Raw genomic sequence first — 111,605 nt, forward strand, 5'->3', positions numbered from 1 at the left:
ACGAGAAGGGAATAAAGGAGAATAACTTATATTGTAGCTTTTCTCCTCCTTATATTTATTTTATGGCGTGATTGAATCAAGTCTTCCCATGTCTGTGTATTTTTTAATCACCGTACAATAACACTGCCAATTAACTCTTTCATTGTATGCTGAAAGTCTAGTGCGTGCGCTTAAATGAAATTATACCTCTAGTGTTCAGTGCCATAAAATTGTGACTTTTACATAGCTCTGGTATCAGAGGGGTTAACAGTGAATAAGTGTATGGCTAAATGCATTGCTGGTACAAACGTATTGCTATCTGTCCATTGATAACAGAGTATTTACACGTTCTGCGATTATCCCGCGGTACGTCAAAGGCTGACGTCAACAAATACTGCAACCAACGATATGTGCTAATATTTGAATGATTCATTCTTTAATCCACTGCCGAAGCAGATCTATCCCGAACAATATGGCGTTTGTAATGTAACCGAAACACGATAATAAAAACGAGCTTTGTAAAAGAACTTCTCTTCAGTCTTGTGCTTTTAAGACATTGCGGCGATTCTACTAAAAGAAAACAAAAATAGACCTTTTTTGCATTTTTCCTGGTAAAATGCCCCATATAGTAACGAGCAACCCAGTCTGTGATCAGAAATAAATGCAGCTACCTCCTCGGTCATTTGGCAAATGAAATCGGCAAAAGCAGGTGTTCTTTACGGTAAGACTAGTAGATTTAAAGATTACGTTTTCACTGTTACGGATTTTGTTGCCTAATTAAAAGCGGAGATTTTTGTCTTCTTATTATTTGCGGGCAAAGTATTTAAAGGAACCGTCTGGAACTTAAGCCCAGACCCACTCCATCAGCACCTTCGGGGTTTGCATTATTGACCGTGATGGCCCTTTAAATGTTTTTTTAAGTATTCTGTTTTGAATCCAAAACCCACCAGATTATATGATAGGAAAGGCTGTAGTGTTTGCTGACTCGCTTTAAAGTCTTAGTCTATTCTAGAGAAATGCTCTTGTTGCATCTAAGCAGATTACTTTGCAAGCAAATTACTTTTGACACGACCTTAAACATTTGGCCGAGCTTTCTATAATCCCTATGAACATATCCTTGTAAAGTATATTAAAGGGAAAGTTCCAAGAATAACAATATTTTTCTTTTCATACAATACATTTATTCAAAGGATATGATGAAGCTAGAATTGGCAGACTAAGACAAATCGATATATTAGGTAAAGAGGGTTAAAAGCTTATGAGTAAAAAAAAATTGTTTTCTGTTAAAAACTAAAATCTGTTATCTAATTAGACTATTATGTAGGTAGACTATTAGATTAGGAACCTGCCTTATATTATATGAAGATGGCATCTGCAAATATTGGTATGAATGTGAGCAGCTATTATTTGAAATTATCTATAATTCGTTTCAATGAATTGTAGGATATTATAAAATTTTAAAATTCAAATAATTTATGTACCTAGGCTATTAGATTATGAACCTACATCATATTGCTTTAAAATAACATCTGCTAATAAATTTAGCAGTTATTGACATTTAATTTTAATCAACATGCATATTATAAGATTTAAAAATATTGTTTTTGTATTTCCAAAATAAAATATATAATTAGACTATTGGATTAGGAACCTATATCATATTGTTTAAAATGGCACCTGTAATATTCATATTAAAGTGGCCAATCATTTCAAATTATTGATAATTAATTTAAATTAACTAATGTATTATTGATTTATTTGTAAAACCATCTATTATTTAATAAAACTATTAGATCATGGGCCTGTATCATATTGTTTTAAAATAGCATCAATAAATATTGATATTTAAGTGACCTATCATCTAAAGTGATAACTTCATTTAACTGATGTATTAAAAAAATATATGTATTTATTTTTCTTTCTATATAACATCTAATATATAATTAGGCTATTAGATTATGAAACTATATCATATTGTTTTAAAATATTATCTTTAGATATTGATATTAAAGTCACCTATCATTTAAAGTGATTGATAATTTTAATTAACTGATGTATATTATTTAAAAGAATATTGAAAAAAATATTTTTTATTTATAAATAACATCTATTATGTAGTTAGACTATTAGATTATGGGCCTATATTATAATGCGTTAAAATAGCATCTTTAAATATTGATTTTAAAGTGACCAATCATTTAAAATGAATGATACTTTTAATTAACCGATGTGTGTTTTATTTCAAAAAAATATTTGAAAAAATATTTTTTTTATTTATAAAAAACATCTATTATGTAATAAGACTATTAGATTATGGGCCTATATCATACTGTTTTAAAATAGCACCTGTAAATAATGATATTAAAGAGACCAGCCATTCATGGAAAGCATGTTTGTGACCTTTGCATTAAAGGAGATAGGGGACGAGGGGATGCAGGGAGGATGGGGAGCAGATGGGATACCAAAATAGGATGATCCATCCCCCCCCCAGGCATTTCCATTCCTAACATGGTCAACAAGGAGGCGCTGTATCCAATGGAATCATCTTAGGAAACATAAGCAGGAGCCTGGCTCTCTTATCCATCTGGATAGATTAACACTTCATAGCCCTGGGAGGAGAGAGCTCAGTGTTTACCAGGTAAAGTCTTATCATAATTCACATAGCTGCAGATCCATTGTATTCATTCCATGGGGATGTTGGGTATATAGGCTATGACTCTGATTTATTAGAACAGGACATTATCATCTGTCTCATGCACCCAGATCAGCACTAATAGCCCGCAGACAAAGGGAGAACCCATCGCAAGCAATGGAACGCACGAGCCCTTCAATCCATGCTACCGCTAATTGAGTTTTATTATCTGCTGCACTTGCAGAACACATTGCATGTACCGCCTGCTAACGGAAATAATGTATGATATAAACTCATTGATCATACACGTAAACAGCTCACATAGATGGGGTGAGTTAACTAATGTGCACGGGGCACTGAAGCAGTTAAATTGGGACACTAGCAAATGCATTCTGAATGTTAAACCTTAGCCCCAGCAAAGCAACAATGCACATCAGATCCAGCATACCCAGTGTGGCAGGGAGAGGGTTAACTGACACCAGCGCGGCGTTATTATTATTTCATTGTATAAAAGTGAATGGTGATAGTGACAGTGAAGGGTTGCTAATGTTTTGGCAGCCAGTTGGTTAAAGGATTTGCATGCCTTTGTCTTATGGATTGGCGTATGCTCTGTGTGGCACCTGAAGCAGACACAGCGCCCAGAAGCCCCGTGCCATGGTGGGAAGGGCAGATATTCTGCAAACTGCTCCCCAGCCTGACTGCTCCCCATTAATCCCAGCAGCTGTTATAGAGAAGCTCTCGGAACGCATGGTAAAGGATCTTATATTTAGAACAATTGTTCTATTTAAGTATCGGAAGCTTTCACTTATAGAAGAACATCTTATTCACGGCAGGCGGAGGCTTTTTATTATTTCATTGTGACTGTTACATAGAAACGTAGAATTTGACATCAGATAAGACCCATTCAACCCATTTTATCTGCCCATGTTTCTTAATCAGTCCTTGGTCTCGTCTAAGATTCAGGATAGCCTTAATGTCTATCCCATGCATACTCCCTTACTGTATTTGCCTGTACCACTTCTGATGGGAGGCTGTTCCATTTATCTACCACCCTCTGAGTAAAGTAAAACTTCCTTACATTACATCTAAATTACTTTTTAATCAGCAGCGGAGAATACAAGATTCAGGGAGATGATCTGAGAAATATACAGGTAGACAGAACTATGTTCTGTGTTCTCTGCTTAGAGTTTGATTCATTTGGAACAGAATCCAATCTTTGCGTTGTCAGAGATTATCTGTTTGAAACACTTTGAAAATGTAAATGTTCTTGCAAGTATGGCATGAGAATAAACCTAAATAAAAGGTTGTTAGTATGTATGGATAATATACTGTACATATATTGGAATGCCATGGAATTATTGTAATTATTTCCAGGGCCAGACTGAGGACGATGAGGGAGCTCTGCCGCTTTAAGGCTGGCTGCCGACGGCTGGATATATCAGAGGCTTCACGCTACATTTATATGCTCATGCAGCGCATGGCCGGGCATATCCAACCGATGGCACCCGATGTGCTGCTCCAGAGGGGGGGTATAGAGCAATGTCAGCCAGTGGCCCACCTGCATTGGCCCAATGTGCTAGTCTAGCCCTGGTTGTGCCTGGAGGTGAAAAAAATATTTGGTTTTGTAAATATCTGTTTAATTTTATAGCAATGACACTAAAAGACCAAGAGGATTACTGCTTCACCTATAAAGATCCAACTCACCATGTGGATTTCCTGGAGTCATTCAGAACTTTTTACAAAGAGGGTCTGTTCACAGATGTCACTTTGGTGAGTTCCTCTGGGAAAGTTTTTCAGTGTCACAAAGTGGCTCTTGCTGCCTGCAGCCGATATTTCAAAGTAATGTTCACAGCGGATATGAAGGAGAAATCTAAAAGCCATATCAAGCTGGCCGATGTTGATCACACTATCCTTGAGGCGCTACTGAACTATACCTACACTGCTCAGATAAGGATCACTGCGAGGGATGTGCAGTGCCTTCTCCAGGCTGCCGATCAGCTCCAGTTTGCTTCAATCAAAGAGGCATGCGAACAGTTCTTGGTGAGACATCTCGATATCACTAACTGTCTGGGGATGCATTCATTTGCAGAATTCCATGTTTGCCCAGACTTAGAAAAGGAGTCTAGGAGGACAATCGTTTCTAGGTTTGAGGATGTGAGCTCACAAGATGAGTTCGTTGAAATCAGCCTCGAGAAATTAATGTTTATCTTCTCCCAAGAGAACCTCTGTGTTTGGAAAGAGGAGTCACTTGTGAAGTCACTGGCTAAATGGATTGGCCACGATCCCAGAAAACGCATCGAGTACATCCATGACTTAGTGAGATGCATCAAAATTGATGTGGATGAGAATTATTTGAGGTCATCTTTGGAGCTTCACAAGAAGCACCTGCTGAATGAAAACAAAATACAATCCTTGCTGTACTACTCTTTAAAAAGCCCAAATCATAAGGTTTCCAAAAAATCAACTGCAAACATGTTTGTGATTGGAGGCTATTATTGGCATCCACTATCGGAAGTGCATGTGTGGGACCCGGTCCACAACAACTGGATTCAGGGAGCAGATATCCCCGATCATACCAGAGAGAGCTACAGTGCTACAAGCCTAGGGCCGTGTGTTTATATTACAGGAGGATACAGGACCGATAACATTGAAGCACTGAACACGGTGTGGATATACAATGTTGAAACAGATGAGTGGGCAGAAGGTTGCCCCATGCTTCATGCAAGGTATTACCACTGTTCGGTTACACTGGGCGGCTGTGTGTACGCCTTAGGAGGGTATAGAAAAGGGGCTCCTGCCCAGGAAGCGGAGGTTTATGATCCACTAAAGAAGAATTGGTTTCCCATTGCAAATATGATCAAAGGTATGTAACTTTATCCATTTGTATCACATCTGACTTTTATGATTTAAGATTTTTCCGGAAAAAAGAAACAGCTAACTGGCATTAAGTGTCTGGTAGTGTGCGTGTGTATTTATGTGTCATTGTATGTGTATGTTGTAAAGGTGTGTGTATGTGTAGTGGATATGTTTATGTGTATGGATGTTTATAAGGTCTAGAGATGTTCCTGACATCATCATACCCCCACCATCATTTCCATCCCCTACCATTATCACCCCACATTGCAACACAACAGTCATCTCTATAACCATATTTTATTTCCCCCGTCATCATAATAACATTCCCTGAGCATATCTACTTCATATTCATACAATATTCAAATATCATTTTCATTAATTCAGATAATTTAACACAATGTGGCCCTGTTGCGTTCCTGCCTCCCCGTGCTGGTCCTAAATGATTCACAAAGGGCCGGACCTGTCCAGGTCAGATCAGCCCTTTGTGAACATCTTATGGATATGGCGCTGACTGGCATACACGCAGTGGAAGTAATTATATGTGCCGGGATACAGGCCACATGTGAAATTACACCCCGCTAGGGGAGGCAGGCTACCGGGAAATCTCCCAGCATCTTGCCAGTCTGGATTTTCTTACCTACAACTCCAGACAATTTTATTCAAGCTATGCTGAAACTGGACAGGACTCCAATTCTCCAAACTCACTAATTTTACTGTATGTTCTGTTTGTCACTTCCATTGAGCTGAACATTATAGATGGTAGTGTCCACCAACTGGAAATGACTCCATTACGCCACTTGGGGCTAAATGTTAATTTTGGACAAAGGGATTAAAGACAAAGTTTGGCCTCACAATCCTTACAATAAGAAACTTCATCATGTCTACAGCATAACCATAGGACTATTCCAGTGCAGTGTTTATGTTTGTAGATGGGACCACGCAGAGTTCAGAGGCTTTTGCCACCAGTATGCTATGGCTGATATCCCTACTTGAATGCAAATAACTACAAGTCAAGGTTGACTTGAGAACAGGTCTCAGGACCATTTGGTTAACACATTTGATGAGTCAGTACATAGAATCTTCACGATGGGCTATTAAAGGTAATGTTTCAAGACTGTCAGGGGCAGCTCATTTATAAAGTTCTCAGGCATGCGAATTAGGGGAAAGTACAGATCAACACCTAGTGTTTATATTGCCTACAGATGCAAATTGTTATCAAAACCAACTCAACTGAGAAAAGACATAGCTTGACATTTTGAAAGCCTAGGCATGTCTCAAATTTGTCTCATTCCTACTCTATTTATTTCTTAAATTATCAATGGTGTTATATAGCACCACCATATTCTGGTAGACAGGACATATCAAGTAGTATATAACATAATTACAGCATTACAGAGGTAAGGAGGTCCTGCTCAAACAAGCTTACAATCTAGATGTGGTGGGGTAAATTACACAAGAGGTAAAAGAGTAGGAAAGGTCCAGCCACACTAATAAAAGTATTTTCCGAAGGCAGGTGAGGGACTAGGAAGGTGAGCTAAAGCAAGATGGGCATCAATGTAAGATTGTAGAGGTCCTTAAAGAAGTGGGCCTTGAGGGAATTTTGATGTTTCAAAGGCTGGGGGAAAAGCAGATAAAGCTGGGGAATGATATCCCAGAGGATAGGGGCAGCCGTGAGAAGTCTTGCGAGCGCGCATGAGAGCTAGAAGTCAGAGGAGAGATTAGAAATCTCTTATTCCATCTCTGATACAAAGAAGACTTGGCATGTGTTTTCAATCACATTACGGTGATTTTCATGACCCCATTGGAAATTAAAATTTTACTGCAAAAATAATAAACAATAAGAAAACAGAGATTTAAACTCCTTAATGGACCAGCAAAAATCAGCAGTCAGGCTCCTTTGTTGACTCTATTGGCTCTTCTGAAGAGTAAAAGGGTAGTCCAGATTTGGACCCTCTTGCTCAGCACTTCTAGGGAGATAATTCCGGCCTACTGGGACAGACACAACAATTGTCCAGGAATATGAAATATCAACTAACTTGTTCGTCCTCTGTATGGAAATTAAAGCTTTATGGGCTGTGGGATCAAACAAAACCAATTCTTGCCGAAGCTAGTCTCATTCTCATTTATGTTTTCGTAGGTTGTCCATCCCTGGTCCTAGGTGACCCCAAGTTGTTCTCTAGCTGTCTGGCATTTTATGAAATGAATCTGCTTTCAACCAGGCAGGAAAAATATGTTGCCAAAACAGAACTACCGATAAACAGGTGTTTTAAACAAAGTAGTCTCTCATGTTAAAATATGTACTTTATTTATCGTTAAATAATACTTCACATACAAGCAAGTATTTTCTCTATTAACTCCTTGAGTTCCAGAGTACTTTACCAATTTCCCCAGTGAGAAGTCGCTCTTTTTTCCCTGAAATGAAGGCTTTCTGTTAAATGCACCTCTTAAATCAGGGGTATATCCTATAGACAATATAATACCGTATGCGACTGATCATTTCAGGCCTGTTACCGGAATTCTTGTTTTTGCAAAACGAGAACTCTCCTCATTCATAGAGTGAAAGATCAAGTTAATGTTTGAACGTGTCATTTGAAAAATATTAACCATAGGCCAAACTAAAGACAGTAAAATCTTTTTTTTTGGTTAAAAAGACAAAGCCTCAAAGAAAACAATTCACAGTAAAGATGTTTGGATTTTATCTGCCAAATGAACATTTTATAAACCGGCAGTTTAATTTTTGCAGACACTGGTGCTATTGTATCTTTGGAATGGCACATGCAGAGGTGGAAATAGGTATTTTGGCACCTAGGCAAATTACTATATATGGCCTCTTTCAGGTTATAGTTACAAAAAAATATTGTTTTTTTTTGTGGATTCTGAAAAGGGGTATCAGATGAGCATTAGGATCAGAAGGATGAGCTTAAAGTGCATTTGTCTTTGAAAAAGGACAAGATGTCACTTTATAGGGGGTTATATTTCACCTATACATTGAGCTAACCAAAATCGGCTAGTCTTTTGCCATGTTTCATTTTGCCATTACTTTAGCTTTAAAATCTGTTTAGGCAGTTAATGAGTTCTTCCATTTTAACACAATGTGATGACATACTGTGTTACCCAAGTCTGTCTTACTATGGTGATTAGGTATTATAGACGTAGGATTATTAATTGTTTATTTGTGGTCATTTAAGGACATTAAAGAATGTAAGGAAAAGAAACATTACTATAAAACATTAGTGATAGTCTAATATAGATGATTAATTACACGTAATTACATTTCTTGTGTTTGAGTGCTACTACTGCAGGGTAAAGAGTAGAACTCCCTGCTTAGCAGAAGCAATACATTACCGTTTCTCTCTTTGTTGACCTCAAATAATTATGCAATAAAAAATACAAAAAGGTAAAAAAAACCATTACCATTTTGCAGTAAACTCCATTTTAATTTGACTTTTCAACGAGACAGTATTTCCTAAAAATGACAATCCACCTGTGTTTTTCCAGATCTATAGGGTTGTTTGGTTACCAGCAGGAGCTGGTAAATCTTGCTTAGGCATGAATGACCATACAGTTTGTAGATACAAGACCATGTAGAACAAAGTATTTAAAGATGGAGCATTTCTGCTAATTTTTAAGCAATTGTAGCCACATGGTTTATCTAAGCTTGCTATATAATTGAGAAAATATCCAAATTTCGGATAAAATTTAGTTGTATCATTTCCCAAAAAATTTTTTTTAGATGCGGTAAAAATAGAATCGATGTGGTACAACATTAGAATACTCAACGTAGTCATTTAAATTCTTGGACTGTCATTCTTCACGCATTTGCATTGATTATAGCCTTGCATTGTGATTGCATGAAATAAAGGTCATGCTTTCCATATTTTATGTGCTTTTATTTCCCGTAACAGGTGTTGGAAACGCGACTGCTTGCGTTCTGCATGATGTCATTTACGTAAGCGGAGGTCACTACGGCTACAGAGGAAGTTGTACATATGATAAAATCCAGACGTTTCATTCAGATATAAATGAATGGAGCATTTTAGCAGTTTGTCCACATCCAGGTAATTGTATTATTTCATTCACTAGTAATACCCCATTACATTACATTATATCTATAAAGCGCTGGCCGATTAGTACTCCCGAGAAGTTCAGATGTGGAAAAGCTGACAACTGTGTTATATTGCTGAAAAAACTGTATTTCAGAAGAAATAGACAATTTGTCAAAACAATGTAGTAAAATATATCTAACTGACTCATTTGAAATTAAAGTTGGGTCTTACGGCATTAGATGGCTTGAAATTATGTTTTTAATGCTGATTTTAGAAAGGTGTTAAATTCAACAAAATAGGTGGAACAGCACATTTAATGGGAAAATTATACATGCCTTCTTTTATAGTAACTGTAATATGTAGACCATTTCATTAGATCATCTTATATTGTTATTGTTTGCGTCAATAACAATGTAATTTCTGTTTTTGCCCCCAAAGAATATGGCTTATGTTCGGTTGCACTACAAAACAAACTTTACCTTGTTGGAGGACAGACCACTACTACTGACTGTTATGATCTGGAAACCAATGAATGGACAGAGATGTCTCCAACAATGGAACGGAGGATGGAATGCGGCGCCGTCATCATGAATGGATGTATCTATGTCACGGGAGGCTACTCGTACTCGAAAGGCACCTACTTGCAGAGTATAGAGACGTATAATCCGGATTCTGACAATTGGGAGTTAGTAGGGAATCTTCCCAGCCCAATGCGCTCACACGGCTGTGTTTGCATCTACAGTGTATAGCTGAAAATATCCATGAACGTAAACATCAGACAAAAAGAGATGTGTACAAAATGATTATTCAATGAGTGGTCATTCAAATATATGAAACCTCTCCAATATTGCTTACACTGGGGAGAGGGGTATGTTTAAAGAGCAATCCTAGTACAAAATGGTAAAAATGGTCGACTCAGCAGGAACATTCCATTGGTTGCTACAAGACTGGTCGACTTTTACTTTTTTGCACCATCTTTGCTATATATGCTCATTTGCTTCTTATGCCTTGAAGAAAAAGGTTCTATTCCTTAAACTCCTTGCTTGGTTAATTTACCAAATTGTGAACTTGTGTGGTCTCACTAGTTAACTTCTTACGCTCTCCAATAGGGCCATCGGGCTTCCTGCCAGGCGTAGCTGACCTAGACAAGAATACGTCACGGCTCCAGGGGTTGGGATACACGCGACATTTACATCAGACTCCAAGCCTTGTGGGCTACAACTATGTCAGGATTTTTAGGTTATCCTACTTTAAGCACTGTCAGATAAATCAATTAATAATACTTGGAGCGTCACCAAGTGTTATCATTGTATTATAGCTTTCATGTACAATATGGGGTTGAATTTAGGATATGTAAAATGAGCTTACTTGTACACAGTATGGCAAAAGTGGAGTTATCACACAAAGTATTGAGTTTTAAATACTGTGCTATGTGTAGAAGCATTCTAGTATAGGTCTAGTCTATGATGTAAAAAATAAACAATTTTAATGGATTATTAGGGCTCTCTTTTTCTTCTTCATGTAGTATTAGCTAATATATTAAATATTTATATTACATGACTGTCATTTTAGCCTTTTAGATTTTACTTTAAAGCTCCTAGTGTTTTATATCTACTACTTAGGACAAAATGAATCATAAACAAAATTTTTATAATAATATTTTATACAAACTGAATGTACATTTGTTTTCTATGTTTGTCTTATTTTATAAATTGGGTCTTTTTTGACATTATAGCGTGCACCCTAGTATAAAGTTTAATGCACTGTAAATAATTTTGGTTTTTGGAGTTATATGTAACTTTTGTTTATGGTGGTTTGACAATACATTATTTATATGATTGTGTCTCTGACTTTCCTTTTCGCCTCTTAGCTTTCACTTCAAATCTCCTAGTGTTTAATATCACATTCTCAGGTACTGGTAAGGACAAAACTAATCAGAAATAAATGTTTTATAGTAAATATTGTATTAACTTTCCTATTTTATACTTCATGTGAAGATCATGCACAATTGTCAATGCTTATGCCAGAAAAATGTCAAGATTTCTACCAAAGAATCAGGAGACCTGAAGACAAGCTTATTCTAAACCAGAAGAAACCACATTGCAGGGAGATTGTGACCCCAGAACAGTGTACGTAGACAGGGATCACATTTCTTCTGCCTTGATTATGGTGGGACACACAGATATGGCCCAATACCTTGAGAGAAACTTGAACGAGGACAACCACAAGAAGTACAAGGATGGTTATTGTGAATCTGCGAAACACTTAAACATAATAATGATATAGAAGGACTTGAACACATGGAGGAAAACTTCAAAAAAGACTGGGAAATAATTGTTGAAAGACAGCAGCTTCCTACTTATAACACATTATTACATTTCATCTGCCTTGACTATGGTGGGACGCTCAGATATGGCCAGAGAACTTGAGAGGAACTTGAATGAGGACAAGCTTCTGGAGCTCAGGAAGTACGTGGATAGTTATCATGAATTTGCGAAAAAAGTAAAGTCCCCTCTTTCACGCATTGAGAAAGACTTGACTAGCTTCGATGAAGACGACTGGGAACTAATTGTTGAAAGAAAGCAGCTTCCTCCCTATACTGGAAGCCCAACAGCTTGGGTCTTGCCTCAATAAAATTTAATGTATTATTAGGGCTCTCTTTTCTTCTTCTTGTCTTTATTTCTATTAGTATTAGCTAATATATTATATATTTATATTATATGACTGTCCTTTTAGCCTTTTAGATTTTACTTTAAAGCTCCTAGTGTTTTATATCTACTACTTAGGACAAAATGAATTATAAATAAAAGTTTTATAATAATATTGTATACAAACTGAATGTACATTTGTTTTCTATGTTTGTCTTATTTTGTAAATTGGGTCTTTTTTGACATTATAGCGTGCACCCTAGTATAAAGTTTAATGCACTGTAAATAATTTTGGTTTTTGGAGTTATATGTAACTTTTGTATATGGTGGTTTGACAATACATTATTTATATGATTGTGTCTCTGACTTTCCTTTTCGCCTCTTAGATTTCACTTCAAAGCTCCTAGTGTTTAATATCACATTCTCAGGTACTGGTAAGGACAAAATGAATCATAAATAAAAGTTTTATAGTAAATATTGTATATAAACTGAATGTACATTTTGGTTTTCAATGTTTGCCTTATTTTGGGAATTGAGTCTTTTTTGACATTATAGCGTATACCTAGCATCCTTATATAAAGTTGAATACATTGTAAATAATTTCAGTTTTTTGAGTTATATGTAAATATTGAAAGCGTTTTGTATATTGTGGTTTGTCATTCCATATGTATTTACAATAAAAAAGGAAAAAACGGTCCTTGTTTTAACTTATACCACTTTTTAGTGAAAACCTAAGCATTTTTAAGCTGCCATAATGGGCCCATTTTCAGGAAGTGAGGCTGAAACACTAAACATGATATTTAGTTACAACCATTACACGCATCATGACAGCTCCGTGGGAGTGGGTGCAATTAGAGTATCTCTCCTAACAGTCATGATTTTGGGCACTGACCCGCTGCCCAGGGTAGTTGCCCCACTGTTCCGGGTTTGCAGAATGGAGATCATGGGATAGTTGAGGAAATCCTCTGATCTCCCGTGACTGGCCCAGTGAACTGTACAATCGCTGCTGGTCTGGACTGGTGAAGTAGGAAGGGTATGTTATAGGGTGAGCATAGGACAATTTACCAAGCAAGAAAAAAACAAGAAATGTCTTCTTAGATTTAAAATGCTACTGTAGGCATACATATCTTATATATTGGGAGGTATTTCTTTCCTCTGCAAACTTTGGCCAGGATTGATGGTGACTGGCGGGTGACGCTCTGTGGTCAGACTCGGCAGGGCAGACTGGAAGCCAGCGGGCAAGGCACTGGTTGGAAGCCCTTAGAAAGCGCACTTGACAGGAAGCACTGGGATAGGGCACAGGCTGGAAGCTCAAGGGGGCCGATGACAAAGTCGCAACATTCAACACAATGCAAAGGCCCCGTTTGCAGAGAGCAGCAGTTACTTATAGGGCAGGTCTGCACAGGATAAGGTGGCAAACGAGGCCCAGCTGACACCATCAGATTGGAGCAAGAGTTCCAAAACCAGGTAAAGTGGCCACCAGAAGCTGAAAGTATGTATTTCTCACTTTCCACTTGGCCTATTTAACATTTTTGGCTGAAATTTGCTCATTATATTGCCTAATGTGATCCCACCCAAGCCTTATTCACAAAGTCCCAGGATGGCGGAAATGTGATTCTGACCGGGTGGAAGCGGAAAGAAGATTTGTTACTGTCAGTGCCCTTGCTTGGCTGTGTGACATTTATAGGTAATAAAAATGTTCATCAATAACAAGTCACACTTAAAATTTAAGAACATCAGCTAGGTGTGGAGACTAAGATGTCCATGCTTACGCCAGAAAAATGTCAAGATTTCTAGCAAAGAATCAGGAGACCTGAAGACAAGCTTATTCTAAACCAGAAGAAACCACATTGCAGGGAGATTGTGACCCCAGAACAGTGTACTTAGACAGGGATCACATTTCTTCTGCCTTGATTATGGTGGGACACACAGATATGGCCCAATACCTTGAGAGGACAAGCTTTTGGATCTCAAGAAGTAGTAGGATGGTTATCATGAATCTGCAAAAAAACATAAACTTAATGATATAGAAACACTTTTACACATGGAGAAAAACTGGAGTAGCTTAAAAAAAGACTGGGGAAAAAATGTTTAAAGACAGCAGTTTATTTCTTATAATTGAAGCCCAACAGTTTGGGTCTCGCCTTTGGTGAATGGTATCCTTATTGGGTTCATGGAGGAGGCGTCCTGGCTGACTTAATATTTCTGTTCCTTTATTGGATTGACTTTACCGAAAAATTATATCCCTCTGATTAAGTCACATATGAGGACGAGAAACACGGTTAAAAAGGTTACTTTACTTTCCTCCTGTATGTGAATTAAAAGGGAAATATCATTCATGCAGCTTTTAGCATAACTGGCTGCAAAATTGGAGCATCATTTAATATATCGGTAATATTCTTAAATATCTTCGAGTGATGCTCCTTAGTCATCAGCTGCAAGCCAATGTACATAGTGATTCCCAACAAATAATCTTCTATTTATCTCCAATTAAAATGTCCATCTTTAAATAAATTGGAAGTTATTGGAACGAGTAACTTGATAATGCTTGTGTAATAAGGGGACATGTTTCTTCCTGCTTATAGGTGGAATATATAACATTTACACTGTTCTTTATATCAATTAAATGGAATTGTATTTTTTTTTTTGCCCTGAGCAAAATATAAAATCTGAGCTTGTTTTAAATGGCGCATAAAAAGGGAACTGATGTTAAGCCCGGTATTAGAGGGAATGTAAATTACTCAATAGCATTTGCAGCAATACCTTGATTCAGAACTACATAAATCGTGAATTAAAAAAAACTTTTTAGAAAATTAAAGAAGACATGCACTGACTGGCAGAAAGACTAAAAGACTAAAAAATTCCAGACGTTCAAAGGAACAAATTAAAGATCATAAAAATAAAATCAAGGTTTTGAAGACAGTGAGAAGACTGTGCCCAAAGAAAACTAAAATTTGTATAAGAGCTGTCTCTTATACGTAAATCAAAGCATGACTGGGGCTTTCTACTGGATCTATTCAAGGCCATGGGAGCTCATAGAAACTTTATTGCAAGGTTCTTAACCTTCTACGTTATGCAGATGTTTTGTTTTTTTTGCAGTGGCTAAGGAGTTTAAGGCAGCAGAGGATTGATTCAAGACCTTTTTTTTTCCGAATCTATCAGCCATCTAGATTTTTGTCCAGAATCTATCTATTCTGTCAGGTTAAAGAGGACATCTGCAGACAGCAGACATGAAGGGATGATATAACCTGATGGCTGGCAAGCTGATTGAAAAAATGCAGATACATGGTATGTGAAAAGCACCCAATGGATCGAATTATCTTTGGCTGATAAGCTGCTGGAAAGAGACCCTGAGTACCTGAGTAGTGCTCCTGCCAGATGAATGAATTTTGGTTGATAAGCACCTACAAGGATCAAAGATTGGAGATTTTTAAATCATCAGAGGAGTAAGCTTGTGGGAGGGTAATTGCTGTCTTGCAAGAATCAAAAGCTAAGGCCGGTTCTGTTCTATCTAAAATACAAGATGAAATTAAAGCTAACACTCAAGAAATTACATCAGAGATTAAAGAAATTAAATTAAATTTAGGAAATTAAATAAATCAAAATGAAGCAAAATGAGAGCAGGTACAATTAAAATTGTTAGAAGCCAGAATAAAGTTGGATAAATTGCAAGACAAGTTAAAAGAAATGAATCGTAATTTAACAGATAAAGAGGACTGAGATAGAAGAATCAACCCGAGGATTAGAGGTCTGTCGGAAGATGTTACTCGGACACAACTAGAAGATTACTTTACGGAACTGATTGAAATTTCAAAAATCTCAGAAAATCATCACACATTGCAATTTATATTAATTTAGATTAAAAGATTATAATGTTTAACAAGGAGGAAGAGTAACGTGTGTGTGTATATATATATATATATATATATATCCAAAAGGGATGCAATCACCTGAACATGCATCAATTATAAGGGGTGCTGCTGAAGACCATCAAATAGGTTATAAACTCTCAAAACTATAGTTTTTATTAAGGCTACTTAAAAACACATTTCTGAGATAATAAAATTGGAGGTTTAGTCACATCATATGGCCATATTATGCTAAGCCCACCACTACACCAAAGCACTCCAATGTAGGTGGATCCTAACACTAAATACTTTTGCTTAATTGGAGCTAAATCTCTTATATTATTTACCCAGGGCCAAAAGGCCTTGCTATATGGAGACACTCCTGCAATTTCTAGGTTTCTAAGGACCCCATTAACGGAGCACCTGTGGTGGGGAGGGATGCTAAACGCAAAGCCTGGTCAGAATTTCAAATCCAAAAGGGAAGCACTAACCTGAACTAGCATTAATTATTATTATTATTATTATTATTATTAAAGCAATTTCAGAACATTACTTCTCGGTTTGGATTAATTGACATATGGAGAACAATGCACCCAGAAAACAGAGTATACCTTCCTTTTCCTTTTTTAGACAGAATGTGGAGTTTTTGACTAATATGACAGAGCTTTATTTTAAAGAGAATACGTGGGATGATATTTCTAAAAATACCCTTTGTTGCGCTTGTAAGTGTTATGCGTGGCCATCAGATCAAAATGGGCTTTGATCTTAAAAAGAAACAGGGACTTTCCTTGAGCCAGCAGTATATAGCATTGAATAATCTCACTAGAGAGAATAAGATTGTCCCTTTGTTAAGTAAACCTTGCAAATAAGTAAATTAACCTTTGACATAAAGGACTCACTTTGGGAAAAAGCGAATGCTTCCTTACAGAGACTAAGACAAAACAGGGTACTATGAAGGAAATGGGGCAGATAAATTGCTTACAAACAAACTGAGGAATAGAGAAATTGATTTATGAAGTCCAAATATTGAAGGCCAGGCACTAATAGTTTTTACTCACAGCTGTATAACCTGCCCAAAAACACTCACTTAGAGGAAGAAAGGGCCAAATACCTCAGCAAATCAAATTTACCCAAATTTTACGGAATCTGAGATTTCCCTAGTGATTGATCAGCTGAAATTGGTTATTCTAATGTTCTTTTTATAAAATGAATTTTGGCTACTGAGTCAGATGACTTAAGGGATACTGGAGTAATACCTATGGAAATGTTATAAGCGACCATAACCCCAATACCAAAAACAGACAAAGATACTACAAACCCAGCTACCCGGGTAATTTTTATAATAAAATATATTTTGCTAATGGCATGCAACAGGTCATACCTAAGCTGGTCCATGATGACCAGATGGGGTTTGTCCAGAATCGCTTTCCCTGCAACAATACCCTTAGGTTGATTAACATCCTGGATTTAGCATCAAAGAGAGGTGATTACCTGCTGGCCGAGAAGGCGTTTGACAGGGTCAGCTGGGGATTCCTGAGCCAAATGCTGGACAGATTTGGATTTCAGGGCCCTGTAAAAAAACGCTATCATGGCTCTTTTTCTTGCCCCATGGCGAAAACTGCTGGACCTGGAATAGAGGCTGACTGGTTTAAAATAGGCAATGGCATTCTGCAGGGGTGCCCATAGTCCTCCATGCCTGTATATCTTAACTCTTAAACCCCTGGCAGACAGGATCAGGGACAATAATTAAATTAGGGGAATAGGGGAAAATGGGAGATTTTGAATCCAAAATATGTCTCTATGCATCATTTTGACATTGTAAGATCAAGTCCATCGGGTCTTTGATGCAGAAAACCTCTCTTAACCTTTAGCAAATTGTCCAATCATGAACTGAATGTTGGTAAATCTCTGGCCATAATGGTAAATATAGATGATGATACGGGTAAGAGGTTGACCCAGAAATACCCTTTTGACTAGGACAATAAGGGCTTTACCTACTTAGGTGTTAAAATAATTCCAACAGTCAAGGATATAATGACAGGAAATTTGGATACCCTATATATAAAGAGACTAAAGATAAATTATTGGGGGAATGGAAAAAAATGGAAATATCTTGGCTGGGCATGGCCAACGTTATAAAATCATATATCCATCCAAAGTGGTCTTATCAATTTGAAATGCTTCCGCTGGCCCTTCCCAGATCTAGGTTAATGGAAGTACAAAAACTTTTCCTGTCTTATATCTTGGGGAGAAAGAAGCCTAGGATTAATAAATCCTTTATAACCAGAAGACCTAAAAAGGGGGGCCTTGGTATTATAGATATCATGATGCTACTAATCTATTCCATGCATATAAATGACAAGACCCAGCAAACAACAGATTGGAATAGATTGGAATGTCAAATTCCGAGTAAGGATGATTTGGCACTGGTATTGTGGTTGAACTGGCCAAGATATGATGATCTCCTCAAAAAGTTGATATATCTCTTGTCAGAAATATTTTGGTAGCATGGAGGGGGATTTCAGACAAGGTACCGGGAACTTGCTCAGTTAGGATCTCAGTGTGTAACTTTAAGGATTTTTCCTTAAAAAGATGGGCCATCCAGTATAACATGGACCTGAATGATTTGATGGAAGGCAAGAGGGTTATGACATTTGTCCAACTTCAGAGAAGATTTATTCTGTTCCCCAAATAAATCTTCACATATTTAAGACTGAGGGCATTTCTTTTGCATCCCAGATTAGATGGGCCAAAGGATCCTAAACATAAAGAAATATTAAATCTATTGGATAATAAGACTAAAGCAAGGGGTCCTTTTATGTTGGATGTTAGCAATAAGATTAATTACCTTAAGAGTATTATCCTCCCCCGAGGAGAGTGTCAAGTCAGTTAATACCTGCTTTAGTATGTCATCCAGTATTTTGGATAACATTTTAACATCCACGTTAACCAATGAGATTGGTCTGCAATTGGTGACTATTAGTGGATCTGATTTCAGTATTGGGCAGATGGATGCTTGAAGCATCTCACTAGAAACGTATCTCCCAAAGCCAAAGTAGTGGCCCCTTCGTTAAAAACAGAATGAGACAAGGCTACACATTAGCACTTATTCTTTATGCCCTATCGATTGAACCCCTAGTAGCACTCATTAGACTCTCTGATGAGATATAAGGGGTATCATGTAATCGTTATGATTTCTTGAAGGCAACTTATCATTTTGACTAGTCTAACAAGCTGATCATTTACCTGGGAGTTAAAATATTGTTCAAGTTAAAACAGATGATAACACTAAATTACTTGAATCTGATTACTGATCTTAGACACCAGCTGCAGAAGTGTAAAGGGCTTGAGATCTCATGGTACTGATGAATAAGCACCACAGACTTACATAGTCCCCAAAATGTATTATTATTACTTATTTAAAACAACTCCCCTGTAGTACAAGGTACTAAATCAACTGAGCAAGTTGCTCCCAGCCTATGACTGGGAATCTAGGAACCCAAAGATAGCTAAAGTCATCCTGAAAATTAAATTAAATCAAGTCGGCTTAGGGTTCCCAGATCTATTTTAAATTCATATCACATGCATGATTTTGGGCTGGGATATTAAAAGGAACTCCAATATTGGTTATATCTAATAATTTGTGTACCATGCAGAAAATTAAAAATATTTTCTCTGCTCAGAAAGGAACCATTTTATCAACTCCTATCGAAGTTTTACAAGTATACATTAAAAATATTGAATGAATCTGAATCAACACTTTATTTCCCTTAACACAATACTGTCCTTTCCAGAAATAACATTTAGATTTGGCTTGCCCCCGACGAACAATTTACATACATGAGGTTGAGGACGTTTTTTAGACAGAACCTCATAGGGTCCTATTCTCCTCTTAATCATTTCATAAATTATCATTACAGCACCAGACTTGTATCAAGAACCAACCTATAATAAAAAAAAGTCAGTAAAGAAATGGGAAAGAAACTTAAGAAGGATTTACCCAGAGGAAACATGGTATAGGGGCTGATACTAGGAAACCAGCGTACTGCCTAAATGTATAAGATACTACACACATGGTCCCCTCAAGACTACATACATTCAGACATTTAACATGCTGGCGATGAGTGGGACGTATGATATCCGGTGGGACTGTACATATCTCAAGGATCTAACAGGAAACGACGACCTGCTTACTGATTTGTTTAAGATTAAAATGAGCATTTCTCCACAAAGCTTCTTCTTTCACTTTGATCTGCCAAATTTCAGCAATGCCCAGTTTAACCCAAAAATAAACATCCTCCTCCCTATTAAACTAGGTATGGCAAGATAATGGAGAAAGTGGTAATTACTGGACTGCTCTGAGATTATTAGTCAGATTGATTACCGGTATAAAATGGAAAAATATTACAGTATATTTACTGTTTAAATGCCTGGGGCTTAAAATACATTTTGCTTTAATATTTGTGTTATGTTTAAAAATAATACAAAATTACAAAAATAAAATATAAAGGAGTTATAAAGGGTTAAAAAACTATAGTCTACAGATATATGAGGGCTGTTGAGGAAAAAGAACACTAATTTATATTACCATTCTAGAATTCTTCTTTATATCACTGCTCTAGAACCTGCCTTTATTCTGGAGACGGACATTCCGTGTTCCATGTATTACTGTCTCGTTTCAGTCCTGCTGAATTGTAACGTTAAAAAGATGAGCCTGGTGCATTCAACGGGCCCTTTTTTTCTTTAAATGAAGAAATTTTAGGAAGATGTACCCCCAGTTTAAAACATTTATTATGTGGCCTCCATACACATATTAACATCACGGATCTCAGCTGCTGGATAATTCAGTTTTTCTGAACAGTTATAATAAAAATTAACTCATTAATAAGAGCATAATCTAGCAGCAGATACTTTGTGAGTAATAAAATCAAGCGGACATGATAACCATCTGCAGATGTAACTTAGATGTAGTATAAAGATGTTTACATTTTTGAGAGGGTTGTAGATATATGGAACAACCTCCAAGCAGGAGGGCAGATGTTAATACAGTGAGATAATTAAAACTCGGGACCACTAGAAATGGACTTGCAATATTTAGTGTCGTAAAACAATTGACCTCAGTCAGTGGCTGTGGCCCTTTAAGACCCTATCAGTTGTGTCATAAAGCAACCCTGCCTGGTCTGATTTGTGGTACATCATGACCTCAGAACAGTGTAAGGAGGCATTAAAGCAATGGATTGAGACCCAAGGAGAGACTGCTTACTGGGATCACATTTCATCTGCTTTGACTATGGTGGGATGCTCAGATATGGCCAGAGAACTTGAGAGGAACATGAATGAGGACAATCTTTTGGAGCTCAGGAAGTACGTAGATAGTTATCATGAATCTGCGAAAAACTCTCTAATACCGTATTTTCCGGCGTATAAGAAGACTTGGCGTATAAGACGACCCCTCTTCCAACGCACACCAAATAAAAATTAAAAAACATCAGATTTGATTTCAATATGGTAATTTTAATTCAAACTTATGACATGCAGGAAAACTGTCACTTATAAACATAAGGCTGTTTGTCATCAAACAGTGCAAGTGGATTAAACTTTTCCCAATTCACTCTAAAGCTGAAAGGAAGGATAAGAAAATAAACCCATGGGAGCTGCCATGCTATCAACCAAACTGGACAACTAAGCTGTCAACCAAACTGGAACTGATGATGATAGGAGGAAGATAACAAACAATAGAGTGCCAGGCAAGTCCCTGGCGAGTCAGCAACGCCCATCATAACTGCAAGCTATTTTTACAGGTTTTGCTGGCATGACAGTTTCCCTTTAAAAGCCTTCAAAATTCTCCTGTCCGTCATCGAATATCACAAGTACATCAATGACATCTTGTGATACATTTGTAAGGCAGTCATCGTATGGATCGAATTCCGTATCAGATGGTGTGGTCTCAGCTTCGGCTTCCTCTTCATCTTGCCACAAGTAGTCGTCCTCCATACCATCTAATGAATTTGATATGCCACACTTCTTGAAAGACTTGATTACTGTTTCTGCATCAATATCATTCCAGGCTTTTATGACAAACTTGCACAGAACATCCAACTGTGGAGCACGCATGTTTCCTCCTTTTGTGAATGACTTTTCGCCGCTAACCATCCATTCATTCCACTGTTCTCAAATGCGATCTTTAAATGGCTTTTTTAGGCACACATCCAGTGGCTGTACCAACGATGTCAATCCTGCAGGAATAACTGCCACATCTGTGTTTATTCTTGCATGCCTTTCCTTGGTGCTGGGAGTTAAATGAGCCCTGAACATATCCCACACCAGTAGACTACGTTTTTGAATAAGTCCACCTGGTGGCCTGCTCCATACATTATCAAGCCATAGCTTTACCCCTTCTTCATCCATCCAGCCTTTTTCATTCACATGTACAAAACAACCAACATGGAACTTGAGTTTCGGCATTGCTTTTCTTTTAAAAATAATCATTGGTCTCAGTTTGGCGCCACCAGCTGTGCATACTAGCACCACTGTAAAACTGGACTTCTCATGTCCTGTTGTTTTAATTAAAATGGTTTTTTCACGTTTTTGATGGACAGTTTTATTTCCAACCATATCAAAATTCATTGGAGTTTCATCCATATTTCCAATACTACTTAACGCATAGCCATGTTTAGTGCGCTGTTGTATTATGTATCGATTGAAACTATTTATTTTGCTTTCAAGATCTGCAGGTCATTTTTGTGCAATTTTCGTCTTTCGCCTCAGTACCATATTATGCCTTCCCGAGAATCTAGTACACCAGGATACAGTGGCCTTAAATCTGTTGCTGTGATCTTGGTTAGATTTGGCCCACTGAAGTGCAAACAAACGTATTTTATTTCGTGTCACTACATAACCGTTTTGGCGATGCTCATTCACCATGTCTGCTACATGTTTTTCGACTTCTGGCCAATGTGGGGTGCCTCTTCTCAATGCACACCTACCCCATGGCATACTCTTTAATGCTTTTTCATTTGCTTTCCAGTCCCAAACCATCTTTTCTGTTACTCCATATTGTCTTGCAGCAGCGCAGTTATTATGTTCCATGGCAAAGTTTACAACCTTAAGTTTGAAACTGGCTTCATATTTCTTTCTTCTTGCTGGTGGAGCCATGATGGGGTCTTGACTGTTGGACATTTGTATACTGTACTGTATGTACTGGTGCTGCACTGTATGAACTGGTACAGATACTGGTGCTGTACTGTATGAACTGGTACAGATACTGGTGCTGTCCTGTATGAACTGGTACAGATACTGGTGCTGTACTGTATGAACTGGTACAGATACTGGTGCTGTACTGTATGAACTGGTACAGATACTGGTGCTGTACTGTATGAACTGGTACAGAACTGGATCATGGCTCCAAGAAGAAAGAAATAGGAAGCCAGTTTAAAACTCAAAGTTGTGAACAACCAGCCAATCACGGCAAGCGATGTACCTTACCGGTGATTGGCTGGTTGTTGTCCTCCTGAGAACTGCAGTGAAGCGGCGCAGGCGCGCATGTGCGGGATCTGAGAAGGCGGTAATAGGATACATGGGCGGGCCAGATGGATGAAAGAGGCGTGTTTTTCTTTGGCAGCTAACAATTAGCGATGTAAAAAGCTAATTAAATTATGATTGTAAATGAGTTATAAAGAGTTAAAAACTATAGTCTGCAGATATATGAGGGGTGTTGAGGAAGAAGACAATGTGTTAACATTACAATAACTGTATATAATCTGTAACACTTTCATTTAAAAAGAAATGCTCTCTCTTCTCTACTAGAGCAAACAGTCCAGAATCACATCACATCTGTTACTGGATTTTTACCATTCTAGAACCCTTCTCTATATTACCATTCTAGAACCCTTCTTTATATCACTGCTCTAGAACCTGCCTTTATTCTAGAGACGGACCTTCCGTGTTCCATGTATTACTGTCTCTTTTCAGTCCTGCAGAATTGTAACGTTAAAAAGATGAGCCTGGTGCGTTCAACGGACCCCTTTTTAAAAAAATTAAGATCTTGTAGGAAGATGCACCCCATCACAGTTTAAATCATTAACTACATGGCCTCCATGCACATATTAACATCACGGATCTCAGCTGCTGGATAATTTAGTTTTCAGTTATAATAAAAATGAATGCATTAATAAAAAAGTTTGCACAATCTAGCGGCAGATATTATTATTATAATACATTGTTTTGTGAGTAATAAAATCAAACAAAAGGACGTGATCCCCATCTGCAGATGTAAATTTCTATGTACTATGAAGACATTTAACTTTTTGAGAGGGTTGTAGATGTGTGGATCAACCTCCCAGCAGGACAACAGGTGTTAATACAGTGAGATAATTAAAACTCGGGACCACTAGAAACAGGAAAATTTATTTATTTAATTGGAAACGCTATAATAGAGTTGAAATATTTAGTGTCTTAAAACAATGGGCCTCAGTCCATGGGTGTGGCCTTTTAAGACCCTCTCTGTTATGTCATAAAGCAACCCTGCCTGGTCACATTTGTGGTACATCAGCAGCTGAATTGTGATGTCATAAAGAGCAGATGAGATGACTACAGGGTGAATTTCATAAACAAGTCATTGCTCACAGAGCAGGCGACGACGTGCAAAGCACAAAGCGATACTGGTGTCTTTTTGTGTACATTGGTGTTTTTTAACACTGGTTATTGAAATCAGTCAGTGAAGAAGACTTTGCGAAAGAACATCAGCAATGCGTCTTTACTGGAGACTAGCATTATTGCTATCTTTCCTATTTTACGCTTCATGCGAAGACACAGCGGCAGAGGATATAGGGCCTCACATGATCATGCGCATCTCCCAACTCCTTACACCACGTCAATGTCAAGATTTTTACCAACGAATCAAGAGACCTGAGGCAGATCTTAACAAACTTATCAATTCCCTGTCTGAACCAGAGAAGGGACTCAGGCGCAGGCGCAGGGAGATTGTGACTACAGAACAGTGCAAGGAGGCATTAAAGCAATGGATTGAGACCCAAGGAGAGACTGCTTACTGGGATCACATCTCAACTGCTTTGACTATGGTGGGACGCTCAGATATGGCCAGAGAACTGGAGAGGAACATGAATGAGGACAAGCTTCTGGAGCTCAGGAAGTACGTGGAAAGTTATCACGAATCTGCGAAAAACTTAAAGTCACCACTTATACTTCATGAGAACGACATAGAAGGACTGTCACGCATAGAGAAAGACTTGACTGGCTTCGATGAAGAAGACTGGGAACTAATTGTCGAAAGAGAGCAGCTTCCTCCCTATACTCGAAGCCCAACAGCTTGGGTCTTGCCTCTGGTCAATGGTATCCTCATCGGGTTCATTGGAGGAGGCGTCCTGGCTGGACTGATGCTTCTGATGGCTTATTGGTTTACAAGGATGGATAATTCCCACACAACTTTCGACTACACTCTCTATGATAAGCTGTACCCCTCTGATTAAGACACAGATGAGGACAAGAACGATGGTTCACAAAGTTACTTAACTTTCCTCCTGTAGAGAACTGAAGGGGAAATGTTTGTGATGTAGCTTTTAGAACAACCGGCTTTGGCAATTGAGCTCCAATTAAAATGTCCAGCTATTAAAAACGAATATGGGCTGCGCGATTTAATTGAAAATGGGGAGTGATGCCGCCTGCACCCCCTCCCTGGTGCTCCTGCTTCCACTTGGGAGATGGGCCGGCTGCCACATCTCCCCAGTCATCTGTCAGCCGCTGGCGATACCCTCAGCTCCCTCAATTGGGATCTGCCGCTGAGGAGATGCCGTTGCAGAAGCCCTGGTGGCAGGTCTGGGGGGCGGGTTGACAAATAAAATGTAATTAAAACAAGAAATGAATTTTTCTCACAGTTTTTTTATTAAATATAAATAAATAGTTTGCATGTGAATTAATATTTACTAGTAAATGTTTCTTCCTATAGGGTAGTCTTATATTCCGCAGAGCGTTTGGATATTTGAAAAATTGGTAGTTTAGTAACCAGTATAACGGAACAGGCTTAATTTAAACAGGTTTAATTTATTATTACACTCCAACTCCCAGTCAACATCTATTTACATAGGACCGGCAAATTTACCCACACGGATGAGGTTGTACTGTAAAGGCTTAAAGTCCAGCTATACACATTCATAACAGCGCATCTCACCATAAAGCGGCACCTCCTACAGCGCATGCTCGGTGCCACGCCGCGGTGCATGCCGGGGAAGGGGCGGGTTATAGGTGTCGCTGCCTTTAAATCAAGCCGTCACCCTAAGTACCGTGGTCTGAATCCGGCTGTTTGAGTTGGCGATACACCGCGTGGGACTTGTTTAGGTGAGCGGGGGACCCACCTGAGGCCTTCTAGTCTTTGCCCGCTGAGTTTGCTCATGCCGGCCAGCTCCGTGTAGGCCCGGGGTGCAGTGTTAGAGTGTACCGCGTGGGCACACGTCCGGCAGGCCCGGCACATGTGTCCCTAGTCGCAAGGCGTTAATAGCTGCGTGTCCGGCCAGTAAAGGGTTAATGATCTTGTAGGGGATCCTGTGATCTGATTGGAGGGTATTAATATCTTGCTGGTTTATTTGCACACTTTGGCAGTAGTGGTTGGCGCTTACCGGGTCCGCCGCTCGTGGGCTGCAGCTACGTTGGAGATCTTCTCTTACAAGTTCTCGGAGTCCCGGCTTCTCTTTGTAGTATCTGCGCCCGATCAGAGCTCCGTCTTCGCACCGTGCATCATGACTCCCCTGCTTTACAATAGGTTGTCTCGTGGGCTGTCTGATCGCACATCATGCATGTAGTGCACTCGCTGTATTTACTTTGAATAGACCGGGTTGTGTGTGAGGAGCCGCAGCCACCTGGTCTATTCAAACCGACATAAACCCCTTTTATTTGCCCTCACTCCTTTCCTTCCTGCGGGTTGGACCCTGGCGGGACTCTCAGGGTAGGAGGCTGTATGGGGCATAACTCGATGGCTCTGAAGACTTGGAGAAGCATGAATGCTTTAACTATACATTATACAGGGCTGGCACATAAATATATGGACAGGTCAACAAGCTGCAACTCAACTCTACCTTTAGAAATAACCTGAAGCTTTAGGATGTAAGATATTGTTTGTTGGGTAGCCTCGTGGTAGAAGCTGCATGACCAAGTAGCGTTATAACGCTATTAATTAACCACCTAATAAAAACCAAGCCACGGCGTAAACTAATTCATCGGGTGATCACCTGTAACAAATCCTCCCAGACGCATCAACGAATAGATGCTAATGTGTGTGAGAACATGCTGCGTATTCAAATACAGAGTGCCTGGTTTGTGTCTCTGGACTTTTTCCCCGCAAACATTGCGATTGGTACTCGAGCCAATGGCCCCTGGAACGATACCACGAAAGCGGGTCGGTGCGGTCAACCGGCATGTTCATCGCTTCAAATGGGGCACATCTTTTATTTGTGGACCCAGGCAGTGTAATATGATCCCTTGCATATGTATATATAATTGGCTGACTTCTGGATTGAACACCGGTGACTTGCCATTAACATCCTGACTGGATAGAGTCGGATTGTTATGCCCTGTAACCAGCACTTCTGCCCCGTTGAGTTGATTGTGTATTACTGAGACTGGATCCCTGCTGGCGTTGTTTCCTGCGGGATGTTGGACCTTTTATTGCTGCGGAGATGGAGAATCGCACCGGGGTGGAAATATCCGTCTTTAATGAATTGACGCGATGCTCTGCCCTGCTACCTGACTGCATTTTAACACCATTATATTTTTTGAATTGTAGAAATGGCCGAAAATGGAGAAAAAGAACAAATGTCTGTGCTGGAAACAAAAATCTGCCAACAAATCGAGGTATGTCTCTGTTTATCCGGAGTCCGTGTTACTGACAACGGCCACCTAGTTGTTGGCTCTAGTCTTGGATCCAAAAGGCTTGCTTACGAGGGTCCAACATGCTGGCCGCAAGCGGTCATCACGTAAAGCGGCCGATTGTTGACCCTCTGTGTCTGATGGAGGTGGGTGATTCTATATTCTAGCGCAGCTAACCCTCCAAGGATTAAATCTCCAAACCGATAACGATAAACGGCGTTTATCAGCAGCGCTCATTAAATAACCAAGTGGAGACCCCCCCAGGGCTGGGTAACTGCCGGTACTAGCGCTATGCTCATTAATTGTATAACGCTCTATATCTTCTTTCAGTTCTATTTTGGGGACCACAATCTTCCACGGGACAAATTTTTAAAAGACCAAATAGCTTTGGATGATGGCTGGGTGCCGCTTAAGACTATGATAACGTTTAACAGGCAAGTATCCGCTGTGTAGCGCCCGCCGCCCTGACTTTGCCCATGCGCTTAGTACCTGACTGTTTATTCATTGCTGCAGGTTAAGCAAATTGACGACCGATTTCAGCACTATTTTTGGAGCGCTTAAGAAATCCAAGACCGGCCTGCTAGAACTTGACGAGGATAACTGTAAGATTCGGAGGTCACCAGACAACCCCATCCCCGAAGCCACCGAAGAATACAAAAACCTGATTAAAAAAAGAACCGTTTATATTGTAAGTTTCTCGGTTCCTGGAGCACGCTTTGGTGTTCTGCTATAGCCCCTCATACATTTACATTTTAGGTGGGTTTTTCTGTTTACGGTCTTGCCAGAGGTATTTTCATTCACTTTCATGGCCTCCGATAACAGACTAGAAACGGAGAATCTCCTCTGTACAGAAAGTAGGGACCTTAGAGCACACGCTTGGTGGAACCAAAGACTAGTCGATTGGAATGTCAGGAGCCGATCACGCGTGTGCAAGATTTTTACTGATTATTTCTATCATGATGGCCAGAGAAGAACAAAGCCTAAGCAACGATACTGTAAATGCATTGGAGTCCATGCATTATAACTTGTCCTTTGAGCACGAGCTTATTGTCTTACTAAAACACGTGTAAATATTGTGACGTGGGTCAATCAAGTTCAGCTTTGCTGTTGATCGAGAACATGTGAACAAGGTGCTCGTCTACCTCAATATATTCTTAAATAAAATGTGTCAAGTGACGTTTTGGTTTGGTCTTCTATTGAACAGAAAGGATTTCCTGTAGACACAACGCTAGATGATATAAAGGAATGGCTCGAAAGCAACAGTTCAATTGAATCCATTCAGATGAGGAGAACACTGGAAAGAGCCTTTAAGGTGCGTTAAAAATGAACACGGAATATACCTGCCAATCTTTCTCTGCATACAGTTTGCTTAGGAATAGGACGACCCTGAAAAGTTCACTTTTTAATACATTTTTTTTTTTCTTTCAGGGCTCAATCTTTATAGTGTTTGACTCTGAAGAATCGGCTAAGAAGTTCCTGGAAAATAGAGACTTAAAATATAAGGACGCTGATATGATCATATTGTCAAAGTAAGCGCTTCAGTTCATATGTGGTTAACGCTTAATGCCGTCTTGCATTAAATGCAACTTTTCTGGTTACTGAAAGAAATTGAGGTTGCGAGGGGTTACATCGTCTTAATTGGATTCAGTAGACACCTGGACTACGATGGGCCGCTCACCTTCAATGGTGCACTGGCTGAGTGATTTCTTCTTTTCTTAAAGGGATGAGTACTATATGAAGAAGAGTGATGAGCGGAAGCAAAATAAATCTGATGCAAAGGCAAAGCAGTAAGTGTATTTTGTCAGACATCAAATGTTCTGTAAGATAACTTAACTTTTCGATGCTCATCTCTGAGGTTGCTGTCAACCGTAGGGTAGGATTAACATAATGGGGATTTTCTTTATCTTAAAATGCATGTATCTCAAATGCCAGCCAGTACTAAAAGGTTTTTCTTTTTTTTTTTTTTTTTTCCTTCTAGAGAGCAAGAGGAAGCCGAAAGGGTATGATAAAAAAAAAAAAAAAATAGAAAAGTGCTTCGTTGGATGCTTGATAGTATGTGCAGCCGGCAATAAGTCACTAAACCGAAATTAAGTGTTCTGTACAATTACATGGCGAAAGAATATTACATGTGTGTGTGTAGGACGTGACCAACCCCAAGAATATAATGTATAAAAAAAAAACTTGCTAAATAGAGGGTTACTGCTTCATACTGTATTGCATCAATCTTAAGTGAATCATTAATAGCTGTTACATTGGAGACACAACTGTATATCCTCCTTGGCCTAAAGTGACCTATGTGCATCTGTACGTATAGAACGATAATTTGATGCAGCCTCCCAAAAGCATTAATCCCTCAGAATCTAAGTATGGGTTCTAGAATAGCTAGCAACATGTCAAAATATGTATATTTGGCCAAAAATATGTATTTTGTATGTTACTTGTGTTCACTCTTCTTTCCCTTCTAGAACTCTGGATGTTTACTGAAATTCTCTGGTGATCTTGACAACATGACTTCTAGAGAAGATCTCACTGCCTTGTTTCAAAACCATGGAGAAATTAAATGGATAGACTTCAGCAGGGGTGCAAACGAGGTATTCTCAAATTATACATTTTGAGCCGTTAAGCCCTTAGCTTGTCCCTTTGTTCCTGCATTATACTTTGCCTGTCCTACAAATAGGACTGGCTTTCATTCACCCGCACCTGTATGCAAGTGGCTTGATACCACTTTAAAGAATGTTTGCTGTAAGCATTGTTTTCCTTTTTACAGGGAATTATATTATTTAAAGAAAAAGCAAAAGAAGCACTAGAAAAGGCCAAAGCAGCCAATAATGACAGCTTGAAATTAAAGGACAAGGATGTAAAATGGGAACTTCTTGAGGGGGAGGTGGAACAAAAAGCATTGAAGAAACTTATAGAAGACCAACAAGAGTGTTACAACAAAAAGAAAGGCAAAGGTAACTGTCTTGATCACATAAGAACTGATGGTAGGGCAAAATGTTGCCGTGTGGCTCTGTTGCCGTGTGGCTCTGTTGCCGTGTGGCTCTGTTGCCGTGTGGCTCTGTTGCCGTGTGGCTCTGTTGCCGTGTGGCTCTGTTGCCGTGTGGCTCTGTTGCCGTGTGGCTCCAGTTTTTATAAATATATATATTTTGTTTATTAGGTGGTAGAAAATTCAAAGGGAAAGGAAGGGGTGGCCGTGGAAATGACAATTCGCCTAAAAAGAAAATACAGTTCCAAGGCCAAAAGAAGAAATTTGACAGCAGTGATGAAGGTGATATGGAAGGTACGTGGTGTTTCTCTTGGCACAGGCAAGTCCACCATTCCAACTGCAGATCAAAGATCGGAAATCCAAATGGCTGAAGCAGATCCTAGGTTTTTTTATTTTTTATTTTAAGCACAAGTCTGCCCCTTCTCTCAAATCCTAAACTTTACAATCTAAAAACCCTTTATACAATGAGTTAAACCTATAGCTTTCAAAAACACTTTAAACAGCCTACATGATTGTACTCTGGACAGAAAAACATACTAATATTGATTATATACATGACATATTTTAATTTCCAACATTAGATACAGACTCTCACCGAAAAGGAACTGACCAGACAGATGTTACAGAGCAAAAGAATGGCTCTCAGGCTGCAGGAAGTCCAAAGAAGAGAGCATTAGAAGACAATGTGTCAGAGGAGCCATTGCCAAAGCAAGCAAAAACTGAAGAATCTGGGGACCACTAATCACTTAAGGCAATGTTTTATTTGCTGCTTTTATAGAAAAAATAGCAAAAACTTAAATAAAAAAAAAAATAAAATCATGTTTTAAAGTCTTCAGGTACAGAATGTCAGTTAAGTGAGAATCTGATGAAGTCCACTTCAATATCGACCTGCAACGAAATGTTGAATATTTTTTTTAACTGTCTTTCTTGAATGCATGACTATGCTAATCTGCCAACTTGGACTTTTATATTTATGGTTTAGTTATTGCTGACCACAGAACGTTACCAGGCTGAGTAGCAAGAATATTCATGTTATGTAAATGTTGAATAAAAAAAATTCCTTCTGAGGTACTGACTTTTTGTGGTGTATGTGTGGGGTAAGACACTTCTGATAACTATATACTTACAGATTTCTTTTTATGGAATTTGTATGATGCCGGTAGATCATATCTGAGCTCTGTGGGGAAAAAGGGGGGTGGGGGGTAAAACATAATGAGGACCTTGTAGTTAAGGACACGTAGGGAGGTGATTAAGACACTCTGTACACTTGCCTGCTAGTACATCTATCTTCACCTTCCAGTCAGCTGCTTTTTTCATAATGTGCTGTAAAACAGTGATGATGAAGCAAAGCCATTGATCGTTAAACTGCCTACTATAAATGTTCAAGTTGAGCTATGGAAGCGCTTATCAATATGTTTAATAGCAAGGTTGTTAAAGGCCTACTGAAATCATTTGGAGTATGTCCCTTAACCAACTGACTGCTTGAGCTGTTGGTGACAAAGTGCTCCCTTTCAAAGCAATAAGACTTAGAACATGTAAACACGCAATGTTCTGCAAAGCCATGACCTGTGAGGAGTGCATCATGTGCAGTGATGTGCCTTTAACTGAAAGATTCTCATTTGAAAAATGGATCACGTGAAAATTTAAAGGGACTATACGTCATCCTATTAGAGCATATAATGGCTGGAGTGCCCCTTAACCCAGATAAATGCAGACTTACTTCCCTTGTGGATGTCTTATGCAGTGAATATACTGATGTTCTTGCCATCTGCAGTGCAGTCCTTAGAAATACCATATCCATACCTAATCAAAAAAATGGGGAGGGATAAAAATAAGCAAATTCTGTGATGTCAGCTACAGGAAATTGCAGCTCTACACACGCTAGTATTACCTTTATTGTGCTTCGTGCCAAAGGGAGGATTCATTATCACGGTGTCAACTGATTTTACCAAACTGTCTGATGGAAGTGAGCAGATATCACACTGAATCATGTCAATATTTGTCAGCTCAAACTCTTCAGCATTTGTCCTAAATATTTCCAAAGCATCCGGGTCAACATCAAATCCTAAACACAACCTATAGGAAAATGAAAATGTCAAGCAACAAACCCCCTGGAAACTTCTAATATTTTGTAGCTGAGTATATGCATTGCTTGTAATATACCAACCACTTTACACAAGATTGAACATGCAAAGCGTTTACAAGAAAAAGTGAATCCAGTACTTTTTCCTATACACTAACCTAAAATGTATGTACGGTATATACATGGATTTTTGTTTTTGGATACGGTACAATTTTTATCTTTATATCCATATCACTGACTCTTTCCTCGCTTTTGGACACACAAGTACAATATAACGTGTTGCAGTTGGCTGCCGACTCAGTCTACTACTTGCCATATGATTAGATAAGAGGCATTTGTAACAACTAGTACAACATTTTTGTTCCCGCTGTAGAACCTCAAGCCTTGGTTATTACATACATACATACATACATACCAGATAACCTCTCAAACATAGCACGTTATGAAAACACTAGGAGAGGCAATTTGTTAAATAGGGCAATATAAATCTTAATATACTCTTAAGGCACGCACTCCTTCCTTACCCAGCACCCAACATCGCTGCTCCAATGCTCAGAACTCCACAACCACAGCCAAGATCTGCAACCACTTTATCTTCAATATCGCCAAATGTGTTGTGAATGGTATAGAGCATACATGCTGGAGTGACACAAAGGAAAACAATATTGTGACAGATCATATAACTTGGCAGCACATGACACAAATGTCACGGTTGAGTATGATGTATATTTTTTTGTTTAAATCTTTTAACTGAACATTGGAATTTCTATGGTAAATAGAACATTTATAGTTATCTGATTCCCTACATTTTAGAATAAAGAATACGCTGTCAATTTCTTGGAACAGTTGCAAATCAGGGAAGCTCCATTGTCAACGGATGTGACTGAAGCTACGTAGGTTGCCTAACATGGGTTGTGAGGTCATCAACACTTTGAGCATGCTGTTACACCGTAAAGCTCTATGTAAATCTATCAGCTCTTAATAAAATGACATTATACATACATTAGGGTGTAAACACAAATTAAAAATTAAGTTTTTGTGTAACCTCATCCTGAGAAGAGGTAACAAGTTACTTTAATATTGTAAATAGTAAATAGACACAAACGAGCGCAATTAAAAAAAAAAAAGATACCTGCTATATGTGGCCTTGTAGGGTATTGTTCTAACAGTAACTTCGGATTTTCAAATGAGTCAACTTGCTGTAAACAACCTTCCAGCTCTTTCAACTTCATATTTTAGCGAAAGCTAGACATACGAGAGACAATATATTAATTATAATTTCCTACATTCGAGTGTACAATATATATATATATATATATATATATATATATATATACAGAAAGCGTTCAACATTTCCATAGCAGCAATGCTAAGGCAGATATGGTAGTAAAGTAAATGAAGATAATATATAAAATAGTAATAAAATAATAAAAAGGACAGTGCAGAGAATGTAAACATTAATACACACAAGCTCACTCACCTGTAAACACAGTTTACCTAAGCATGTGAGCTATAATCCAAACAGGAAGTAGATCCGTCAGTCCATAGCGTCCCCCCCGCATGAGTTCGCGAGACACGAGTTCCGGATAAAAAGTAAAATCCATCACCAACAATCGCTCAGTGGCATTTTACTTTGGTGCCATCTAGCGTTCGGAAACCGCACTGCACGTATCCGGCAGATGTTTGGGAGCATCCCTGAGCCGCTGGTCTGGACGGGAGGCGCAGGTGTCTGATGAAGTCGGGAGCGCTGCGCGTCTAACCGAACCTCGACTACAACATTCAGCACCATCCTGTGATCAGCTCGAAGCTGGCCGCTATGAAGGCGCCCTGACTGCAATACACGGAACAGCAGAGATCCCGGCTGCGGGGGGCAACTCCCATGACACTCAGTCAACAGCCTTTCTACCACAGAATACGGGCGACCCGCTTCTAAATCCCTGCGGTCCTCAGACAACACATAGCTGCGCATGCTGAGGATGATGGGGGTGTATGTTATCCTTAGCTGGATAGATCCCTACTGCTTGGCTTTGTTGATGACATACTAAGTGCTCCGCATCCCATACATAACACTTTTTCCACATGTGACAACACTGCCAGAACGTCATGGGAGTCTTCATTCTACTACAGTAGGATGGCCAGATGCTGTCTATCTCAGCCAATAGCAGCTGTGACAGCCGGGCGGGAGGAGCAGGCGATCTCGCGAGAGGATGTGAAGCCCGTGTATGGAAGACAACAAAAAAAAAAAGTAAATCTGACTGAAAGCTTCCCAAGGAGTCATGATGGCGGCCGAGCCGCCCGTCAGCCCGGACAAGCGAGCCACGGCAGCCCTGCTGAAGAGCGAGCTGAGCCGGCCAGATAAGAGCGCCGGGATGGAGCGGCTGAACGAGCTGCTGGACGGGGTGCTCGGTGCGGACGGACCGGCCGGGGAAGCCCTGGACTGGTGCAAGTGCCTGCTGGCCGGAGGTGACAACTTCGAGGACTTCTGTCAGGCGGTGCGCTCCTATGATAACGCCACCCTGTGCGGCCTGGTGTGGACGGCCAACTTCGTGGCCTACCGGTGCCGGACGTGCGGTATCTCCCCGTGCATGTCCCTGTGCGCCGAGTGCTTCAACCAGGGCGAGCACGCAGGGCACGACTTCAACATGTTCCGCAGCCAGGCTGGGGGGGCCTGCGACTGCGGCGACAGCAATGTCATGAAGGAGACCGGGTGAGTGCACATTACCGGCGTGACCACAGGTGTACGGGCAGAATGACTTCGCTATACATTATGAAGAGTCAACCCCCGAGAGCTTCCGCAGCACGAAGAGCTTGGCCGGCCCTGTATAATGCATGGTTAAATCGGTAACATTTCTTAAGTTTCCTCACTCATTAAATTATGCATGATTCAGGGCCAGCCTAGCCATGCTTATTGGGCAAACCTGCTAGTGTTGTCGCAACTAGTAAAGGACGTTAATAATAATAATATTAATATTTACGATCTCCCTTAAGTGAATAGACCCTGGGAGGTCTGACAGCCGAGTCCTCGGACAGTTGGGGGTGCAGTTAGGTGAGTGCGCTCTGGTAGACAGGCTGAGTGTGAGTGCGCTCCTACAAGGTATAGAGGAGAACCGGGCAGACACGGTTTTCTTGTGGCCCATGGAAGGCTGCGGATGCTAACGGGTTAACGGGTGCAGGATGGAGCTGTCTTTAACCCCCTGTGACTCTTCGCCCTCGCTGACACTTTTTGTAAGAATATACGTTTGTAGACGTGACGGATCTGTGTGTTTTTGTTATCGGAATGTTGTTCTTGTTAGGTAAGCCATGTTTCAGGGCAGAGAAGACCAATGGATCCTAAAACATGCAGCTGTACCTGTGTTCCCAATGCCAGTGTCCTGGAATAACCTCTCGTATCGAACGATCACCCTTCTCACCACGTCCTAATGGGATATTGGCTCAAAAGTGAAAAAACACTGTATTATTATTATCTTTTATTTATATAGCGCCAACAATTTACGCAGCGCGTAATGCAATCCATATATTCAAGGGGTCTGACAAGACAAGAGTTATTCACTAAGTGCTCTGATCCGCACCTCTGCACTGCCCAGGGGGCGGAAAAAATACAGAAAAAAACACAGATACAACTTTTGTTAATGCCGTCGGTGATTTGTTTAAACAATCAGCGGATTTGGATTTTCCTGAAACGGAGAACATTCGCTAGCGTGTTTAAAATGCTTTTCAGTTTCCATAGCAAACAATTAAGCACCTCCTGAAAAAAGTTTAAAAACAAAATATATATATATATATATATATATATATATATATATATATATATATATATATATATATATATATAGCAGGTGGAACTGCACCTTTAATCCTCATTATAGACGCCTCGTCTGGTACTTTATATGCGTTCTATATGTTCCTGTGTGTTGGCACGTATAGATGGTGTTTTCAAGTCTTCGTTGTTTGCGTCTGAGGGCGTTTATCGTGTTCATGAATATTATAATTCACTCTCTTGCCTAGAAAACATTTTCTGTTTGGGTGCTTTGTGATATCCCTTGCTCAATTGAGTCTGGTTGTGTAATAACAGTTGGTCTAAGGAGATTTGTAAGCGGAATAAGTGTACCACGTCACTGCCGCTGCAGGGTGCTCTTGGTCTGCATGCAGTCAGGTATATTTCTGTTCTTCTAGTCAAGTGTACAACATTAGAACTTGGCTATCCCCTAAAATGACGCAGCAGGGAGGATTGTGGGTATTAATAGCTCAGACCTACAGTCAACAGAGATCCTTTATGGTGATCTGCCGCCCGCCGGATCCGGGGCTGTCGGTGACGGTTGTCGGGTGACGCAGTCGTTGGTGTTGTGCAGAGTCATTGAAGACTAGTTTAAAAGTCATACACCTTGTGATAATGTGATCTCCGGGTATCTGCTTCTCACACGTTGGCGTCATTTGTGTTATCATTCCCCCATTTGCTGTCAAATCCTTTCCCGGCTGATGTGATTCGTATTCAGAACCCTTCTTAGCTTTAAAAATAATTAAATCTAAATATTCCAACCCGCGTGAACCTCGTAACGGAACAGAACGTCGGATCAATTGTCTCCGTTTTGTCACGGACCTTCTAATAATCAACGTCTTTGAGGAGGTCGCTCTGAATGAATTTAACACATGATATCCCTGCAAACCAGAATTTTAGAAGCAAAAATAAAGGATTTTTTTTTTTCCCCCAATGGCTGTATATTTTCATTACAGCATATAATGCCTTTTGTATGTATGGAGGAAATATACTTATTATTAAACGCTGTTTGCGTGTTTCACTTTCTCCGACCTGTAGATCTCTGTAGATATCTATTGTGTTTCTACGGGATCGGCTGCATTTGTATATGACACACGGCAGCTATTGTTATGTGGGGTAGAAGCCGTGACCGCAAGTTCCTGACTAACAATCTGGGCGAAGCAGTCACTTGATATGCATCTGTGTTTAAAGTAACTATACACAGATATAAACTAAACTTAATACTACGCCTGACGACCTTGTGCCTTTCTTATAATGTGCTAGGAGGCCATATTTATTATCCAGTGGATCCCGTGTACATCATTACAATATCTACTTCAACAGTATTAATAACAACAATGGCTATATTCTTTTTATAATGGTCTATTTTGGTCATAGGCCGAGGCTGCCTCTATATCTTGTAGCTATCATTTGAGGTATATTAATCTATATTACTGTAATAGTGTAACTTTTATACAGATCCTTTCCATCGTGCTGCTTGGTATTTGCGCTCGCACTCTGATGTTTTCTTTGGTCAGAGCTGTTGTTTAGTAAAATACATTCAGACATCCGTGTGGTTGTGTATGTTTTTTAATACATATGTTATGGCGGGTTTAAATTTAAAATTAAGGGGGTAGTAGAAGTATTATTAAACACTCATCTACAGACACCAGACAGGCCAGAAGGCTTGTTTTTTCCCTCAGAAATCTCATGGTGTTGCCACAACCACAGGGGATTCTGAGTAGGCGCAGGGCCGGCCCGACAATGGAGCCAAGTGGGGCAACCGCTCCAGGCGGCACTTTTGAAGGGGCGGCACTTTGCCGCCCCAAGCCCCTTTTTTTTTTTTTTTTTTTTTTTTTTTAAAAGCGAAAGAGAGAAAGGGGCGCCGAGTGGTTTTCGCTTACCAAGCTGTCAGTACCCGCTTGGCGCCCCTCTCTCTCTCCTCTGCGGCGAGTCTCCCTGTTCGGTCTCGGTGCCGGAAGATTTCCGGCGCTCAGCATTACAAGCCGGCACCGAGACCGAACAGGGAGACTCGCCGCAGGACTGCTGAAAGGTAAGCACAAGGGGGGGGGGACAGAGGGAGAGGAAGGGTAGATAATGGGGGGGGGGCGGCAGGGACGGAGGGAGAGGAAGGGTAGATAGGGGGCGGCATTTTGCCTTGGGCCGGCCCTGAGTAGGCGCATGCAGAGAAGGTGAACAATTATCACCTTTTGCCTTACTGCACCTCTTACCCGAGTTTTGTCTAAAGGCTGTCCTGTACAGCGGGCAATCACTTCCAAGGGATCCGTGTATAAAGTGGATATTGAGGCAAAAGGTGATCATTGTTGACCTTATTTGCATGCGCCTACCCAGAATCCCTTGTGGTTGTGGCAGCACCATGAGATTTCTGAGGGAAAAACAAGCCCCCTTACGTTTTTTTTTTTTAAAGTTAAAGCGCCTGCAGTGTTTTAGGTTGAGTCTTGCTTTAAATAATGAGCCTCAGAGGAGTGTTCTCTGTACCTGTGTATTTATCCTTTTTTTTCAGTGCCTGTAAATGAATGTCATTTGCATGTAAATCCGTTGTTTGACGTCACGGTATATTAAGTCATTTCTTTTTTTTGCAGGTTTTGTAAGAGGCACAGAGTAAAGTCGCAGTCCTGTGCACCATCCATCCCCCACGACTTGTTGGTGATGTCAGAGCTGGTTATCCCTCGCTTCGTCTTCTATCTCATGCAGTCCTTAAGGGATGGGTATAGCGAGCCAGGTAGGTGTAAGCTCTGTATGTATCTGGAACAAGCGCTTTATTCAGCGTGTGGTGCTACACGCCAACAATAATTCACTTTTAATATGAGAACAGAGAAGGCGTCATAGACCAGGAACGGTCCAGTGTAAGAGTTACAAACAGGGACACGTTAATCCCAATTTACCGCGTCCCAGCAATAACCTGAAATTAGGCCATATGTAACAAGGAAGAACAGTTTGCTAGCGCACATGCAAGCAAACATATATGTTAAGTAAACATGCATTACCAAGCTGTAGTGTTTGTGTTGTGGCACACCCTACAAGAGCTCAGGAAAAAGGGTAAAACCGAAGGACTTCCGGGCCAAGCGAAAATATGTGGTTAAAAAAGCGGAATTGGCCGTGTTTTCACATTACAGATAAAGTGCTGCCTTACTGTCTGATATAAAACCTGTAAATGTAAAGTCATGTGACCCCCCCAACACCCCCCACACCACCTCCTTACCGTGCATAGAGACTGCCATCAGTGCAGCTTGTGTATGGAGCGAGCTGCCACGCTACTGCCGCGGGGTCCTCATGTCGTTGAATTGGATCTCAGGCCTCCCCTGTTTGGAGAAGTAGAACTTGGGGTGGAGGGACAATTGCCTTCAGTGTCATCCAAACCCTCGGAAGCTTTTTATTCTAGTCAACAATACGTGAAAATTATGTGTGTCTGGGAAGACATGATCTATGTGCTTACCTCACTAACTGTTTCAAGGGAATTCAAGCCAAAAAAGGAAGGGAAATGTCCTTTTACATGTACATGATGTTGTGTGAGAGAGAGAGTTACCAAATAAAATCTGATCAGTAATGCTTACTTTTTTTGACATTTCAGTGCATAATATGGGTGATGGGGGTTGTTCAGCAGCCCTTTTTGACAGCCTTATGTGGCCTTCTGTCACGCATCCTGCTAACATGTTGCGTGTGGGAGGACGGCTGGCTCAGAAATTTTGGGCACTAGCTGGGGTTAGGAGTTGGCATCGATGGATCTGAGCTCCTGTTCATCCAAATGCGTTAAATTGCCAACAGGCTGTAAATATGCTTTTATATTTTATATGCATTTTTGTTTCATTCACCTTCATATTTAATGGATATATTGATTATTGAATATGGGAGCGCACATTAAATAATACGCAGGAACAGGTAGCATGCATGCGATTGGCGGCTGCTGGCTCTGCTTTCGTTTTTGTGAGCGCGGGTGCTGCGGCGCAAGACGCATCTCCATTAGAAGCAGGCGGGGAATGAGGCAGAAATCTAGCTTCCAACGTCAGTAGAATGCATGCAGTAAAATGCGTTGGCGTTCATAAGTATTTCATTTAAAAGTATGGGTGGAGTATTCTTTTAAGGAAGGGACGTGGTTCGTGATTAGTGACTGTACTTCTGGCTTTGATGCCGGATTTTCTGCTTGAATGTCTGTTGCTAGGTTACGCAGCATTGTATATCGTAACGAGAGGCAAATACACAAATCGTGAGAGTGATCATTAAAATATCTGCTGCGATGAAGTATGTGAAATAAACATTTATATTAAAACTTCAAATGTTTAAACGCCAAAACAATCAGTCGTATTCAACCTCTAACTGGTGCCTTTGTCCTACACTTCTCTCTACGAGGCATAACTCGCAGCATCGTTACTCAACGCTGTGACACAGAATAGTAATTTACATTTAAGAAGTAGGCGGATATGGCGTTGGCAACGCATCAGCGACACGTATCTGGAGCAAGGCAGATAGCAGAGACATGCTGGTGAAAGGTTAGGGCAGTGAAATAGACCACATCCCTATACCTGTCACTATATAAAATGTCTCTTCTAACGTTCTTTGTTTTCGTGAAATGTCTCTAATGTTGCAAAAATGAAACATTCGTGTGTTTGTTTTATTGTAAAAAAAAATGTAATGTTCCATATTACAAAACGTTATGGCCTGCGTATTAAAACCGAGCATTTGTATCAGCAACAGATGTAACGTCCGAGAGAGATCTTCAGAAAATCTTACAAGTGTTGGATCCACAGATCTCCTTCCTTGAAGATTTAACAAAAATGGGTGCAGCGATGAGGTCGGTCCTCACCCAGGTCCTAACCAACCAGCAACATTATAAAGACCTGTGCTGTGGTAAGCTTTCATTAAATATAACATAGTTATTGGTATCGTCTGATATCCTCAGCAGGCAGAAGATTTTTAACAAACTATTCCTTTAGCTTAGTTTTAATATTAATTTCCAAAGCCTTTGTGACATGAGACTGCTAGTCGGTACATGTATTCATAATGTAAGAAGTTAGGTGGCTCATCCACGGTGGGTTGACGGCTCATAGATATGAGTTCTCTGCCTCTGATTTCACATTTGGCTTCAATAGGTAGAAGGTTTTTAGATCAACTCTGAAGAGCCTCACCCTGCCTTAGAATAGAAAATCCGTTCCAGATTCAGCAGAACTCGGCAGTTCTCAGCAGATTTAGCATGGGACTCGATCGGGTCCAAACGGCTGGATTTGGGCCAGGTTCAATTTCAGTTGAACTTGGGGTCTTTAACACAACGAGGACAACCGTGAATAGATATGCACATTATCTGTAATCTGGAATGTTTATGAAAAATGTATGATGAAGCAGCTGCATCCGTTTCTTGATGCTAGTTAATAAACAAAGTAACCAATTTATTACAAGTAAAAAAAAAACATGGTTATGACCCCCCATTTAACTAGTCTGTGTGGGTTCAGTTGTAGGTAATGAGTATATTGAAGACGGCCGTCTATTTATGATGACAAGGTGTGAGTAATGCTGCCTTCTATAAATAAACCGTACCGAAGGCAGGCCCTGTAATGGTGCTATTCCTGTGGGTGTCTGGATAACAACTGTATCGTGTTTAGCCGACAGTTTTATTCCTAAAAGGTTGCAAAGCACGGAGGTTAACCGCTTCCCTGACAGGCAATATCAGCGTAGGGGCTGAGGAAACTTAATCTGGGAAATATCTGACGGCTGCAGAATTACTTTTTCAGCGTTCAAACAAGGTCTAGACATGCAAGCTCCGTAGTTAAATCTTGGTTTTTCTTTTTTTCTTCTTCTTGAGAGGCTTCATCAGAACCTGGTTTGTTTTGCCCCGGAGTAGAGCCGTCATCTGCTTCTATGTGCAGTTTTAGAACTGTCACACATTTAAACTCATGTGAACAGAGATATTTACCAATTGTGTAAAGATTTGATATCTTGGTAAAATAAATACTACCAGCTGGCTAATGTAGGAAGACTGGCCATCTGAAACACTGGACACTTGCCTGGTTGGCCGCTTACTAAAAGTGCCCTACACAGCTGGATATGCCCAGCCGCACACGTGAGCATAAACACGTAACATGCAGCCGCTGGCATTAAAGTGCCATGGCCACCTTGCCATCCTCAGCTTGGCACTGTTCGAGGCCTAGGATGAGTGGATGGTATAGACCTATTTTACATTTCTTTCATTACCCAGTATTGTCTTTTTTTCAGAATATTTCTCTGATTCTTCACATCAGCTGCTACTTTTACGGTCTAATTATATGCTACATTTTGTGCTTTAGGTCCTGGAGAAAATGCATGTGCCAAGAGTCATGAAAAGTATCTAATCGCTCTTAAGGGTTCTGGTTTGGCAATTCCAGAGGAGAAAATCTCCAGTGGGGTACAAGAGTCATCACCCGGAAACAGCGCTCTAACAGTTCAAGGTTAATTTATCACAACATTTCTTTCCTTTTATCATTAAATGTTTATTGGATTTTTACATGCCAAATAAATCCCACGGGCCCCCTTAAGACAGGGCTCGACAAACCCCGGGCACCAGGTCACCTTGGCAACTAGAAACTTCCTGGCGCCCCGGGTTTTGCGGGGGGCTGCCATCATGAATCCTTTGCTGGGTGCCTCACGTTGTTGGCTTCAACACGCACCCAAAGAAAAGCATAGTGTGCGGGATTCACGCTGGCAAAAGATAGGCAGCGACATGAGAGGGGGGAGTAGTGTGTGTGTGTGTGTACGTGTACTGTAGTGTCTGTCAGCCCGTTTTGTGTGTGTAGTGTAGTGTCAGTGTGTGTGTGTACACGTGTACTGTAGTGTCTGTCAGTCCGTTTTGTGTGTGTAGTATAGTGTCGGTGTGTGTGTATAGTGCTTGAGTCAGGCTGTGAGTGTGTGTATACTGTAGTGTCTGTCAGGAAGTCTTATAAAAAAAAAAAAAAAAAAAAAAAAAAGCCAAAATAACCGCGGCCCCATCATTTCCAGAGAGTAGATGTGCCTCACAATGTGCTTTTATGGCTCTGTGTCTGCATCTGCATTAAGGAGACTCTTCATTCTTTGTAGATGTCGCCAGTGGCAAAGGGACACCAGATCCATCGGATTCCTCAGATGAGGTCAGTGTTGCTTTTGCATCTGAGCTTCTTGTTCCGTTTAAGTTTCCTTGAAGGGCACACAGTCTAAGTGTTTTCACTGATTAATTTAACTTTATGACTTTACTTTGCTGTATTTGATTAATAACTTGTTTATTGTGCCTGTAAATCATATCACAGGAAGAACAGGATGGCAGACAGTGTGTTGGCAAAAGAAAGCGAGTGAAACTAAGCAGTAGCACCAAAGGTAAGCAAGCGTCATGTGACCCTTTTCACCCATTCACAGTGACACTTGAGAAGGCAAATATGCCAAATGTCACGTTTCTTGTGTTTCATATCTTGGGAACACAGAAGACACCTGTGATACCTTAACCTCCGAGTTGCTGGCCATTTATAAGATACACTCACACAGTCACCCTTACTCATGTCCTTTTTTAATTATTTATTTAAAAAAAATACTTGTTGGACACCCTTTTATCTAGAAGTCACGCCGAGCTAGATTCCTTGTTTGTTTGTTTATTTTTATCTGTGGCTACCCTCTCATGTCGCATACAGATTTTCAGGTTGAGTCTGGTGATCAGGAAGTAAATGGAGAACACAGGTGAAATGTGGCGCGAGTGTTTCCTTTTACTGTCCTCGACCAGGCTGACTATGTCCCTTTATTTATATAGATCAGTCTATTATGGACGTTCTAAAGCATAAAAGTTTTCTAGAAGAATTACTATTCTGGACTATCAAGTATGAATTTCCACAGAAAATGGTCACATTCTTACTCAACATGCTACCAGACCAGGATTATAAGGTAATGTTTGCTCATTTTCCTTTGCCAGGCTTTGGAGACTTTTAGTGCCTCGCCACTGGCACCAGCTAAACAATGGTTCCTAGGGGGTTCAAACAAGACACCCGCTTTAATTTCAGAGGGAGTGCTTTCCTGCTGCCCATTGGTGGTTCTAGTTATTTTTTATTTTTAACTTTTTTTTTTTTTTTTGAAGAATGCATATTAAAGTACTTAAATGTACATGCTTTGTTGTGAGGCCGACTGTGATTGGAATGTCATTTTTATTGAACTGGAGCGATTGCAACACATAGTAAACTTAATTCACAAAAGTAACTTCATCATGTTGGTAAATTTAACTCCATTAGCAATTCAAAAATGCGTGTACTGCATATTCCCGTGAAAAGAGGACCGAAATTAAGATGGGAACGAAATGAATAAACCATGGCACGGTGTAATATGTCGCGTGTTAATCTGAGGTTATAGTTATAGACCTGCTAAGTTATGCCCTGACATGTAAAACCACAGAATTCAAAGAGGGTTTACTTTCTTTCCACACAACTGTATTCCACAAAGATGATTTTTTAGGTCTATTTAATTCGTCTTAAAGCTTGATGTTGATGCGAAATGTCTTAAAAACATTTTATGCACCCATATTTCTAATTTCAGATAGCTTTTACAAAAACATTTGTCCAGCACTATGCTTTCATCATGAAAACATTAAAGAAAAGCCACGAGTCGGACACGATGTCTAATCGCATTGTACACATTAGTGTCCAGCTCTTCAGCAACGAGGAACTGGCACGCCAAGTGACCGAAGAGTGTCAGCTCCTGGATGTAATGGTCACTGTCCTCCTCTACATGATGGAAAGCTGCCTTATTAAAAGTGAATTACAAGGTGTGTTCGAATTTCTGTGCCAATAACACAAGCATGCTAAATGTTGCCGTGAGATGAATGGCTGTTCAGGTACTCGAGGTTCTGATCTCGTAAAGCACAGAGGTTTATAAAAACCAATACGTTTGGTCATTTTGTTGGGTGAAAAATGAAATTTCCGCGCTCCTACTGTAGTAAATAGAGCACATGGAAACCTTTTCACAAGATGTTATGTTCCCACTTCTGTTGGCATCAACTTTACAGCCTTCTTATTTGTTAACATGAGACTACAAAATTGTAGAATGTAACAACTGATCAAATGTTCAGGAGAGGAGCACTATCTTCATTGTTAATATAGCAAATGTCTTTCGAGATATTGGACTTAAGAAATCACTGAGTGACAGGTCATGAGTGTTAGCGGCAAATTCATATAGTCTTAGCTGGTGGTGAGCATTATGTTGCCACCTGGCCCTCCCGACGCATCCTCTCTTTAAAGGTAAGAATTGTATTGCTTTATTGTCTTGAATGCGAGAAGAGTGAATGTTGCAGTAGGGGCTATGACTGACTTGTAAATGGAAACCATAATTGGTTTTCTTGGATAATCGTCTTACATCAGGCCCTTAAATCCATTCTTCTTCTTAAATTCCCCTGTGATGGTCACTATGCAACTGCTACAAATAATTATTATTGTTTATATCCATTCAGATGAAGAAAACAGCTTGCATGTTGTTGTAAACTGCGGAGAAGCTTTACTGAAGAACAACACCTACTGGCCCCTCGTTAGTGATTTTATCAATATACTTTCCCACCAAAGTGTAGCCAAAAAATTTCTGGAGGATCATGGATTATTGGTTACATGGATGAATTTTGTGTCTTTCTTTCAAGGTGAGTGCTGCTAAAATGCTCTGCTCCGTCTCGCAGATCATTTTCTGTGATCATCTGCCTCTTGTGTGTCTGAATGAAGAAGCTGCTAGTAAGATGTTACTTTTCATAAGCTATGTTTTAAGGCAAAACATTTTTTTTCTGTTCTTTTTATTTAGTATAAAATGATTCAGCTTTTATCAAGAGGCATGAGTAATTTTGAACAAATATATATTTGAATTCCAGCCCAAGGAAACGACGTAATTTTTTTTGCATGTTTGCTATTTTTTAGATCATGTCTGCATGACTGGGATATTATATATCCCAGTGTTATAGATCTCACCCCTGCTTTAATTGCCTCCTTACAGGTATGAATTTAAATAAACGGGAGCTCAGTGAACACGTGGAATTTGAGTCCCAGACCTACTATGCTGCATTCGCTGCAGAACTAGAAGCCTGTGCCCAACCAATGTGGGGACTCCTTTCACATTGTAAAGTTAGGGTAAGGACACAATTAGGAGATCGGCAATGTGATAAATATATTATAACGGAATGATGTGAAATGTAAGTAATTGAACATCAAGCTGGGCTTGCAGCGAGGATGCCAGAGCTGTATTATAGTCATATGGAAAGATTGATTACAATTAGATTAAGAACATTGCATTGTTCTACTGTATGACTAAGAGACAGAAGTAAAAATGTGATAAGTTGACCACTGGCACATCGTGAAACAATTGTGGTTTCCAGTTCTGGGCCAAGGCAGGAATGTTTAAGTACATAAGAAAAATATAATAAAAATTAGATCTGAATCTAGACTGGAAAACAAGTTAACGTTATTAGCTCACAAAATGTTTTGAATCCAAGTATGAATAACTTTTCTACTAGTCTGTGGGTTTTTTGGACAGTCACTGGCTACTGAGTTAGTGTAAACATCTTGAATATGCTAAAAGAACAAGCTGCCAATTGCGTAACATCTATTAAGCTTTACCTTTCTCTTGGGTCCAATCACTAAAGTTAGCATTTCCTTGTAGAGTTTCATATGACTCCATAATATCACTCATGGTGCATTATAAATGGCCAACCCGACTGAGATTCCCTAAACAAGGGCCGATGATGGCCCTGTATAATGCATAGTTGATGCATCAAGAGTTCTTGGGACTTCTCACTGCCTTATTTATGAATCGTGCAGAGCCAGCACACCTATTCATCGGTATTGTGCAAGCATGTGGTAAGGGACATATTTATGGGAAGTGTAATACCTTAGGGCTCTAAATAACTTGTTACACATTTTTCTATAGGAGACACAAGAATACACAAGGAATGTTGTTAGATATTGCCTTGAAGCACTTCAAGATTGGTTTGATGCCATCAACTTTGTAGATGAGGTAAGGTCAAAGTTGCCTACTTGTGCCAGTTGCATGATACACTTTTACAGATTTTTATATATATATAGATTGACAAGTGTACAAGTAAGATGTGTCCACCCGTTATGAAGTCAATCGTTGTCTTCCTACCAGAAAGATGGAAGGGCAGGAGGTGCTTCCCTTCCCAGTAGCTGAACAGATGCCCAATAGATGCACACTGGCTCGCTGACCCAGCTGTGTTAACATGTGGTAGCCCAACTAGAATGTGAGGACTTCTGGCACATTGTAACACTCTTCGTTACTTCTCTGATACTCTGAAAACTAGATCATGCTTTGATCTGTTGTTTTTTAATTATCAGTTTCTCAGCTGCTATTGAAATCTCGGGTCACTGTTTGGCCACAGCAGTGAGTTTCTCTCAAACAAGTGTATAAGGCTTCAGACTTTTCTGTTTGATAACCAATGTTATCTTTCTCTTCACCAGCCTGCCCCAAATCAGGTGACCTTCCACTTGCCTCTGCACAGATACTATGCCATGTTTTTAAGTAAGGTAAGCATTTGACTCTGATGCTTGTCACATCAAGTTCTTTTCTTGACACGCCATTAAAGTTCATGACAATTAGCCACTATACATGTATCTTCCAAACTCTTCAGAGATTTCAAATGTGTGCTAGAAGATTCCCAGTTTAGTTTGTTGGTAATGAATTTATGTATTTTATTGAAAATGTTGTACCGTTAAATTTAAACTTTGGCTGAAAAATGCCTGACACGTGGCTTTTGCTTCAGTAGGATATCCATTCATTCCCACTTGCATTTGGGTTAACTAATGAATTAACCCAGCAGCACCCTTTCCTTGCCACATTCATCAAAGCCTGTTGGGCCAATTAAAAAAAGATAGAGGCTTTTGGCAGTTCTACATTTTAAGAAAACTGGTTTGACTGATGCTCTGTCCCCTTTTTGTTACTACATTACTAAATGTAACCGTTATACCTTAACTTAAGACCTTTGCTTTGTAAACACACAGAACGCTGAATGTCAGTTGTTATCTTTAATACATTATATAATAAATCATTTAAAATTTGTATTCCCCTTCCTTAACATGTGCCGAATATCCATTATGTATATGATCTATTAAGAATGTTTTACACTTAATGTGCCACTCTCTATACCGCTTCACTTTCCATCTGTTATATATATATATATATTTAGATGTAATAGATCTCTGCAGACAATTAGCCATGTCAATGAATAACCAGGAATAATGGCCTTGCTAATTGTAATGTACATGCAATCTTAATAATAATAAGATTAACTGCTCTTTGCTTGCCTCTCTTTCTTGTCGCGGACAGGCTGTAAAATGTCAAGGAATAGAATTAGATTCCATATTGCCCGACCAAGAAATGCTGATGAAATTGATGATTCACCCGCTCCTCATACAGGTAGTTTCCTTCACCATCTTTTTCTGCATTTAAAATGTCAAGCATGTATTTTGGGTTTATCGTTTTTGTATTCTTTCATGGACGTTGACAAGAGCTGGCCAACAAAAGCCACCTTGGACTTCCAATCCAATAGAATCCATATATCAAAAACATTGCTACTGTATTGTGGATGCCTCTCATTATTGCTTTCCATCCATTATTCGAACAGGTAGTTCTCAAATAATTTATCTAAGGGCCCCCAATTCAGCCATAGCTTAGCATAGGTTAGATGCATAACTCTCATCCAAATGCACATAATGTACCCAAGCAAATAAAACAGATTTAACAATCCCAGCCAAATCAAGCGCACTCTCCTGCATAACATGCTACACGCATGCTGCTAAATCTCCTTTCCTGGATTTTGTCTATTTCCAAAACGATGCAGTTAAATTGTAGTTCTCGCATGTACTTCTAGGAAAATATTTTATAACTGATCCATTTAAATTACCATTTAAAAGTAGTGTTGTTTTGTGAAAGATACAAGTAAACCCATTACTGTTCATGTTATGATTTACAATTTCTCCCAACAGTCGAGTCTGTCTGAAATACACAGCAACATGTGGGTTCGAAATGGCCTGCAGATAAAAGGGCAAGCTATGACGTACGTGCAGTCCCATTTCTGTAACTCCATGATCGACCCAGACATTTACCTACTACAGGTAAGAACTTTTTGAAAGTGAAATGTTAAAAGCATTTTCCTCCCCTACTCTCTATGCGATTCAGTGTCTTACACATTCATATTCATCTATTTAGGTCTGTGCTTCAAGGCTGGACCCGGATTACTTCATTTCTTCTGTGTTTGAAAGGTAAGATTGTATATTTGCATATAGTCTTTGCAAACCTATCTATCGTAGAGAGTGCTACTTTTCTTATACTGTCTTCTTAGCCTGTTCCTATCCTTAGCGTGTCCAATATCTGACACGTCTCAATCACAACCCTTCTCAGCTGGCCCACCAAATGGAATATGTTGGTAACGTAATGTATAGATATTTGTGTTACACGTCTTAGAACTGCAGCTGAATTGATATTTGGGTTTATAATGTTTTTCTTTTGTTTATTGTGTGTATGCTGTGCCTTAGCATGTTGACGTTCTTCCATCACACAGGTTTAAAGTAGTTGACCTGTTGACAATGGCTTCCCAGCACCAGAACACCGTGCTTGACTCGGACCACGAACGATCGATGCTTGAGGGAGCTCTGACGTTTCTTGTCATTCTTTTGAGTCTTCGTTTACATTTAGGTACGTTCTTTGACTGTTGTCTGTCCAACCTTGAGAAGTAAATAAATCACAATAATGGCCAAAACGCAAATGCGGATGGTTTACTATCAGTAGTTAAAATATTGAAACATGATGTCATGTGATGTATTCTGACCTAGGCTGACTAGGTCGACAATCCCCCGGTACATGCCCTTTGGACGATCAAGCCCCCGGTGTCCTAGTTACGAGGGAGATCTTTACGCTCCCCAACCGACCTACTTACTTTCTGGAGACTATCCTTTAAGACACGTATACATACACTATATATATATATTAATGCTGCTGTCCCGTTCCATTCATTGATGGAATAGTAGATGAATATGTATGCCTCTGAAAGAGTTCGATTAGGATGTTTTAAAGAGATTTTCTACATAGTCCCACAAACTAACATCAAGAAAACATCGTCTGTAATGTAAATTGAAGAGATAATGTATCTACAGGTTACTCAGGCTAACCTTCACTCTTTCACAGGTCAGCCTCCCCCCCCCCCTTGTCTTCCTTAAATCACAATTTCCAGTCTAAAAAAAAAAACTTTAGTGTGTGATTGTGTAGTGCACTTATGCATAATCTTTCACACTAACACACACATATATTAATGATAACACACACACTCCCTCTAACACACACTCATTAATGTGGGAAAACAACAGGGTCGTGTAATGCAATATTAATTAACCAAATGAAAGCAATGATGCTCGGGGTGAGGGAAGGAGATGTAAGGGAGTTGGGTAGTGACGAAGTGCATGTATATATGTTTGTTAGAGTGAGTGTATGTGAGTTAGCATGTATGTGTGTGTGTGTGAGCATGGGAATATGTAGCTGTGTGCCATTGTGTATGTTAGTTAGAGAGGGGGGCCAGACCGAGACATTGCAGTCACCGTAGTGGTGATTACATGATGTTCTATCTGTTTGTTTGCCCCTTCTATGCCAATCTGTCTGTCCTGCAGCTTGACATTCAGTATTGTTGCCGGTGTGGATGCGCAACTCCCTGTAAGTCTGCAGAGGGATGAAAGCCTCCGACTTACATGTGCTTTACTGCTGGCATTTCTACTCTGTTGGCTGCAATCTGAATTTCTGCCAGAAGGATTATGCGTCATGAATCTTTACTCCATTTCTACTTAATAATATACTGTCTTTAACAATGTTAAAGTAGTCCTAGTACACCCCCCACTCAAGTTAAGTCAAATGCCCGTTTGAGTAATTTTTTCATGGTATGCGTTTAAGAAATAGTCAGGGAATGAGACTAATATTGTGTTCTTTCGCTCGTCAGTATAATTCAGTATGACAGAATAGCACGATGCGGTGATACATGTTTTGTGATCTGAAGCAAGTTACCCCCTAAGCAGTAAACGCGTTTATTAAAACCGCGGTTAATATAAAATCAGGTTTACCAACTAGCCACGTTTGCTCAGATATACAATGCCGTTACCCTCGACGAGTCCGGTGTTCATTGCCCACATTAAAGCTTTGGCTTTTGCTCTTGCAGGAATGACCGATGATGAGATTCTTCGAGCAGAGATGATTGCCCAGCTTTGTATGAACGATCGCACACACAGCTCCCTCCTTGACCTTATATCCTTTAACTATAAAAACAGACTAGCAAATAATGATTCTTTTCCTAGTATCAGTAAATGTCTTTACTGTATGAAAATGCTATGGCTAGATGAGGGTTGCAGCCATCACTCCATATGTCTACATTGGCTTCAAGCAGAATTAGAAGAAGTAGACCTTGTAAGTTGTGACACTGTTTACATTTTCTTTTATGCTTTAGTATTTTTTTTTTTTAAATCAAATATGTTAATTTTTCAGCGTTCAATGTTATTGATTGAAACCTTCTTTCAATATTACGTATTTATTGCACACTAAGGTCTTAATAGTTTTGCAACCATAGGAGTGATTTTGAATATATTCTATGTGAACGACGGGAGCCGTTTTTAAGGCTTTCGTCATTTTATTTATTTTTTAATGATCTGTTATGCACACTGGGAATGAAAAGTTGCACTGAGGTTAAAGTTAACCCCTTAAGGACAATGGGCGGTCCCTAAACCCATTGAAAACAATGCATTTTGAGCCTGTACATGTGCAGGCTTTGTCATTAAGGGGTTAAATAAAATGTTAATTTTAAAATTTGAAATTTAAATGTTTGGCATAATAAAGAGGAAATGCAAGTTCTTTAGACAGCCTGAACCCTAAAAAAATGAATGTTGTTACTGCTCTGTGTCTTTACCATGAAAGTTAAAACGGTCTGATAGTTTGGGAGCACTACAACTAAACGTTTAAACAGAGTAACATGTGTGGCTCATCCAGATGTAGGATTTGGAGTTGGGGAGTCTGTTAGGTGTATTCTTTGGGTTCTGATAACGCAGGAGTTTTCCTTTACTCAATGGTTACATTCCAGAAAGCCCTAACCCCAAAAGCGGAGTGATTCCAGGCGGTTGCAGCTTTGAATCCATGTTGTCATCAGTGGCTGATTTTAAAGCTCCCGTGTTTGAGCCCGGAGGCTCCATGCAGCAGGGAATGTACACCCCAAAGAGTATGTAACACATCTGTTGTACTGTTCTCTCAATGTGTCCTAATCTTTTGGGATCTGCTTCAGACTTCTGCGATCATAGAGCAAGAGGAGGAGGGCAACGCGACAATGTCTGAATAATCTTCTGACACCCGGCCATTGCCGTTACTCATCTAACCCTCTTCTAACCCACCTCATAGATTAAAGAGGAAGTTTAATATCCCATATTTTGTTTTACCTGCAAGTATGTAAAAGTATGTCCTCTAAAGAGTCCCTGTGTCCTTCAGAGTGTTTTTACATGAAATGCTTTATGTGCTCCAACCTTAAAACGTGTAATTTTACATTTGGGCCTCTTGATGGAGCTCCAAGTCTGTGATCGGCCAGTAAGTCTCTCCTCTCGGGGCTAAAATCACAGTTTAGCCCATGACTCACGAAACGACTCGTCGAACACTGCCTGAAAACCAGCTAAATACACGTTCTGAGACGCGAGAACCGATAAGCATTTCTCCCCATCTCTGAAACACCAAAGTATTTTTGTTTCAAAGAAAGTGAAAATGCTTTTCCATAATTTTTTTCTTAGATTGTTTGCTTTCATGTTTGGAAATTTGGCTCAAGATCTGATCTAGTTCTGTATCTCTTTGCTAACGCAGTGACGCATTAACAAGACTGTTACCTGATTTTGTGCATTCTAGCAAGGGGAAAACACGCTTCAGTAGATCTTGTTCCCTTTACGTTTAGGTGGCTTTTATTTTTAATGTCGTATTTAAATCATCATTGGAGACAGTTGTAGGTACTGGTATGTATTCTTAAATCTCTGCTCCGATATAAAAACCCATATGACACATAAAATAATCTAACAGCCCCATTTTATTCCATGTTCTGCAGAGCATTGCTGTTTGATTCACAGTCCATTGACTGAACCCATTTTAGCTCAATAAAGTTAGATTAGCAGCCTTTTTCTGCGTTGTGTTTGATGCCGGAAAGGTTTGGGTGTACTCGCTGCCATTAGGGTAGAACGCACAAGGAGTGCCGGCCAGGGGACGGAGAACTGGTAAAGCAAATGAGCTGTGTTTCTGAGTTAAATACGCCTTTACTTTAGTGAAAGTCAGATAAATAAAGCAAACTCTGTTCGCTTCACTGATCGCAGGAAAGAAATGGCCGTTAAGCTTTAAATTTTAGCCTACTTTTAACCAAAGTAATCATAAACAGGTTCCTGCTTCATGCTGTTTTGCAACGTTGAATAGCAAAACTAATCTCTATGGGTTTGAATTGATCTGTTGTATTCTTTGCCTTTGTGGGATTAGAAGGCACTTTTTACAACGCGGCGGGGGCCACTATATAGGTGACATTGCTGGACTAAACCTAAACCTATATTAGAGATAAATACTTGGTGAAAAAAAAATCTACTCTAGTGGAGTGATAATTAAGCCGTCACACATTTCTTCTGTGTTCTTTTTAACAGTATTAAATCATTGATATGATAGGGTTAAAGGTTGTATATAATATTTTATTTTTGTAATTGACTTTACAATTTGAGGAGTATAAAGTTGTTTGTTCTAAGTTTTGGGAAGCTTGAAGGAACTAAACATTTCTTCTCTCTACCTGAAAGGTGAAGTATGGGATCAGGAATTTGACCCAGTGATGGTGATTCTTCGCACGGTGTACCGGAGGGATGTACAGTCCGCCATGGACAGATACATGGCTTTGTAAGTTTACCAAGAACAGCGTAACCCACTCTATTACATCATCATGTCTATCCGCTTCCATCAGCTTTTTTGTTTTATTCTTTATAAAGAATAGTGCAGTGAGATTTGTACAAAAATGAAGTTCTGATTTAAAATATGTATTCCTTTTTTTTGCTTTCTTTTTAAGAGTTTTTCCATTTTAAAAAAAACATTCATGTGTAAATAAAATGATTTATTTCAACAGTATTGGCTATAAGCGTTCCTTTTAAAGGTTGCCTTAAGCCATGACTCCGTAGGTTCTCAAAGTTAGTATTGGGCATGACTGTGAGATATTTATACATTGAATTATGCGCATATATTCATTTCATACGTTTGTGAGAATATGTATGTAATACCCATCGCACAAAGTTGCATAAATAGTAACTTTATCATAAATTTCTATGTTCAGTGTGGGTACTGTCCTAGCAATAATTCTGTGCTATGCGAGGAGTTCATTCACATGACCTGGAAGCCTCTTGGAGATCAGAACCTGGCACCTGATTGCGTGTCACGTGACACGTGTGTGATGTAATCGTGTAACTTAACATGCAGCATATAGATAACTGGCTCCATATGGCCAAACAACGTATCTGTATTTATGATAATACCCCAGCTTCACATGTGGCATTTCAGACATCAGTACAGACTAGTACAGCTCCTTAGTGTCCCGAGTCCAGCCAGAAAAAAGTATGGTGGGATGAGAGAACAGACAGTGATACGCAGGGTTAAATTCTCTTGCCCTAAGATAGGAGAACCAACAGCAGATCTTGTTCCTGAAGTGGTCACCCAGCCTTGGCCCCTGTACATATGAATATACATTAAACATGTTGCCTAGAAAGGGTTTATAGATACAGCATTGAATACCATTTGTCAAAATAAAGACACACTTGAGAAGTATCTATAGTTTTTGTCCTCAACAAAGAAGCCAAATTATCACTTTTCATATGCTAATTATTGTACGTAATATTACAAAACAGCGTTTTTTGGAAGCATAAATGTTTTCTTGCAATTCAGCTGACATTCGAGGTTTCATTTCAATTCGTCTTGTAGTGTTTTTGGAATGAGCCGTCAGAATGAATGATGCATTGCCTTCCAGCGTGAGCAAATATTGCTTAACCTTTATTCCAGAGCAATTTATTTGCTAATTGGAAGCTGCAGTTCCCTGAAGTCCTGCTAAAAAAGAGACTGAAAGTAACCTTGTCCTTTCCTCAAGGAAAGCACTTTTTTTCAGCCGGAAATTTAAACCTTTCCAAATTATAAGGCGATATTTGTCATTTTGAACTTCCAAATGTAGGAATTAAAGGATAATGCCAGAAGCCTGACTATTGGCCAGTATTGAGGAGCAAAGCTGCAAAAGAGCAATCGCCATGATCATTTAGTTGGTTGCCTTGATTGCACCAGAATTATTCTTTATAATATATATATAAATTGCCTTTTACCAAACCATCACATAATGTGTCTAACCACCCCTACATCTAGTTTGGTAACTTTCAGGTTTCTCTGTCTGGAAGGAGGGAGTTAATTGGGTTTGGGGCATTAACAAGAGAATAGAGACAAGTTGAAATGATAACTGATGTTTGCTTGGTAGATAAGTGAAGAGACTACAAAGGGCTCAATTTGTCAAAAGCATTGTTTAATCCGACAGTCTATGAACATGTTCAATAACAGTGACCACAATGAAACCCATCGCAGCTCCTTTTGTTTAATGAAGGCAAACTGGTAATAAACTGTACGGCTTGGTAAATTCTCCTAACAGAATTATGGTCTTAATACTCTTATTGTTAGACGAATATGTGTAATTTGTAACACATGCAAGTTTACTTGTGTTTTATGACTTTATCCTCTTATTGACAGCTTAAAGCAGACTGGGAGGTTTTCTGGAAACCCATGGCCTCCTTATAAGAAGAGAAGTGCTCTTCATCAGGATTATAAAGGACTCATGAGGCTGTTGCACTGCAAAACCTTGCACATAGTGTTGTTTACACTGCTTTACAAGGTACATATAAGCCTTATTTAGTTCCATGACTTTGAATTCTTCAAATTATTTCTACTAATTATTTCAGAAATACTTCTGGGTCTTTCTGTGAAGGGCGAGTGAATGAGAGTTGGCCAAATGTCCAACTCGTATTTATAGTCGACTAAACCATACTCAACTCAGAGAAGTTCAACTGCAACACAACTGACTTGATTCAGCTTGGGAATGAATTAACTGGTAAATGCAAGTTGGAACCCCTATATAAAAACAGAACCAACTTGCAATGTTAATGAAAGTATGAATTATTTTGAAAGTTGTAGCATTGAGAGAATTCAACATCAGTTGATAAAACTCTTAATAAGATTGATGACTGTACTTATAAACCCATAGACCTATTTCTGGGTAAAGCAGGCAGTGCAGGTTCATATATGGACATTAAGTGTGGAAATATGCCAGGTGCTGTAGGCATCTCCTTAACTTCCAAACAGTTTAGCAAGGAATTTATGGGTGTCTTATTCTGACCTGAATCTAATGTTTTCTCTTTAGATTCTGATGGACCATCAGAATATGTCGGAACATGTTCTTTGCATGGTTTTATACCTCATGGAACTGGGATTGGAAAACTCCCCTGAGGAAGAACCGTTTGAAGAGGTAGGTGTTTAGGATGTACTCGGGTCAGGCTTGCCAAAATAAGTGACCTTGTCCCTTTGACCGCATTCTGACGCAACTGCCACCAGCGCTTCTGGAATGCGAGAAAACTCATCCGTCTGATTTTCTTTTTTCTTCGTTATTTTAAATTTTTTTACTGACTTATCTTCCCTGGTTTTTGTTGTCAATGTAATACGATAACTTTTTGTAACATACTTTCATTACTGTGAGTACAAAATGATTTATGATCCTCAATTGTCATCGTCTTGATGAAGGGGGTATTTCCTATTGTTTCAGTCCCATCATCTCACTCGTAGTGTGTAGTCAGGTGTTGGTTGTCATTGCGAGATAAATTACTTCTACATGTGATCAATAGCTACCTGCAATGTGTAAAATGTAACATTACTAATTAGTACTAATGGAAGTAAACTATTCCAGGAATCCGCGGGTCAGCAGCGTTGCCATGACAGTTGGTTCCCTGGCAGTGATCTGCTGTGCAATATGCGTCACTTCATTAACTACGTTAGAGTGCGGGTTCCCGAAACTGCTCCGGAGGTGAGGAGAGAACCGCCAGCAAGCACCAGCTCTGACAGCTCCCCATCAGGACATGTAAGTATGCAGGTCCGATCCGGGGTTTCTTAGCCATTGTGTTTCCTTTCTTACCACTAAAGAACATGTTTGGTTATCATGCAGTTCAGATGTTTTGTATTTAATCTCTTTATTTTTTTGCCAGGGCCCAAGGCGCCCATCTGTACTCCAGAGAGAGGTAGATACCTAAGTGTGAAATAGTCCTTGGCATTGCATGGCACGTTACTTATTGTTCTGATTACAGAGCAGTAGCTCCGTGGTATTGCCTGTACTATTTTTTTTTTATAGCTAATTTAATCATTTGCTTTGGATAAAGCTTCTAGTTTGTCATGTGGCATTGCACTAATGATTGACATTTTATATTACAGAATACGCATTAGGCATTGTGTAATGTAAGATTATATATATATATATATATATATATATAATATCACTGTTTGATCTTGATTCAGTATGCTTTAAATTACCATAATATGGGCTGACAAAACATCCTAGTTCAGAAATGGTTCAAACAGAATATATTTAGGAAAGTAACACTGCCCCTCCCATGGTTTGTACATAATATACAGTATTGTAAATTGTGTGTGGATTTGGACTTTTAGGAGCCATGGCATATCTAGGATCTCTTTGGGTTTGACCTGGAGTCTCCAGAAGAGCTGCTTCTCTGGGTCACTTCTCTCTTTCTCCAGGGAGGGGAGGGGTAATTAGTCACACCCACTTTCACTTACACTCAATACTGTTTGGTGCTAGCCCCACCCCTAGAAAAACCACTCCCACAAGATGGTGAGCTCCAGCTAGCCTGCCTTGGGATCTTTCCAGTAATGGACATGGCTACCTGACTTCAGGAATCAGTCCACCTTGTGCATTTATAGTAAAAGTTAATATTTTTAATATATATATAAATTATATATTTTATGTGGGCGTGTAGACAGAATGTGTATATTATATTATAAGTTTTACTTAAAAGTATATTAAAGATTCTTTTAAGTTTTTGGTCTGTGAACCCATGCTAACATTTTGAGGCTATCGTTTATACCAATAGCAAATTAGTCCAAACTTTTATATTTGGTTGTCCTTTAGAAATGACTGATATACAGTTCATTGAATTGCAAATTAATTTTGATGAATGGCACTGCGAGAGACTGAACTTGTATTGGAGACAAATCATGCAGTGCTTGCTCTGTGCATGCCTTTCTATGCAAATTGAGTATAATAATCATGTGCCACATTTATTCAAGTCTGCATCAGTTAAACATAATTGCTAATCTTTATGTCCTATATTCCAAAGGGATTATTGATGACCTTTTTTTACCCTTCCAACAAAGGAGCAAGCACTTAGTTTTTAAGAGCTCAGTAGTCTTGGGTTAGATTTAAAAAATACAGTGCCCTGGGAGTCGGTCTTTTTTTTATTACAAAAAAAATGTGTAGCCAATTCTACTTGCACTGAAGAGTAAACAATTTTGTGTTGATGTTTCAGATTTTCCTTATGCTAAATGTAAAGAAAATATGCTGTCCTAATATTACTGTGCAAAAGTTTTAGGCAGGTGTGAAACAAATGTTGAAACAACAAGTATGAAAATAATAGACATGTTAATTATTTAACAAACTGCAAAGTGAGTAATCCGGAAGAAAAATCTAAATTAAATCAATATTTGGTGTGGCCACCCTTTGCCTTCAAAACAGCATCGATCCTTTTGGGTACACATGCACAAAGTCAAGGATATTGTAGGCATGTCGTTAGGTGGATGATTAAACAATTATACCAAACGGGTACTAATGATCATCAATTTAATATATAGGTTGAAACACAATCATTATCTGAAACTGAAACAGCTTTATAGGGGGGATTAAAGTGGGTGAGGAACATCCAAACTCACTAACAAGGTGAGGTTGAGACAGTTTAATATCAAGTTGTGCACCATGGCAAGACTGAGCACAGCAACAAGACACAAAGAAGCAGGCAATGTTGAGGAACGTAGATGCAGTGGGTCACCCAAGGATGCAGCAGATGAAAGACACATCAGGCTTACTTTTCATCGGCTAAGCATTGGCAGAAAACAGTGGGACACTGGTACACCCGTCTACTGTTGCGCATTTGAACGCAAGTGTTTTTAATGGAAGACTGGTGACCAAAAAGCCATACTCCAAAGTGGAAACAAGGCCAAGCAACTTGGCTATTCAAGACTTTTGCACAGTAGTTGTAATGTCGATTTGTATTTATTTACTAGACATAATTCGACGTGTAAATGTATGGCCAGTATGGAAATTGTAGAAAAGCATCCCAAGACACGAGAGAGGAGCATGGAACAAAACCACCCATTTTTTTATCCAAACTCTTTCAACTACATCTCAATCTCAACGTACTTGATGTTTCATATTTTTTGTTACAGAATAGAAATTAGGAGGGAAAAATTATTCTAATAAAAAAAAGATTTGATAGTATTTAGTATTTGTGTGGCCTGAAGGACTTATGTGGAAGCGTTCCCTGAAAAGATGTAGCTCATCCAATTTCTTTCACACTTTCATTAACGTCCATTTTTTTTTCTTGACCGGTTCAAATGAATGAATTTTGATCGTAACCGATTTAACTAAGCCACATTTTTTTTTTTTTTTTAGAATTCAGGTACGGCACAAGTTTTCAGCTTGGTCGCTGAACGTCGGAAGAAATTCCAGGAGATTATCAACCGTAATAATAGCGAAGCTAATCAGGTTGTACGGCCGAAATCTTCAGCTCTGAAGTGGACAGCGCCAGGATCAACTCCTCAGCTAACCACAGTCATTTTGGAGGTGAAAGAGAGCATGTTGTCTTTGCTTATCAAACTACACCAAAAACTGTCCGGAAAGCCTAATTCCTACTCTCCTCCTTGGTTGGATGATCCAGATTGTCTTGTTCAGCCTGATTTACCCAAGTATGCTCATGGTGATGGTGTGACGGCAGTAGAAAGAATCTTGTTGAAAGCTGCAACCCAAAGCCGTTTAAACCGGCAAAGTATTGATGAAATATGCAGGAAGACTGCGCCTCCGACCCCCCCGAAAAAAACCAGTCCCGCTGAGAAGAAGACTTTAGACAAGGAAGAAAGGTAACTGTATGCTCGATCAGAAATACTTTATGGCACGAGACAAACCGCTAATTGCACTCTAATATATATAAGCAAACTATTAGCACATCTGACTTTTTTGTTCTTTCTTCTGCAGGTTTAATGTTGTAAAAATAGGCATGGAAAGTAATAATGCATTGAGTTACTATAGCAACAAGATATCCATGCCTGCTTCTGTGTCGTATGACAATTACGTGTTCCCGGCAAAAGTATAAACGATACAGAATTTTAGATGATTGGTGATTTTCTTTTCTTTTTTTCTGAGATTTAAAGCTTTTATTTAGCACATGCAGGAAAGCAACAAATAGCTCATTTAAGCTGATGCTTAGACGCCCCAGCAAATTATCAATGAATATAATCCTTTTCTGAACAATTCATCCTAAAATCATTTCAGCAGTTACGGATCTAGGTCCAAGAGCTGGAGCTTAAATCGGCCCCGTAGCCTCGCGTACTCATTTTATTTTCCCTGTCCTCTCGGTCCTTGCAGCCGCGCAGATCCACATATGAATAGTTGTGGATGGTTTGGAATTAAGATGAATCTGGTTTGACGTTGTCATGCGGCTCACGCAGCCCTGCCTTCGTTTTAGTTTTGAGTTTTTCCGGTAATGAAGATCGAACGAGGCGGTAAGAGCTCAGTGATGACCCATTTCTGGTTGTTCCAACCCGCAGACAAAGACAGAGGTGGCATTACCCACGTAATATGCCGTCGCCATGGAAACTGAGACGGAACACTCGAGGAAAGGCTTGCAATATTTTTCAGCCTCGGTGTCTCGTCCCCCTGAGCCATCAAGGAAAATTACTGAGATGCACTGAATCTGTCAGGATATGTTTATGTCTTCTTATTAAGGGTCTCTATTTACAGTCAGACCTGCTTACGTTGAAGAAGTAGACAGGGAAATGCATGCGCGGGACCACAAATGCCACACAAGCAGCACGCAGCGACAAAGCCCCGCTGCTGATGTATATATCCTATTGATATGCCGGAGCAGTCAGACCTACAGGGCTTGGGAGAGAAATCTTCAACAGCTGCTGTGAATCTCAAGAAATATTTATTACCAGGGCTCGGCATTATTAACATATAAATGCGTTCGGGAGCCAGACGCATAATCGTAGGAGAGAGAGAATAAATAAAGTATGATCAATGTAAAATAGCAGAAAAAGTTAGGCACCGCCGGTGAGATTTTAGGAGCCATGGCTAACCGCTGCCTGGTGTTTGTGCAGCCCGGTTATTACGTCGGCCGCACAGCAAAAGCCATTTTAACGCAAGCAGAAAAATCTTGCGGCCCCCAGCAGAATCTAATGATTGGACGGGGATGAGGATGCGGCTTCATGTCATGCAAGCGCCAGAAAGATGTCTTGATATGGCATTTAAACAGCCATACTTTGACAACAATGGAAATGTGAAAGAACACTTTTACCTTTTCACTGGTTAATGTAAAATCCTAACACGTAACAGGTTTTACAGAAATCAGATGGGTTTATTCACATTGTCGTCACATAGAACTTGTTCATCGGCATCTCGTTAAGTATGAATCTGTAACACACACAATGCCAAAACCTAGTATCCGATGCAATGCGGGCTATACGGGGTTAAAGTACAATTTGATCAGTTTAAAATGTGCATAAAACCTACACTTTTCCCTGAAAAATAAGCTCAACATGAATAATTATTATTAGGACTGAAATACCCATATTTTGTTTGCCTATCTTTAGTACACCGCGTTTAATTTTTACAGACTTCCATAAAATCTCCCTGCGGGTTATTAGCTATTAATACAGATGACTGTTATCTCATTACGCAGGGTACTTCGCAATATATCCGCACGTTAAAAAGGGAAGCAAAAGTAAAACCGGTCACTTTAAAGATGTTTTTTTTCTTAAAAGGTATACAGTATTGCTCTGCGGTGCGCAACCAGAGTCTAAAAGGGGCCACAGACCAAACGGGCTTTTGTCACTAAATGTAGCATTAGACACGTTGCCCGGTACAGCTCACTGCTTTCACCTTTCACAAAAATAATTCTCTAGTAATATTTTTGCTGGAAACTCTTAATTTCCATTTGCCACAAATAGGCGCTGGTATTGGTTGTTACGTTAGTTGTTGTATTAGTTTATTTGATTAAACCTTCAGAAAAAAGACTACAATGGCAGATCCGCTCAGGTTTCCTTGCTTTTATCTAGTTTTGTTTTGTTTGTTTTTTTTTTGCAGACTACAATAATTTGAATTCAGAAAGTAAAGTCAATACAAAAATGCATAAAAGGTGTTTTCAGTTTGCTAAGTAAGCTCATCTGCTTTTTGGAAGGGACGTATATTACCTCATTTTGCTCTTTTTTTGTGTTTTTGTAGGCGGCAGAAAGCCAGAGAGAGGCAGCAAAAACTGCTTGCAGAATTTGCTTCGAGACAAAAAAGCTTCATGGAAACGGCAATGGATATTGGTGAGTTTAGCCTGACAAACGGTATTGTTTGGTTCCGTGACGTGGCTAGAGCCATGTGGGTTATCCTCCGTAACGGGACATGTTGTCCAAGCCAACCGGATTCATATGGGGCTCTGTGTGGCTTCATCTTTAGATGGGTGGGTTTGCTGTATGCAGTGCGGAATTCGTTATGTTCTTTGTATCTATCTATACGCATGTTATATGTATTATTTATTCCGTGGACTCTAAGAAAATGAACCTGGCTCCTGCGTTCTCCATAAATGTGTCCATCACTGGGCTAAGCGCAAAATATTGGGTTTGCAATACAATCTATTTATCTTGTAGCAAGTACGTGGAGACGATGCTTCTGCCTTCTCATCTCAAGCTAATCTTGGGGCCAAAGCTTAACGGGACTGGCTCTTTGTAATGTGAAGTGAAGTCGGTGAGATAAAACCACAACTATCCAGCCAACTTCCCCCCTCGTTGAATTGAACCTAAAGAGCAGAAATTAACACTTTCCTTGGTTTCGTCCTCACGGTCTGCTGTTACCACATATACTACTTGTATGACTTCTATGCTGTCCGAGCAGAATGTTTCAGGGCTTATCCTTCACACTTTTGGCCTGCGGTGATAACTTTCTTCTTTTTCATCCAGTATCACACTTTTGTTAGTTACTTAAACGTCGGATAACGAGCTGTTCTTTCTAAGCCAGTATACAGTTCACTTTTGTGGCATTGAAAGGGTTTTATCTGCCACCCGATGGTCCAGCGAGATTTGCTTCTTCCCCAACATATTAGTCCAGTTGCTATTCTGGTAGTTTTCACTTCAGTTAACAAAACCGATTCCTCTGGGCTACTCAGTCCTGATTTTTGCTGATTTATTCCGCTCTTTGTGGTATTTTGCTTACTGGGCTGCTGGTACAGTTTCAATAAATAGCGTAAGGCCCGAGGTCCTCTTTAAAATGATCGGTGACAACAAATGCTTCATATATTCTGAATTTTCTTCATCGCAAACGAAAATATTTGGGGATGGGGCCAACGCGTATTACATAAGCCATGTGCGGAGACGTGTGCGTTCAGCTGCCTATTGCTTATCCGAAATGCCCTTGATAAAATTCTGGGTTACGTGGTGTACAGCGATTGACGCGCCAGCCGAAATATACAGCGAGGCAATCACTGTGTAAGTGGCTGTCTATTTAATAATAATCGCTGCCGAGGATTTATCACAAAACAGGCAGGGAGCTCCGCGGAACGACACTAACTGCCTGCCTCGGGATATTAGCATAATTTTAACGTTCCAAAAACTGTCTGGGGAGAACGGCCATTAGGAATACGTTATCGGCAGGCGTAATATTTTTGAATTATATACATATGCTACATATGGGATTCCTAAATTGTTTCAGGCTGGATATTTTTGGAAGTAGTCATTTTTACGTTCTTTATGTAATTCATGTATTTTGGTTCACTATGTAACGTTTTACACCAATATATAACCAAAGGTCGGGTGTGCCGGTGAATAAGCGGTGTGAAACGTGCATCATATGTAAATTAGAATGAATGGGAAGTGACTGTTTTCTCTAATTGGGCTGTGTTTTCTGTGCGATCGGTGGTGTTATGATGTTGTGGGTCTGAATGTGTCTCCCTGTGATCAGACCCAACGCTGGCTTGGAGAATGTTGTGTCTGGGGAAAAATACTTGCAAATTCAGGCTTATGCTACAAAAAATTATATATATCTAAAAGCTGTTTCTGCTTGTGATTAAAAAAATATATATATATATTGCTTCAGAAATTGGTTATTAACGGTGAAAAGCAAAACAAACCGGTTTACAAACCGAAATCTGCCATTCGGTTCCAACCAGCAGATACGCTCCAGGAAAGGAGATTTGTGAGCATCTTCGAGAAGAGGGGACACGCGTTTTTAACACTTGTCATTTACTGAAACCGGTTGGAAAAATAAATGAGCTTTTACCGGTCTTCAGAGAATACACTTGCTGAGTCCGGGCAAGATATATTAGTCTGCTAATAGCTCCTTTGATGCTAAGGGACTATCTTGACATAAAACGTTTAGCAAAAGCAAAATATTGCCTCTGGATATATAGCGTATGATATATTTAGCATGTTACGGTTCCTTCTGGAAAGCTGTGCGACCGCTTACATCACTGGGAGGACTCCCACCGTGAATAAATGAACAAACGTACTCTGACAACTCCACAGCGTTTAACATTCGTGGGGAGACGAATGACTCCTTAGAAATAGAAAAATATATAAGAGATCAGAAATGCTGAATAATACTCATTTTGGCCAGGCCCGTCCCAAGTGGGGTCGGAGGCCATAGGAGACAATCTGCAGATGGCATCTTCTCAGTAACTATACGTTTGCCGCTTAGAATTCGTCAACAAAACACTGAAAAGCCTTTTCGCCCCTGGTGGCTTCATATGGACGTAGTTGGATATGGAACAACCCTCTTGAATTCCTGCTCCATGTGATCATCTGAGCGGAACAGCCGACATGTACCGTGTATCAACACGCCAAATAAATGGGTATTAATGTGGTGATAAGAGAGGAGGCACGGAGAACGATTCTGGCAAAGATTCTGCATGTGGACAGTTGGCAAGAATGTGCTGTTGGCTTCCATCGATGGTTCCACACTTAACACCTCTTGACACAGAATCTCATTGTTGTGCAATCTATCGAATTAATCGCTAATTAATCGCTAATAAATGAAATCAGAATCACGTTTAGGACATCCTAAGGCTATATGCAATATTGCAGCTACTCAAGGCGGAGGAACGTATTTTTCCTTGGCTTGTTCCAATGAGTTTTATTTTATGTTTGTTTTTGTTCCTTGTTTTACTGCATGCTCTTATCTAAACATTCACTACGTCGCTGACTGCTACAAGGGATAAACGTTATATGTTCCCATTATATTTAGATGTATTTCATTGCCAAAGCTGGAGATCCAGGACGAGAATGATGTCTGTTCACATTGTTGCGCGCTTTGTAACTGACTCTTGCCGCTAACATTTTACAGTCGCAAGTAATACGGAAATACATCGCCTATCGTCCTCCAGTATGGCCGAACAATATATTGTAATGGAAAGCAATCTTCTGTTGCTTTGACTGCAGTTAATTCATTCAGCTTTGATGTTTGGAATGTTTGTTCTGTCATTCTTCCCGTTCATTTTTGTTCAGTTTTTTTTTTTTCCCTTTAAATAAAACAGCCGTTTTCTTTCGGCAAGAAAAAAGTCCGTAGTGATTAAATTCTAGAATAGTTATGTTACGTAGAAAACAACGGCATCGAGTCAGGTTTGCAAATGGCCGGTTAATAATGAGATTTGCCGCTGCTCTGTATTCATTGCTTTTCCGCTGGATCGCTCCGAATATAGAATGTTATATTTATATTACTCCCGAAAGTGGATGAAAAATCGCTCGCCACATGAGGTATTGCTGAATGAAGCTGAAAATAACTTGAGATTCATCTAAACCCAGAGAAAAGACTAAGCCTTTTTTATCAAAGGTTAAGACTGTTATCTGAAGATAATACAGTGCGCAGAAAATGCGTCATAGAGCAGTCGCCCTTGTGTGAAAATAAATTATATCGTAAATTCACACACTTTTTTTTTTTCTTTTCTTTCTACCTTTATTTTGTATGACACTATAAGAAAACGCTTCATTTATCGCTGCAGTGGGTAATATAGCGTGCCGATATGAATGCCACATTTTCTTGTTTGCCTAGAACAGTTTCTTGAATAAACATTCCAATAACTTACATTTACTGCAAAGCCTTTACCTCTTACAGTAAAGAGTAAAAACGTCCCCTTTACGAGTTGATAAGGTCGCACCTTGCTAATGTTTAGATATAATGGCTACAATAATTCTGTTTTCTCCGTAAATGGCCTTTGGGTAGCGCTCTTCTTTCTCCTCTCTCCGCTCTTCTTTCTCCTCTCTCCGCTCTTCTTTCTCCTCTCTCCGCTCTCTCCGCTCTTCTTTCTCCTCTCTCCGCTCTTCTTTCTCCTCTCTCCGCTCTTCTTTCTCCTCTCTCAGCTCTTTCTCCTCTCTCGCTCTCTCCACTCTTCTTTCTCCTCTCTCGCTCTCTCCGCTTCCCCTCTCCATAAAGGGTCATTATATATATATATATATATATGATGTCGTAGATGTAGTTCATTCAAAACACTGCTCAGCGATTAAATATTAAGAATACCATTGTTTTGGTTTTGGTTTCTTATAAGTGTAATATCTCATGTCTTAAACAGAATCACCTGAAAGTGATGTTGCCATGGAGATAGCGGCGTCCGAACAGCAAGTTTCTGAAGCCATTTGTGACTGTGTTATTTGTGGTCAAAGCGGCCCTTCAACTGAAGACCGGCCCATCGGGCTAGTTGTTCTATTACAAGCAACATCTGGTGAGTCCAGTTATCTAATAATTCATATTATATTGTACATGCCTTGACTTGCAAGCTTTTGGGTGCCGCTTGTAGCAGCAGTGTCCGGTGCTGCTGGAGGGGGCAGTGAAGTATTGTTACCCCTGGTCCAGCGTTTTGCGGTTATATTTTTTAAGGGGCTGTTCCACATGTTGTTTTTTTTTGTTTTTTTCTCTCCAACGTTCCTAGATTCTTATATCATTATGCACTGCTATGGTATAAATCTTAAGTAAACATATAACTTTTTAAAACAACCTGCTGCTCTGCTGTGTTTTCTTGTTGAATCCGGTCTGTCTGCTCTGCTACGGCTCCCTGTCGGACATTATGGGCGGTAGTTTTAAGGTATTCTAGTCTAAAGGGGGCTTCACTCCCATCACACATCGGGGTCCGTAGAGCTTTGCTGCTTAACATGCAGAAGTGCTGAATGACAGGTGGGAGTGGCTGTTGGCGGTCACGTGGCTGTGATGTAATGCATAGAGGAGGGGCTTTGGAGGAATGAAGGGATTCTAAGCAACTAGCATTTCAAGAAACTTTTAATGCACAGTTTTTAACTGAAAAAATAAAATGGCAGGTTTCTTTATTTTATTTCTACATGGTGTGGCACTTTTCTGGGTATATTTTAAGAAAGTCCCTAGGTGGAACAGCACCTTTAATCGTCACAATTATTCAATTTTAAAGTGCATTTTTCCTACTTATGGCCCGCTTTCCTTCTCTCACAGCTCTGCCGCTCTTCCTCTGCCTCTTAAAGCTCGCCCTACCCCTCTTACAGCTCGCCCTACCCCTCTTACAGCTCGCCCTACCCCTCTTACAGCTCGCCCTACCCCTCTTAGAGCTCTCCCTTTGTATTTAGTGCAGCTGAACCATCTGTTAAAGCTCCACGCTCCCACAGGGGGGTCAGGACAGGTCGTAGTGTGGGGCTCAGGGCAACCACCCCATCTTATGCCAAATTCAATACTAATATCACATTAATATCTCATCCACAAAAAAGAAATGATTCCGTTCTATAATCCATTCTTATGTTGATAAAGGGACCTAAGTATATGTACAGATGGTGTGTGAAACTACCGATGATTTAAAGAGCTGTTCCTCCATTCTCTCCTATCGTTTTTCCTTTTGTCCCCTGTTTTGATAGTTTTGGGTCATCGGCGTAAGGGTTCAGAGCCTACAAAACTTCCAACGATGGAAGAGGAGCAAATATACCAGGAAGGAACATGCGCAGCAGTACACGATGTGAAGCTCTCCATATTACAGTGCTACTTCAAGGATGTGAGTACTGATGCCGTCTCTGGTTAAAGCCGTGTCTCCCCTCCTCCTCATCCCACGGGGGCTTCTAACCACAAACGGGGGTCCTCTTCTGATGAATCGCTTACATGTATTTGGTGTCCAGAGTATCTAAATCTCTGTCGCTTTCTCTTGTGGTTTGCCACTTTTTGTTACCTATCGTTGCACCCCCCCTGCTCGTTTTCAGGCCGTCTGCTAATTTTATCTCCTTATGTTTAAAGAGATTTCATGGTTTCAGCATTCCAGCGTAACCCATCATAGGCTGAACATATCTAAAGATGAACGCAGATTTCCAAACATTCAGAGCGATAAGTCTTTGAATCGCAATATGTGTCTAAATCAGGATTACCTTGCAACATCTGGCACGATTCTGGTGATCATCACCCAAGCATGTTCTTGTGAATGTGCTGTGACAAGGGGAAATACGTGTGTGTGTGTGTGTGTGTGTGTGTATGCATGTATATATACACACACACAATATCAATACAGGTCTTGATATATACAAATACATATATGTGTGTGTGTGATATATATATATATATATATATATATATATATATATAATTTTGCAGGCAGGGATTTCACTTCAGCTAAGTCAGATAAAATGCCCAGTTAGTTGAATATTGAGCAGACACTTATTGTTATAGGAAATTAAAGCATGATATCGACGTCTAATATGAACAATATATGTTTTTGTACGTTTGCAATCGACCATCAAAAAATACTTTCCTTTTTCTTGTTTCTCTTGCTGTTTTTAAGATGAAATAAGATAAAAATAAAAACGCTCTTCACCGTACGTATTGAATTTATTTTTCCTTCAAGGAGCTGTAATCTTTTAATAGTGTAAGTTCCCCTCCGCTGTCGGGTAGAAATAGATTGTGTGCCTCGGGCGTCTTTTTTTTGTATTTTTTTTTTTTTTTTTGACAAGCGGAGTCGGGAGAGTATGGGTAACATATATAATCTTACATGTGAATTGTGTTAGCGACTTATCGATCGCCTCACAGTAATTCTAACCCGGTAAACTAATCCAATAGTCGTGCGGTACTCCCGTGTCTGTGTCCCGTCTCACAGCTGCCCGGAACATGAATAATTAACACACATCTCCTTGTAGATCTTTGACTCCATGCGATGTTAACAGCTCCGATGGCTGTGTAAGAGTGCCATGCAATTTACAGGGGTTCCTTCGTGTTCTTCTTTAACTCTTTGATGGGAGTAAGGGATTGAAAAGGTCACGATACAACAGCAGTGCCATTGGAGCTTGGGATTCCCTTTGGACATTTATATACTCCAGATTTATCTGTATCTGTGGTATTCCCATGATACATGACCGCTATAGGCAACTATTCAATATCCAAAGTCATTCATTCTTCCATCCCTGCCGATAGCGATCGCTCTTTAATCGCTCATTTCTCCAGTTTGTGTCCCTTCCGCATTCACCGTTCTGTTATGCGTCGATAGCGCTTAAGCCACGTCTTGATGGCTGTTTTCATATTTTTGATAACCAAGTATCCAAATCTGTGCTTTTCCCTTTGGTATATGGAGAGAAGTATAGTTAAAATGATACCATTTTGGTATATCACAGCTAAAAATCCTACTTCATAGAGATGGTTTAAATTAGAAAAAACTTCTTGGCCCTCTGAACTATCTTGATTGCCACCAAAAATGTTGGAATATTTAAGTTAACTTTAAAGAGTATCAGGGCTTGTAGAAAATCCCTAGTTAACGCACGTTAACAAGAAGCGAGCCCTGCTCGTGTAACATTATAATAGACGTCGTTTATTCTTGGCTATTTCTTTTCTGTATGGCAGAGCAGTGGCTATAATTCAGAATAAATCTGAAATTTCACATTCTGAAGTTTATAAACCAGTTCTTATGTGGGTGGGTTTTTCTCTACCTTGTTAGAGGCTGATTTGCCTGGCTTATAGCAACTACAGGTTAAGGGGAGACTCCATAAAGACATTAGAGGAGCCCCCCACGGACCTATTTCAGTAAAGTGCTTCAGGACAAGCGGACGAAAGGAAAAATGCAATGCATATTAAAATGACTTTTTAAAAAACTGCTTTGAACAGACAAATTGCCAATTTACAGAATAAGCAGCGGTTTTCGGACAGCAAAATGTCATTTTGAAATATGAAAATGTGCATCGCTGTTATAGTTTACAAGGAAATATTGCAACAAGGGAAGATGTCCTCCCAGATTGATACTTTTAAGAAGATCTGTCTTGTGTGTGAGATCCGTATTTAAACATTTTGGGGAAACTGCTTTTAACCCCTTAATGACAAAGCCCGTACATGTACGGGCTCAAAATGCAATGGGACCGCCCATTGTTCTTAAGGGGTTAAACGGCGTGTGCTTGGACGCACACACATTAGCACATCTCAACACCGTCAACATTCTTGTTGATCATACTTCCCTTAGTATGTTCCAGTGCCGCTATCCTTGTATTCATTAAGGTTATAACAGTCATTCGCTTTGTTCTTTTTCTCCTAGAGCTCGTGTCTTCAGTCTGTGTCTATAGGCTGGGAAGGCGGCGTATACGTGCAAACCTGTGGTCACACACTACATATTGATTGCCATAAGTCTTATATGGAATCATTAAAGGTAAGTCGAGGTAGTTTCTGCTTCTCAGCAGGGTTACGGATGTGGAGTCCGAGCTCTCCCTGTCCACCATCGGCTGCACTGTATTCCCAGTTAGATCACTGATAGTCCTTGCTAGGGAGCAAAGAAAGGAGCAAAAAGGTAAATGATTGTTTCCTTCCCCTTGATGTTTTTAGTAATCCGTAAATGATTTATACCAAATACTTAGGTTTGCAAGGCGACTGCTTATTTCAGAAATTTTGCTTTGAAGAAGGATAATTAATGGCTCATTTACGGACTCTTAGCTTCATCTGAGAAGCGTGTGATAGACAGCCTTTGTTTTTTGTGTTCATATAGCGGGATCTACAACCGCTACCTATTAACCTCTGCAGTTATTTCTAGTAGTGGTAACAATAGTAATAATAGTTATTGATGTTACTCAAAGGAGAGTATGGAGAGTTTTGCTTTTTTCTATATTATATCATTTTAATGAATCCCTTTATTTTTAGAATGACCAAATTCTGCAGGGCTTCTCCGTCGACAAAGGAGAATTTACGTGTCCTCTATGCAGGCAGTTTGCAAACAGCGTCCTTCCTTGCTTTCCAAGCAACAACGGGGAAAGATGGCAGCATCACAATCACAGCAGCAAGAGCCTGCGCGAGCTCATCAGAGAGGTGGAAGAGCTACAAGAGCAGCTGGGAACTTTCCCAGTAAGCATCAGTGTAAGGCCAAAGGAACCTTATTAATGACTTCACCCTGTGACCTCATCATTCCATCTCTGACCTCCCATAGTTCCTCTAAGATAGAACTCTGTGCATCTTGTGCAAACCGATACAAGGCTCGGGCATTTTCTTGGTTTGTGTGATAGAGAAAAACATTGGCCAAACACAAATTTACATGCGATTACTTAAAGGAAAACAGGTCATGAGAAAATGGTGTTTTAACCTTTGAATGTCGTGGTATAACAAGTGATTGTTTTTTGTTTTTTAAGAGCCTAACTTATACTAAAGGTAATGTTTGCACAATCATTCCCTAAATTACCTGCCAATGCTGATGTCCGCGTTTGGGCCGTTTTTCGTCGGTCGCTAGTCTCTGACTGTACTGGAGCAGGCTGTGTCCATACCTCGCAGACATGTCTGATGAGTCTTTATGAACGCAGCCACATTTCGTAGTGTAGGCCGGTTTCTGCAAGGAAAAAAACAAAAACCAGGGGCTTATGAGAGGTTTTAGCAACAAGGGCTGCACAGGGCCTCTGGGTCTTCATTTTGTTATTAGTGCTGTCTGAATACAGCCCAACCATTTATGACCAGTGTTGATTTTAAGTAGGGTCACACTAGGTTAACAGCGACTGGTTGATATCAGTATCCTTCCCCGCCACCCAGCTGAAATGTCATAATGTTCAGCCTGCATGGGATATCCGGGAGCAACCTGCCCAAAATGAACAAACACTTCAATGCAGACCGACGCTCTAAAGGTGAAATAAACCAGTATAACTGATATATCCTTTTAAAGAGATATGTTTAATGAAAACATAGTTTGTAATCAGAGCCACCGTTGGCATCCCCTATTTCAATGTGTTCCTGGTACGCAGCCCTTTCCACCATCTATAATCCCGTCTCTCGTTGATTACCTCTGCAATTGTAACTCAATCATTCATTCGATGCCCTTTTCATTTTCAGTCAGAAACCAATTTAAGCAAAGAAATGGAGGCCGTCATGAAAGACATCAAAAACACTACCCAGAAGAAGTACACAGACTACAGCAAAACTCTCGGCTCTCCGGACAACGACTTCCTCTTCATGTATTCCGTGGCCCGGTACGTTGTCTTATCTCTATTACAGGCCTCTGAGTTTCCAATACGGGGTTGTTGTTTTTTCACGATTATGTTAAGCAGTCAGCTTTATATTTAAGAAACTTCTTCTAAATTGTCCCATTTTGAAGAAAAAAAAGGACTGTTGGAATAAACTGTATTAACTCGGCTTTTTCTGTGCAAGTTTTGCATGTCTTGTCATGCGTTGCGTCGTGACGGCTCTATAAAATGACCTCTCTATAATGTGTAAAGGTGACATTGGGACATAAGCGTCCTTTCCAAAATGTGGGCGCAGAGCCCTGGGCATGGACGGTGCGATTGCGCTAAAGGCTTGTGGAATTGGACCAGTTTTGATGAGTCCAGAACATTAAAGCCTGTGGCTGGTGCTGAAGCAAAGCTGTCTGTCGGCATTCAGTAACATAAACTCACGCAGAACGAACGTTCACAAATGATCCGGCAGATGTTCTGTGCTGTGACGGCAGTCTGCTAGTGTCATTCATGCGACTTCAACTGCACCGAAGCAGCACAGTTGGAGTAAATTCTGCGCCGTTAGCTCGACATCTACCTACATTGGGTGCTGTTAATGTTTCCTCGCAATTACATTGCGTTTCTGTAAGACTGTAGGAAATGCCAAATGGAACATCAAAAGTTTGTTCCGGATGGTATTTTATTCTAAAACACTACAAACTCACTCATGGCATTGGATTAATTTTGGGGACATTTCCTTGGGTTTTGCTTTGGTAAGTATTCATCCCCTGGGCTATGGAAGCTCCCAGTTAATGTAGATAAAAAGTTGCCCTAATGAGGATACAATCACCAAAATATTGACCTTCACCTGTAAACCAGCCACACAAAACAAGAATACGTTCTAAAGTGATGTGTGATTAATATGCATTCTTCCAAATAAAAGAAGCCCTTACGTGATGTAGATGGTGCCGATCTACAGCTGCCCGTCTCCTCCTCTGTGGTCAGGCAATTGTTGTCACCGATTAATTAGCCGAGTGGGAGCGCTTTCCACGCATGCACATAGGGGTGACCCCAGTGTTCACATAAGTATACGATGTGTATTCGGAGGGACGCATCTCCTGCACAGAAAATAGCCGGGGGAGGGGCGGATGCATATAGGGGATTTTGAAAGCCCCCATGAATTTGCGAGGGGACACCACGAGCATTTAAAGGGATCAGACGCATGAACGTACATGTAGTGGCTGGTGTTCCTTTGGACAGACTAAATGGGTGCGCGTTTTGGGCTGCGGTTGGGGCGATGCACTCAATTTTTCTGCGTTTTTCTGAATTCTTTTCGCTCTGTTTGCAGCGATCAGTTTCTTGTAATTAAGAGTCAACCTGGTTAAAATTGGGTGAAATCGTACACATTGCGTATTACACTCGCACATTCTTCTCGCGCATGCTTGGAATCTGCGCCATTGTTCTCTGTGCCGCTAGAAGTTTGTGAGCGTTTGAAATTGCCTGAGGAGCGGAAAATTCCCGTCACACAGATGCCCTTATCAGCAGAAACCAGATGGAGCTCCGAGCAGCAACGTTATCAATTCTAAATTGCTTTTTTTCCCGAAGAGCAGAGCGGATTAAAACATCCTTTCAGAAATGGGTGGCATTAGCCGCAAAAACTGGCTGATTTGAATACATGAAAGCCTTCTTATTTTTAGGAATATTTTTTAATATATATATATATGTATATACTTAAAAAAAAAAATCAGAAAAATATTATGCTGACATAAGACTTAAAATACATTTAATATTTGTTACACTGGGAACTCTTATTGTTGCTCTAAGAAAGGGTTAAATGACGTCTGTTCCTCAGTGTCAAGAATTCTGCGTTTTTTCAAAATGAATTTCTCCTTTTAAAGCCGTTCTCGTGCGCCTGACCTCGTTTCTACAGATATGTTTTCGTTTGGGATGCACTTTTACGTAGTGCTGAGCTCGTGTTATTTGTTAAAGCCTTTTGCTAACAAATGAAAATGTGAATGTTGAGTAGGATGCGGTTGATGTTTTCTTGACATTGCCATGGTGATCAAGCGGTTGCCAGCTGTTAGCACAACACCTCATTTAACACCTGAGGCGTCTCCCGGTTACTTAGTCGTGTGGGTAGGGACTCCTTATACACCAGCGATGTTATTAGACTGGCTAGTCGCACGTTAAAATCACTTTTGGCAGTTCTGACACTGATGCGGCGCCAAACCCATCACTGATGTGGCATTCGTTTTTACACCCATCACTGAACCCATCGTTTTTACACCCATCACTGAACCCATCGTTTTTACACCCATCACTGAACCCATCGTTTTTACACCCATCACTGACCCCATCGTTTTTACACCCATCACTGACCCCATCGTTTTTACACCCATCACTGACCCCATCGTTTTTACACCCATCACTGAACCCATCGTTTTTACACCCATCACTGAACCCATCGTTTTTACACCCATCACTGAACCCATCGTTTTTACACCCATCACTGAACCCATCGTTTTTACACCCATCACTGACGCAGGTGGGTTGGTGTGGCTTCTTTCATAATTATCCCAGCTAGTTATCAGTAATGACAAAGTTGGTGATATAAACTTGATACCCCGAGCCCTTTTGCCGACAGCTGGCAGAATCCTGCTTACAGGTGACTGACGTTACAAGGAATAGGTTTTTTTATTTTTGCGGTTATTGTGCTGCTGCAGCAGCCCTTTTAATTAATATGGTAATCTAATATGATCGGAGTGGCTCCTATCAGAGTGCCCTTTAGTTTGGACCGTTCTTTTGTCTTAATTTGTAAAAGAATACAAGCCATGTCACATATTTGGTTAAAGGGACAGCCCACACCTGCCCCCCCCCCCCCAAAGTGTAATTGTAGTTTGTATAGTTTCTGTTTAGCGGTTCTGTAGGAAAGTACATAGTCGGACCCGGCTACACCGATCTACTGCGTACATTTTGTGCGGCTGCTGAGTTTAAAGCCGAGCCCAGCTGCCACAAAATGCACTGTAAGTGTAAATGATTTATTCATTAAATAATTTGTGATCCTTGGGAAGAGGGTGTGAGTGAAAGAGTTAAAACAACAACCTGACATGCCTGCTTAAAGAGATACCTAAACATTTTAAGAATAGCATTAACATTGTGTATGTTTATTTTCTTACTAGAACAAATCTGGAACTGGAACTTGTCCTTCGCGGAGATAACTTGTGTTCTGGAGGTGCCAGTCCTGCTGGGAAAAGATCCTGTTTAAGTATGTTCTAAAATCTTTATATTCTTTTGTAATTCTTTTATTTCTTGCCCAGAACGTGTTACCAGAAGGTAACAGGGAAGCGTTGGTAAAGGGTTTTTCAAAATGTGTTATAGGGACACCGCGGATTATATAATATATATAATTCATTTCTAATTTCCATGATTTAGGAAATATGTCCTTTTGTCCTATAGGACCAGTTCCATGATCTAATTATTTACTTAAGCTAAATGTTTAGATAGGGGTTTTGGTTTTTATTCACTAACTAGGTGCCAGGACCCTTTTTACTTACATCCCTTATACTGAACAGTGATTATAATTCTTCCAGTATTGAATCTTCATGGGGAAAAAGACAACAGAAGAGAAAAACTGATGTGATTTATGCACGGATATATCACACAACCTGGCAATAATAATGTTTAGTGTTTTTTGCTAAGCTGTTCTCACTCCCTTAAGCTCTACTTTTCACTGGAGGCGTTGCCAACAGAAGAATTTAAGGTATACCTACCCATCCGCCAGACTCTCTGGCACTGTCTTGGGTCACCACCCATTGTCCGTATCATGGACTGGTGGTGCAGAACCTCTGTAACATCATGGGATGTCTCTGCTGGTGCGGCACAGACCTCCATTGCTGCTCTCGTGGGGCTACCTCTTGACGCTTAAGATGAACGCACCAAAGTGGCACTTCAGGTATGGTGGGCACCCCTAACCAGACCCCCCCCTCCCCTAGAGTTGGACATGTCGGCCACAGCCGATCCTGATTTGGACACCTGAAATTTTGGATCTATGCTATTGCCATAGTAGAGTTTAACAGACTTTTGCACATTTGCATCCCTTGTAGACACAGTTTTGTCTTGATGGGAACAATAGAGAGATGAAGGCATGAACATGAGTTGAATGCCTGCTCCTAGTCCCTGGCAATAAAGAGACTGTGCAGTCAATTAATAGCCTTTTGAAAAATACGCTCCTCTTCTACATATTTTAAAAGCCTTGGTAATGAGGTGTCTTTGCTGTGATTAAGCACAGCACTCCATTATAGCCATGTAAGAATTGTTAACTTTGTCGATTAGATGTTGCTTTAAACGCAGCGTGCTCTCCCAGGTGAGCTGGTACAGAGAAAAGCATTAGGGAAAACGGTTGGAACAAATAGGTCAAGTACTGTTTTAGTAGATTGAGCTACGACGAGCGCTTCTCTGGGGAAATGTAAATTAGGAATGATTGATGGACCTACCGTCCTTAGCTCCTGGAACATAGTGACAAGGTGAATAATCGGACACAACCCATCAAATTTAACAGTTTACTTTCTGGATAATTCGTCTATCCGTTCTTTGTTCAGATGTTCCATTTTTTTTTTTTTAGCCACGTGAGGAGTGAAGTGGAAGGAAAGTCATGTTGCGTACATGAGATTTTACGTTTTTCTTCTTATAATATACATTGTTATTTACAATGTAGTAAAGTCTGTTGTCACGGTCAGGACTACTTGCCAAGCCGTGACTGTGTGGAGGGCGTGGGCATGAAGGGGTTAATAGCACCAGGCCTCTGGATTTACTAACTTCACCCCTTAACAAGGCATAAGTTACACCAAATGAACCCCCAAATCCTGCCTGTATCCCCCCAGGTAGTCTGCCACCACTCACGATTTTGATACCGGATTCGTGAGAAATCCGAATTAGAACCTTTATCTCTATATATATATCAACCCACCCCGGGCAACTAACATATATATATATATATATCCTGTAGAACTTAATAACAATATGGTAACGTGTTATCCTCTCTTAGGGTTTGTGGATATCGATACTAGAGCCCAAAGACAGACTTGGATTATGAATATTTTAATAACAAAAAGACAAAGATCACACAGTGCCAGAATTACAAAAACAAGACATACAAAAGAAAAATAAAACAGCAAACAGTTCTTAAAAACAATAGGACTTAAACACAGGACCCTCACTCACGAGTTTCTCCAATAAGTAGGCCTGTGGGAACTCCTTAAGTCCAGATGGTTTCTTGTGATGTTGTTCCGATCAGAGTATATCATGGAGTTCTGCTTTGAGGTTGCTGCTTTGTCCCTAAATCAGACTTTTGCAAGCAAACGCCCCTCTGACCACATGACTGATTATATGACACCATCCCCAAGAATCGGGTCCCATCTTTGATGTGCCAATAAGTTATGGTGGGGTAAAGGTGATGGAAACCCCTCCACTTAAGATAGGAATGGAATTCCTATAACTCAGGGTCCTTATCTGTGAGGCCATGAATCACCACAGGGGTCCTTTGGGAAGATGACACCTCTAGCCAGAACAGATACAGAGGGCATGCACAAAAACACATTTACATCAACCTCAGATTAACTCATTGAATGCTTAAACAAAGAAACTAACCACCTCTGCTGGGTTACCCTTCCATGCATCCACTACGTTATATGAGTTACTCATGACATCTGTTGATTCAGCCAAACCTCACCCGGAATTGATAGTATTCAAAGAAATCTTACATAAACGTGGAAAAAAGTATATTAAGTCCGTTGATTTCAACTTTTCCAATAAGTCGGAAAACGGTCCTCTTGCAGAAGACATTTGCTTAACTCTTTGTAATGGATTGTTGGAAACCTCAACTCCTAGTTTAGTGAATAACCGTCTACTATTTTTATGGTTTTACACACTCTGATTTTTATTCTTTCAGCCCAAGTTTGGATAACTACTTACTTCAACCTTTTTTTTTCTCTATCTCTACCTATCCGTGCGCACCCACCGTCAGATTAAAAGAAAATCCACTATGTAAAGAAACCGCCATTACTTATTCCCATTTTAAAATGACAACGACCTGTATATTGCGTTTCTAATCACACATTTTACCGCTCGCTTTATCTGGAGATGTAAGAACATATTTCCTCCTGCGTGTTGGTGCCGCCTGGTGAATATTCCATACTTCCGCAGAATAAGCTGACGTTTCTATGTTATAAGAGGTTAAATCTCTGACTACTTCACCTGATATGATATTTGATTGTGTGATATACACACATTGGGAGCTTTAAAAACATTAAAGGCTATTTTTATAATATATATTTTTTTTTTTTTAAATGAGAAGCCGTTTTTTGTCAGCGCAAACCTTCATTACTGCATACAGCGCTGGATTGTATGCTCAAGCTGAAAATATCTTCTCCATGGGACTTCAGCAGTAACCTGTGTGGGCTTATTTTACAAGAAGGAATTTACCAAATGAAATGTTTTGATTTACAGAGCATTTGGATAATTGACAGTTTCTCCGGGGAATAAAGCCTGTATGTGCCGGTCGTGTTCCAGGAAGGCTCTCTGCTGTTTTAATTATAATGAAATCTGTTTTGTTAAAAAATACGCCTGGTTTATTTTGCAGATCAACTGTTTCATGTACTGGCCATGCACATGCGGCTCTACAGCATTGATTCGGAATACAATCCATGGAAGAAACTGACTCAAATTCTGCAGAATAAATCTTCAGAGTAAGTTTTTGCACGCAGAGTATATATTTTTTTGGGTAAAACCTGCTTTGTGAAATGTACCAAATTAAATTTATTTTCCATACTGCTCCATATATTTCAGATTCAGATTAGTTATGTAGTTTTATAATTTTAATTCTGCTATCCCAATTATTTATCGTCTTGACCTGACTTCATCTGCCTTCTTCCCACTCTTCTGATGCTGCCTTCACAAATTAGTTTAGATTAAAACGGCGGAATAAGTGATCTGAGAGCAAGTGAAGCATTCTTTCAGAATTTTAACTAATCCAGTAAGTATCAGTTTATCAGTATCAGCAGTTATTTTCCGAACTATCCTAAATTTTAAAAAAGCAGCAAATACTTAGTTATAAGCTACTTTTTTTTTTACAAGATGTTTAGACATAAAGTCCAGTGCAGTAAGTAAAATGCACAACAAACTCTATGTTGACCCCGCCGCATTTTACAGCAACGCCGATAGATCAGATAGATGCATGATTACATTTTTCTATTGAAGTTAGAAAGCTGTACCTCTTGACTTTAAGAGGAGTTCAAGTCACATACTTGCCGCTGATCTCATAAGTGCGTGAGTTGAACCGCCATCGGTGTGAAAAATTGTGGAAAGCGTCGGGCAGCATAGTCAAGTAGAAGGGGAAGAGTACAGAAGTGTGTATACTTTGTGCATATTTAGGGATTGGGATGTGCCTGTTTATAAATAAACAAATCTATGCATTGATAAAGGATTACCTGTATGTAATGAAACAAACTAATACATAAACTAAAAAAAAATCAGAGGGCGTAATATATATTAAACGCTGTATTGTGTATATGTATATGTTATTTCTCCCCACATTACATCTAGCGGTGCTGGCCATTTGTTGTCCATGATTGGTGCTTTGGTGTTTATCTCATATGGAGTTGGCGTCCAAAAGTTTGATGTTTAATTTATTTTTGAGATTTATCTTCCAGCTTTGTAGCATTTCAATAGGGGAGCAGAATGATTTTCCATATTTCGTTAATTAAATTTCCTAAACCCTTTTCTTCTACTCCCGGCATTAATCCCCTGCGTGAGATGCCGTTTGAATATTTTTAGTCCTTGGGTAGTTTCTTTATTTTTCCGCGCAGCCCATTATCTTCAACCCGGGATATTCGTGCGACTCTGTTTAGAATTTCTTAAGACACTGTAGGTCACATGATGAATGAAGACTATTTGGGTACAAACCATGGGAAAGAAACGCATTAGCTCCTCTGCTGCTGGCAGGCGTTGGCGAACAAACAGCAGATTAAGTCATAATCGCTCAGTAGTGCTGCCTCACATATATAATTTTAGTTTTTTTAGGAAATGTTATTGTAGTTGGCTGAATGTGTTCTTTCCCGTCTGAACATGAATGAGGTCGCTAACTGGAGTAAAGCAAGAGTCTATTCACTAAATTGTGAAGTATGCTGTTTATAGCACGTGTTATACCATACGTCTCATCGAGAAAGAGGGTCCGGGTATTTCGGCGGTCCCACCGTACCCTGCGTTCAGAAGAGCTCCTCAGGAAGAGTGTCGCAACACCTCCAAATCAGATCAAAAGTTCATTCATTGTGTCGTAATGGGGATGAAGAAACAAAGTTTTGGCCTTCATTTTGCTTCGTTTAAGGGACAGTTAAGTGGAAATTATCACTTGTCATGGAGCTCTGCCCTAAATAAGTATCTTTTTGACCTAATGTCCTTGTAGGGAAGAAATTGGTGTGGACTCCAAAAAAAAAATCAGCGAGAGCGGACCTATTAACTATTTTACTGTTTTAACAAATTTTAGCATTACCGTTTCCGACCAGCGCTGCGGAGTTCTATGCCAATTCCATAGAGAGTTGTTGCGTTTAGAAGAACTTTTTGGTAGCTTGGAAGCTCCTTGGTTTGTCCTGTTTTTTATTTTCAGGTCTCCCAATCTCTATGCGATGCAATTGTTCCGTTTATGGGAGCCCTTAATTGCTTAAGTACCCCCTACCTCTTTACCATATTAGTAAAACATCAGATTTAGCTGCTAAAATAAATGGAAATCCGCATTTCATGGAGAATTTGGAGAATTGTTTCCATAATTGTATAATGTTGGAAGGTTTATTAATACTCTAAAGCTGGTGATCTGCACTGGCTACTCTGTACAGTGTGGTGATTTAAACTTTTAAATGTGCAAGCTCTGCTTTAAATATAACTCATTCGAAAGTTTCATGTTTTTTTTCTTTTTAAATCTTGCTTTTCCGCTTCTGCTATTGGCTTTTAAATGCATTTATTCAGTACGGACTGCTCAGCCAGCAGAGAACGCCATCTGAGAGTCTTCAAACTGCTTGCTCATGAATTTGTAAATCTCCAAAGGGGCGTTTTTGGGTTTGTTTTTTTTTGTCTAAAACCATTGAGCGTACCACTGTGATTGCAATTTCTGACCCAGTTGGTGGTGCCAGGAATCGTGCTCTCTGGAGTACAATGGGGTTGATGTTTCCATTAACACTCTCTTGTTTGTTTAACCTATTTTGTTGTCTTTATCTTTATTGTCATTTAAAGGGCCAGTTTAGTGTCCCTGCCAGCCCTTCCAAAAAAAAAAATGCACATTAAACTAGTCTGAGTACTTTACTTTTCAGTTTTGGAAGAATACATATGTAAAACAATCAATACCTTTGTAGTAGAAACTGCAGCCCTGCTGCCGTCCTCTTCCCCTGTGGTCTGATGATTCTAACCTCGAAATGGCTACTAAACCGGACATTCGCACAGACCCCCTATCCTCAGCATTCTCAGTCGGTGGGGATGCTGACTGGTGGTGAGTTTGGGTCGGGCTGGCATCTCCTGCGCGACTACTAGCTGGGGAGTAGAGAAATGGGCAAATGCATAGGGGGGATTCTGTAGACCCTCTTATGCGTTTGCAACAGGGGCCGCACAAAGCTGTCATATGCATTGGAGTGCGCATAGTGTTCAGAGTATGTCTAAATTGTTCTTTGTTCTTTTACATTAAAATCCCCAAGAAGCGTGATTTGTAGTTGAAGCGATCATCCGAATTATGTCCGTAGATGTGTTAATAAACTGGAAAAACAAATACATTTTGGAATATGTCTCTTTTTTGTTTCTCCAGATCAAACAATGACGACCGGGCTGAGGTTCCATTACTGTTCCGAGATGTGACCTCGCTTTTACTCATTCAAGTTTTGACCATGCCCCAGCCTCTCCGGAAAGGTATGTAAATAAGACACCATGTTATATATTTGATCAAGAGGCAAAAAAAGGACAAAACACCGCAAATCCTATTCTGTGTGATATGTCGACAGAAATAATGATTGTGCCTTATCAGTAAAGTGACATTGGACTGGAAATTCACTCGTGGTTTGACCGGCTTATCTGTGTCCCCCTGTCATCGCCCTTTAGCAGCCATTCAATACAGCGAGAAGAAAAAGAAATAAAGCATCTGGATCACAGAGCTGTCCTCGCATGCTTTGCATGACCTTGAATTTCAAAGATTTCGTTCATAAGGGGCACTTTAATATTTCTAGTTCATCCGTACGCCTAGGGGTGAAAGCCATCAAGTTGTTTCTAAATTCAGAAAGCACGCAGCTGCCGTCCTGTAAAGGTGGAGGTCCGTTCCAGAGATAATTACTTTAATGATACCACGAAATATATTAGCATTAACATCAACCAAAACCTGTTTAATTGCGGCAATGTCATTAATTGGATGCGTTGAGAAGTGTATGAATCGCTGGGCTGTTTGTTTTATATAGACTGCTATCGTTATAAAGATAAAGCAAAATTAAAAAGCTTGTAGTCACTCCATGCCTTGTTTTCAGGCACGTTGTTATAATGAATGGGGCTACAGCATCAGGAAATAATGTGTGTTTTATAAAGAGAGTTTACGTCTTCGTGTTTCAAAGCAAATGATGTAGCAGCCGGTCTGTGAAAAGACTTTAGAAGGAATCTATGTTTCTTATGTCCTCTGTTAAGATGCAGACTGCGGGGAGATCACATTTCCAGTCTTCGTCTGCTTTCAAAAAGGAATACAGAGGTTACCTATACGACAGCCATTTTATCCCTGGAGTTGGACACTGATTTACTTAGATTTTATTGAGGTGATGAAAATAGTGTCCCCCTTTAAATAATCGAGTCTCGTACGTTTATTCGCGGCACACAAGTATTTCATACTCGCTGTTGATCCTTGTTCCAAACGTACTCATTGCCAGATCCCCTGATACAAATTCAGAGGATTCACGCAACTGAATGGACATCGGATTGTCCTTTAGTACGGGAATTCACGGCAAACAGTGTTTATATCTACGTCCTTCTAATGTTTAGCAGAATTGTTCAGTAGGAAGTAATTACTCAATGTAAAATTGTGTGTCATTTTTTTTCATTTACCATTATTTCTCTATTTTAAACCAGTTGGCTCCAAATGTACTGACGGACAGTCTGTCTTATGGCTCCCGAGATGTTGGCTGTGTTGATCTGTTAAAGGCATTTATCAAAAATACCGCCAACTTTGTTGTCATAGGCCACCCAGGAGGTGCCAGTAGCCCGAAATGCTTATTTGATTTCAGTTGCTTTGTTTTCGCGTAAAAGTCCAGCATCGTAATGGAACAGATTGGTCTTTGAAGGCTGGGTTTCACGTTGGTTACCAGTATAATAATCTGAAGTTTTTGATGGTGCTTTTAATCTCAAGTTAAACGTTATGTACTGCGTTCATTCTGTGTCCTGATCCCAAGAAAATGGTTATTTAAAGGCATTAGTATAAGAAAGTCTCTATTGCCCTTGAAGTGCTGCTCTGGGAATAGCGCTAACTGCCTTATTAGCTGTTAGATGGGCTTGGTATCTCTTTCAATCCTATATTGATTACGGCAAAGTAAATGCCATTATAGCACTCAGTCTGTTCATTCCATGGGAAAATTGATCTGAACCCATCGCCATGAGAGAACATCACAAATTAAACCTTTTATTATAGTTGAGCCGTTTATGATCGAGGTCAGATCGGTTCTTGGGCTTCATTCCTATTGATTTACAGAAAGTGCTCCAGGCAGGAGTAAGGTGCCTGCGCCGCGCATGTCGTGCGACCCATATTGTAAAAATACATGGTAAAAGCATTCGTTTGTAAGATTTCATCTTGGCGCCATGTTTTGGTTTTCCAAAATTATTTTACAGATGAATGTGTGAATAAAACTAGACATAAGTAAAGAGCATATAATATGTATTTAGCACTATTCCGAAATGAAATTAAAATATTGATATATTCCTAGATGGCAATTCCCATCAATCTACCAGTACGTATATCCCAAATGTCTCAATGGTTTGTACACCTGCTGTGACAGCAATGAATCGTAATGAATTAGTCTGAATATTTGCTCCCCCCGCACCGTCCGTGTACTTATTTATAATAAGCTCGTGTGCCACATTTATACACATATCACACATTTGTTATAATATCTGCCATTCTACACTATTGTTTTTTTCCTTTCTTCCTTGTTGTGATAAACGCCTCATTCTTTACCTGTCGTATTTATAATGAGGACAGTAGGAAAGATGCTAACTTGAGATGACGAGTTACGTTCCTGGTTTCTCAATGTCAGGCAGTCGGTACTAAAGCCGAATGAATTCTCTATGCAAGTCATTTCTTTATAGCGTGACGCTAGTGCCCTTTGTACATTTAGACTAGGTACGAATGCCCGTTTGGTTCTATCTTCACAATGACATGATACATTTCATTCACAGCAATACCAAATTGTTGCTACCGAGAACTTATTAAACAGTACAAATGGAAAATATAATCGTGCTGATATGTTTTAATGGTGAATTTAGATTGAGATTGCATAGTTCAGCAGTCCATACATTGCTGTGGGGGTTCCGTTGCTTGTACTCACATGTAATATACTTAAGCATCTCAATTTAAATGAACTCGTTAATCGCATGTATGCAGGAGCCAAAGCTTTGTAAGCAACTTCATCCGGTGCCTGTGTTATCGTTCATCGCGGCTGCAGAGGGAACCCTGTTGGATGCGGTGTTTGGCTCCAGAAGCGGAAGGCTTTTGGCTTCACTCCTGTACTGTTAGCATTTATCACACAAAGAGCAAATTAGCCTTTTACACAACGGAGAACGCGGTGATCAGCAGAAACCGTGGCGATGCTTCGGTGTACTTCGCTTATAATGTGAAGAGTCTTGCTTTTTCCCCATGAACAGTCCAGTTTGAGAAGATAATTCATCCGATGCCCGCAACATATTATATTTGGTAGACGGCTTCTGTTACTAAAGTCTGCCGTTACACGAGCTGCATCAATCCCATGACTCCAGTGCTGCACAACATCCAGTCGGCCCTTGTTTGGTTCCTTTTTTTCTTCGGGCTATCAAAGTTAGCGTTTCTGTGAATATGGTTACCCGTCCATCTTTCATTAAATGCTAAGTAACTAATAAATCAATAGTATGATAAAATCTCCTCTGTGCGGGTTCTGGAAATTGAGTACATTATAAGATGTTCTCACTAAGCAGGGAGGTGCAGGACCAAGGACTAAACTCTATATTGTGGGCTTGAACCTATAGAATGCATAGCTGGCTTTCAAAAAGACTCCCTGCATTGAGACAAGAGCCAGCTGAACTTCCAGCCCTCGGTTACACCCTTAGTAAATGGATATATATATAATATATATATATGTGCTACATGCAGGCCCGGACTGGGACAAAAAATAGGCCCGGGCATTTAAGCCCAAGCAACCCATATTTATTTATTTATTGTTAAAGCCCACCCTTCATGTACCATCTTTGCATTTACTCATTCGCACAAATCATTAACACATTCATTAATGCAGTCTCACAAATCATTCAAGCAATTCATCCACACATGAATTCATTAATTGTCATACGCATTCACACAATTCATCCACACATTTATTCATTCATTCTCATACGTATTCACACTACCCCCTCTCCCCATCTTATCTGCCCCTTCTCACTATGTACCCCCTCTCCACATCTATCCCTTCTCCCCATTTCTCACTAACCCCCCTCTGCCCCTTCTCACTGCACCCCCCTCCCTCACCCTACTTACCTTGTTGCCGGAGCAAGCAGCAACTGCGGCCGGACCGGACTGACTGGGCCTATGCGGCCTCTACGGCCGCATTAACGCAGGGCATAAGGGGCACCTGCCCCTTCAGCCCGCCGCATCTGCGACCGTGTCCGCCATTCTAAGGGGCCGGGAAGCCCCCACCAGGGCCGGCCTTAGGGGTCTGCGGCCGCACAGGGCTTACATTAAAACTTCTGGTGTTTTTTTTTTTTTTAACTTTATTTGACATCCTCCATGTTAAATAAAGTTAACAAAAACTTTATTTAACATGGTGCCCCTTATGCCCTGCGTTAATGCGGCCGTAGAGGCTGCATAGGCCCAGTCAGTTCGGTCCTGACTGGGCCTATTTTAAGGTAGGGGCCTGGAGCTGCAGCTCCATCAGCCCCTAAATCAATCCGGCCCACCGGGCAAACGCCCGGTTTGCCCGATGGCCAGTCCGGGCCTGGCTACATGAAATAGCATGGTATAGTGCATGCATCCAGCGTGGCTCGACCCACAGTACACAGGGAATCCTGGGAAGGCTTCCAGAGATTGCGTTTGTGATCACAGCACATAATCGCTCATAGCTGCAGCGTATACAGAGTTTGATGTAACCTGAAGCTGCTGTCTTAGAATTGTGAAGTCCTTCTGGTCCTGTATATGTCCAACAGTCGCACGTGGAGACCAACAAAGGAACTAACCGACCCGCTGCTGTAGTTTGCTACACAACAAATGGCTCCCACGGCTAATGCCATCATTTTTCCTGATAAACAATGTTACTGTTTGTTGGAGAAATAAAATTGATTGCATGTTCAAAGTGAGAATGTAGTCGTCTTACATCACGATTACATCACGGCTAGGTTCCTTTTACTGTGAGGCATGTATGGAGACGGTATTTATTTGCACATCTGCTTTAGCAAGCTTGTAGCTCTGTTACTGTCAATCTGCTCTAAGAATGATTTGGCACTTTTAGCACCGGCCATTGCTGTTTATTCATGTGTTCTTGTAAGTGGAATGTCCAGCTAGGATGGCAATATTCAATAATGTTCTAAATTTACCGTACAGCTCTTCTGATTCATGGGGCCGCTCCAGGGACTAATAAAACGAAATGCCAGCTTTGAGCGTTCCTTGTCGATGAGATTGCTGTAAAGCCCCAGCGATGGCACGCTCTTCTCTAGTCTATATCATTGTCACCAAGTTACAGTGCAAAAAAGAGGGGGTAATGTCCTTACCCAAAAATAAGTTAAAAGGGTAGCCTTTCCTGTTTGTTAGAAGTCCACGAGGGAAATAGTTGTATTGACAGCATCTGTGCTTAATCATTTAACAAGGAACTCTCTGCCCCCGTGAATTGCTGTTTCAGTCCCCATTGGTTTTAATGACGGCCGAACTTGTTGCTGCACGTTCTGTACCACCTGTGCATCCCGCGGATAGGTGGATTGCTCTTTTATGGGACAGGCTGGAGTGAGGGACCCTGACAAGTTCTTGCCCTTTTCGATATTTGGGAAATATCCCAAGAGAAAACCCACAGTCTTAGATACCAAATAAAAGACAATGATGCCAATGCCCACACGTGTGAGGACCGACAGCCTGCTTCCGCTTTTTGACCTTGTTGAGTAAACATTAATGTTCACCATTAGATCTGCAGCTTATTTCATGTTCATTTGCAAGTAAAAATGCATCAAACTATTTGAGTTACTAAATTAGATTATTTTTTTTTTAAATGCTCATCCATCTGATCTGCTTGGTTTTTTTCCTGCTGTTCCAAGTACCCCAGTGGTGGAAATGCTTGGTATAGAGGTTGGGCTCTCTGAATATTGGGGCACACCTAAATGGATAACAATTACTTTTATTAGTTATATACACCTTTATAAAGTTAACTTACTTTACATTGTTTTTTTCTTCTTTACTGAAATTGTATATGTTTTTCTTCCAGAACATTTTGTCTGCATTGTGAAGGTACTTTATACATTGCTGTACACACAGGCGATGATTTCACTCACACTCAAACTCCGTGCCGAGGAGCGTGCATCTTGGAGAGAATCCGGATTTCATAAGAGGGTTTGTCGTCTTTGGCTTCTTCTTCATTCAGAAACTCCAAAAGCATTTTGATGACATGCGCGTTCTCAGCCTCCTGATTCCATCGGCATTCACGCCTTATTGTTAAACGTCCAGGTCTTCAGTCCAGAGAGCTTTTTTTTTTTTAAATCACTGTTCCAGCTGAAAAATCAATATTCTCTATTTTCGTTAAAAACCTTTATAAGGTGCTCTTACAGGGAAGCAACTATTACTGTTAGAGGTGACATTTTTCAAACATCCAGCCCGGTGATAAAAGTTTTAGCTGAAAACCTGCAAAGGCAGCAATATCATTCATTGTATTATTGATGTGCTGAGAGGTGGCAAGAGCCCCACAAAAATAATTTACTGTGATACAAAAGAGACCGGCAGTAATCATGAGACATACAAAAAAAAAGGCATTTTCAATGTGTCCCTTCATTAGTGAAAAAACATTGATGTTTGGTGTTTATAAGCATCTCTGTTTGCACTTTTGTTATGAGTAGAACTTTTTTGTTAAAGGGACAGGTTACTGTCACAGACAGCCCTACGAAAAAGAATGCATATTAGAGTATGTTAATATACCGGGGAAAGAAAGCACTTACTGCAGCCCTGCAGCTGCCACCCTCTTCTGTGGTTAGAGGATTCTGTATGAAGCAGCCAGTTGGTCACAGGACAGCGCTCCCATTGGGTCAAACACATCTCCTGCATCGAAATTAGCTGAGGAAAGGGCTAGGAATGTTTGCATTAAAACAAGAATATATATTCTAAGGGGATAATTAATCTAGTAAACATGACGTAGACTTGGCTTGTCTAGCCTGTTCGGTACAAGCTGGGATTAGCCCATGGGGGGGATGCATCTTGGTGCGCTGAAGCTTGCAGGCGGGTTACCAAGCCATTGGGACCAAGTGTATGCGGCATAAAGGTAAGTAGCCATATTTCGCAGAAGTGAGGGAGAAATTCACTGGATACCTTTACCCAACCCCAAGGCATTTGATTAACTAAGAAGGAGGTGTCCAAGAAAGTATCCAAGCTATGTTTCACATCAATCCTTTATATTATAGGCCATCATCAGGAGAAATGGGCAGACTAGATGGGCCAAATGGTTCTTATCTGCCATCAAATGCTATGTTTCTATAACGGTCTGTCAGTGAGTGCAGGATAATATTTAAATTACATTTTTCCCATCGGCTTGCGCAAAAGAGTAAACCCAACCTTTTTAGCGTGTATCTCAAAATGTGTATTTTATGGCTGTTCTGCCTCCCATCGGAGCAAATAAATCTCAAAGTGTGGCTGTGAGTTATATTTCATGAGGTCGTTTTTCTAACTTGAGACATAGATTGGCAAGAGCCACATAAAACAGCTCATGAAGATTGATGTTCTGTCTTCTGTTGTTTTGTTCCCCTCTCCTTTCTTTTTGACAGAGTTCATACACTTCAGGCAAATCTTGGGAAGCGTTGCTGGGTTTTGTTATTAGTGAATTATCTGCAGGGAAGATTTACCAAGATGAAGAAACTGAAGGTGCATCTGTAGTAAGTGCCATCATGTGTTGTGCTTTATTATACATGTTACTGTGGGTTGGGGATATTGAATAAATCTAATTCCTATTTAACTTTATATAATTTACCATTTCCGCTGTCCCACCTTTTCTGTTGTGGTCAGATGTTGATGTACATGAAATCCACGTAGGGAGCCAAGTCTCTGCTTACTAACAGTGTTTGCTCTGCTGGAATACTTGCCGGCATCCCTTCCATCACAGCTGGAGCCTTTAGTCACAGATAAGGAGTCTTTCAGGACCTCAGGGGTCTCTATCTGATGGAATCATTCCATCTGAATACAAGACCTCTAAGGTCACAAATGCGACTCTTTTTTGGCCCAATAAAAGCTATTATCTTAGACCTAAAGACCCAACCTTCTTGTGGAACAAGAAACACCCATTTTTGGGGTGTTTTTTTCCTTTACCGTTTGAAAAATATCAGGGTTTGGGTATCTATGCCACATATATGACCTAACTGTTTTCCATTAACACCTTGCCTGTCGTCCATACCACTATCCCACATTAAAGATTATTGTATGCGTTTAAATTGTGTAGGTCACTAATCTGTGACCTTAACTTAACCACCAAGCAGCTGTTCCTAGATCCATGCTTACCTATGGCATTTTTACATTTGCAAATATATATATAAATTTATATATAAAAATGGCGTTTTTGTGTCCTGTTTAGACAAGCTTTGCGGTTTGGTCTTTGCAATCTATTGAACAACACTTAAGGCAATTCTGCCTACCCTTCCTCAGGATAACCAGCCTTCTCCAGCACTACCTTTTTGGAGTGGATATACCAAGCTGTCAGGTAAATGTAACAATTATTTCTATAAAATAAGGCCCCGTGGAGATGTGTTTCCTTTGTAGTTGTTAGGTTACCAGCTGCGCTATGACTCTTCTGTGTTGCATAGGGGAAGATTGTATTGCCTTGTTGGTGAATGAGAATTAAAAAAAAATGTAGGACCAATAGCTTTGTCAGCCACTTGACATAAACAAAAAAAACGTTCCTTAAAGTGAACCTGCCGCAGGGTGATTGTATGGAAGGCAGAGTCCACATCTTATAGAATTTGATCTATACAAAGTGCTGCCATGTGTTACTACTTTCCAGAGAAGGTGGCTGTGCTCAATTCATCTCCGGGAGTTTGAGATGTATTTCTTTTTTGTTTAATGTCATCCTATTTCTCCACATGAATTTAAAGGAAGAAGATGAATTTGCTGCCCTGTCCAGCTATCTGGGACTGTTGCCACCGGCCCTTCAAGAATCACATCACTTTCTCAGTGCCTGCTGCCTCGATTGGCCAGTAACAGACTTTGATTTGCTATCACAGTGGTGTTCAGAACTTGCGTTATTTTCCGAGACACATCCAGAACAAGTCAATGTAAGCAATTTTCTTTTTGTTCCATTGCTTATACGCAAGTCTCTACCCCCCCCCCCCGACACCGATGCCTGTGAGGGTGCAATATTCACTGTCAGAATTTAGCCAAACACTCTGTGCGCCTCTGTATTGTCAGTAATGCATAAAATGTGAACCTTGTGCTAAAATCTTTCACAACTATTCATTGTTTGTGTTTCTTTTAATATTTTCCTCCTTTCTGCTACTTGAACTAACACACATGTGTAAAATATACCATATTGTTCAGGCTACCAAACAATGTCAGGCGCAGCTACTGGAGCAAGTAAAATGTTACTTAATACCTTGCCTACAATATAGATTTTCATTGTCAGAAAACGGCCAAATTGAGCCAATGAAATCAGCAAAGAGCCCCAAGAGCATACTTGGGTACACTTCTCTGGGCGGGGAAGTGATGTCTGACCACGCCCACTCCCTGACTTCTCTCCGCACACTCACCTCCCACTACAGGCTATATGGAGCTAGCCCCACCCTCATGTATGGCTACCCCTCCCTGCAAAAAGCCACTTCTCCAAAAGAGGGAGAGCCCTGTATAGCCTACCCAGCGATGTTCCCAGGTACAACCAAGGGGCAATGCGAGAAATGCCTCAAATTAGTGCTTGTATTCTTAGAACAATAAATCTCTTCTTAGGATCAGCTCTAGAATTTTAGGTATCATCCTGCTAGTGTCTGTCACATCACATGTTACTCCATGGGGTTTATTCACTAAGCCATAATGTATTCTGAATGTGAGCTTTTCTACCTGAATAAACTATGCACAATGTATCTAGCTCAGCCCTTCTTGCTGGAGACGATTACCATGCATAATAAAGCTGAGTAGTTTAAGCATTCCTACTTACCTTCAAACACCATAGGCCAACATAGATGCCATGGACAGATGAAACAGTTTAGTTGGAGAATGTCACCTGATATGTGGTCTGTACAGCCCTTTCTGGATAGTAAATTTTATTTTATTTATTTATCTAACTAGTCAGAAAGTGTTCTGTGATCTGTTTCAATATAAATGGCTCTACTTTAAACTTTGCTCTTGGTCTGTTCCTACGGCGGCACCCAAAATCCCCCATCTGAACACCTAAACAGTAGACAAATTAAAGATGTTTAACACACTGCATGTTAGTTTATGATGACCATCCATTATGGTACTTAGAAAGCAATTGCTGCTAATGTATCCCATCATAGAACATGCAGTTTGCAGGGAAAGATTTATTACACACTTGCCAAAGCCTTGTTCTTGGGCTTTAAAGGATTGTAAGTCACGTCAAGTAGCACGTTAAACCAGCACCGTTCTGGACTATTCATGGGACAGATTAAAGTGCAAGATTGACCTATAGCCACTGCAAAAGTCATTTATTTGCCCGCTTCCTCCTTTTTTCTAAAGGTCACAGTAGATTCCAAGAATAATAACTTGCCAAGTGGTACACAACACAATCGTGTCTCCTAAACATAGTAGAGACACAATTATTAGTTTTTTATACATAAATTTGAGACGATTACGGTATCTGTCCTGTTATATTTAATGGTATTTTGTTTTGTTTTTTTTCCCATAAGTATTTTGTGTTTTGGTATAGTCTTTGTAGTCTAAAACTGTTAATTTCACTGAAAGACCTCAGACATGAAAGCTCACATTAAGAGGATTTTGAATATGCATGTAAATGGTGTGGGGGGATATGGCGGCACTTGCAGTGACATCCTCTCTCCAGATCGGGGAGATGAAGACACCAGAAGCGTCACCATATTGCTCTCAGTTGGCACTTTTGGCGACGCCTTCTTCAGATCCTCAAAGCTTACTCCATAGCAGTCAGTTTATTTTGTACCCTGCATACACATGTACACATATGATGTTACTTTCTATTGATGGCAGGAATTGTTTACTTTTCTAGGTCTTGCTTGTTCACGATACCAAGTGGGAATTGCCGCACCTTCTTCAGCTGCCAGAGATCTACAATACAATTTTTCAATATTATCACAGAAAATGCTGCAGTGTCTGCACGAAAGTTCCCAAGGATCCGGCGCTCTGCTTAGTTTGCGGCACATTTGTTTGCTTAAAGGGACTTTGCTGCAAGTCACAGAGTTACTGTGAATGTGTATCGGTAAGATATTCATTATTATCACTGGTTCTAATTGTTTACTTTATCCACGTATTCAACTACTAGAAATACAGAGACCCCAATAGAACTGTACTTAGTCTTCCTCTTTGTTCACAGCACTCCCAAAACTGTGGTGCAGGAACTGGGATATTCCTTCTGATCAATGCTTCCGTCATCATCATCATTCGAGGGCATCGGTTTTGCCTTTGGGGTTCTGTATATCTTGATGCACATGGTGAAGAAGACAGAGAACTTAGGTATTTCAACCAATCAAATTTGTTTTCTTTAGGTTTTTTCATTGCGGGTTGTGTGTATATACATAGACCCATCAGTAGGAACATTTCACTGGTTCCTCATGTGATTGCACCAAAGTTGCTCCTTATTCTTGAACTTCATTGACTTGTACCAGCAGCAGCTTGCAGCGGGCCCTGATGTTTGGGACTTCCTGACCTATTGGTGCTTCTACCTCCAGAAATGATATGGAGTTTTTGCCCATTAGTCTTTTAGAAAGCAACCGTTAGAAAGTGAAATAGAAGTTAGGAAAAAAAAGTGGGTTTAAAGAATAGCAAAAAAACAACATAAAAAGTTTGTTCTATTAAAATGACAATAGCTTTGTTTCCACAGGCGCGGGAAACCACTGTACATCTGCAAGGAGCGATATAGGGTACTGGAGCAGCAATGGGTGTCCCACACATTTGATCACATAAATAAGAGATGGGGTCCTCATTACAATGGTCTGTAAAGATCTACAGCTGAACCCGTTGTCATCGGAAGAATTCCTTGCAAGGAGAAGCAGGCATGAATCCTGTGGCGTCTAAAAGCATTTTAGTGATTAGGTGCTATTGTTCTAATTAAAATTGGATCCCCTCTGACACTTTCTAACAAAAGTACTATGTAGTAAATAAAAGTGATTGATTTTGCAAATGTAGATAAACACTGTCTAGCATCAGCAAAAAAGCACAACTAATACTGAATGTTAAAGGGGTAGTTCCACTTACTCCGCTTGGAATGATTACGTGTTTCCTGTTTCTTGTAACCTCTTTAGTTTACAAGTTCTGTTATTATTGGGGAAAAAAAATCTATTTACTAATCTATTTTCTGTGCTATAACCACATGTTTATGTTGGTTGTCTTCTCATTGGAGAAAATCAAGGCACTTTATTTTTCCTTCTTTGATTCAGGCCCCATAGGATTATACAGAGATTATGTTTTGTGTCTGTTGTCTCTCTCAAGTAGGGCCTAGACCTTCATTTTCAAGTCATTGAAACTTTTTTGGACAATATTATATAGATGTTTAAGAGTATGTCAGTGCATTCTCTAGTGAGTATTGTTAAGTGGGACTGCGCCTTTTCGTAAATTTCTGTTACGCTCATTGTGGAGATACCATTATTGTATGTTTTAAGTCCTGTTTGTCCGTCAGTGTTCATATGTAATTAGAGCTTCTTTGTAAAACACATTTTGTTTCCTGTGATATAATGTATAGTTGCAGATGGTATAGACATGTTATAATAGAACCTTTTAAAGTAACACATGTAATTATATATATAATCCGTGTGTGTGTATGGAGAGATACATACATTCAGGGACATATAAATAAGTGTGTTGTTTACTGAGAGGATCTGTTCAAAGCTTTTTAGGCTTTGCTAAAAAAAAACTGAATTCATTCTCAGGAATTTGACTCACTAGATAAATGAACGCGAAGTGTAATCTAATTAGATCTGTTTTATTAACGCTGTTGTTTTGTTTATTTTCTGTGTTGAGCCCTTTTTATTTAGTTCTGCAGTGGTCTGTACCTTAGTACAAAACCATTGTGTGCCGACGGGTTGCGATTTCATTATTATGTTAAAGGGGTATATTCAGGAGACTTGAAATTATTGGCTACCTACATTATCCATGTGCTCGTGTCCACTCTCCAAACGTCAGAAGTTTGGAATTGGCAGTTAGTGCTACTGATTTAGAAGTCAAAATAATTGTTTGCCGAATTCTCCAATGATCGCAGTCTGATTCCGCTGCAAGGTGTGCAAGTTAAAATTAAACGTTGTAGCTAAAATCATTAGCAATTTTACTTGCAGCAAGTCTATAAAACCAAATTCAGAATGTTCTCCCGTAAAATAATTGATTTTAAAGGATCACTGTACCTGTCTTGGTGGAAACCAAGCACAGTTTGACTTAGAAACGCTGATCAGTTAGACATCTGGTGGCTCTTTTCTTTTTTTGCCCCCTCCTGGGTATCGTTGACCAAAATCGTCCGGACTCACTAATTCCCAGCTAAATTAATTCAATTTGCTTTATATACACTTAAAAAATAAATCACAGGTTTCACAGAAGGAGACACTACTGATGCTTTGGTGAACCCACCTGTCCATGCCGCTGGCATTCTAACCAGCTGAACGGGCCAACATGCCAGATGGAAGGATTACAGTTCATTTAAACTCACCAGGATATAAACGGCTTATATATATATTGTGCGGAGTGATTTTTTTAATGATGGAAATTGGCTGATATATAAGCTTTCTTGATTTTCAAGTAATAAAGCATTGAAACTGGTTTGACTGTTCTACATAACTTAACACAATAGGGAAAAATGTTAACATGGGAAATGTTTCCAAATTATTTTTAGACTCTTAGAAAAATATATCCAAAATACTTTAGGATAAGCTAAACAAACAGAGATACGACATGCCCGATCTGGTGCTTTTACCAAATATCAGCAACATGCCAATGTTTGGAACTGGAGACTCAGAACTTCATCTACTCCTTGTTTTTATAACCCTAAAGTAGGGATCGGACTACAAACCTCAGCTGTGTTGAGGATTTTAACGGCAAGGCCCTCCAGCCTATGTGAGGTTTACCCCTTTTTATTTTCAGGAAATATAGATGTCTGTCTGGAGCTGTTCACCCTACAGTCCTGCCTTTCAAGATTTATGAAAATCATAGGAGTTGGGGTTTACTAACAAACGGTGAACTGCAGGTTCTAGGCTGCGAGAAACGTAGCTTTAAGAAAACACATGTGCTATTGAGACCCCCATCCTACAAAACCGTTGCCCTCTGCTCTGTTCCTATGCCATGAATCAATTAATGGACATTTAGTAGAGAATAACATTGAAACCATTGTTGAACCTGAAGGGTTAAATAATGTTTGACATTAATTGTGAAGATTAATTATATTATTGTGTTTTTGGGCTGGCGATTTCCCCCACAGCTTCTCACAAATGGCAAAAAGTGAAATGGAGTGTCACGGTGTAGTATATATATATATATATATATATATATATATATATATGTATATATATATATATATATATATATATATATATATATATATATATATATATATAGCCATGTACATTACAGTGACGGAAAGACCTACTAAACGGCACCCCATAAATATTAAATTAGGAGGCGTTTCAAACATTAAAACAAAAAATTTGTGCCTCTTCTGGAAACAATGCAGTGCTTTGGTGGTGAAATGTTTGATTTATGTCTTCTAGTCTGATATACAAATAGAGATTTGGTTTGCTATTTAACTATAATTTTGGGTGGCCAGCTGTGACCCCCGGGGCTGGAGATCCCCAGCTCCAGATCTGTTCCTGATCAATGTCCTCTAAGGTGTGCAAACAGTGTTGGAATCGTTTTGAGGAAAAATCTCTGAAAACAAGCGACTGTTGGTCATAGTTACCCAGCAGACTGCAAGTCGGGCTTCAGTCTTCACATACAACAACTCCATAGCTGTTTTGACCTCAGAGGGAACAATAATTTCGAGTAGTTACATATTTTTTTCAGTTGAGTGCCCTGCAACCTGTGTGTTTAATTGGTGGTGAAAGATGCAAGATTTTATTATTGTCGAGCAAAAAAAAAAAAAAAAAGTTGGCTGTGCAAAACGGACGTGATGTGAAATCGTTAGCCTAAGGTGAAGAAGTGTAGGTATTTTGATAGTGTTTGTAGTTTATGGTGAACACTGTATTCCTTATAAACTGCAGAAAAAAAAGCTTGGTGAGAAACCATAAGGATACATTCACACATGCATGCTGCTCTGATAGGGATTTGATTCTATTGTTTCTACTTTAATTGGTTTTCTGTTTTCCTTTTTAACGTTAGGATATGGCAAAGCCCTGCCGCACAGGTTGAAACCCCATAATGCTGAAAAAATATAAATGTGTGAGCGTGTATTTCTCATGATGTGTTGTGTGCTATACTGTTTGAAAGGCCAAACGTACAGTATATTACTGTAGGAGCTAGCTTGATCTTTCTAATGCATCAGAAGTGTAAAGCGGAATCTATGGAACACTGTAAGATATGTTAATAAAAATCCACTCTCATTCATTGTCTCTGTGTCTTATTTGTATCAAAAATAAACTAATCAACTAATCTTAATGGGGAAATATTCAGACACAAACTGATCTTTAGGGGAGTTGCAGATCAAGGTGTGATCTATAAGCAGCTTCCGACTTTACCACCAAAGTAAGTCAATTGTCTACCGTAGACATCAGCTTTGTACCGCTGCCAACCTCTTTAAAAACCCTCACTACTCATGAGCTGCAATAGCTGGTCCAGGAGAAACATCACGACGTGAAGAGACGCTGCATGGAAATTAGTTTGCAAGGACTAGGGCTTATATTTTGTGATTTAATGAAAATGCTACAATTACAACAAAAAAACAAGGATTGCACCATCTTTTCCCCCACCATGTGAGTAATGGATCAGCAAGTAATAAAATGAAGGTGATTTTAGGACCAAGTGTGCACCACATCCCCTACTTGAACTTTGAACTTAACAAAAACTTCACCTCTACGTAGGCAGAAATAAGGACCATCCAAATCCTTTTTGGGTGTCAGAGAAAACGTGAGCTTCAGAAGTTGTGTTACCCACTTCCAAAATTTACAAAACCTAGTTTAGCTGGAGTGCCCACATTTTTGCATTTAAGGGAGGGCTGAAAACATTGAGCCCCGGAGGGAAGCCCAACTAAGTGTCCAGGTAATAAAACAAGGTACATCTGGAAAAGAACATGCTCCATGTGCGATGTCCTGTCCATTTAATGAAATAATATGTAGAAGACCTGTATATGTATATATATTCAATCCATGAAAGAGATCCAGTTATCATCAAAAAGCCACATAAAGTCCCCCTGACCTCCATGCCCCTACATGTACGATTGCCCCTCTGACTCCGGTGAAACCTCATCTTGAGTTGCTTATGGGTTTAACTGGTCAACATCTCCATCGCCTCCTCCAAAAGTTTGTTTTTGCTGCATCTATCCTAGGCATTAGTTATATATATTTTAAGATTGATCCTTTCTGTCATCAGCGTCCACCCGTCACCCTGACTAATGATACAATTTGCTACATTGCGACGTGAAATGTTGGATTTTTTTCTAGTCATGAAGATGAATATAAGAGTTTATTTTGCGATACAGAAGCAACATTTCGCTGGGACATCAGAAGATTATGTGCAATCAGAGTTCTGTCTCAGATGAAAATCTACTATGATAAAGCTGCAGATAAATGTGATTTTGGTACAAATCTTTCTGCATTTTTTGAAATGCGCTCAGCCTGATCCCTGTTTAATTAAGTTGCCCCATTCTATGCTTTAAAAAGTCTCAACCTGCACACACAGTAAATAAAAGCTAATCTGCTAACCTTTACATGTCCCCCTGCCAGTGCTATCAGCATCATCACTTATACGGCCAGCCGTCTGTGCCTTCGCTCACGAGTGGGTAAAGTGATCACAAAAGCGATAAGCCCAATTACTGTACACAATACGAGATTTAAAACAGTCTGATTTCCAGATAACTTCTGATGGCATCTTGACATCCTTCTAAAAGGACCTGCAGAACTTTCTAACATCTAGATTGTACAGTACCTCTGAGCTCTCCAATGGTTCAATCTGGTTTTCTGCACTTGAACAAAATGTTATCATTGTTGGGTATTACTGGGCAGTCTGACATTTTAATTCTCTCCCATACCCCAACACTTTTCTACTTGTCCAAAGCCTGACACCTTGGTTGGGGGACATGGTATGTGATGGAAAAAAACATCCACTCACCTTACCTATCCAACCTCCTTGTGATGTATGGAAGCAAAACACTGGGAAATTACGTCATATTGTTCAACTAAGCTTCCATATATTGCAAAGTGATCACATGTGAACTGTGACTGAGGTCTCTGCTGCAAAAGCAGAGTTTGATTGACCTTACAGCTCAATGGATGGTCATTGGAGATCCTCTGATCTTTCAAACCAACCCACGATCCACACTATATGGGGCAGCTTAAGACAGGACACTTGGCAGGTATGCTCTCTCTCTCTCTCTCTCTCTCTCTCTCTCTCGATATGAATATGTTGTACCGGAGACAGAGCACTATAGACCCTGTGTCTTGTGATCACCTTGGCAATAAAACACCTTGCCATAGCCGGATTAGCTCCTGATCAAAGGAATCCAGGGAACTTCAGTATGAGAAATGTATTTGATTGTTTTGGCACAGCATACTTTTCTTTCCATATGATACAAAAGTGTCTTTTAAGTAAAGCTATTCTTACCTATACATCATGCTGAAAACTCACACAAATTGGACATTATTCCAGTTCACAACTTCACTAAAGCCAAAATATCTTAACTTGCATACAAAGGGGAGTCAAGGATAAGAAACTATACCTTACCAGAACTGATGTCACCATTTCCAGTCACTGTAGCCTACCATGAAAGTGGCATAAAGGTTCAGAGAACATTAATGACATATTATGGCCTTCCAGTGGCTGATGGGGCAACACAACCATTCATCATTTATAAGTCAAGGTTGGCTTTTCTGCCTCCTGATTGACTTCCTTCTCTATCATTACAATATGGAGTAAAGTGATGGCCAGGCCTAGAACCCTAGATTTTGATAGCATATGACCATATCACCCATTTAGTCTTCCATCCTGCAATAAGACCTCAAAACCTATTTGGTCCTTGGCCTCATCTTACGTTAACAAGAATTGTATGACTGCCTCATGGATCCTTCAATTCCCTAACCATATTGGGCATATACCCAGGGCATATACTCAGGGCATATACACAGGGCATATACACAGGGCATAGATCAAGCTACCACGTTCCAACTTACTACCGGTGAGGTTAATATTCCTAGTTCGTTCTCCCCCTTTTACCTAAATCTGAGGCCTCACATCCCATACACTGATGATTAATGAGGACAAATGAGAGGTCCCATGTATGATCTGCAATATCAGATAGAGAGAGAGAGACAGCCTCTTTGGACCAAACACAATATAAGCCTGATGCCAAACCAAGACTCCATGCGCAGGTAGATACAAAACACAACACCGTACAAAAGCTTAAAAACATTTTTCTAAAGACTTCGGAAGAGTATATATACATAACGAGCATAGACATAAAAATTTCTGGGGCTTAAAAATATAAGATACAGGTGGGCAAAGCTTTGCTTTAATGGATGCAATTGATTAGACAGGAGTGGGCAAGGCTACTATTAATCCTCTTGCTTGACCCCAAGAGAAATAGTCTCTCTCTGCACGTGAATAATACTGGAATCATAACATGAGTGTTAACCATTAAGAGTCCTTTCAATGTATCGCTTACCAAAATTAAAGGTTTATGTTACCAGTTTTCCTGTACTTTATAATATTAAATACTGGTTAGTTTGTAATTTTGGAGGCCAAACTATGTCTCTGTAGGACAGAGTTTGGCTCCAGTGATCATCAATCAGTTTGGTTTAATATACGGAGAGGGGTTGTGTAGAAAAGGCTGTTTTTTCTAAAATGGAAAGATATGTAGATGAGTCTTTGTTGGACCGGACATCTTTAATTGGAGTCCAGGAGAAACAGAACTACCGTATTTGCTGGATTATAAAACGACCCTGATTATAAGACGACCCCCCATATCTAAATATTAATTTAGGAAAAAAAGAAAAAGCCTGAATATAAGACGACCCTATAGGAAAAACGTTTTACCAGTAAATGTTAATTCATCTAAACTATTTTTTTTTTATAAAAGCTATGATTGAGAAAAATATTTTGGTTTTATTTCCTTCTATTTTCCAACCTGCCCCCCAGTTATGTACATCTGCCCCAGAAATGCCTTATACCCCCTATATGCCACTGTGCCCCATGATATGCCTTTTAACCCTCTAAATGTCACTGTGCCCCATGATATGCCTTTTAACCCTATATGCCACTGTGCCCCATGATATGCCTTTTGACCCCCTATGTGCCACTCTGCCTCCAGAAATACCTTATACCCCTATATGCCACTCTGGCATTTAGAGGGTTAAAAGGCATATTATGGGGAAGAGTGGCATATAGGGAGGTTTAAGGCATTCAGGAGGCAGAGTGGCGTATAGAGGGTTAAAAAGGCATTTCTGGAGGCAGAGTAGCATTAAGGGGGTTAAAAGGCATTTCACAGAGCACCCTGCCTCCAGAAATGCCTTATGCCCCCCATTTAACACTCCCCCCGGCCCCCCCAAAAAAACTTACCGGTGCTTCTGACTTCCCTGTCATGTAGCCGGGGCAGCGTGTAGATCCCACGCGCTTACGCTGCAGCCGGAAGTAGGTGTGGCTAGCATCGGGGGATGTCTGCGTCCACCGGTGCGGGGAACTCTGATCTCTGACAGCCGGGGAAGGTCTGCGCGATGGACGCAGACAACCCCCGCTGCTAGCCACGCCTCCTTCCTGCTGCAGCGGAAGTTGTCTACGCGAATCTCGTAGACATCTACACGCTGCCCCAGCTACACACCGGGGACTCAGAAGTACCGGTAAGTGGGGCGGGAGGGGAGACAGGAGGATCCAGGTCCCCTGCAGCTGCGGGGGATCTGGATCTTAGTCGTCTCATAGTCAGACCTATTTGCATTTGCTCTGAAAAAAACCTCGTCTTATAATCGAGCAAATACGGTATTTAAGAGATGTTCTGCTGAAGGCGTTAAACGTGTTAGAATGAATAAAAGAACAAGGAAACCTCTGTGGTCCTTCGCACATGTGGCACAAATATGCAAGGAGAAAAAGGTAGCGTTTATGAACTATAAGAAAATGCAGATTTAGGAAGATGAGAGCAAATATAAAGCTAAACTTAAGGAGGCAAACACAATATTAGATGCTACAGTGCACATGTGGGGAGAAATTGTCAGGTTAACCAAATGGGTCAAAAAACCTTTTTACATAAATAAACGTGAAAGGAGAAAATGTCAGCAAGAAATAATTAAAGACAAGTGATAAAGACGTTATATAAATAAGGATAAAGATCCAGCTGACTGCCTAAATAAATACTTCGGCTCAGTTTGTACTGAGAGAAATAAAGGGACCTCAGCTAGAAATGAGAAACAATTAGGCATGGAAAGCACGTGTGTTTACACCGGAGAAAGTTCTACTCAAACTCTGCAAAGTAAAAACAGACAAGTCCATGCGACCTGACGAGATACAAATTATTAAAAGATCTCCCGAGTGTCCCGGCAAAACCATTGCTAGAGTCATTTAACCAGGAGCAGTCCCGGAGGATTGGAAGTTGGTAATAGTAGTTGGCAAATTAATGGGAACCATGCTAAAGGTAAACATTGTTATATATCTGGCTGTAAGTGGGTTGCAAGGTCAGAAACAGCACAGGGTTACTGTATGGAGATCTTGTCAAGCTAATTCAATTTCTTTCTTTGACAGGGTAAGTAAAATAATAGTTCTTTATAGAAGACCGATAGATTGAGTGTTTTGGTTCTAAAATAGTTGAATGGATGAGGCAATGGTGAAGGTTGTAGTTAAAGCTACTGCAGCTGGTGGAAAGGGGACCGGGTATGGATGTCACAGTCTGGAGGGTTGAGAGGTCACACAGAACAATTGTTGGGGGCATTAAAATTCTCAGACTGTTCCTTTTAGCCAGTATTGAAAATATTTTATAAAGCCACATTAATATTTTTATTATTGTGGGTGAGAACACGGACATACTTTTAGGGCGCCAGAATATACATGCTTACTGCAACTTGAATTATGAGTTAAATAACTTTTCCTAGGGCTGTATCACATCAGAGAATTTGGGAGAGCGTATACCATTTAACCACTCGCCGGATTCTCCATTTCCTTCATTCATCAGAACTCTCAGACTCCTCAAATTCCGCTTAATAATTCAATCATTATCTGCTGCCGGATTACTGCTTTCCCTCCGGCGAGAAGCAGAGCTGGGAATATACTGTAAGAGTTATGTCAGGTAAACCAAATGTGTGTTTTAGTCTGAAATCTCATGTTCTATCACTTTGCACTGAATCTTTTAGGATAATGTTCATTTATTTTACCTGGCTGCGAAGAATATTGTCAAATATCTTGGAGGCCAAACATTGCTGGCTTCTCTTTACAGATTTTGAGGCCACAGCAAGTCCCCAGCAGCCAAGAAATGGGTAAGGAACTTTTCTTTCTTCTAATGGCCTCTTCCTTGTGTGCCAGAAAAGCCCACCTTAGGTTCTGTTCTTGCTTCAAGTTATGAAATCTACTTAAAGGTTTGGGGGAATTTAATATATCAACTTCCATGTGATGGTAGATGATCAGACCGTTCCTCTAAACAGGGAAGCTCTATTTACAACTTCAACAGTCTGTAGCCAAACAAATCATGCATTATCATGATGTTCAACTCAGGAGAGAGGTGGTCATTCTGGAGAAGTGAGGACTAATTGCAAAGTGGCTCTCAGATGGAGAAGGAAAGAAAACAGAATCTGTTTGTGGCATAAAGTAGGCAGATTAGAAGGTGTCTTCTTCAGAATTCCACATATTTATTCTACCATTAATAGTTGGGCTCTTAGCATATTTCTACCCAGGAGCCATCAGATGACCTTTTGGCAATGCATTGGCAAACAGTTCCATTTAGATTTTCTATCCACCCCATCAGGGGGACCCATTGTCACAGAGTTTGGCTGTTGTGTCATGACGTGATAATGTTTTGCAGACTCAGAGAGTAGTAGCGATCATTTAGAAGCACAGCTGGTAATTGCTGTCAGAGAAAGGAGAGCAAACAGGGAAGAATGAAGCAACATGTGTCCTTGTGACATTGTAAGCCAATGTGCAGCCAGGCAGTGAAAACCCAAACTGACAGCTGTTCTCTGGAGTGCCGCTTCATGCGGCCCTATATCCTTCCAAACTTTGTATTTCAAGTACCAACAACAGTAAAACTCCACTCTGAAAATTAATCATTGCTTATGATCTCGTTTATCTAAAAACATTCAAGTATGGACAGCGGGACATCTCCAGTCTCCAGAATCTTGTCTGGATCAAAAATGTGAATCTCAGTAAAGGTTTCAATGGACTAAATAAGAGCAGAAATGCATCCAGATGGAAATCTAAAATATAGAAATCAAAATACGGATTATTAGTTATGAGCTGCTCTATTCACATGGAAATTCTGGATTCTTATTGAAATGACACAAATGTTGTTGATCTCTTCAAAGGTAGGTTCTAATTTGACTAATTCCTTTCTTCTTGCTGTATATTGTTGTTTCCAGGCTTCAGATTTCAGTATATTTAGTTGCTGCATAAACATAATAATTATGATTTTGTTTCCAGTGAAAATCCAAAGTAACATTACTCAAGTGTCTGGATCTTCACATCAGTCTCGCTGTTAAAGGGCAGATTCGTAAGGTCACACAGTCTGCAGCTGGCTCCTTATTACTCGATTCTGATATTTCACGATATCTGAATATCTCACGAGCATGTCACAGTCTAAATCATTGCTTTAATATATGGGTCAATTCGTCTTTAGCCCTTGACCAGTAATCATTTATATAACGACCGTCATTAGATGACAGATAACAAAATAATATTTCACTGTAAAGTACCCGACAGATACTTTGAAAGTTAAAACAGAAACAAAAATAAAAAATGATCACAAAGAGACAATAATAATTGCTAATTGCTAACTGATCACATGAAGTCCTTAGTCTTACGCCCCAAAATTGTCCACATCGGGAAACCAGTGTTAGGGTTGTGACAAGAGGTGGAAAGGGGTACTTTTTCCCCAATAGGCACCATGCAAAGAGGCATAGTGGGAGCTGCGATGGAGGTATGTGCCAAAAATCGAGACTGTTCTGTGAAACCCAGGACTGTTGGGAGGTATGTTATATGGAAAAAAATAACACTCACAAAAAGTGTTTTGCTGACAAAAAAAGGAAAGTGCTTAGTTTTTCACACTAGAAAAACAGCAAACAAATTGTTCAATAGTTGAATTCTATAGTTTTGTTGGTCTGTCAAACCTCACCAGAGGATGGACCCTACTTTGTTGGTTATTGCCCTTCCATTGACTAACACTACCCAAAAAGTGAATGTTTTTGGTGACGATACCACCTATGGGACGTGGGTGACCCAGCAGCAAGAGGTAAGGTCCTGACAGGAGGTTTGTGATACCTTTTAGTAGACTAGTGTTCATAGAGTAATTAAGCTTTTGCGACTTCAGAGGTCCCTTCTTCAGACAATTACACCTAAAAAAGAGACATATGAGGTCTAGAAATGCCCTGCCAAACCTTCTAAGGCTTCCAATCAGCTGGCGCCAAAACAGAGAATGATTTAACTGGAAGGAATAATAATGCAAATCCTGTGAAAAGACGTGAAATGTGTTATATAAACTGTAAAATGTAGGTTTTTGGGAAATGAAAGATAAGTCACATTTCCAAGTATGCATCTAAAGGGTTAAACCGCATGTCCAAATTTTTTTTATTTATAACACATCTTCAATATATTTAAAAAAGGTCCCTGATTTGAATATAGTTTCAGGAAATAACGGCGATGCTCAGTCACAATAAGCTATGAATATTTCATGACCCGGGTATATTTTGTTACACACCGGGCTGTGGTCCTTGGTGTCTTTTTCTAAAGACCGAATGCTATGGTTTATTGAACTCTCCCGGAGAAAGGGTTTTGTCATATACACAAGGTGGAAGACCTACGATATAGTCCGTCCCAAAGGTATGCTTTATGTTTTTGCTGAAGTCATGTTTTGGGTCAAAGATGCACTTTGACACTTTTTCCTTAATTTCTAAGATGATACATCCTTAAGTCATTTAAAAGATAACATTATAAAGCGAACCTCTTCTACTTTAAGCCAAAAAATGTTAATAATGCTGTGCTTTTGAGTCATAATAAAACTTAATGGTCTTCAGTTGGATATAGTGTAGATACGAAGGCACTTGGGCGTATGAGATGGAATATGTCTCATCCAGACAGCGAGTTTGATTGCAACCCAAATGTTGTCCATGCTTGGCTACATCCTTGGGTTCAGTAAGAGGTCACACTGGGAGAACTTCATGCTTGATAGTGAAGAACATCCTATACTTGATACAACTTTCAGGCTTTAACAGATGATTGTATGGGAGTGAAAACACTTGACTGATAATGTTAAAGAATTATTGGGATTATTTGGTGAGCCCATTGCCCACTCAGCACATTAGAACTTTCCCTGAGCTTCAACTATTCTGTCTTAGTGATTTTGCTGAGATGTATTTCCAATATAACTCAATGTATAGTCGATCTATTTGTCTTCTGTTTGTTAGGCTAGACTATGATGTCTTTCCCGTTATAGAACTCGTTCAGTTTCCATGGTCCTTATTTGACTTTATTGGAGTCATACGAGAATGAGATTAATTGGAGTTGTATGAGACCCATTTATTCTGCTTTTTAGAATATTATAAAGACATAAAATGTATATTCTGCTATTTGAGCTTTTATGTTACCTAGTTTTTAATATGTAACATAATTTATTACAATCCAGTTTTTTGGTACTGTGTGTTTCTGAAGGAAAATATGTGACTAGTGATATATTTAACTCTTCTGATACAAAAAAGATTCTGGATTTTTTAAAGGTACTGCCCCACTTAACTTAACTACATCCTTTTTCAATAAACCATCCATAGTGAGGTTTGTGATTTTAGTGTGTTCTTATACTAATCAGCCTTTGGGTATATGTACATTATGAAATATGGATTCTGTTACTGACTATTCAAAAAATAGATTATAATGGGTAAATGGTGTCGTAAAACGGATTCCCCCCCCCAATATTTTTTTCTCAAATGTTTAATCACCTTCTTCTTCAATGCAACAAGTATTGAAACTACTGCTGTTCTTAAGTGAATCAAAACCTGTCCTGCGTTTTCATGCTTTTGATAAACATGTGCCCAGCACCTTCCTGGAAATCCAGCAAATTGTTTCATTTTTATAGAAACTGGAACTGCTTACTGGTATTAGTTAACTGCTTCACCATTGGTAGTTCAACTCAACTAACAATATCAATAATTAAAAGTAGGTTCAGTTTCTGTTCACCAGAAAACATGTATAATTCATCAAAGAAAGCCAGTCTTGCATATCTAATAGCAGAAACTATAAATACTTGTTTACTGACAAAAACCCCTGATTTATCAAATAGGCAAAGTAGCTACTGGCCTTTACTAAACATGGGGCACAGAATGTCACGCAAATATTGCCGCCATAACCAATTCGGTGAAACAGAGCCATGGCTAGCTCCTTTTGCGCCTGAGGCAAGAATGGAAAATTGTGCCCCCCAGCTATTTTTTTTTACTGAGGTTATATTATTTACACTGCCCTTACACACTGCCTTTATACACACCTGTCCATTAACATGCATATGTGCATACACTGTCCTTACACACCCTTACACACTCGCCCCCACCCCTATAGATACACTTCTTCTAGATCATGAAATCTGACCCCAAATATCTAACATTATGTTGCCCACACAGAACCAATATAACAAGTGTACGCTACAGAATGTAACCTTTCCCTTGTGAATATAATTTGAGCTACTAAAAAGTGCATAAAAGTAATCATTTCAAGAACAAATGGAACTTCTAAACCACTGAATTTTCAATATGATACTGGCAAACTGTTTGGTTACACAGATGGCACTGTGGGGAGTGACTGACATGTTACTTTGTGAAGTTTAGTACCCAAAGAGGTGGAAAGGTTCCCACAGAAAATGGGTGTGGTTAGAAATGTTATGTTTGTTAAGGGGAGGAGTAATCAATATAACCACACCCAACTGGAGGCAGCAAAAAAAATCTTGCCTCCCGGCATCAGAGACCCTAGGCTCGGCCGCCTCTGTGTGTCACTCACAACTCCTAGTCTAGCAGTACTGCGTATGGTTGACTGATTGACACTTAGCACCTCTGGATGACAGCTCTCTGGTTGGCAAGTGGCAGCTCAGTCTCTGGTTGGCTAGTTGGCAGGTAGCAGCTTAGCCTCCGGTAAGTTGGTGGTTGGCAGCTAAGCCTCTGGCTGGCTTTACATGTTTGCTGCTTGCTGCTACATAGTTGCGCTGGACCAACCACACTTGAGTCAGCCCTTGTTTGTTGGAGCCCAAGTGTTATTCCAGTAAGTCTCATAGTATACCAATACATCAAATTTTATGTTTAGTATCCTTCCCAAATGACCTGTTTTTTTGTCGGACAATTTCGTGCAATCATGAGCCACCAGAATGCCAAATGGTGGAATATTTAGTAATATTAATAAAAATATAATATAAATAAAATAAAAGGTGTATTTTTAATGCTAAAATATGAGCATAATACTTTTTTCTCACCCAGTTTGGACAAGCTAACATTTCCCCTATCCCTTCCGTTTTCTCCAGGCAGCCGAAGGGATGTCTCTGAACACGCAATAATGTTATGCTGCATTAAATTGTTTATCACACATGCATTAATGAAGCATAAGCCGTCTTAACCATCATAGTTGGCGCATCTTCCAACTTTCCAGTTTTTTTGTTGCAGAAAGCTCTGCAACCTGGATCATGTATCTAACACGCATCTATCATCATCAAATATAGATATGGTTTTCAAGTACGTATAAACTACATGAAGGGGTTAACCTCCTGTGTACCATGACGTATTGTCTATCTGCAATCCTGAGCTTAAATCTCTGGCTTGCAGATCATTAACCTCTTATTATCCTGACTTCTTTTGTCCTGTCTCTTCTATGCCTTTTTGGCCCCTGTCTACTTTTTTTCCTCTGCCTAGGTCTTTAGCACAGGTGACCCAAATAAATCCACTTCGTTATTAATTCTTGGGAAAGTTGACAGTTTAATGAGAAATATTACCGGCGCGTGAAACATTTACCATCTCCCTGTTATCTGCTCCCATCACGCCGATCATGATGTGTAAAAAATATGGTGTGCACAAGCTTTGTATGAAAAAAACCCTGTCTTTTCAGGGCCACGAGGGCAGCAGTGCTTAAAAGCTATCGCTGGCCCGTAGCCCTGCGCCTACAGGATTATAAATATGCTTTGTAAATTGATGTAAATTGGAACTTTCTTGATTTCCTGATTTTTTTTAAAAGTATATACAAAAAAAGAGTAAGAAAAAGAGCAGGTTAGGCTACTGAATGCGAAGCAACTAAAGAAAAAAGAGAATTTAATAGTCACTTAGGGCCTGGAAATGCCAAGGAGTGCAATGGGTGCGCAACATATAGCATATATATATATATATATATATATATATATATATATATATATATATATATATATATATCATAACATAAAACATATAGGGGCAGAAATATGTGGTATAAAAGGCATCCCAAGGAATAGGCCTTGATTATTTTAAGTTCAGGCCATTCTAACCTGTAGTCACGTAATAAAAAGGGAGACATCTGACGTGTTAAAAGCCTTTGTTGCCATAGTAACAGAAAATGAAAAGAATATATTGAAAGAATCCCTTTCAATATTCAAGTTTTTTAAACCAACTAATTACTCCCTGTTCCTCCAATTCCTTGTTCCTTCCTCCAATTCCTTGTACTTATAGTCGGAGGCAGATGTGACCACATAGAATGACCGGCCAGATATCTCCTACCATAAACGCGGCTCTGCTCATGAAGCTTCACTATGCCTCCGAAAGATTACTGCTGTCTTTTTGCATCCATTCTATCCCTGTGGCATTAACCTGCCTCGACCAAGCTGCACTATGAGAGAAAATGAACTCATACATAGAATTGGACTTGCAATTTTTAGTATTTAGTACTTTTGTAATGACTTCAAATTATAGTTCTGTAATTAGTGGAATAACAGTGTAAACAAACACACCAAACCCTCTACCCCCATGTTCTTAAACTGGTCTTACTTAATAAAAAGCTCAGATTCAGGGCCAATTAGCGTCACCGTAATCTGTCCAAGTAACAATGAATAGGCTCTCACAGATTGAGCGGCTTACACGGACTAGACTGTCCAACGACAAACGTATCCAAGCGCCATGTGGCATCTCAGACACTACGAGACTGACCACAGTTACAGACGTTCTATGCTCTCTAGGGAGGCTGGACTCGTTACGCCGAAAATACTTAAAGCTTTTTAAC

General features: G+C 39.9%; 5 protein-coding genes across 5 annotated transcripts; 4 read left to right on the top strand and 1 right to left on the bottom strand.

Annotated features, from left to right (window-relative positions):
- Positions 1-4,261: 4,261 nt before the first annotated feature.
- LOC149285940 (kelch-like protein 23) lies at positions 4,262-10,262 on the top strand. Its single transcript, XM_089494737.1, has 3 exons — positions 4,262-5,474; positions 9,373-9,525; positions 9,952-10,262. Exons 1-3 carry the CDS (start codon positions 4,262-4,264, stop codon positions 10,260-10,262), a joined length of 1,677 nt encoding a protein of 558 aa, XP_089350863.1.
- Positions 10,263-24,756: 14,494 nt separating this feature from the next.
- Positions 24,757-25,497, top strand: LOC149285941 (transmembrane and death domain protein 1-like). Its single transcript, XM_089494663.1, has one exon. It carries the CDS (start codon positions 24,757-24,759, stop codon positions 25,495-25,497), a length of 741 nt encoding a protein of 246 aa, XP_089350789.1.
- A 2,308-nt stretch (positions 25,498-27,805) lies between these two features.
- Positions 27,806-31,614, top strand: LOC149285942 (lupus La protein homolog A-like). The gene is made up of 11 exons (XM_089494664.1): positions 27,806-27,871; positions 28,217-28,320; positions 28,400-28,574; positions 29,091-29,198; positions 29,315-29,415; positions 29,608-29,673; positions 29,865-29,886; positions 30,352-30,477; positions 30,654-30,840; positions 31,044-31,166; positions 31,454-31,614. The coding sequence occupies exons 1-11, from the start codon at positions 27,806-27,808 to the stop codon at positions 31,612-31,614; spliced, it is 1,239 nt and encodes a 412-aa protein (XP_089350790.1).
- A 104-nt stretch (positions 31,615-31,718) lies between these two features.
- LOC149285943 (rRNA N(6)-adenosine-methyltransferase METTL5-like) lies at positions 31,719-34,187 on the bottom strand. Its single transcript, XM_089494739.1, has 7 exons — positions 34,088-34,187; positions 33,480-33,594; positions 32,764-32,948; positions 32,593-32,675; positions 32,144-32,195; positions 32,000-32,049; positions 31,719-31,760 (listed from the first exon to the last, which is right to left on the bottom strand). Exons 1-7 carry the CDS (start codon positions 34,185-34,187, stop codon positions 31,719-31,721), a joined length of 627 nt encoding a protein of 208 aa, XP_089350865.1.
- A 1,047-nt stretch (positions 34,188-35,234) lies between these two features.
- LOC149285944 (E3 ubiquitin-protein ligase UBR3-like) lies at positions 35,235-95,026 on the top strand. The gene is made up of 40 exons (XM_089494665.1): positions 35,235-35,662; positions 39,313-39,452; positions 41,417-41,575; positions 43,006-43,146; positions 43,751-43,821; positions 43,978-44,044; positions 44,469-44,599; positions 45,242-45,470; positions 46,152-46,331; positions 46,676-46,809; positions 47,606-47,692; positions 48,154-48,219; positions 49,019-49,108; positions 49,678-49,806; positions 49,901-49,953; positions 50,253-50,386; positions 51,891-51,976; positions 52,796-52,937; positions 54,523-54,619; positions 56,492-56,633; positions 57,159-57,263; positions 57,699-57,869; positions 57,994-58,026; positions 60,465-60,928; positions 63,291-63,379; positions 67,612-67,761; positions 68,912-69,045; positions 71,551-71,661; positions 72,147-72,359; positions 73,317-73,453; positions 76,594-76,679; positions 80,052-80,157; positions 83,256-83,356; positions 89,125-89,249; positions 90,668-90,775; positions 91,468-91,593; positions 91,985-92,164; positions 94,078-94,287; positions 94,402-94,541; positions 94,909-95,026. Exons 1-40 carry the CDS (start codon positions 35,235-35,237, stop codon positions 95,024-95,026), a joined length of 5,613 nt encoding a protein of 1,870 aa, XP_089350791.1.
- The last annotated feature ends 16,579 nt before the right edge of the window (positions 95,027-111,605 follow it).

The sequence above is a fragment of the Sceloporus occidentalis genome, unplaced genomic scaffold (assembly GCF_023333645.1).
Source record: "Sceloporus occidentalis isolate IW3139 unplaced genomic scaffold, rSceOcc1.0.p SCAF_74, whole genome shotgun sequence".
NCBI lineage: Eukaryota > Metazoa > Chordata > Lepidosauria > Squamata > Phrynosomatidae > Sceloporus > Sceloporus occidentalis.

Excerpts from the sequence above, each read along its gene's own strand:
- LOC149285943 (XM_089494739.1), bottom strand. The coding sequence starts at position 34,187 with ATGAAGTTGAAAGAGCTGGAAGGTTGTTTACAGCAAGTTGACTCATTT. Across the intron at positions 33,595-34,087 it reads TACAAGGCCACATATAGCAG|CATGTATGCTCTATACCATT; the intron begins GTATCTTTTTTT and ends GTGTCACTCCAG. Across the intron at positions 32,196-32,592 it reads ATAAGACATCCACAAGGGAA|CACATTATGAAAAAAGCAGC; the intron begins GTAAGTCTGCAT and ends ACTGTTTTACAG.
- LOC149285940 (XM_089494737.1), top strand. The coding sequence starts at position 4,262 with ATGACACTAAAAGACCAAGAGGATTACTGCTTCACCTATAAAGATCCA. Across the intron at positions 5,475-9,372 it reads CATTGCAAATATGATCAAAG|GTGTTGGAAACGCGACTGCT; the intron begins GTATGTAACTTT and ends TTCCCGTAACAG. Across the intron at positions 9,526-9,951 it reads AGCAGTTTGTCCACATCCAG|AATATGGCTTATGTTCGGTT; the intron begins GTAATTGTATTA and ends TTGCCCCCAAAG.
- LOC149285944 (XM_089494665.1), top strand. The coding sequence starts at position 35,235 with ATGGCGGCCGAGCCGCCCGTCAGCCCGGACAAGCGAGCCACGGCAGCC. Across the intron at positions 44,045-44,468 it reads ACTAAGCAGTAGCACCAAAG|ATCAGTCTATTATGGACGTT; the intron begins GTAAGCAAGCGT and ends TTATTTATATAG. Across the intron at positions 49,954-50,252 it reads ATTTCTTCTGTGTTTGAAAG|GTTTAAAGTAGTTGACCTGT; the intron begins GTAAGATTGTAT and ends TCCATCACACAG.
- LOC149285941 (XM_089494663.1), top strand. The coding sequence starts at position 24,757 with ATGCGTCTTTACTGGAGACTAGCATTATTGCTATCTTTCCTATTTTAC.
- LOC149285942 (XM_089494664.1), top strand. The coding sequence starts at position 27,806 with ATGGCCGAAAATGGAGAAAAAGAACAAATGTCTGTGCTGGAAACAAAA. Across the intron at positions 28,575-29,090 it reads AAAAAAGAACCGTTTATATT|AAAGGATTTCCTGTAGACAC; the intron begins GTAAGTTTCTCG and ends TCTATTGAACAG. Across the intron at positions 30,478-30,653 it reads TCAGCAGGGGTGCAAACGAG|GGAATTATATTATTTAAAGA; the intron begins GTATTCTCAAAT and ends TCCTTTTTACAG.